The sequence below is a fragment of the Melozone crissalis genome, unplaced genomic scaffold (assembly GCF_028551555.1).
Source record: "Melozone crissalis strain CALT ecotype California unplaced genomic scaffold, PUWL_Pcris_2 ptg000201l_1, whole genome shotgun sequence".
NCBI classification, from domain to species: Eukaryota; Metazoa; Chordata; class Aves; order Passeriformes; family Passerellidae; genus Melozone; species Melozone crissalis.
Window position 1 is genome coordinate 1,436,186 of NW_026535965.1, and position 144,179 is coordinate 1,580,364.

The 144,179-nt window shown below is 48.1% G+C and overlaps 1 pseudogene; it reads right to left on the reverse strand.

Moving 5' to 3' along the window:
• Window positions 1–24,006: 24,006 nt before the first annotated feature.
• LOC128949206 (serine/threonine-protein kinase pim-1-like) lies at window positions 24,007–79,290 on the reverse strand (annotated as a pseudogene).
• Between the last annotated feature and the right edge of the window lie 64,889 nt (window positions 79,291–144,179).

The following is a 144,179-nucleotide window of genomic DNA, read 5'->3' on the forward strand; positions in this document are numbered from 1 at the left end:
TGTGCGTTTTGCCGACAGTTAGGACACTGGAAAAATGAATGCCCGGTTAGAGGAGGTATGGGCATGGGAAACATAGGATTAAGGACAGGTCCGATGGGGAATGCTCCTGTGGGAGGATTCACGGGAGGACCAGCAGAAGTCGCTCAAGCACTAGTTTTGGGAAACTATCAGAATCAAAGCTGACTAGAAAAGGATCTTAGGGTAGTTTTAGAGATAGATGGAAAGGATCAAGAATTTATGGTAGACACTGGAGCAACCTATTCTGTACTTAATAGACGATTGGGACCTTTGAGTGACACAACAGTACAGGTGGTGGGGGCAACAGGGAAGCTAGAGGAACAACCATTTTTACAACCTTTAAATCTTAAGTTTGGGGGGAAGGAATTAGATCACCAATTCTTGTATATGCCAAACTGCCCCACACCCCTTCTTGGCAGAGACCTGTTGTCCCGACTTAGTGTGAAAATAATATTTGAAGGGGGAAGGGTGAAATTGGAAATACCTGAGGAACAAATAGCAGGCATTTTTGTGATCAAGGAAGTGGATGCCTCTCCTATTCCAGAAGAAATTGAGCAGGCTGTAGTACCCTGGGTATGGGAGTCAGGGGTTCCCGGAAAATCTAAAGCTGCACAGCCAGTAAAGGTGGAACTAAAGGAAGGGGCCCAACCGGTGAGGGTAAAGCAATACCCCTTGAAGCTTGAGGCAAGGAGGGGAGTAGCCCCATTAATTAAACAATTTTTGGCTCAAGGAATATTACAGGAATGTGAATCGGAGTATAATACTCCAATTTTTCCAGTAAAGAAACCTAATGGTAAGTACCGTTTGGTACAGGACTTAAGGGCTATTAATGAAATAGTGAAAGACATACATCCAGTTGTTGCTAATCCTTATACCTTGTTAACATCTGTATCGGAGGAGTTTAAATGGTTCTCAGTGATTGATCTTAAAGATGCCTTCTTCTGCATCCCACTGGCAGTAAAGAGTAGGAAATATTTTGCCTTCGAGTGGGAGAGTCCTGATTCTGGGAGAAAGAAGCAGCTTACATGGACCAGAATCCCACAAGGATTTAAATGGTCCCCCACTATTTTTGGAAATCAACTGGCCAAGGAGCTGGAGGAATGGAAGATAACCCAGGTAACAATATCCCCATCCTTGTATGTAGTCCTGCAGTACGTGGACGACATTTTTCTGGCTACTAAGGAAAGGGAAATGTGTGTGGAATTAACAATTAAATTACTCAACATGCTGGGCCAAGCAGGGTATCGGGTTTCTAAGGAAAAAGCTCAACTGGTCAAAAGCGTTATTTATCTCGGTTGTGAGATCACACAAGGGCAGAGACGTTTGGGAGTAAACCGAATAGAGGCAATATGTGCTATTCCTTTGCCTCGTAACCATCAGGAATTGAGATTTTTTCTAGGAATGGTGGGATGGTGTCGACTGTGGATCATGAATTTCGGTCTCCTAGCCAAGCCACTGTATGAGGCCTTGAAGCAGCATCGGCTGGAGTGGACAACACAGCAAAAGAAGGCCTTCCAGGAATTGAAGCAGGCACTAAAGGAGGCCCCAGCCCTAGGACTCCCTGACCTGACCAAGGAATTCCAGTTGTACGTGAATGAGAGGCAAAACTGGCATTGGGGGTCCTCACCCAGAAGGTGGGATCCTGGAAGAGGCAGTTGGATACTTCTCTAAACAACTGGATTCGGTAAGTTCCGGGTGGCCCTCATGTTTACGAGCTGTGGCGGCAACAATAATTCTTATTCAAGAGGCCCGGAAATTGACTTTGGGGGCAAAAATGAAAGTGTTTGTTCCCCATATGGTCATGGCTGTTTTGGAGCAAAAGGGGGGTAACTGGTTATCATCCAGTCGAATGTTGCAATACCAGGCTACCCTGAGAGAACAGGATGATATTGAAATAAAGACTACTAATCATGTTAATCCAGCAGAGTTTTTACGCAGTGACCAGGAGGCTGGGGGACTGGTGCACGATTGCGTAGAGGTAATTGAACAAGTATATGCCAGCAGACCTGACTTAAAGGATGAACCATTGCAAGACCCTGAATGGGAACTATACACTGATGGATCCAGTTTTGTCGAGAATGGGACTCGCTATGCCGGGTATGCAGTGGTAACATTGGATCAGGTAATAGAGGCAAAGGCTTTGTTACCTGGAACTTCGGCCCAGAAGGCAGAGGTGATTGGACTCACCAGAGCCCTGTATTTGAGCAAGGACAAAAGGGTTAATATCTGGACAGATTCTAAATATGCCTTTGGTGTGGTTCATGTACATGGGGCGTTATGGAAGGAAAGGGGGCTATTGAATTCACAGGGAACCAACATCAAGCACCGGGAAGAAGTGCTACAGCTACTGGATGCAGTACATAGTCCCAAAGCAGTTGCAGTTATGCATGTTAGAGGACATCAGACTGCGGAAGGAGACGTTTACAGAGGAAACCGATTTGCTGATGTTACAGCACGGCAAGTGGCACGGGAAATATGGACTCAAATGGCACTGGTACCGGTAAGAACGAATCCGGCTACCCCTTACCTGAATCAGGAGCCCAAATATTCAATAGAAGATGGAAAACTAATAAACTTGCTAGGGGCACAGAGGAATCAACTTGGATGGTATGTTACACCAATGGGACAAATAGTGGTACCTACTCGCATAATGAAATTTATTTTGGAATCAGAACATAACAAATGTCATTGGGGGGCAGAAGTATTGGTAAAATTTTTGAAAAATGAGATAATCTCTAATCAGATGTTAACAATGGCAAAAAGAGTTAATGCAATGTGCCCGGTATGTTTGAAAAATAATCCAGTAGTTAGCAGACAAATACAAATGGGAAAGCTGCAAGTCGGGCCACAACCGGGAGATTACTGGCAAGTTGATTTTTCTGAATTGCCTAGGGCACAGGGATACAGATACTTGTTAGTGTATGTATGTACGTTTTCAGGGTGGCCAGAAGCTTTTCCATGTAGAACTAATCAGGCTAAGGAGGTGGTAAAAACCTTGTTAAAAGAAATAATACCAAGATTTGGAGTACCTTTAGGATTGTCATCAGATAGGGGTCCGCATTTTATAGCCGGGGTAGTACAGGAATTAGCACGACTGTTAGATATAACATGGAATTTGCATACCCCCTGGAGACCTCAGTCTAGTGGGCAGGTGGAAAGGATGAACCAAACCCTGAAAGTACAAATTAAAAAGATTTGCCAGGAAGCTAAACTGCACTGGCCTCAAGCTTTGCCTTTGGCCCTACTCAGGATTCGAATTAAGCCAAGGGAAAAGGTAGGCGTAAGTCCATATGAGATACTATATGGCAAACCATATCATGCAACTGTATTAAAAGGGGAGGTACATGTGAGTGGGGACCAGGCAATTGCAGAGTATGTTATGTCACTTAATAAGATCTTGAATTCTTTAAGAAATACTTTACAGTGGAATAGACCGCTCACGCTGGAGAATTCTGTCCACGACATTCAGCCTGGGGACCAGGTGTACGTCAAGAAGTGGATCACGGATCCGCTACAGGAATCATGGAGTGGACCCCACCAGGTGATGATGACGACCTACACGGCGGTGAAGGTCCAGGGGATGGATGCTTGGATCCATTACACCAGGGTAAAGAAGGCACCGTTCCAATGGGAAACCCAGATAGTGTCTCCAACCCGGATGATCTTCCGCGCAAAGCCGCCTTCTTAATTATATTACTGCTAGTGATCATGAGACTATTACCCGTTCAAGGGTCTACTCTAGTACAGGTTGAAGAAACAAAGGTTACAGTCATGGAAGGGATGGATGTTCAATTAACTTGTGTTATATTTGACAGCCAGAGAGTTGAGGCCGGTGAAGTTATTGCAATATGGCAACGGGGGGCTGAAAGAAGCCGAGGCAAGATCGGAGTCGGCTGGGATCAGGATAAACAACAAGGAAACACGGTACTGAATCTTACTAAGGTAACCACAAACGATACGGGAGAATATACATGTTTGGTCAAGATACGGGATAGTTTTGATTACAAAAGAGTGAGTATGAGGGTTTTGCCATGGACAGGGGATCGTGCTGAAAACATAAAGGTTGATCCAGTATCAATGGCAGCGGACATGTGGGATGGGTCACCCCTTAGAATAAATTGTTCCTTCCTAGTAAGATCAAGATATCAAAGGAACCTATGGGTCAAAAGGTGGAGGCAAAATAGGGAACTGACCTGGGACAGAATAGAGGACAGGACCAGTTGGTGGGAGAAGGAAGGCAAAGGTTGTGGGTGGTTGAATGTCACTAATCGTAGAATAGGAAATGCATGGTGGAGGCATGACAGAATGATGTTATCCTTACAGAGACACGGTAGAAGGGGTAGACGGGAGGCTAATGATACAATAGAACGGAATACTGAGCAGGAAAACTTAGTGGTAGGATTAATTAGAGATTTTGGGATCATGCAGAACGTGACTAAAATAACAGCTTGCCTACCATTACCACAGGCTGCAGGTGAACCAATTCCCTGGGGAATAATACCGGTAACCAAAATGCCTGAAACATTTAAGAATGTTTCATGGTCCTGCCAGTCAGTTCCCAAACCAGTGGATGTATGGAGGGATTTGTGTATGACCATTCGGGCTATGACTAGAGAGGAATGTGAAAAGAAACCCAATCATTATGGTTGGATTCAAAATACCAGGAGGTGTTTAATTGCAACCCCAATAGATGAGCCATGCAATACAGTACGAATAAGAACGAAATCCCACTGAAATGAGATGAGTTGTCAGAATGTCACACAGAATTTTGACACCTGGAATAGTTGGAAGACATTATGGGGACCTAGTGTTTTGGAACACTATAATTACCTTGGGGAAGTACAATGGTGCATCCAATGGTCAGGAGTAAAGAATCAGTCACATTATAGGGCCCTCATCACATCTACATCTTCCCGAGAGTTCAGACCGCAGAAAGAGGATTGGAATTGTACTGAGGTTTTTACATGTGATACACCGGAAGACCGAATTGGATTGGTACCGGTGAAAATGGCATTAAAGTGGGGATGTGAGTGTAGGGGATATGATCATACAGTTAGCAAAGAGTCCATGGAGGGACCTATAGATTGCAGATATACTACTGTGCATAGCCCTGGAAATCTAGTCTGGGTGTTGGGACATGGACAGTGGACCACACATTTACCTCTAGATGGATCAGTAACACAAATCACCCTAGGGGTTCCCACATTGTGTCCATACTGGAAACAGAATAGATTGATCCAAAGGAAAGGACTCAGAAAGAGGGAAGAATCCCTAGAGGAGCAGTGGCATGAACCTGGCTCAGGAGTACACTTTGGATGGATATTAGAATCATTATTCCCTCCGGTAGCGACATATCGAAATAGGGAAATGCTCAACAACTTGTTAGGACAGACAGAAAGGTTGGCAGCAGCTACTAAGAAGGGATTTAAAGATCTAAACTTGCAATTGCAAGCTACATCAAGAATGACCCTACAAAATAGAATGGCATTGGATTTGCTACTGTTAAGAGAACATGGAGTTTGTGGTTACCTGAGTAGGAGAATAGATCATTGCTGTGTACACATTCCAAATGTTACACTTGAAGTTGAGAAAGATATTTCTCAACTGGCAGAAGTGGAAACAAAAACCAAAGAAATTGAAAAGGAAGCACAGCATAACTGGATAGGAGCAGTATTTGATTCTTTGGGGCTTCACCTGTCTGGCTGGATTACATCTGCTATACAGTATGCACTAATGTTTTTAGTATTTTTAGTGACTATATGGATTGTATATAGATGCCTCTTAGGAGTGATCGAAAAGGAAAAGAAGCGATCTCTCCGGTTGCTGAAGGCGATGACCCGCGGGCGGCAGAATGAAGAACACTCCCCACCTCGTTATGAAGATGTTGCTGTCAATACTGTTGATTGAGCATCCTTGCAGTAGGACTGAAGGATGCTCAAAAGGGGGGAAATGTTGGAAAAGAAATGAAATTTAGCAAAATGTGTAATTATAGTTTAGTTATGAGTTGTGTGTGAATTGGTTTGTTAAAAGCAGTTTTGCAGTTTTGCAGCCGTTGATAGTGTGTGTGTTTGGTTTGTGTGTAACTTAGCAGGTAGTCTTAGGAATTTAGTAAATAATTAAACTAGTGCAGGAGAGTAAGAATGCTAACCTGTCTGAAGGCAGCATACAATGCTCTTAGAATAAGATAAGCAGAAGATTTATGATCTTGCCTGTGAACTAAGGAATGTATCACAAGGGAACTGTTTCTTAGAGACTTTGTTGTGAATCGCATGTATAAGAGGGAAGCACCCATATGTGAAATGGGGGGCTTGGGTTTTTGGGACGTGAGTCCCCCAGCACCCCGGGCCCGTAATAAAGCACCCACAAAACTTATCCGAGTTTTGTGTCATTTATCACTCGGGCAACATGAGGAGCCCCTGGGGTGGCAGTGAGCAACCTCGGTTCTGCTCACTGCTGCTGGCATTTTCTATTGAACCATCTCCAAGGACTTCTGTTGTGCTCTGTATTTCTAAGGGTTTCCCCCCTTGGTTTTTTTGTTGTCTCCTGCACCTTTTTTCCTCCAAATTTTCCTACCCTGTCAGCAGCAGCCCCTGTCCAGAACTGGCTCTAAAATATCAGCAAAGCAGCTAGGAACAACAATGGGTGGAATCCTGCGGCTCAGGAATTCGTATGTCAGAGCCCTGCCTGTGCCTCATGCTTTGTCAGGACCTCCTTCTCTGTGCAAAACAAGGGACTAGTGGAGTCTTTTTGCCAAAGAACTCCTGAGAAGCAAATGTTGTGCTAGGTTTCTCAGGAGTGTATCCGTTAAGTTCATTGCTGGCAAACAGAAAGTAAGGCCAGGGTAGCAGAGCAGCTGGGAGCTGGTCACTCCCTGCAAAAGGCTGGTGCAGGATGTGGGAACACCACGTTCCAGGAGGGGTGAGCAGGGTCAATGTGCTCAAGGTGCTGCCAATGAGGTTTGGGTTCACTTAGAGAGTAGTCAGAACTGGAGAGCACTGGAAGATCCAGCTGCAGTCCCCATCCATGTCCCTTTCAGTGCTGGCTTTAGGGTATCTGCAGCCTGGATCCAGAGCGCCCTGGGGGCTCCTGAGGCTGCCTTTGCACTCAGGGTGAGGATGCCCAGGAGCCCCTGAGGCCGGCAGTGGGCACCAGGGCTGGGGCTTGTGGCCTGGCAGGTGTGGCTCTGGGGGCTGTGACATGCCAGGCCATGGGTCACTGTCACTGCCCTCCGCAGCCCTGGCTTGCTCTGTGATGCTCCAGGGACAATGGCAAGAGTGGGGAACTGGCTAGGTTGGGGTTTTGCCTGAGCCAGAACCTCTAGGCCAAATGCCGAGCAGTAGAAACCCCTGGAGGACTGAGTGAAGAAAGCAAACGAGGCTCTTCGGCGGTGTAAAGGGCAGCAATTTCATCAGGAGAAATAAGGGGAAGGTTCACAGCTGAGAATTCCCAATGGAACAGATGTTGCAAAAACCCCCACCATCCCTGTGCACGGGTTTTTAAAATCTTTCAAAACAGGGGGTGGACACCATATAGTAACCAATAAGCGACTCTTGGGGTGTGGTTTTGAGGGCTACAACAAATCAGAACAAGGGGAGGAGAGAGCGTTGGCATAGGGATTGGATCTAAGGGTGAGGGACAGGGAATTTTCTGGAACAAAGGGTAGGGTTTGGGCTGATGGATGGGGCAAAGGGGCCGAGTTGTCTTGACAGACAGGGAAAAATCTGGTGAGGAGGGAGGGGATTCCTCGAGGGACACTTGGGTAGGAGGGCATAACATAGGGGAGGAGCTAACTGTAATAACTCGGGGAGCACTTGAGCATACCACTATATAACAGAACATTTGACTCAATAAACTAACACAGTGCAACACAGAAATTCAGGCTTTCGGCAGCTAAGAGGTGGCACTATTAGAACCCGCAGCAGCTGGTGAAAGCCGTCTCTGTCCTTCAGGTTCTTGCTGTGTGGGAAGGTGCTGCGAGTTGTGGTGGCTGCACTCCCCCTTTGCTGGAGGATGATCTGTACCAGGGGAGAGCAGAAAGCTGCCATGGTGAGCAGAACATGCTCAGAGCATTACAGTTCCGAGAATGGCGCTGCACCTGAAGGGCAAACAGCTTGAAAGCATAGAATTCTGTGCAGAACTGTTGCACAGATTTTCTCTTCTAGAACATGCCCATTTTTGTATACTGTAGATGAATACTCTGGGTTTTATAGAATACATGGGGTTTTTTCTTAAGTTTTTTGGGAGAACTCTCAAGTTTATTTCTGTTTGTATTTTACATCCAGCATGCATACAGGTTTTTTTAATTATTATTATTTTTCTTCAGTAAATACTTAGGGAAAAATACCTAAGCATTTTTTAATCCTTTGGGATATTGTGATTAATATTCTTAGAAAGAAAACCTTGTTGAACAAGTGTGAAAACACAGAGAGAGGGAAAACAGTATAAAAGTCTTTTAGAACAGGGCATGTAATAGGGACTGCAGAACTGAGTAATTCCTCCAAGTGCAGAATTAGCAAGATATATCCCCAAGAGTAAGTGCCAAGATACTTCCTTAAACCAAGGGAAATGTGACCTGCAGCCATACGAAGCACAGCCAAAGCAAATGAAAACCTTTGGAAAAGAGGGAATTTTGCCAGTGACATCAGTCTGTCTGGATAACTGAGGGATGCCCATCAATATTGCACTACATTCCTCAATATTTGAAATGTCTTTTCTCCCAATTTCTGCAAAATTAATAAGCTGCAGTTGTTTACCATTAACTTAAGCTCTTAGGGGAATTACCAAGCACCATGTATGTTTTTCTGTAGCTGAGCAGGACTTGAGTTTCCCAAATCTTCTACAAAGCAGAAGGGAATCACACAGTTACTTGTGCTAATGTTAATGAAGGATTTAATGAAAGCAGGTGAATGAGAGCATTGCATTGTAAAACTTCCACATGCAAGAAAACTGGGGTCCACTTAGAATAAAACATAGAAGGCTAGCATAACATCAGAACAGGATAAAATGAAATTGCTAGACAGGAACTGATGCATCAGAAATTAGGTGTATCATTTCTGATACATCTGCATGCATTTGCAAGCTAAAACAGAAAAGGAAGGGCAGAGATAATAAGGAACGAAGATTTTAAAATTGCACTGTGCAGAAGAGACACACAAACCACCAGTGTGAACACAGCTGGGAGATTCAGCTTGGAGATGGATTAGAGTGGAATCCATTCACTGAAGGTCTCTGGTGCACATGAGTGCAAAGACTGAGGAAAAAAGGAGAAAAGTTTAATTTCTGAAAGCTATTTAGATTCCTGGAAGCATTGTCTAGAGATCTAAAAATCTAAAGCCTCAGAGAATCTGAACCTAAACCATCCCCAAATGGATTGATCAGGTATGATGTGCACATCTCTGCTGTTTTCAGAGTCAATGAAATTGACAATGAGTGTCTGGACATTAAAAATGCCCACCCAGATTTTATCTCCATTACTTTAAGAACACCTTAATAAGGCACTTCAGGAACTGAACACTGACATTCTCACCCTGCTCTATTTACTTTACATTTAAATACAGGTTGGTAGAAGGAGAAATCGGGCTTTAATTTCTCCCCAAATTACCTGTTGCACTTTCAGGTTAGGAGTAGATGTAAAATTCAGCTAATCACTCTCTCTATGCATGAATATTCCACTAGTGAACTGACATACAGAACATCCTTTTTCTCTTTTGTACCTTCCTAAATGGTGCCCAATGAACAGGACTCTTGCATAAATCTCACAGAAAATCACCAAAATTGCTGAAATTAACACTCAATTCCCTGATAAAAGCTTCTGAGAAAAGGCTTGAGAGAATCACTGAACAAACTGAAACTTGGAAGAGAAACACACATTTCAGCACTGATCAAGGGGAAAGAAAAAGAAATGCTGTAAAAATTCCAGGTGGAAGTTAAGGAGAAACACAGGAAGCACAGAAAGAACAAGGCCCTGTCAGATGACCTGTGCAAAGTAACTTTGTTCCCCAGCACTGTTGGAGGACATTCCCTGTCATTGGTGCAAGCAGCTGGAGACATAAATGCTGATTGATTTGGGGGCCACAGTCTTGATAAGTGCAGAGGTGGTTCAATAACCTGACATGAGGGAGTTCCCTCAGAGCAACTGGGATGCCAGAAAGAAGTGAACAGCTCACCACAGCCCGGCCCGCTCGGCTGCTTTTCCTTCTGACCCCCCTGGGGAGGCTCTGACATTTCCTCTTCCCTGATGGAAGCGCAGCCGCTGCCAAGGGAAACGTCCCCACACTCACTCAGTGTTCCCTTTGCTTGCCAGATGTCCCATCTGCTGTCCCTGCCCAGGAGAGCTGCTCTGCTCGGGAGGAGGAGCCCGAGCGAGAGCCTGGGAACATCGGCGGCTGCAATCCCTCCTGATCTAGCGCTGTTTATGGATGTGTAGTTAGATTCGGATAGTTACAAGTATAGGGATATTTACATACACTGACTGATATTTGTATAGGGATAGTATGTGTTTATATTGTTATATTGATGCGTGTATATTCATCTGTTTACATACTTGTACAGCTCTGTAGCTGTGCATTTCTATTGCTGGGGTTGTATGGATTTTTTTATTGGTCCATTGATATTTGTGTATTTATAGACAGGTTTGTTATATTTGTATTATATTGTTGTGTTATATGTCATGAAATATGTAATGCATGTTTACATCTCTGTATTGTTATGCCTATATATGTATTTACTTCTATTTATTATGTATGGAGTTGTATAGTTCTAAAATTCTATTTATTTAGTTCTGGATCTGAGATTCTTTGGAAAGGGATATTGATGTTTCTGTATTTGTATATGGGCTGTATTGTTGTAGTAATATGTAATAAATTTAATTGTTAAACTTCAATTCAGTAACTTCAATATTTGTGTACAGTGAGTTGTTGCAGAGGGTTGCAATAAAGTAATTTTTTTTTCACTGAAGTTGATATTTGTATATATTTACATAGCACAATTATCAGAATAAATTAGATTTTAATCATAAATTGATATTTCTGTGTTTCTATATTGGTAACAAAGGTGTTGTAATTTATAATAAATTTCATTTTTAAACATAAGTTAATGTTTGTGTATTTGTACATTAGTAGTGCGGGTGTAACTATCTGCAATAAATGCAGTGTTTCAACTGAAGTAAGCGTAGATTTGTGCTACCCAAAGCCATGGGCAGATGTAAATGCTGAAGGATTTTGGCCATGCAAATCTCCGGCCATGCCCAGCACATGCCCCACCTGCACTCAGGCTGGGCAGGGGAAGTGCAGATTTGGGCTGGCAGCAGAGCCCCACGTTGGCTCAGAACTCGCTGCAGAGGCTGCTGAGAAAACTCCGGGGCTCCATGAGCACAGAATCCAAGCAGGAGCCACCCGGGGAGGACAAATCCCTCATCCCACGGGCAGCTCTTTAGGAAAGTGCTCCAAGTGTCCCCCTGAAGCTCATCCCGGAGACCAGAAGCCAGCAGGGATCCTGAGCCAGCTCTGCTGCCTTTGGCAGCACTTTGGCAAATGAGCTGCAGCAAGGGGGAGGCAGCAGCGACTGTGACTGCTGCAGGCCATGGACACAAGTGCTGAGATGCCCCAAAATCCAGAGGGAGGCTGGAGAGCCGGGAATCAACTTGGCATTTCAGTGCCAAGCTCTCACCGACACTGAAATGATGGAATCCCTTTGTGTGAAGTGACCTGGAAGAACTGACAGGGAGTTGCTGCTAGGATCAGCAGTAGCAGAAAGCAAAAATGTACAAACACTAGGAGATAATCTAATATCCCCCACAAGCAATGGCTGCAAAAATGATCTCATGTATATATTATATTATGTTATATTATATCATGTTATGTTATTATTATATTAATGAAAATATATAATATATAATATGCATGAAATTTAATGCACATGTATTTTTGGACAATTTTATTTTTTGATATATATTTTCATTTAAGATGTATATTTGAAATAGTCTTTCAGCTTGGGATAGTGAAGATTTACAACAGTGCAAAACCATCTGCACACACAGCAGTCAGCCCCCGGGTGTGTGCATGCACACCCACCCACTGTGCTTGCTCCTCTCAGCACCTCAGGGCTGCTGTTTGCACAGAATTGGGATGAATTTAACTCAACAGAGCCACAAGTGGGGTTTCCAGCTTGTCATGAACACTCATGTGGCAATGAACAACAGAGAGCTCTCAAATCCCATTATCACATGTCGCTTCATTCCTGCTGGGCACTGCGGAACTCTTAAAAGACACAGAAAAGGGGTGGAAAACATTGGCATCATGCTACTGCTGGTGTCCTCCTGGAGGAAAATCTGTTGGGTTTCTTAAGGTGGTAGCTTTCCAAAACCTAGGAATACTGCTCAGTAGTGGTAGCCCAATTCTGAATGGTTTTCTTGACTTGGCAAAGCTGGGGTGTTAACAATGGACTCTGTCCTTGGTCCAAATCACCTGCCCTCACCTGCAGACAAAAGCACCACCAGCAGCAGCAGCTACATCTGTCAGTTTTCTCAAAAAGCTGTGTTAAATTTGGGAGAGGAAAGGAAAACACGACAGACACTGTGGATTAATGACAAGACTCTGAGGAGCAGTTCCAAAGCAAAGGGCAGCAGCTTCTCTCTGGGCCACTCCTTGTGCCCCAAGGCAGCCGGGCTGCCCTGGCTGCCCAGGACCCTGCACCCCGCGGGCTCTGCAGAGCTGCACAGCGGGGAGGCAGCTTCGGGCACCTCAGCCCCTGGGCAGGAGGGGCTGCTTGCTCTGCAGGGCTGCCTGTGGGCAAAAGCAGGGTGCTGGCCTTCTGCTCTTGGCCTCAGCCTGGCCTTGCAGGGCTAATGCTGTTCCCTGTCTCAAATGTGCTAAAGACAGACTTGTTTGTTTGCAGCTCTGCACAGGTGTGATTTGCACCACAAAATACTGAAGGACTAAGGACTGAACAACAGACCCTGACTGAAGCCTCAACAACAGGACCTGAGCCAAAGCTGCCCTCTAGGTGACCTTTCCAACCCAATATTCTATGTATCTGCTCCTTAACCAAGTGTTATTATCAAAAGGATTGTTGCATCCATCCACTGGTGAAACACGTCTTCACCTTTCTGCATGAGGAAAATGGACAAGGCCACACCTGGCCTTGGTTCCTCCTTGAGCCCTGGCACGCCCTGGGGAGAAAACCAAGAGGAGAATGACACCAGCTGTGCCCCCAGCAGAAGCTCTGGCACATTGCTCGCCCAGCACTGTCAGAGCCGGGCTACTCTCACAGCGCACTCGGGAGCCTCGTGGCTGCCAAAGGTGGAGGCACCGCAGGATTTCCCAGTTCCCGGCCGTGGCTCTGCAGGGCTGGGCTGGGACAGCTTCCCCCAGCTGATGTGCAGCTCTGGATGAAGGGGAAACCATTGGGCTATCTGGTGATGGATCTTCCTTAATCACCAGAGGCACCCTTTTGTAATAATGCTGAGGTGCATTGCTTAGCTTATCCTTTCCTGACTCTTTTTTGCATTTGTGCATTACAGTAAATTACACTGTTCCTTCAGCTGGTGTCTGTGTCTGCATCTCTGACCCTCTCCACCATCAAAACAAACACACAGCCCGTTTAGCATGTGTGGTGGTTTGACCAGGAAGAAGCGGGAATTCTGGGATGCTGTGGTCAAACCAATGGGTGCTCGGATTTTGATATTGGCACCTGATGTGGCCAGTGGGATCTGGACACACCTCCGAGAAAACACAGGGGTTAAAAGCAGAGCTTCGGCCCTGGGAGGCTCTCTTGGGACTTCGAGGGACGGAGGTCGGATCTCCCTTCCCCCGTCCAGCCGCTGCTGCTGGGCAGGGGAGGGGCAGCCATGTGGTACGCCTGGGCCTGGACAGAGATGGGGGGTGAGGAGGCCCTGGAGGATGGAAGGGTGGAGGAGCCCCAAGAGACATCGGGCAGCCATTCCCCCCCGGAGAGAGAGAGGGAGAGCTGGCGACGACGAATGTGATAGCAGCCGGCCCAGGAGGGGAAAAGGGGGGGAATGCAGCGAGGGAGGAGGTGCCCGGCCGGAGCAGCAGCAAGTGTGGGAGTGCCGGAGTTCTGGGACAGACAGAGACTGAAATTTTTAACCCTTTTCTTTCATGATTGGAGCATTGCAAAAAAATACTGATCCTCCTCGGAGCTGAATAAGACGGGAGATAAGAGATGAGATGAGACAAGGATCTGGCCCGAAGGACATGGAGAAGGCTTGCTGAGTGGAGAGAGAGATGATTGGAGTGGCCTTTTGGCTGGACTCTTCTTGTGTAGCCATAGACTGAACCAGTTTTATTCCTGTGGCACAGAGACTGCATTTAGGGGGAGGCAGTGCCTCAGAACCAGGAGGGTTCATTGTGGGGACCCCTCGGCCCCAGGGGGTTGGATAAAAATGGGGGGGACAGATGTCCCAAAGCAGAGACTGTGCCTTTTTGGAGTGAGACAAGCCATCCTTAAAAGACAACCCTAAAAGCAGCTCTGGTCCATGCACAGTGGTGAGAGCACTGGGCATGGAAGGAAGATGTCACAAATGGCAAAAGGACTTTCTGGGCAGTGCTGAGTGACATGGAAGCACACGAGGTTTCAGCGTGTTTCCAGGGGAAGCCTGTGGTGTAAGAAGGACTCCTCTCCTCTTCATGGACTGAAGTTTGAATATCCTAAAGGGTGGTGCCAGACTGGGCAGTTGGTGATTTGGGGGAATGTATCGGATTGGGAAATATTGGTGGTGGGGAGGAGGAAAGTGCTTTTTGTAAGGTTTTCAATTTTTTCCCTTATAGTTTTCTTCCTTCTTCTCTTGTAGTTTAGGTAATAAAGTTTTCTTTTTTTCTAAGCTGGAGCTTGCTTTGCTTATTCCTGGTCACATCTCACAGCAGACACCAGGGAGAGGGTATTCTCATGAGGGCACTGGCTCTGTGCCAGGCCCAAACCATGACACTAACCCAAAGGGAAGAGGGAGAGGACTCTTTGTCAGGAAGTGTAGTGACAGGACAAGGGGGAATGGGATCAAACTGCAAGAGGTGGAAGAGATTTGATGATGGGAAGAAGTTCTTTACTCACAGGGTGCTTGTCCCGGACACAGGGACCAGTGCAGAGAGGCTGTGGATGCCCCATCCCCAGGAACATCCAAGGCCAGGTTGGACAGGGGCCACAGCAACCTGGTGTGCTGGGAGGCTGCTCAGCTTGGAACCAGATGAGCTTTAGGGTCCCTTCCAAGCCAAACCATTCAAGGATTTGATCATTCTGCCATCCCCATCTCCCACTACGCAGTGGGCATGGAATTTCAGTGACATCACAGCTCCCAGAGGGTTCCAGGTGGAATGTCCAGGACCTGGAAACGAGCAGAGCAGACACTTCACTGGCTGCCAAGGGTCAATTGCCGCTCGCTGTGTGCTCTGCCCCTCACTGCTGAGGTGTTGCTGCTGACTGGGCTTTTCCTGCCGCCTACTCTGGAGTGCCAATCGCAGCAGGATGTGCACTGCTGTGCCAGTGGAGGTACAGTGCCATGCCAGGCAGGGGGCACCTGGCTTGGGCAGGCTGCAGCCATGTGGGAATGGATGGTGTGGGACAGGAAGCCCAATGGGGGATTGTGCTGCCCCATGCAGAGTGCCAGAGACACCGTGGAGGAAATGGAAGTGGATATGGAGCTGGAGAGGGAGGAGATGATGGAGGTGGACGAGAAAGATCCTGTTGAGGACATGGAAGTAGAGGAGGGGGACAACATAGAAGAGATGGAGGTTGATGAGGAGGATGACATCGAGGTAATGGAAGTGGACGAGAAGGATGAGGAGGAGCCCATGGTCCTTGGATGAAGATGGAGCCCCACAGGTAAGACAGGCAGATGCTTCCCACGCCCTGCCCACACACACACTGGGTCCCCTGATGCCAGGCTGGGGCTGGGCTGGATGGCCCCGCTCAGGGACATGGTGCCTAAAGGGGGTCTGGATTGTGGTGGCAGAAGCACCAGTCCCGGCCTGCCCTGCGCTTGCCTGGGGCCACGCCAGCCCTGCCAGGCCCGGCCCAGCCCCTGGGGCCCAGCTCCCAGCCCTGCTGGGCCCAGTGCTGCCAGCTGAGTCCAGCTCTGCTGCTTCCTTTCTTCCAGGACTCATGCAGACGATGGCACAGTTGGGATGCCTTTGTGAATACGTTTCAAAGTTTGGAAGTTGCTTGTAAATACGTTCAGTATATTAGAAGTTTTCTGTAAATACGTTTGAAGATTGTTAGTCCATCAGATCCCATGTAAATACGTTCTGTACATTGTTGTTGTTGTTATAAGGATTGTTATAATGAAACTTGTTCTGTAAATCCGAGCTTTTGCCGATCTTCAGCAAATAAATACTGTTTCTTTTTAAAACATCTCTACTTTTTGCCATTCTTTTGGGCGCAGGCAGCGTTTGCACACTTGTGGGTTCCTCTTCATCCGAGTTCGCAGGGCTGGAGGTCCCTGGGGGTGCTGGCACAGGCACCCTGGGGCTGGGGGTCCCTGTTCACAGGGGCTCCCACTGACACCACTCCTTCCACTGGGCACTGCTGCTCTTCCTGGCCTGGGGCACAGCGCTGTCCCCAAGAGCTCAGCTCTCACCAGCTCTCACACAGGGGGCTCTCACAGCACTGGCCCCTGCAGTCATTCCACCAAAGCAGGCAGCAAACCTTCAGCCACCCTTCCTGCTGCAGCCACAGGGACTCCTGGGCCCAGAGCCGGCAGCAGGCCACAGCCATGCAAAATCCACCTGCACACTCTCAAGGCCACCACAGACTTGGCAACTGGGGCACCTGCATCTGGGCTGCTGCAGGGGCTGATCTTTAAGCCTTGCAGCCTCCAAAGGCCCTGGGCTCTGCTTCCCAGCCTGCTCTGCACTGCCCTGAGCCCGCCTTGCTCAAGAGACAAAAGCCAAGCCAGGGCATCCTCGCCATGCCCGCATTCCTGCTGCTGGCAGTGGTCACTGGCCCCTGGGCCCCACTCGGGTGACAGCTGCCGGGACAGGCCTCTGCTTTCAGCACAACTGAGCTCCTCACCCAGCAATGAAGTCTCAGGAAGTAGTAGTTTTGTGGAGGTCCAGGGGCCTACCACTGGAACCGCAGTACCTAAGGGCAAAGATAATGAATTAAAGTGAGACACTCCTCTAAATGCAATGATCTTGCCCAAAGGCTTTTGCAGGCCTTTGGGGATTCAACAGGGTTTCTTGGTATGATGAACTTTTTTTTTTCTTTATATGTACTCCCCCAAGTTGTTCTCACCTGTCTTTTCCCCTGTTGGTCCTGGGTTGCTGCATATAAGACCCTTTTATCCCCCATATAAACCTTGTGTTCCCAGCGCCATTTTGTCTCTGGCCCTGGACCCTCTTCAGCACAATCCACAGTGTTTGGAATTCCACACAAAGACCCCTCTCTTGCCTCGTTCATCAGCAGTTTAAGCGAGCCTGCTCCCAGCTCTGGCAGTGCAGGTGTCTCACAGAGGCTGGCTGTGGACATGCCGCAAAAAGTGCTGCCCAAACAGGGACCATCTTTGAAAATTCCTGAGAGCGACTCCAGTGATGATCCGGCTGTTCCACTGTCACTGGATAGAAAAACGCCTCGGGTCAGCCTCCGCCCTGGAGTGGGACCTGAGTTTTATCAGGGCTTGCTGAAGGCAGCGTTGGCACCCTCAAGGGGCAGGAGGGCCAGCTCAGCTGGTGAAGCCCATGGAACATTTTGAAACACCCGCATCCAGAGCGCCAGAGCAGTGAGTTGCGGGACAGTGCAGTGCAGGATCCTTGGGTGATATTTTAGTCCTGTGGGTGGGCGACCCTTTACATAAGGGGCAGCTATGGGTAACCAATTATCCAAAGCTGAGAGGGACATATATGTTCCAGTTAGGGAGGTTCTCCTTTCAGAGGGGAACACTTTTACTAAGGGAAGTTGGAAGCCTTTTGTTCATTGGCTCTTTAAGGAGTTCCCAGACATTTCTGTTGATTCAGTTCTTCATGGAGCATTTTGGGACTCAGTTAGGGGGAAGACTCTTTCTTTTGCAAACTCAGGGAGTGGTAAGAGTCACAAAATTTTACCCAATTTTTCACATGACTTATAGAGTTTTCTCAAGGGTTCAAAGTTCTAATATTCAACCCAGATTTTGTGCTCTGCCCCCAGCATTCCTGAACCCACTGATACCAAGATTAAGATGAGAGACAGAAACTGCTCTAAAGCACAGACGAGCCACCTGCTGTCTGCCATCTCCTCTCCTTCTCTACCCCCTGTCCAGGTCTGTACTGATCACACCGGCCTGGATTCTACCCTAACCCATTCTTCAGTACCTCTTCTCCCTGGATCCCCCTTCAGATAGCTCACAAAATGTCAAAATCCCTCCCACCCCCAGGGATGTCTCATTGGGTCATCCCCCGTGTGAAAAATGCATATATTTTATGATTGGCTTTTCGGAAATATTAAAATGAATATTATACGTGTTGTGTTAGAAAGCAATGCTGTATTAATTTTCTTAAGTACTGTGTTAAATATAGTTTTAGGTTATAAAAATTGTTATGCTATGTAAGATGCATTGTTTAAAAGAAAGGACTTGCAGCAAGATAGCAGCCACAGGACACCTAGATCTTTAAGAGAAAAAGAATTTATTGCCTTCTTATCAGAAGAAACTAACTTCTTCCAGCCTCAGAGGCGCTATTAGGATTAGAGGGAAGAAGTTGACACTGACCAGACAGAATCCTGTGTTTGAATGGAATTTATGCATCATGTATGAAGTGCATTAATATGCAACAGGCTATTGTTTTTGAGGGTTAATGCTTTATTAACGGGTGTCCTTTTTTGGGCTCGTGATGCTCAGAAAAAGGTACCCAGACATCCGTAAGTCTTTGTTTTTATTGCCTCATATTGTCCTAATTCAATTTGTCCAAATCGTTATTACTCTAATTGTGTTACTATTTTTATAACCATTTTACTACTATTAAGCTTTTAAAATTGTAAAAACAAATGATTGGCATTTTTCACAGGGAAAAACACGTTCAGTCTCCTGTTAAAATGTACAAAGTTTAATAATGGATAATAGGAGACCAGGACCATGGAGCAAAGGTTATTACGGTCAGGTGCATCTTGGCACTCAGCCAGGAGCACCCTGTTACCTTTGGGGATCCCCCTGAAATACCTTTCCTTTACATCAGCCTGTTGCATATTCATAGAACCTCACGCATATCCATAAACTACTTTACATATTCCAGGAACAATTTTACATGGCCCCTCTTGGGTCTGCCTTTTCAGAGCATGTGTGTTTCTTGGCTGTGGTTTTGGCTCCTGCTCTTTATCACCGCCAGTTTTTGGGCCTTGGTCCACTCTGCCTTCAGACGGGGAGTGCTGATAGTTGGCAGATCTATACAGGTGTCCACATCCTGTGTGCATTGGATGTGATCCCATCCAAGCAGGCAGTTTAACACAAGCAGCTATTCCACTGAGCTTAATTAACAACAGAAATAAAAACTGTATCTTTACAACAAAGTTACTTTAACACCACGCATATAAAATCCATTTTAATATTTGCGAAAAGCCAATATTATAATATGTATCTATAACATTGCCCATATCTGTCCTTACCCTTTGGTTCCCCTGAGTGCAGCAAGGAGTGGGAACTGCCAGCACGGCACAGAGTTGCTGCCGTCTCTCCATCACCCCGTGTCCCTCTCCCGTAAGAACCTGAATGAGAGATGTGGGACTCCAGGCAGCTCTTCAAAATACAGTTTATTGTATCCAAGATGTTACAGCAGTCCAGGATCGTGGGTGGCAGTGCCTGTGCCTACAGCTGTCAGCTCCAGCTGCACACAAGCCTGGAGACCGTTTAGCTTTGGTTACAGTGCATTATAGACTCTTCTTTGCTGAGCATCTTCACACAGAAGAACCAATCTATACCTTTACTTTTACCTATAGCCTATCATAACTCCTGTAATTACCATATTGATGTTACTATTCTTCAATCACTAAAAGTTAGTATGTGTGTCTCCCTGCCTGTGCTGAGAAGCCCTGATTCCCTGGAGAGCACTGCTTTTGACCTTTGTCCATGGAGAAAGCTTCCAAGGCTTTGGGATGAACTGGAATCTACGAGTGTGTGAAATAGATAGTAGCGTAGTTTATCACAGGATGAAAAACTGAGAGCTTTGGGATTTTAGTATGAGGGTGAACAGAAGACAGGATGGAGGATTTTGGGCATTGTCTGATCTCCTTGTCCTTCATCTACTCCATTTTCTCATTTTCTCCTGTGTTGGGAGCACAGGGTGATTGGTTGGAAAGAGCGGCAATGCAGATGCTGAGTGGCAGACAAAGAATTAGTCACTGGCTGAAAGGTAGAAATAAAATGCATTCTAAGATTTAATTGGACAAAATCGTTTTAAAACACCTTGAACCTTGTGTCCTGTGACTTTTGGTGCCTTCTCTTTTTACGCTAAGTCTGGTGTGCAGCCAGCGTGCTGAACTGTTGACGATAGAAAAATAAACAACAACCTAAAGACAAAAAAACCCAAAAGTCCCGTTCGTTTCTCAGTCCTGGCCCAAAACTTTTTAGGGGTGTCCCCATCAGGGGATCCTCGGGGGGGTTTCACACCTCCTTCCCTCCCCCCCTTCCTGCCCCACTGCTCAACCCCCTCCAAGCCCTGCACCCGGGGCACTCACGCGTCACAAAAGGACCCAAAATTATCCCAAATCCACCCAAAATTACCTCAGAGCCCATCCTGAGGAGCTCTGGGGGAATTTTAGGGGAGTTTTGAGGGAATCTGGGGAGATTTTGGCTGGGTTTGTGTGGGGGCCTGAACATATGTATGTATTGTTATGGAGAGAGTCCCTGTTAAGATCTATGTGTGGGTCCTAGTTACTCCAAATGAGCTACAGCTGCAAAGTCCTTAGTTGGGCAGCAGCTGTGGCTCCTGAGGGTAACTAGAATAAATAGGGGTGGGTCGAGAGCCCAGGAGGAGCCCCTGAGAAGACACACGAAGAACTGCACAGCAGAAAAGAGCAGCTTGGTGCAGTGTGTGGGACCTGAGAAATATGACTACAACAAGAATGCAACAGGTTTGCATCCTACGTCAAATTTGTTGTCCAGGAGGTACCAAAACCACCCAAAATCCACCCAGAATTGACCCAAAATTACCGGAAATTAACCCAAAATTACATCCAAATCTATCCTGAGGAGGTTTGGGGAAGACTTGTAGGGATTTTAGGGGAATTTTAAGGGGAATTTTGGGTGGGTTTGAATCCTATGCCCACTTCGGCATCCACAAGGTGCCAAAATCACCCAAAATTACCTGAAATTAACCCAAAAATTCATCCTGAGGGGGTTGGGGGGAGGTTTGGGGGCGGAGGAGTTGAGGAGATTTGGGGGTTTGGGGGGCAATTTTAGGGGTGTTTTTGGCAGTCATCATCATCCAAAACACAACACCCCATGCCAAAGCCAAGACCAAACCCTAAGGACTGTGCCCCTCGTGAAGGAGAGATCAAAGAACTGCACCCCTTCTGGGGAGGAGATCAAAAGCCAGAGGAGACTGAGCTATTAACTAAGCAAAAATGTATTCATTTCATCAAGTATCATCATTTCTGTTACTTTATCCTTTGTGATTAGGTCTGGAATGCTTTTCTAGTCCTTGTTAATTTAGCTGAACAATATTCATTTTGGTTTCGTAAACGATTAAGTTATATTCCTGATGTTATATATGAAGTCCCATATGTCTAATTTAATAAACCACAAACTTAAAATTTAGCAGCAGTTTTACTGAGATAAAATAATACTATCAAATAGAACCCAGTAGTTACAAGAAGAAATTTGGCAGTGGTTTGGATAAAGCATAAGCAAAACCGATTGATCGGGGTTTGGGGAGGGCTTCCCACCCTGCCTCACATGCAAAAGGCAAAAGAATCCAAACACAGCTTATATACTGTGTGCTAATACATATTCATCAATATTTTCCTGTAAATCTCCTCCTATTTCCAATTCCTGAAATCTACATCACCACACATACAGCACATGCTCCCGCTGTGGCTAAGGGGGCTTCTGGCTCTTTGGTGCTCTCCTTGGATGAAGGCTGACAGTCTTCCTCGCTGTCCTCTGAATAACTTGACAGGTTGTGCCTGTGCCCCAAGTCCTGTGTTATGTAAGTAAGCACTATGCTCCAATTAAGCCTCATTATTTTATAGATAAGAGCACTATTTTAGACTCCCTGTCTGGAATTGTCCCAGCGTTATTCATGTCACGGCCGATCCTGTCCTGGGAGTTGTCTTAACTTTGTCTTGATGCCAATTCTGACTTGGGAGGCTTCCTAAATTTTGTTCATCAAGGCCATTCCAATCTCCTGTATCCTGTTTCCCACAGGTATCATCTACAAAGAAACCCATTTTCTTCATAACATTAATCACATATACCTTTCCAATTATTTTCCAAAAATATTGAAATAATTACAATTTTGTTAGAACTAATCACATCCATCTATCACAGGAGGCCAAAAGCTTGGAAAAGGATGAAAGAAATTCTCCAATGATGACGATGACAAAAAAATCCCAATTTATTTTTGACAGCAAATGAACACCGGCCACCCTCCAGCCCTCTCAGCCTGGCAGGCCGAGCGGGGCTGTTCCCATGGCATGAGGTGGTGGCAGACTGCGGAGAGAAACCAGAGAGCCACGGTCAGTCACAGCAGGCTCCTGTCCCCCTGTTCCACCATGGCTGTGCCCAGGCCAGGCTGCTGGCTGTGCTCAGAGCCCAAACCTCCCGAACCATTCTCTGTTTTTAGAGAAGGGCAGTGGGGCAGGCAACGTTCCACCTCCTCTGCTTAATCAGGGCACAGCAACCTCCTCAGCAGCTGCAGGAGCGGCATGCCCGTGTGCCCGCTGCTGCTTGCCCGGAGCCCTTCTGCCAGCCCAGCTGTGGAGCCGGGTGCCCACCTCTGGAGAGCTGCTGCCAGGAGAGGAGCCAATCATGCACCAGGTCCTCATCCTTCTGGAAGGGGCTGTCTCTGCAGACCCTGGCCCCTGGGGTAGCACTGGCACTGGACGCGCTCCCCGGATGCTGCAGGTGCTTCCCTGTCCGGTCCGGGCACCAGGTGTAATCCTCCTGGGGAAAACAAAGAACAATTGCATTAAAGTCAATTCAAAACAAGACCTGGAAACAAGAAAAAGCACAAAGCCTGTCACTGTTTCACGGGCCTGAGGAGGGTCTGACCACTCCATGGGAGAATTAAATCTGTCCACCTTTCCCACCCATAAAGGCACTCCCCACCTTTCCCACCCATAAAGGCGCTCCTTCCTCAAGGGCCTGCAGAGCAGGCCAGCTGGGGCACTGCTTCGGAACTTGCCCCCTCTGCTGCCCCTATCCACATGGATGGATGCTTTTGTCAGGCTGGGTGCCCCCACCTCAGCCCGTGCCAGGCTGGCTGGCAGAAGCTGTCAGCAAGGCCAAGATCTGGCTTCCCTTCCACAACATCAGTCCCGTGTCCCGCCAAAAAGCAGCTCAGCGGCCGGCGGAACAATTAATATTCCCCAGTGCTGCCGAGCGGGGAACCTCCGGTGCATGGCCAGGCCGAGCCCTGCCGTGCCTGGGAGCACCAGCATCCCCCCGCCCCGGTGCCGGCTGGGGACTCATCTTGATTCCATCGGGGCGCAGAGCGTGTCCTCCAGGCAGGGGCCACAGCCAAAGACAATGGGCTCCAGGATGGTGTTCCCAGCTCCACGTCGTGCTCCAGAAGAACATGCCAGCTGTACCTCAGCTTGTGGGGACGTCACGATGCCATTGAGCTGCAGGGGGATGTTTCCCTTGTCCCAGTCTGTGGCACCTTCACCGCACTGCCACCACTTCTCCAATGGGATGGGCAGCATCGATCCGCTCCCTCCACAGCTCACGGGGACCAGCAGAAGAATCTCCTCGGCTGCGCTCTCTCCTCAGCGCTGTGGCCACAGGGAAATGCTCTGGGGTTTTCTTCCAGCGCCACAAGACGCGTGCCGCTGCTACATGCTGGCTCCTGGATCCTACTGTGCACAGGGATGAATCTCTGCTGTCTCCTGGGCCAGGCAGGGCTCCTGCAGCCAAGAATGCTCAAAAAGGTCCTCCAGTGATGGCCCGTCTGTGGGGTCCATGCATAAACACCACCTGATGAGGTGCTGGCACTCTGCGGAGAGAAACCAGAAACCGCCGCTCAGCAGGAAGGGGCTCCTGTCCATGCTCTCCCACATTCCACAATGCCCAGGCCACCAGGAGTGCTCAGAGCTACAGCCAAAAGCTTCCTATTGATCCTCTCTTGCAGAGGACACCAGCACAGAGGCACAGGTGCCACCTCCTCCAGCTGAGCCCAGGAGATCCACTCCTCACCAGCTGCAAGAGTAGGACGCTTATGCGCCAGCTGCCCCTCCCAATCCCGTTCTTCCCCTCATGCCTTGAAGGTGCATCCCCACCTTGAGACACCCGTGGCGGGAAGAAGAGCTGGTCCCGGACGATGTCCTCATTGGTGTGGAATGGAAGGTGCCTGCAGACCAGCTCATAGAGCAGGATGCCCAGGGACCAGATGGTGGCTGGCTGGCCATGGTAGCAGCCAAAGAGGATCCACTCTAGTGGGCTGTACTCTGATGTTCCTATGGGACATAGGCGCAGCTCATCAGGCCCATGCTACTCCCTCCCTCCCAGCCAGCTCCCGTTCCACAACAGCCAGCCCCTGCCCTGCCAAAAAGCAACTTGGCTACAGCTGGCTGAAGAAGGATTCCCCCTCCTTCCCTCCCTCCTTCCTTCCCTCCCTCTTCCCCCTCTGCCAGCCAAGGGGGGAACTTTGCTGCCCTGCTGGGCCCCCGGCTTTGGGCTCACCTGACATCTGGGTGTAGAACGTGTCCTGGAGGATCGTGCTGCAGCCAAAGTCGATAAGCTTCGCCTCACCTGTGGCCAGGTAGATGAGGACGTTCTCGGCCTTGATGTGGCGGTGCAGGACACCCCGGCTGCTGCTGCACCACACGGCCTCCAGCACCTGGCGGAGCAGCCCCTGCACCATGGCCTCCGTCAGGAACCGCCGCTCGTGCAGGAAGTACCAGAGGTGCTGACAGCGCTGCGGATGCTCCATGAGCAGCGCGAAGCTCTCGGGCACCTCGAACTAGTCCAGGAGCTGCATGACGCCGCGGAAGCCAGGCCGCGACACCTTCCACAGCAGCGCCGGCTCCAGGGGCACAAGGGCGCCCTTGCACTGCGGGGGGACCGCAATGCCGTCAGCGGGGCCGATGCTGCACCGCACCTCGGGCAGCCCCTGCCCGGCCCCGCCACGGCTCGCCATGGCCTGGCCCGGGGCGCTGCGCGGCCTCCACTCACTCCACGCTTGCGCTTGCTGCCCTCGCTGCCGCCCTGCCGGGCCTCGCCCGGCACGCCCCGCCGGCTCCTCCCGCTGGCCCCGCTCACTCACCAGCCGCGCCCACTCCGAGATGCGCTCCTGGGACACTCGCTTGATGGCCACCTGCGAGCCAAGGCAAGCGGCGGACTTAAGATCACACTTGGTTAAGAGCGTATAAGCCAGAGAACACGCAAAATAAAAAAAACTTTTTTCTTCTCGTACCCTGATCACATGTGTATTTCACGTCTGGCCTAATGGCGACAGTTGCCCCATCTCTGGGTCAAGAAACAAGTATTATCTGACAGGTAACTTGTCAACAAACTGAGAAAGAAATTAGTACCTGGGCATGCAGATTTCTGAAGGGAGGAAAGAAAAGTGTTGACAAGAATAAGCCTGAATTTTAAATGCCTGAAACACTCAAAAATGACATGTTTTGGGATATTGTACCAGATGTTACACAGAGTTCAAGCAAACCACAACTCATTAGTATCTGGACTTCATTGCCCACTATGCTTTGAAATGTTGCTTGAAGGCACTTTGTGTCAAAGATCCAGTTCCTGTAGGCCACTGTAGATGTAGATCAAAATCCTACCAAAAAATTCATGTCCAAACCAGCAAGAGTGAGACTTTTGTCCTTGGCAGTAGCTTCCAGGTGCTCCTGGAAATCCCCAGGCCTAGACACAAAGATGTGTATTCAACGGAGGGAGAGAAGCATCATGCTTAGCTCTAACTGTGACCTTTGCTAGCAGATCTTACTAGCAGGTAACAAATTCCATTTGTTCTGCTCTTAGCCAGAGCCAAGATGGGAATCACAGTTTAGATCACAGGAGAAGATCACAGGAGCCTCAGCTTTTCCAGAAGAGGAGAAATACAAAGGATAGTAAATTTGGGTTGGGTTTTCAGGGTGTTTTTACAAATCCATAGACAAGTGATGAAGCTTAAGAGATGACAGCAAAGGAAAATCAACAGATATGCTGAAAGTGAGTGAAGAGGAAGGAGACTTTAAATTCACTGAAAAGCTGCACAGAAAGCTTCTCTACTTTTTGCAGTTGCTTCAAATTTGAAATGACAAATTCTTGTAGCACTTCCAACTTCTTTTTATTAATTCTAGATTAAAGACAATCAAAACTGTGTACTCCTGCTTACAGTATGCGGTAAAGCACAGGAAGCCATTAGAGTAAGAAAAATTGTGTTTAGAAGGCTGAGGCAGCCTTAGGGGTAGGAGGAATGGGGAGGTGTGGAAATCAGGCCTGTGGGCACCATTCAAGGAGCATCCAGGCCCTGAGCAGTCCCTCACAGTGGGTATCCCAGCAGATGGAGTCCATATGGAGCCACAGCTGGGTGGGAAAAGTGCCGGGCTGGTGAGCCGTGGTTAGCAGGGGCTCCTGCATCAAATTGCTCCCTGATAGGTGTGGTATGCTGTGTGTGTGTGTGCCCAACAGCTGGCAACAGCAGGCTGGCCCAGATGTGGGAAAAGGCCAAGGAAGCAGCAGAGTGGGAATGGGGCTCTGAGGAGGCCCTGGTGGTTGCACACACCCGTGGGGGATGAGGCTGGCCCAGATGGGCCCTGGGACTCTGGGTTGAAAAGGGAGGAAAAGAGAATCAGGGAGGAAGGGCCAGAAGCCGCTATGACAATGCCATTCCATCCCATAGGTGACATAGTGAGAGGAGGGTGGGAACCAAATGGTGATTGCTGCTGATCACCCTGACATCTCCAAGACAAGAGGCCCAGCAAGGACTGCACATCTGCCTCCTAGTGTTGTCCTGAATGTGAGCTCATCTCCTGGCGTTCATTACCCGCAAGTCTCTCAGCTTCCCACGGGCATTCCACACTTCAGGCAAGCAAAGCTGCTTACCTCACTATGTTCTTTGGGCCTCTGAAAGGGACTGTCCCCTTAGCTACAGCCTGGCAAGGAAGGGAGTCTTACAACACTCTGGATATTTTAGACTTTTATTGGCACTCGGGCTGAAACAAAGTATCCCCTCGCCACTTCTCCATCTTCATCCTTCTGTCCTGCAGGTGGCCTGTTCAGGCTGACAGATTGGAGCACCTGCAGGCTCCAGTTGGGCTGCAGCCCAGCTTTTCCTCTCACAGCTTAATTCTTATTATGACAATTCTTTCGTTTCTACTTAAAAGATACCTCAGAGCTTCCCTAAATTAACAACACTCTACTCTAAGCTAAACAATCCTCTATTATCTAAGCTATCTATGTTCCAAATGTTGGGATTCATAAAATTTGAGGGTTTTGAGAAAGTGGTAAAAAAGACAGGCCTCAGACAGCAGATTTGTGAACATTGCTAATACAGCAAAAAGTTTTCTAAGCAGTAGAGCAGACATGAGAAATAGAACAATAAGCCCCTGTGATTTACCCTTATAGGTTGCAACAAGTTTATTTAATGTATATCTTTAGAAGGTTAGTATGAATGAGCCTCTGTGCTTTGTCTCTCATAAACGAGCCATTGTGTTAGAAAATAAGTCCTTATTTTGTTAACTACTGTTACGTGTGTTTCATATGATTGGATAGAATTATTGTCAATATGTTTTGCTCTATGTGTGATTGGCTGAAACTTAGGCTGAGAGGGTTTTATGCTACCCTGTAATGTGACGTTTCCTTGGCATTCCATTTGAATCAGCGAGCTGTAAACATATCCTGTCTCCATTGTCCTAACAATGTACTGAGACTGATGTTTGAAATAAACAGCTCATGACACTGATTCAGAGTGTCCCATTCCGTTTGTGGCTGTATATAGTGTGCCAACAGCACCATAGTCCTTAGAAGTTGATCCCTATATTTCCTAATTTTTTAAACGTTCATCTTTTTGAGAAAGAAAAAACAACAGAGTTTTAAATGGAACCTAACACACCCAACCTAACCTAACCTAACCTAACCTAACCTAACCTAACCTAACACACACGTAATCTAACCTAACCTAACCTAACCTAACCTAAGACCTAAACTGAGCAAATATGAAAAATGTCACATTTCCTATCTAGGGCACAGCTCCTCTTAATACTTGGGGGATGGCTGAAGCTCTGCCTCAAGATGACACATCCCCTTTTCCCTCCTCTCAGCTGGCGGGGCATAAGGGTCTCCTCAGGTGCAGGTGTCTCCTCTCCAGTCTTCCTGCACTTGCTTGGCTGAAATGATCAGAGCAGCCAGGATGGAGGCAGGATGGCCTGAGGTCACAAAGGGATGCTGCCCAGAAGAAAAAGAACAAAGAAAGGAACTCTTACTTTCCAGGACCCATCCTCATGGGCTCAAGCAGGATTCCCTGGCTACCAGGAAGACACACCAAGAGCACCGAGGGCAGCATGTCCCCCTGCACCTTCCTGTCCTGGGAGCTGTCTGCGCCACGTGGCCCACACTCCTCCTCATCCCTTCATGCAGGTGTCCTCAGCTGATAGGGCTTTTTGCCCCTTTGCTTTTTCTTACCTGCAGGAGTTCCTGGGCAGAGCAGCGCCTGTCCTCGTCTGCCTGCAGGCAGCAGTGGAGGAAGTTGTGCAGGAGAGCCGAGTGGTGCCTGGGCTTCTGCAGTTTTGGGGGCCCATTCCTTTCTATCAGTTCAAAAACCTACAGCACAAAGATGCAAGAGGACACTGCACCTGCTCCTTTGCTAGCCACATCAGCTCTCTCCATGATAGTGGAGCTCTGGGAAAAGTTAAAGATAGAATCTAAAATGTTAGGCTTTGTGCTTTCCCAGATCAACTGCACCTGCGTAAGCAGTATGATAAAGTACATAATTGTTAGATGTGATGATTGTTTAGTAATTAAATATAATTACTATATAACCAGAAGAAGAATAATGAGAAAATATGTTGGAAATTCAGAGAGGGGCTAAATTTATGTATACAATAGAACAATATAAGTTTAATAATTAACATGAAAGTTATATAAAGATAGAGTATAAAAACATGATCATTTTGGATGTATGGTTGGAATCAAATTTGGGTAATACCCTGATTCCCAGAGCTCTTGAATAAAAAGCACCACATATAATCCCTACGTGAGTATGTGTTTTTGAGCACTAACATTTTGGCGACCCAGATGGAACCGTTGTGAGTGCTGCTGAGCAAGTTCGCGACTTCATCACGCTCCAGCCGGCACCGAGGGATTCTTGGGGAGCCCATTGGCCGCGACCGCTCCTGCCGCTCACAACGTCCCCAGGAGAAAGGTAAGGTGCTTTTTTTACTTTGGTTTGGTTTTGGATGCCTGCCAAATAAGACACAGCAAAAGCTACGCTTGGTTGGGCTAAAGGAATTCCTGGTGGTACAAGCCTAGGCGCCGTTCCATAAGACAATCACAAAAGCATTGCGGGTTCAGCATTTGTGGTGTAATTGAAATGGAGAAATTTAAAGGGATTTTGGGCAGTAACACCCCTATCCCGCAAAATTCTCCTTTGGGGTGCTTATTAGCACATTGGAAACAGGGTAACTTTGGGGAAGAATTACGTAAAACTAAGTTGATTGATTACTGTAATTCATGGTGGCCAGAATATGCCTTGGAGAATGGCGAAAAATGGCTAAAATACGGTACTCTGCAATATAACACTATTTCGCGATTAATGTCGTTTTGTAAACAAGAAGGAAAATGGGATGAAGTCCCATATGTTGATCTGGTTTTCTATTTACAGGGAAAGCCAGAATGGCAGGATGAATGTGGATTATTAGTGGTTAAAACATCTGCAAAGTGTGGGGTTTGTGAGGAACGTTGTTTAGAACACTTGGCATTGAAAGAAAGCTTGAGTAGGGAAAATTATACAGATGTTGAATTACAAGTAGCTCCAATAGGAGCTAAGAAAGCTACAAGAGAACCTAACCCTATCCCACCTGTTTCACCTGTTTCACCTGTCCCTATCCCACTACCTGCTCCTCACCCACCTAGTCCTGAGCCCGTCTCGTCTAGTACACCTTTCCCTCTTTATCCTCCTCTCCCATCATCACCCGGTCCCTCTTCCTCGGAAGATGAGCAAAACCTAACTGTGATAGAAAGGAGAAAGAGGTATGCGAATGAAAAAGATAGCAATGGTAATGAATCAGTGACCCCAGTTGCCCACAGAACCCGGAGTCGGTCAAAGCTCGCCCCAGTTGTGCATAGAAAAGGCATAAGCAAACAAAAACGGACTGTGATTGCCCCCTTACAACAAGGTGTCGGAATGGAAGGGCCAGTATTTGTAAAAGTTCCTTTTTCCGCTGCAGGCTTAGTTATTTGGAAACCGTCAGCCAGAACTTATAGAGAAAATCCTGATAAAATGGCACGCGTAGTAAAAATGGTTATGAAAACTCAAAATGCTGACTGGGATGACATACAAGTAATATTAGATACTCTGATGGATTCTACTGAAAAAGAAATGGTACTTAAGGCAGCCAAAGAGAGGGCAAGAGAAGATATTAGATATGGGCTAGTAACAGGGAATTTAGATGTGAATTTCCCAATTGAGTATCCAAATTGTGACCCTAATTTATTGTGCGATATGAGGAAATTATGTAAATATCAAGAGTGGATCCAAATAGGAGTTCAGAACGCTGTGCCCAAAACTATAAATTGGTCCAAACTATATGAGGTTCGACAGGAAAAGAAGGAATCTCCCACTGCGTTTTTGGAAAGGCTTAAGGAGGTAGCAAGGAAATATACAGACCTCCAAATGGATACAGAGCAAGCAAAGGTTCAGCTCACTCTCATATTCTTGGGCCAATCACAGGATGACATTCGTAGAAAATTGGAAAAATCAGAGGGGGAAGAATTAAGGAATTTGGATAAGTTACTTGAGGTTGCTTGGATGGCATATAGCAAACGGGAAAAAGAAGCTAGTAACAGACAGCAGCAGAATCTATTGGCAGTAATACAAGGAGAAGGTGACCCAAATTTCAGGGGATGTAACAGGAATATCCGCGGTAAGAGACCAGTCACACAAAGGTTAAGCCTGAATCAATGTGTGTATTGTAAGCAGGAGGGGCATTGGAAGTGAAATTGTCCAAGCTTGAATAACCAGTTTGACCAGGGCAATCAGTTCAAGCAGGGAAACGCTGCCAAAGCCATGGTGTTAGGAGAATATAACTAGCTGAACCTGTGGAACAGGTTCAAGAACTCACCACAAATATAGAATAGAATTTAATCCACCAATATTTCCAGTAAAGAAAACAAATATCTGAATATAGGTTAGCGCAGGATTTGAGAGCAATAAATAAAAAGGACATTTATCCAGTGGTAACAAATTCTCACAAATTGCTAACATCCGTAAAGGGGATTTATAAGTGGTTTACTGTAATTGATTTAAAAGATGCCTTTCTCTGCATACCCTTTGAGAAAGAAAGTAGGAAACTGTTTGTTTTTGAGTGGGAAAACCCAGAGAACAGAAGAAAGACCCAGCTCACCTGGACACGACAAGAACTCGCCGACCCTATTTGGAAACTAACTGGCAAAGGAACTGGAGATTTGGACCGAAAATGGGCTAGTACCAAGAGACCAATACTTATTGTTGCAGTATGTTGATGATATACTAATAGCTACAGAAGAAAAAGTAACCTGTATAAAGGTAACCATTGAGATTTAAATTTCACAAGGGCAACAAAAACTAGGTACTAACCATATCCAAGCTATTTGTGCTATTCCAGAGCCCCAGAATTTACATGAGCTGCGAGTCTTCCTCGGGATGGCAGGATGGTGTCGCTTGTGGATCATGGACTGTGGACTGATTGCGAAACCCCTGTATGAAGCTCAGAAGATGCAGCCATTCACCTGGGGCAACCACAGAAAGAAGCCTTCCTAAAATTAAAGGAAGCACTGACAACTGCTCCAGCATTAGGGTTACCTGATCTGTCTAAATATTTTCAGTTGTTTGTACATGAAAGGCTGCGCCTAGCACTGGGAGTCCTGACCCAACATCTGGGAAGCTGGAAAAGGCTGGTGGGCTACTTTTCCAAACAACTCGACAACATAAGTGCCGGGTGGCCCCCATGTCCGCCGGCAGTCGCAGCTACTGTGATCCTGATACAAGAAGCCAGGAAACTTACTATGGGAAGGCACATAGATGTCTATGTACCACACATGGTAACCACTGTCTTAGAAAAAAAGGGGGGCCATTGGCTATCTCCCAGCAGGATGATGAAATTCCATGTAGTCCTGACTGAGCAGGATGTCACATTAAAAACAACTAACCTTTTGAATCCAGCTTTGTTCCTAGGTACCACAACTGAACAAGGCCCATTAGAACACGACTGTGTAGAAGTAATAGAGTACACCCATTCAGCAAGAGAAGACCTGAAAGATATCCCACTAGAGCAGCCTGAGTGGGAGCTGTTTACAGATGGGAGCAGCTTCGTGGAAAACGGAACCAGATACGCTGGATATGCAGTAACAACAGTCAATACAGCAGTGGAGGCAAAGGCATTACCACCAAATACATCTGCCGTGAAGGCAGAACTGGTTGCTTTAACCAGGGCACTAGAATTAAGTGAAGGGAAAAAGGTAAGTATGTGGACTGACTCAAAATATGCTTTTGGAGTGGTGCATGTACACGGAGCACTATGGAAAGAAGGAGGACTGTTATCTTCTCGGGGTATGCACATTAAACATCAGGATGCAGTCCTGCAATTGATAAAGGCAGTGCAAAAACCTGAACAAGTGGCAATCATACACTGCAAAGCACACCAATCAGGAAACTCCAAAATCTGTGAGGGAAATCGAAAGGCAGACTGGGCAGCCCGACAGGTTGCTCGAGAGGTACAAACAACAATGGCATTGATACCTTTGAAGCTTAATGTATCCCAATTCAATTTGCCTCCAAAACCAAAATATTCAGTAGAAGATGAGAGACTGGCACATTTGCTAAATGCACAAAAGAATTCACAGGGATGGTATGTGACTGCACAAGGACAAATAGTGGTACCCCCCTTGATAATGAGAGAAATTCTATAAATTAAACATAATGAATGTCACTGGGGAGCAGAGGCATTGGTAAAATTGCTAAAGCAGAGTTTAATTTCAGTACGGATGTTAACAATGGCAAAATCAGTAATGTCAAAATGTGATATCTGCTTGAAAAACAACCCAGTGGCCAGGCGACAAGCACAGCTAGAAAGAATTCGGGTAGGAATAGAGCCAGGAGACTATTGGCAGGTAGATTTTGTAGAACTACTAAGGACTCGAGGATACAAATACCTGTTAGTGGGGGTTGACACATTCTCTGGGTGGCCAGAAGCCCTTCCCTGTCGCACAAACCAAGCAAAGGAAACAGTTAAGTGGTTACTACAGGACATTATTCCCAGATTCGGGGTACTCCTAGGGGTATAATCACATAGGGGACCCCATTTCATAGCTACAGTAGTAAGAGAGGTAAGTAGATTGCTAGGGATAAATTGGGACCGACACACACCATGGAGACCCCAGTCAAGTGGACAGGTAGAGAGGATGAATCAGACACTAAAAAGGCAAACCAGTAAAATATGCCAAGAAGCCAAATTGCAGTGGCCCCAGGCTTTGCCAGTAGCACTGTTGAGGATTCGGATAAAGCCTAGGAGTGGGATGTCAGTCAGTCCTTATGAGATATTGTATGGGAAACCATATGAATCTCCTGAACCCTAATGTACACATCACAGGAAAGAAGGAAGTGTATAATTATGTTCTGTCTCTTGGGAAAACTTTAGCTCGGCTCTGGAGTATCCTCGTGTGGAATAGACCACTGACTCTCGAGAACCCAGTCCATAACATACATCCAGGAGACGAGGTGTACATCAAGAACTGGAACGAGGAACCGCTGAAAGAAAAGTGGAGTGGACTCCATCAGGTACTACTGACCACCTTTACAGCAGTCAAAGTAGCCGGTGTGGACCCCTGGATTCACTATACCTGAGTGAAGAAAGTCCATCCTGGATCACAGACTGTATAAACTCTGGAATGAACAAAGGCTGCAGATAAGATGTGTTTAATTGCTTTCAGAATGCTATCAGTAATTGTGCTAATGTTATGGTTATTAATATCTTTGGGATGTGGAGTGCAAAATGATCGACTAACCATTCTTCATTCTAGAATGAAGAGAGAGGTACAAACAGAAACACAGGTGATAAAGGTTTCTAATGCAGTTCGGGCTTAGAATGTAATGATTGGATTAGTCAAAGATTTTGCCAAAATGCAAAACACCAGTCGAATAACTGCCTGTCTGCCAATGCCAAAGACAGCAGGAGACCCAGTAAATTGGAGAATCATAACATCAAAACTACCTGAAATACAAAAGAACAAAACAATTACATGTAAACAGGTACCCGAATCGAGGCAAGTTACAGAAACCACTCTTGTATGGAAATGTGAGGCCAAGGATAGGAAAGATCAGATAGAACCTTGGGACAGTGTGTGGTGTGTGAGTATTCTTCAAAGATTCCAATATGTGGCAAAAACCCCTTGGTGTATTAAGTGGGAAGGCCCTGAGAATGAAACAGATCCAGCAATAACGAACACTGACACTAGTAGCAGAACGAGGGCAGACAAAGTAAGTTGGTGGACATGTAATAAAACTTTAAACTGCACTTCAGATGATGTAGAGATAAAGCAGATGCCACCCCTGACAATAGCCCTACAAATTGGTTGTGCTTGCAGAGGGATCAAACATAAACAAGGCAGAGTGAATTATAGAGTAATTATAGGGTGTACCAGGGTTACAGTCTGAGGTCCAGGACAATTTGTATGGGCAGCAAGTGATGGTACCTGGACAACATATCTGCCTGTAGACGGGAAAGTAAAGGAGAATACTTTAGGCCTCCCAACCTTATGTCCAATTTGGAAAAAGTCCCCATTTAATGGAAAACATGAACTTCTGCAGATAAGAGCAAGACGAGAAGTTCTAGACGATGAAAATCCAGATGACATTTGGCAAGAACCCTCTAGTGGAGTGAAATTTGGATGGGCCCTAGAGTCATTGCTTGGTCCTATAGCAAACTATAAGAGCAGAGAGATGCTGTACAAACTTACAGGTCAGGTAGGTAGACTGGCAAGAGTCACCTGGGAAGGATTTAAAGAATTAAATATACAATTACAAGCCACCACAAAAATTACTTTACAAAATCGATTGGCCCTAGATATGTTACTCCTGAAAGAGCATGGAGTATGTGGATTCTTAAAGGGACAAGTTGATCATTGCTGCGTTCATATCCCAAATGTAACTGCAGATGTTGAATGTGACATCAATCAGTTGAAACAAATAGAGCATGAAGCACAAGAAGAGCAAAAGGATTTGGCTACAAGTTGGTTAGGAAAAATCTTTAATAGATTAGGGTGGAATGTGAGTTCATGGATTAAAATCTATCATTGAGAGCGTGATAATCTTACTAATTGTATTCTTAGCAATTTGGTTCGTTTACAGCATCTTAAAGGGAGAGATACAGAAGAAAACGTCCTGGAACCAGAGGATAATAAAGGCACTAACACGAGATCCACGCCCACCATCTTCTGGTTCTCCAGTTCGTAACAGCATCCACGACAATGTTTACATCAACCCTGGATTTGAAGAACCAAGTACGAACTGAGGAATAAAGGACTGTATCAAGTGAACATTTACACCTATAGTGAAGTGAAAGTGCTTTCAAAGGGGGGAGAATGATAGTGGAGCCCTGGAAAAAGTTAAAGATAGAATCTAAAATGTTAGGCTTTGTGCTTTCCCAGATCAACTGCACCTGCGTAAGCAGCATGATATATTATATAATTGTTAGATGTGATGATTGTTTAGTAATTAAATGTAATTCTTATATAACCAAAAGAAGAATATTGAGAAACTATGCTGAAAATTCAGAGAGGGGCTAAATATATGTATACAATAGAACAATATAAGTTTAATAATTAACATGGATTTATATAAAGATAAAGTATAAAACATGATCCTTTCGGATGTATGGTCGGAATCAGATTTGGGTTGAATATACCCCGATTCCCAGAGCTCTTGAATAAAAAGCACCGCATATAATCCCTATGTGATTATGTGTTTTGAATGCTAACATTGCCAGCAGTTGCTCCAGGTGCTCCTGCCATCAGCCCCTGCAGGAAGGAGCACAGCCCCTAATGCATGTGGGCTTTGGCTCCCTGTGGCACAGAAGCCCCCGGGGGCACAGGTCTCTGGGGCAGCAGACGGGCACCAGCGCTGCCAGGGCTCGGGGGGTGGCAGCTCTGCTTGGCCAGGGACTCTGCTCCAACTGCTGATGGCAGCGCTGCCCGGGCCCCAGGGCTCAGAGCAGCATTGGTGCCCGGGCCTACACGTTCCTTGTGCGTGTCACACCTGTGGGTTTAGGATGGCCACGGGCCGGGACGTGTCCCAAGGAGGCCCTGCCAGCTTCCCTGGAAGGCCCTGTGCCCTTCCCAACGTGGCTGCGTCGGCAGCCAAGGGGGCTCCTTCTGCTGCCCTGATCCCGCAGAGCAGGGCAGTGTTCGCTGATGCTCTGAGCCCTTCCTAAAGATCCTGTCAGGCTGCCTTAGACACCTGGGGCCAGGCATTCTTTCCAGCCTGGGCCACTTTGGCTGGGCTGGGGGCAGCCCCAGGGCAGGCGGCAGTGTGTGCAAGGGCCCTTGGTGACACACTGCAGCACGGTCACTGTGACATGGAATGGAACCCGGTGTCCAAGGTCCCTTTGTGACACGTGAGAAATAGAAGCGTGCCCGGGTGCTGGGAGAACGCAATGGGACAGGACAGGACAGAGCGGTGCCGTGAGGAGCCCCCGCACAGCGCACTCGTTCGTCTCCCACCTGGAAGTTTTCTGAGGCGTTGTTCTTTTAGCTGAGCTCGAGGCCAGACCACAGGACTTGCTGACCCGTGGTCTCCCTGAGGCTTCTCTTTCGCAGCTGCCCTTGAGGGCAGTGTGTGGGACTTGGTGCCCTTGGAGCATTTCCAAGGTATCTCTTCTGCAAGAAGCTAGTGTCACTGACATGAAGCACAGAACCCCAGGAGTGCCCAATCTGGCCTGGGGGGAAGAGGAGGAAGAAGGCCCTGGAGCTGCTTCACCACTGGTGACTAAACAGTTGGAGCCATTCCAGCCACCACAGGAGGGTGAGTGGCAGAGCTAGGCCACAGGACTAGTGCCTGCAGCCAACCTGACCCCATGCCATGCCATGTCGTGCCATGCCATGCCATGCCATGCCATCCCCTGGGGACATGCCCAAGGACAGGACGGAAGAGGGGCCGGGCAGACACCCCGCAGTGGTCGTGCCCCATCCCCTGGGCCATCCCGGGGCTCTCCCTGCCTGGGGATCGCAGGGCTGGGCTGTGTTCTCCGACCTCTCCCGCAGCCCCTCATCTCTGGCTGCGCTTGCTCTTTGCCAGATGCAGCCCTGGAGCGCACACAGGAGCAGGAGTCCAGCCGTGGCCGCTTCCGCAGAACAGCGCAGGTACCTGCAGCCACCCCCACCTGGGCTGGGCCTGCTGTCCCTGCTCAGCCCAGCACCGTGTGTGCAGCACTCCATGCAACATCCCCGGCTTCTTGCCCTTCTCCTACAGTTCGTTTGCAACTTCCTCAAGAGAATTGAGGAACAAGAGACCATCGCCACGGGCGTAGGCCTCAGACCGTACTCGCCCATCTTCCAAAGCAAGACCAGTGCTGCCTTGCTCTCTATGCTTGTAGAGGAACATTTATACACTCCAAAACAAGTAAGCAGCCTGTGGCCAGGCTTTGATCCTCCCAGCAATTGCTTGGCCTCCCCAGCCACGCGTGCTGGTTGCTGTGAGCCTTTCAGGCCACATGGCAATGGGGTGGGAAGGGAAGCACTTCTCTGGGGAAGCTGGGAACATTGCTCCCTCTGGCAGCTTTCCAAGTCTCCCCGTGCCTTCTCCAGGTGCCTGCCATGGTGAGCTACATCCACCAGTGGCTCATGGCAAATGATTCTGCTGAGCACAGGCTGGACAAGACCCTGCTGCATCTCACCGAAGCACAGCCAAATGACGCGGTCATGACGCTCCTGCGTGTGGCCCCATCCTGTGACAGGTATGGGGCCCACCTGCCCACAGAGCTCAGGCCTCCCCAGCCCATCACCCTGTACAGCCTGCCCAGGTGTCTGAGCAACAGAGACTTCCAGGGCCCTCTGGCTGCTCCCTTTCCCAGCGCTGCTACGACAGCCCCTGAGCCTGCTGCCATGCTCCCTTGCCGCCTCTCAGGGCTCTGTCCCCACAGGCCTGGGCTGTCGGGCTGCTGCTGGCAGGGGGGCAGTGGGCCCAGGCAGAAATGGCAGCCAGCTCAGCTGCCCATGGTGCTGTGTCTGACACCCCCCTGAGACACAGCTCTAACCCTGCAGAGCTGCCATGGCCATGTGGAAGACCATCATGGGCTCAGCCAGGACTGTGGAGCTGGCGCAGCTGATCCTCCTGGATGTGCTGGGCAGCTGGCCAGAGTACAGCACCTGCACCTCCGATGGGGACGAAACGGCTGTCTTTGCCCTGGCTGTGAGTTTCTGCAACTGGCCTTTGCTGGCCCCAAGGCTGCCTCTCCAGCAGCTCTCCATCCTCCTTCCCCCACTGCATCTCCCTGCCTCAGGCGCTGGCCTGAAACCTGGCCCAGGGGCAGCTTCAGGCCCACCAGGCCCCGTGCTCCCCCTGCCAAGGTCTCTCCGGGCCTCTCCCTGCTACGCTCGGGCCCTGCCACACGCACACCTCGGCACTGAGCGCTGTCTCGGTGGGCTTTGTCCTTTGCAGGCAACCGTGGTGATGTGGAAGATCCTCCAGGTGCCCTGTCTGCCACGGATATTGAAGGTGTATTTCCCCCGCCTATTGGCGCATCTGCTATTCCAAGTGTTCTTCAGCACTCTGGATATGCCAGAGGCGGTGGACACCTTCTGGAAGGCATGCCAGGAAGAGCACGGCCTTGCCACCAGCCCCAACAGGTGCTCCATGCCACTCCTCCTGTCCCTGCCACGTGGCCTGCCAAGGAGCCAGTGCTGCCAGTGTGACCTGGGCTTTGCTCTGCACACAGGTTTGCAGTGCGCACCCTGAAGTCCCTGCTCTGCCTTCTCCGCTGCGAGGATGTGGTGGTGGCAATGGAGCGCAGGTGTGCCTGGGACACGCTGCTCTCTCTTGACACTCACCACTTTGCCATGGCTCTGCTTGCCAGGTGAGACCCCCTTCTCCCCACTGCCTCTGACATTGCTGCTCTGTGCCCAGATGGCCCACAAAGTGTTTGTGGTGGCCATGGGCCAGAGGGCCTTGTCACTAAAGGAACGGCCAAGCAGACTGGAAAAGGCTGGCAGAGGAGGGTGCCCATGAGCAACCAACTGCCAAATGGCCCACGCCCCTTTGCTGGAAGGGTGCTGGGGAAAGATGAGAACTGGATGAGTCACGCCTGGGAGAGGTTTGCCTCACTAGCTCAGGCTCTTGTTTCCTTTTTCCCCTCTTCAGAGAAATTTGCCGCTTAGCCATCCACTTTTGTTCCGCGGTTGCATTCTACCTGCTCGCCATGCTCAGAGAAGAGATGCCATACTGGGATTTCCCTGCCCTGGCATTCCTTGTGGAGGTGAGCCTCAAGGCCAGCGCTGCCTGGCTGAGCTGCCTCCCAGCCCTCTGCCCACTCACAGCCACAGCTGCCAGGACAGTGTAAGCCCGTGCCCTGTGCTGCTGCCTGGGCCCGGCCCTGTGCAGCTCCGGGCTCCTGCCGGACGGCTCCCCTGTCACTGCCCTGTGCCTTTCAGGTCCTCGAGTGCCTGGACTTGAGCCAATGCAGTGACAGCGTTCTGGAGATCCTGGCACAGAACCTGCAGAGCGAGCACATGGCCAGGTGTTACTTAGCACTCCGAGGCCTCGTAGTGCTGGGCAAGAATCCCTTGATGGTGAGAAGGGGGCAGTGGCTGAAGCCATGCAGGCAGCGGGGGGCTGGGCAACATTGTCGCTTGGCCTTGCATGGGCTTCGGCCGCTCGGTCAGCTGCTCCCAGCTCTCCTGCCTCCCGCTTCAGCTGCCCCAGTGCTTTGGGACAGGCCTGTGGCCTCTGGGCCCTGCGGCAGCAGGGCGGCCTTTCACAAAGTGGTGTTCCGCACAGGCCGAAAAACTGCGGAGCCTGACTGGAAGTCTTGTGGAGCTCCTGGAGGAAAATGACAGTGACATCATCAGGATGAGCATTCTTTTACTGAGATATTTGCTCCTGGATAATGGTGGCCCCATAGCCACCCCCATCGCCCTGCAGCTGGTGGAGGCGCTCCTGCCACTCTTTGACAGCGTAAGGCTCTGTGCCCACAGCCACGGCCACTGGCTGCTGTCCGGACCCTTGGTGCCCTGTGCAGATGCAGGCCTGTGCCCTGGGGGGCCTGAAGCAGCTGATGCCTACGTCTTTTGCCCTTTCCTTTCATCCAGGATGATATCCAGCTGCAGCTGAGCTCCATGGCTGTCTTTCAAGAGATGCTGGACTTATTAACAGAAGAGGGAAGAAAGGCCCTCAAGTCTCACGTGCACCAGAGCCTGCTCCCTCTCTACTTCCACTGCCATGATGAGAATCAGATTGTTGCTGAGGTGAGCACTTGTGGCCACCTGCTGTCCCCCTGGCAGGGGCTTGGGCTGCCTCCTGCCCTGGCACCTTGCGGGCTGCAGCCTCCTCCAGCCTGTGCCACTGGGATGCTCCTGTGCCCTGGACTGTGGGGCCATCTCTGCGTCTCTGCTGCTCTCCAGGCCTCCTGGGAAACGCTGCATTCCTCAGCCAGATTCCTGAAGAGGAGGGACATCGAACAAATGCTAAACCTGGATCAGAGCTTTGGCGAGTGCCTGGTAAGAGCAGCCGAGAACCCCCAGCCTCAGCATGGCCAAGGTCCCTGGGGGCGGTGCTCAGTGTGCGGGGCTGGCAGCTGTGCCCGCTGCTGCAGCCCGAGGCCACGCGGGCTCTGCTCCAGGCTCCCGTGGGCCCGAGCCGCGTGGCCTTGGAGCCCCGGCCCGGCAGGGCTGCAGGCCGGCACCGCGGCTCCCCGGGCAGCAGCCGGCCCTCCGCCCCCTCCCCTCGGGAGCCCTTGGCCAGCGGCTGCTGGCCGCGCCTCAGGCCTGTGCGGGCAGGGGAGGCCGGCGCTGGGGGCAGGCAGCACCCTGCCCAGGAGCTGAGCCCACGCCAACCCTTCCCTCCTGCCGCTCTCTCCAGTTGGCAGAGGACAGGAGCCGAGCGGCCGAGCACCTGCGCCGGGCTCTGCGCTACCTGCAGAGCCCACAGGAGCCCCTGCGAGAGGCGGCCGTCAGGTTCCTGGGTGAGTCCCGAGCCCGGGCTCCTCCCCGGCCTGGCGCAGGTCGGCCCTGGCCCCGCCTGCTGCCCCCGCAGCGCCAGCCCGACTCGGCGCCGTGGAGCCCCGCCTGGCCTGGGCATTGCTGCTGCCGCCCTCTGGCAGCCGTGCCCTGGGGCGGCAGCGTGCGGCAAGGGCCCGGGCTGAGCCCTGCCCGGCCAGCAGCCCGTGTGGCCACAGTGCCGGCAGCGCCGCTGGCAGGGAGCTGTGCCGCTGGGACCGTGACAGGCTCTGTGTTCACAGGCATGGCCGGGCGGCACCTGAGGGGGCAGCAGCAAGAGCTCCAGCTGATCTGCACTGGTGAGTGAGTGAGGGCAGCGGGCTGACCGCTCCAGGGGGCTGGAGGGGGCAGCTGCAAGCCCTGCTCCGGCTGCGGAGGGATCTGCACCCGTGGGCAGAGCACACAGAGATTTCAGGGCCACGTGTGCCATTCATGTCCAGCACCTTCGGGCTGATCCCCTTGCTCCCTGCTCCCTCCTGGCCATGGCAAGAGCCGACCGGGATGGCCCTGGCAGGGGGATCTCCTCGGCTCCCTGCACATGCGGGATCTGACCTTGCCTCTGTTCCTCTCTCTTGCAGCCCTTGAAGAAATGGCCTATGACAGCAGTCCTGCAATCAGAGATGCTGCAGTTGAATCTTGTTTAGTTCTCCGGGCCGTACAGAGAGCTTCCTACTCCCCATGGCGTAAGCTGCGAGATCAATTCCGCAGTGCATGGAGGAAACGGCCTCGTCTGTGCGGCACTGCTTTGCTGTTCTGCTGGAGCTCCGCAGAGAGATGACCTGCAAGACTGTCTGCTGGAGCCATTTGAGCCAGCAGGGATTTTCTTTTTGTTCTTCGAGATTTTTCTGTTTGTATTTTCCTTTTTGTTGAGTATAGAATATCTTAGAGTAGAATAGAATAGAATATCTTACAATACACAGAGTCCCAGGATCTTTCTTTTCCTGCACAGGGTCAGTAGGGCATAGGAGAAGAGGGGGAAAAGGGTGCTTGTGCTCAGCCAGCTGCCCAGGTGTGCGGTGTTGCAGGGAAAATAGCCAGAAGCCCCTTGGCCTTTGGTGGTTCTGCTGAAGCCTTTGTGCCCGCCACAGAGCGACTGGGCAGGGGCCGGAGCTGCGGGGATCTCTGCCAGAGCGGTGCCTGGAGATGGCATCAAGCCCTGTGCCGGGCAGGAAGGGCCATCCGTGTCCTCCTGGCCGCGTGCTGCTGGCTGCATTGCTGAGGGCTCCCAGGCGCCTCTGGATGGGGCTGCTCTGGCGCTGCTGTGGGACTGCGGCGCTGCTGCCGGGAAGCTTGGCCAGGCTGGGGGAGACCCTGAGGGGCTGAGGCACTGCTAAGCCCTGAGCAATTGGCTGTCAGAGGCCATAAGCAGCCCCCTGGCAGCCGCCTTGATCCTGACAGCCGGCTGCTCTGGTGCTTCTAGGTCAGTGGCTAGTGGGAGGGACCCCCTGGAATCAGGCGTGGAACCCTGGTCCTGGCCTTTCAGGGCTGTGAGGCCAGCTGTTGTGGGGCTGGGCGTGTGCCCTCCCTGTGCTCCAGACTGGAGGCCCCTGCCCCTGAGCCTTAGGCATTGAGCTCCACTGCCTGATATCCAAGTCTTGTTCCTGTTGCTGTGGGGGAGGCCGAGCTCTGTGGCTTTAGGCCCCATTGAGCCAGAGAACAGCAGCTTTGAGCCCAAAGGGGCCGCAGAAAGGCCCTCTTGGACCACGGACATTCCTGTCCTTCCCAGGCCAGGGACACATGAGAGTGCAGTGGGCACCTTCAGGGTGCCATGCTGGCTTTGCACTGGGCCACCTCCCTGTGCTGCGCACGGCTGGCTCTTTGCTTTGCTGCTCTCGGCCTTGTGTCGTCGTACTCCTTTGGCTGCCTGCAGCCCTATCAGGAGGCTGAAAGGCCCCATCTCCAACATCTCAAGGGGGAAATGGAGCTCTCCCAGCCCTCAGCCCACGCTGTAAGCAGAGCAGAGCCTTTTCCCCAGCCCTGATGGCTTTCTGCCTGCTTCTGGCCCCTGGCCACCATGACCCTCTGCACTCGCTCTGAGTCACCTACAGCATGGCTGGTGCCTCTTGATTTGCTGACCCTGGCATGTGAAGCTCACTGAGGGAAAGGTGGCTGTCCCAATGCTGAGGGCACACGCGGCTCACTGAGCAGACTTGAGGCTTCCCCAGCAGCTTGCAGGTGCCTTAGGTGTCGTGTTACAGTGCTTGTGCTCCTGCCTCTTCCTGTCCCTCTTCTCACCCTCACCCAACCTGCACCCTCTGACCTACCTTCAAAAAACCCTGTTGCATCAGACACTGTGTCAAGAGCCCTCCTTCGGCTGCCGGTCGAGCGCACATTACAACCTCCGGGCCTGAGAGCAGGGTGGGCTGGGGGAGCTGGTCTCTCAGACCATGAGGGAACGGCTCTCGACAGCACCTGCCCATGGACCTTCCCCGCACCAAATAAAATCATCTCCAAGCTTAGCTAGTAAGCTAGTAAGGTATAAACCATTAATTGCCTGGAAATCTGGCACTAGTCTCTAAGTTCCATTAGGTTTCTTTATTGCTGATGTAGCAGTATTAAATTTTGGCTGCCATTCTTCCAATAGTCCTGATGTCAGGGATTTCATTGATTGTTGGCTCTATTCCTTTCCTAGCTTCTAATCTTCAAGGGTATTGCTTTCTGACTACTGCCTTAACTCTTGTCTGTAGCTCAATTTTCATAGGGTCTGCTCGTTTTGATTTTCCTGGGCTATCAGTATCCCATACTCTTGGGTATACCTGATTCAATACTTCCTCTAACTAGTTCTTCTTGTTTGTTGGTCTGGTGTCAGTTGTCAGTCCTACTGCTAAAACCACTCATTTGTGTTCAGGTACCTTCCATTGAAGTTTTCTTTTTCTAAACGGAAATGTTGCTTCCAAATTTTCAAGCAAATCCCTGCATAGGACAGACTTGGGTGAGTTTGGTAAATAAAGAAACTGATGTATTCCCATTTTCTACTTGATTTTACATTGAAGTGGTTTCAGGAAGAATGCATTTTCTGGCTGGCCAGTGGCTCCTAGTGCTTGAAGATAGTTTTCACTTTTGGGTATCAGTGCTTGATTCAAGAGTGAAAATGTGTCTCCACAATTAGTTAAAAATTCAACTTCTTTATTATTCGTTAGCTGTATTTAAACCGGTAACCTGCTAGGGTAAGAATTGCCAGTCTCGGTCATTTCTTATCATCTAGAGTGGCTGCAAGAGTTTTGTGTACTTTGTCTGCTAACTCTGGGCACTGGCCTTATTTCCAGTGTCCTGATTTCTTACAAGATGCACATTGATTTGGCCCCAGCTTGGTCTGTGGCTGCTTTGAACCTCCTCTGCCTCTGCTCTTTTCGTCCCTGCCTCTGCTTCATCCACGCCCACGTCTGGCCTCTGCCTGGTGCCAATCCAGAGCTGCCACCATGGCTGCAGGGAGCTCTTTTTTATTTTCTCTCTCTTGATAAACACTCACTTTCTATGCTTTTCTCATTCATGCCTTTAAGTCTCTCTTGACAGGCTCTTTCAGCTTCTGAAATTTCTGCCTGACATCTGGGCTAGATTGCCCTGACATCAGGGAAACCCACTGCTGCTTCTTTCCCATATCCGACCAGGGATGCAGGGCTGCACATTTACATGCAGCTGCTAAGAGCCTGTCCACAAAGTCAGTGGGTGACTTGTGCTGTCTCTGTGTAACGTTATCTCTTACTGACCAAGTTATTGCTTTTGGAAGGGCATTTTTTAATTCCAATGTGACTACGTCCTGGTATCTAGTTAACATTGCACAGCTGCCTGCATTGTTCGCGTCCCACAAAGGGCTTGCAGTAGGACACAGCTGGTCCATTGTACCTTGCAAGGCTCCACTAGCAATTTGTCCCTGCACACGTGCTCTGGCCACCTTGATCACCAACTCTTTTGCTGGTTTTGTTATCTCTGTCAATATGAAATCACTATCACCTCAGTCTGGCTCTTGACTCTTGACTATGAACTCCAATCTTTTTGCTGCTTTGCTAGCGTTTTCTCTATCCTTTTCAACTTTTTGCCACCAACTCTTGAGGTCACTAGTAGAAAAGCAGATGTTCACCCACATGGCTTCTCCTGGGGGACTCAAGACTTGCCTTAAGGGGGTGACTAAAGGCCAAGCTTTCTTGGTTTTATTCCTTGTGTTGGTTGTCACTGGGGGTCCCTGAAATTGTCCCCTCACCTGGATTATTCATCTCATCCTCACGGCCATTTGGCTTTCATTCAGGTGCCGGAGTGGTTGCCTGAGGTGGAGTGTACCCGTGCTGGCCTGGGCTAACTCAGCTCTAAGTCTTGGACACCTAGAACACAATCTTCCTGGTGAATTTGAGCCCATTTCAAACATCTCTGCCTTATGCTGAGTGCTAAATGACATCTCTTTCTTTTCTGCCTCTTATCTGTTTCCAAAGTTAGGACTAAAGGTTTTGTGGGACCAAATCAAAGCCACATTCTTTCTGACACTTGGGTTTATTCTTCAGGGTAAAAACCATGTCTGCATATATCACTGGATCTCATTTTTCTCCTTGTCTTAAAAATAACATCAACTGTAACAATGGATCATAACGTTCCATTAGGGGGTCACTTTTCAGCACTTTCTAATTGATACTAAGCCTACCATTGGGTAAGAGTATTTCATCAGATTACCTTACATGAAAAATTACCCTCTGGGCCTCCTCCCAAATCTTTCTCATCTGCTAAATTACATTCTAGTGGACTCTTATTAATACCATCTTTACTTCTTGTGTTATTCATTCTTCATGCTAGCTAAATTTCCAAACTTAGCCGGATGTATTAGTACTTGTTGTTTCCTTCTCTTTATCCCCTGTAGACTACACTTAACATACACAGGCTGTCTCTGAGTCACCCAGCACGAATATTCTTTTTGATAGTCCTAACAAGCAGTGAAAACAAAAGGATTCCACATTCCACACAATCTACAAGGATTTGGGGTATGATCGGACATAAAACGAGTTTCTTAAAACACTGCCTAAAGTCATACTCAGGAGTATATACTCATGTAAACCTAGAGGTCACTACCCTTGACTTTGGATGTAGTGTCTAAAAGCTTGAGTGACTGCTCCAAGTTGTTCAAACACTTCTCAAACTCAGACGGGATTGATGCTGTGCCCATTTCCCTGGGGTGTTCCGGTTCGTGTTTATTTATCAGTTATGGTAGAATGGTTTCTTTTCATGTACCCCGTATTTTCCCCAAGTTGGTTTACCCCTAGGTTTTTCCCTCCCTCAAAGCTGTCCCTCATGCCATTCCCCGCTCTTTGTTCCAGCTCCTTCCCTGCCTCTCAAGATAATCCAGCTCTTTATTCCTCAACCTTCCCTGTCACTTTTGCCTTGGACCAATCCCTGACTGCACCACCCCTTTGGAATTCCCTATTGCTGGAAGCCCCTCTGGCCCATGTGACCTACCCTCTCCTCTCATCTGTCCTAATTACTGATGGAATTCCCTCGCTCCTCCCCTGCAGATTCCTTCTTGCTCAATCCTTTGTATCCGCCCCCCTGAGTTGTACCCCGATAAAATCTCATGCACAGAAGTGCTGGCGGCTCTATGCTGCTGAATCCTTCCCTTGGGATAAACCTTTGCCTGTGGAACCTCACCATGGAGGAGCCTCCTCCTTCTCTTTGGCTGCTCCGTGCTGCAGTTAGTAGATCCTGAACCACTGAGCAGTGGCTCAGCAGGTTCAGCCGCAGGCAGAACCCACGCCTTGGCCGTTGCCCACTCCTGGCGCAGCGCCGCAGTTTTCCCAAGAGCCAGCCCGGGCTCCGCTGGGCTGTGTCCATGGGGAACCCGTCCCAGTGCCTGACCGTGCTGCAGCGTGCCACCCAGGGCCCTTGCACACACTGCCTTCTGCCCTGGGGCCGCCCCCAGCCCAGCCAAAGTGGCCCAGGCTGGAAGGAATGCCTGGCCCCCCCAGGTGTCTAAGACAGCCTGCACAGGATCTTTGGGAAGGGCTCAGACCATCAGCAAACACTGCCCGGCTCTGCAGGCACAGTCCTATCCCCATATCTTTCCCTGAGAGCATTTGAATTTCTAAATGAGAATCATTTGAAGGGAGGAGATTTACATCTTCCATTTCAGAGAAGGCTTCTGCCTTCCTTAGCAGGCACCTCTCTCTTCAAACCAAGACAATTGTTTATCATTTTGCTGATGCGCAGTTGCTGGGGAGCCCTGTTTTACACCCGGGACCCGGAGAACCATTCCCAGCAACTGGGAAAATCCTAGGTGGTCCATCCACTCACAGATGAGGTCTCCAAATGTGCCCGAAATTGGGTCCAGCTCTTAGAGGCCTAAAAGAGCAAGTCCAAGTGACTTGATGATATTTTTAGCCCAGAAGGCCCTGCAGCTGATGGCACACTTCACAATCAGCAGGGGACACAGCTAGGCCAAAGCCCAGACCTCTGCTGGGAGCCTTTCTCCTCAAATACCCTTCAAACAAACCTCCATGCAAGTCACTTGGAAAGTTTCTTCAAATGATCCATTTCTGGCACATGACTACACAGGGTTAAGTGAAAGATTCTAAAGCAGCTGCTGTGGAGTCAAAGAGGCAGCACTAAGAGTCCTTGTCACCTCTTTGTAGCTAAATGCCACTTTGGCGGATTTGAGGGAGTTTGGAACGAGCTAGAGAGCAGAGCTCCGAGTTTTTTAGATGATGCCATTGCTTTTTCTTCACTTCTACACAGACAGGAAGGGTGAGGTTTGCTCACATCTCCACCGCACGGCTCACAGGGCCGCAAGACTTGTAGTTACAAGAGCTTTGAAGGATTTCTTGGCCAAGAAGACACGGCCAACAAGGATATTTGTGTTTTGGACCCAATCTCCAGTATCTCGTCTTATGGACTCGTGCTCTCGGGGTCTCTAGCTGGTCAGAGTGACCCCAAGATAAGTTTGAAAGTCTCTTTTCCCAGCCCGGCGGTCAAAGAAGGAGTCAGAGCTCTTCATTTCCCGGTCCCCAGGTTGTTTATTGTATCTTATCTATAAAATTCTTTCTCCTCTCTTCCAAGGTCCGCTCAGCCAGACAGTCTAAGGCACTCTGCCTCCCGTGGAGCGGTGTTATCTTTTTATACTAAAAACAACTACGTGTACAATATTTGCCATTACTTTCCCATACCTATCATCTACATTAGACAGTGAGCTTCTACTCTAAACCAGCCTAAAAGTGCCAACATCACAGCAGAAGATGGAGGCCAAGAAGAAGAAGGAGAAAGGCTCGACATGCCCAGATTCCTCATCTTCCCCCCTGAAGCCCCATTCTAAAACGCCCCAAAATCTATTTCTCCACTCTGTGATAAATTCACTGTCATTCTGCTTAAACCTTTGTGGCTTGTCATTCTTCCTACAAGGTTGGTAATTGTTTTTTCCAAGGGCTAAATCAAAGGCACAGGGGTCTTGGGCTCTGTTCCAAGGCCTCTGAGCCCTCTGACAGGGTCTCGAGTCCTGCAGGGCAGCCAGAGGAATTTCCTGGGTTCCCACATCCTGCTACAGTGTAAGCCTCCTTAGCCAATCATGCTATGACACACAAACCTACAGCACTGCATCCTAAACTTCTTGTTTACCACTGTAACTGATTTGATTTTTTCTAGATCTTGAACTCTAAAACTCTAAACTTTCCTCCACTTCAACTTTCCTCCCCATGTCTCTGCTATAAACAAGAAATCCGCATTCTCGCTTCTAGCACCTAAGTTTGGGAGCCCTTTCCAAGGTCTCCCATCAAATCCTGTGTTTAATTCTAAGCTTTGCTGCCAAGACCAAAGGTCTGAGATTTCCCTGCATTTGGATTTCCAACAACACTGATGCTGTTAGTTCCAGAGTGCCCAGGGTCCCTCTTGCAAGTCAACTCTGGCAGGAACAAGGCGGCTGGCAGGGGGCTGCTTGTGGCCTCTGACAGCCCATTGCTCAGGGCTTGCCAGCGCCCCAGCCCCTCAGGGGCTGCCCCAGCCCGGCCAAGCTGCCCGGCAGCAGCGCCGCAGCCCCACAGCAGCTCCAGAGCAGCCCCATTCAGAGGCACCTGGGAGCCCTCAGCAAGGCAGCCAGCAGCATACGGGCAGGAGCACACGGATGCGCTTTCTGCCTGGCACAGGGCTTGTGGCCATCTCCAGGCACCGCTCTGGCAGGGATCCCCGCAGCCCCGGCCCCTGCCCAGCCGCTCTGTCACCAGCACAAAGGCTTCAGCAGAAGCACCAAAGGCCAAGGGGCTTCTGGCCATTTCCCCTTGCCCACTGCACGCCTGGGCAGCTGGCTGAGCGCAATCATCCTTTTTCCTTCTCCTCCCCTATGCCCTCCCTACTCCACCCTGCCCCACCCTGCTCACCCCTGCGCCATCCTGCCCCACCCTACTCTGCTCCACCCTACCACACCTTGCACCAGCCTACCACACCGTGCCCCTCCCCTCCCCACCCTGCTGCAGCCCGGCCCTACCTCACCATGCTCCACCCTATACTGCGCCATCCAACCCGGCCCCGCCCTGCCCCACCTTGCCCCACCCAACCCCGCCCTGCCCCACCCTGCCCCACCCTGCCCCAGCTATCATTTCCTGGGGGTCTTTGCACAAATCACCAGCGGGACGGGACTGCTGGGGAACGCGTCTTGAGCTGTTTATCTTCCAGCATCAGTCTCATTACATGGTTATGACAATGGGAAAATGCCAGCAGCTCACATCTGTCGCAGACATCTTTTGTGAAAAATCCTTTCTTAGGATTTTTCTCCTTTCTGAGAAGCTGCAGTTTCAGCAACAAGATGTAAACAATTATTGTCTGCTGATGTAGAATGCAACAGGTTCGCCTGTGATTAGCCCCTCTTAGATAATTATAATTAATGGCCAATCAAGATGGAGCTATCTCGGACAGAGTCTGAGAGAGCTGCCTGTGTTATCATTCTTTTCTATTCTATTCTTAGCTGAGCTAGCTTCTGAGGAAACCTTTTCCTTTCTTTTCTTTTAGTATAGGTTTAATGTAAAAAAAATATATATAATAAAATAAAAAATCAAGCCTTCTGAACATAAAGTCAATATTCTTGTCTCTCCTTTCACCTGAAAACCCCTGTGACCACAGTCACACACATCCCCAGAAGCAGACAAAGAACTTCATGTTAGAATTTACTTTAAAAGTTTTTGACCAATCACACAAAGCAGAAGCATATTGACAAGAGTTCTATCCAAGCGCTGTAAGCGCATGTACCTTCAGTCAAACAATGCTTGCTTATTTTGAATATAATACCTGCTTGTAAGCATTAACATACAATCCACAGGGCTTCATTATTGAGCTTAAAACTTCCTAATATCTTGGTAGATAAACTTTTCTGTAGCTTAGGGAGGAATTCTAGCCAAGCATTAATACTCAGACAATTGTCCTATTTTTCCTTAGTTTTCTACTTCTTATAAAAACTTTCTGCTGACAAATCTTATAGCTACTGCCTAACTCTAATCGCACTTCTGCTGTCTCTGAGGCCTGCCTTTTGTAGCAATCCTAAAACGCTCTGATTTTCAGGATGCCCACAGGCCCCGGCCCTGCCTGCTGCCCCGGCAGCGCCAGCCAGGCCCGGCACCGAGGAGCCCTGCCTGGCCTCGCCATTGCTGCTGCCACCCTCTGGCAGCCGTGCCCTGGGGCGGCAGCGTGCGGCAAGGGCCCGGGCTGAGTCCTGCTGGGCCAGCAGCCCATGTGGCCACAGCGCTGGCAGCGCCGCTGGCAGGGAGCTGTGCTGCTGGGGCCAAGATGAACTCTTTGTTCTCAGAGATGGCTGGGTTTCCCATGATGAAGGAGCAGCAGGAAGAGCTCCAGGATCTCAGTCAGGGTGAGTGAGGGCAGTGGCCTGGCCAGGCGAGCTGCAATCCCTGTCCTAGGTACAGTGGGAAAAACTCCACTCCAGAGAAGGAGATGTCAGGCCTGATTCTGGGTTGGAGGGATGAAAAGGACAAAATGCCCATCCTTTTGATGCAGGGGATGCCCTGAATGTGGGAGGCCTGCCTGCCCTTTCCACTGGAGCACCATGCTGAGATACCCTGAGAGCAGCCCAGTGCTCCTTGCTCCTCTCTGCTGACCCGTGAGCGTTTCTCTGCTCTCGGGATGGCCCTGGCTGTGTCAGGGCTGCTCCGTGGACACGAGACAGCCGGTCCTGTCGCGCTGGGTCGCAGCAGTGCCTGGCAGCAGCCCTGCACCCACGCCAGGATGCTGGCCAAGAGAGGCACTGGAAGCTGAGGCAGCTGATTTGAAGCTTTTGCAGATCCACACAGGGGATGGCCACACACAAGGGATGGCCAACAGCACTCCTGAAGGGTCTCCCTAATTCAAAGAAATCGACAGACAAATGCATTGTCCGCCAAAAGCCCTTTTATTGAGGTGGCAGGAGGGCAGGGGTCTGCACGCCGCTAAAATGCTTCTCTGCCACATGTACATTTCAGTGGGATGATGTCAGAAATGGATCTCCAAAATACCATCCATCTTGTCTCTGCTGAGGTGATTCAATAGGCAGGGTGTTAGAAATACATTCTGTCAGATTCCTGTACTTGAAGCTGATGTCCAGGCACTGGCCAGGAGCGGCCTCCATGCCCTAAAGCAGCACTTCTTCCTCATGGCTTCCCTGCACAGGGCTCATTTTACACTTGCCCTTAGTTCTTCTGGTAGAATGTGTCTAAAGCTTTTTGTCAAGTCCCTCTCCTGTCAAGTTAGGCCAGCCAGGTTTTTCTAATGCTAACTGGTGCTAAGTGCTTGTGTAGGTCTGTGCTAAGTACTTGTTTACTTATGTGAATTGCTTGTGCTTATGTCAAACAAAGGCCTTGTTTCATTCAGCTGTTCTCTTTATCCTGATGCAAACTCTTTTGCAAGATCCTCTGGACAGTCCACAGTACATATGTACTGCTCTGCTGCTGTTTTAATTTTCTACCACATCCATAGGTTTATGATGGTTAAGAGGAGAGGGGTAATTTTTTAAAATTAGAACTGGTTTGCTGAGGAAGCTAAAAATCTGAGGAGCTGTTGGTGGTTCCAGATTTGTCCATCACAAGAAGACATCTGACTCATGATGTTCTCTTTCTTTCTCTCTTTTGGTGATGATTTTGGTAACAACTTTGATACCGGATTTGAGTGTCCATCAGGCTCTGTGAGATGCATTTTTGACTTCTGCCACTAGCCATTCTATATTAGGCTGGTACGGCATTTGCTTTAGAATGTTAGCGTCCCGTGCAGTTTGGAATTTGGGCACTTGGTGGTACCCATCATGTGCATTCTGCAGAATCTCAAGAGAAATTCTAGTGTGGTGCAGCTGAAGTCGCATCCACTTTTGGTTGTTGTGAAATTACAAATAGAGAAGTTAGTAACATTAGTAGTTTCATTCAAAGACTCTATTGTAATAGTTGTGCAAGCAGATCTCACACAGGCACAGCCCCTTCCCACATAACACACCTGTGATTGTGCACGGGTAACTGGGCTCATTTCAACAATACAAGTGCTGCCCTCAGCATGCAGACACCGATCCTCTCTTTTGAGGATCCCTTTGGAATTCCTCTATTGCTGGAACTCCCACTGGCCCATGTGACCTACCCTCTCCTCTCATCTGTCCTAATTAGTGCCAAGCAACTGATGGAATCCCCTCGCTCCTCCCCTGCAGATTCCTTCTTGTTCAATCGTTTGTATCCACCCCCTGAGTTGTACCCCGATAAAATCCCGTGCACAGAAGTGCTGGCGGCTCTTTCGTGCTGAATCTTTCCCTTGGAATAAACCTTGGCCTTTGGAACCTCACAATCGAGAGGAGCCTCCTCCTTCTCTTTTGCCTGCTCCATGCCGCAGTTAGTAGATCCTGAACCACTGGGCAGTGGCTCACCAGGGTCAGCCGCAGGCAGGACCCACGCCTTGGCCGTTCCCCACTCCTGGCGCAGCGCCGCAGTTTTCCCAAGAGCCAGCCCGGGCTCCGTCAATGGGGAACCCGTCCCAGTGCCCGACCATGCTCTGGGTGAAAAACCTTTTCCTGCTATGGAAATGAAACTTGCCCTGTCCCAGCTCCCTGCCCTTTTCTCCAGTCCTGCCACTGGTCCCAACAGTGACGAGAGCTGCAGCAGCCCCTCTGATTCCCCATCAGGAGGACGTTGAAAACCACAATGACGCCCTTTACCCTCCTCCAGGCTGAACAAAGTGGCCTCAGCTGCATCTAGGCCTTCCCCTCCACACCACACTCCATCCTTGCAGTCCTCCTTTGCATTCTGGCTAATGGCTTCATAACTTTTTCTATTGTGCTGCCCAAAACTGCGCCCGTCTGCTTCCAGCGCTTCTCTTGGCTGCTGCTTCAGGGTGTGGGCACCATCATCAGAGACACAGAACAGCTTCTCCTCCCAGAGTTGTCCTTATCCTCCGCACTTCCACGTCTCTGCCTTGATGTTCACTGGGGAACTTGCCACTTTGTGGCCGCTCCTTGCTGTGCTCAGCAGGGACACAGTTTTGTTTGGACATGAGCTGCCAGAGCAAGACATGCAGCAACTGAAGCTGAGAGTAGCAGAGGCTGGGCAGAATGAGGAAAGGATGTGGTGAGACACTGGCACATTGAGTGAGCTGCACTCCCATAATCTCTAGGCTAGCAGGTCCTGGTCTCACATTCTCCTCTTGGTTTATTTAAATGTTATTTATTTTTTTTTCATCATCAAAATAAAATATATAGAGTTAAAAATATGTCATCAAAACTTAAAGACAGAATCAAAAGACATTAATTCAAAACTACATCTAAAGATCAGAACATATGTACAGCTGTAACTATCGAGCTTAACACATCAATCCTGTTCTTCAAACACTCTTCATACAGGCAGCAGCTTCTTCCTGAGCTTGGAGGAAAGAGAGCTCTTCTGGATGGGAGGCGAGGACTTTGTGGGTGAGGGAACATTGGAAGAGTCTGGAGAAAACTTCTCAGTAAGACTGTAACCAGCCAGATCTGCAAAGTGGAGACACAAAGTTAAACAGAGGCCACAATGCAAACCTAAAGCATCTGAAGCTCCATATTTCCTGAGACAGATTTCCTGGAAATGTCTAAACAGCTGCACAGGGAAACATGCTCCTGCTGGCAGACACTTGAGGCAGGCCAGGGCAAAACCTTGAACCACTTGCCCAGAGCTGGCACAGGCACAGCCTGGCCCCTGGGCTGCCCTGGGACAGCAGGGAGCCCAGAGCCCTGTGCTCTCCAGGAATGGCTCAGCTGCACATGCACCCTCCTGCTCCTCTGCCTGCCCCACAGCTCAGCAGCCCTACAGCTCCAGGGGCACTGGCAGCAGCACAGCTCATTGCAGGGGCACATGCAGGCACAGCTGTTCCCTGGCAATGTGCACAGCCTCTCTGGGCTGCCACAAGACCCTTCCTCCCAGCAGGGATTGGCCCAGCTCCCCCCTCACCTCTGTGTGAGGCTGAGCCACGATTGCCTTCACCTTGTCCTCCATCTGGACCTGCTTCAGGCCCCCCATGCCATGACTAGGAAGGGCAATGGAGAGAGCAGGGGCAGATGCACACCCTTCCTTAGGATTTTGTCATTTTTGGCACAGCTCAAAAGGCAAATCCAGAGGTGTCCAACTCAGCACTTCCTCAGCTTTCTGGAGAACATCTCACCTTCACCAGCCCAGCATTCTGGAGAGGTTTTCCCGCACATGTGGAGGCTTGCTGGCAGCACATTTCTTCAGCTGGGTGCCCATCAGCTTGCACAGGGCAGAGGCGAGCTTGGTGGCCACGGTGCGGACGTTGGCGCTCTGCACAGGCAGCGCCTTGTTCCCCAGGCAGGACCAGAGCACGGGCAGGGCGTCGTGCTGGACGACTTCAGGGCTCCTGGCATGAACCCCCTGCACAAGCACTGCCGGGACAGAGACACAGCTCCTTACCCACCAGCCTCACTGCAAACAAGGATCTGCCTCTGCTTCTGCTTCTTGCCAGCCTCTCTGGCCAAGAGCAGCAAAATAGCACCAGAGCCCCTTGATCCAGAAACGGGCAAAGCAGCTCAGCATCCTGGAAAGAGAACCAGCCACCCCTCAGCACTAATTGCTCCAACCAGAGCCTTGTCCCCGTGGCAGACTTCCTACCTTTACTAAATTATTTCACAATCTCTTTCTGCATGAACAATGAATGAAATGTCCAATTGCCTTTGATTTCCATTAACAAATTGTCTAAACCCACACTGAAGATTTGGAAATGCACCATAGAGAGGAAATTGAGAGATTTCTAATAAAAGGGATGATTCCATTTTTGTAACTTTGATGCCAAGTGACAAATGTCTGTTCTGGCTCTTCCCTGTGCTCAGTGGCACACAGCAAAGGGCAGGGTTAGAACACACCTCAAAACTCCAGCCCACCAGAGATGGCTGCTGCCTGACAGCTGGATGAGAAACATCAGTGACCAGCTGGTGTCTTTGGCAGAATGCTTTTGGGGCTTCCAACAAAGAGCTGTTTCAAACCTTAGGTAATTACTCAGACCCCATTGCTGTGGCATTTGGGCATCTCCACATTTTAATGCCACTTCCCTTCCCAACGTTAATGGCATTTTTTCTTGTAATGTCCACTCAAATAGGGGCATAGAGAAAGAAAAAGGCTACACAGGGGACTGAAATGTAACCAAAACACCAGTGTTTTCTCATATTGTCTCTGAAACCTCTGCCCGTTCTCTGAACTGAACTATATCAATCACAGACAAAAAGTTACTACCAACAGGCTTCTTGCATGGCAGATTTGTCTGAGAGATCAAAACCTGAAATGCTCTGGAGACCATTCTTATTTTCTGATCAGACAAAATGTTATTTAGCAGCATTTAATATTCTGTGGCGGAAGAGACTACATTTTCTCTATGCTGTTAATCCACCAGCAGTCATCAGCATTGAAAGAGCTCCTGCAAGTACCCAAAACCAATTCTGCTAAGCAGGAAAGGATTATGGTACCCATTTTAAAATGGGAATTCATTTGAGTTTAAATGCAATTAAAGACATCGGTGACTACTGAACGTAAGGAGCACCTGTCTGTTCCTACTGAATTGCAGAGCGAGCATCTGCTCTTTCTAAAGTAGTCCTAATTTATGGTTAAATCGTTTTCATGAAAAAGAGGTCAAAAGAACTGCTAAACTAAATGCCCTATTGCTGGATATATACTTTATTCAAATGCTCTTTAAAGGACCTTTGACATTCCCAATCACTGAACATGCCCTTTTGAGATTCCTAATGAAGACACAAAGTGTATTAAACCTTGCATTCAAAGATGTTGGCATAATTAGCAGTGGATTTAGCCCCAGTTAAAGCAAGGCTATCAATCATCTTCTCTGCTATATATTGAGACTATCCTTTTTCCATTCCTTGGCTATTGCTGACATAGCAAGCTCCTCTGAGGAATCAATTATCAGCTGCATTTGTAGCATTTTGGATAGCACTGACACAGGCAGACACTGTTTGCACACCCTGAAAGGCTCAGTCCAAGGCCATTGTGACAGCACAGGCAGGGAGCCTCAGCACTCTGCTTCTGTCCCTGTGCCCCAGAGGCTGCCTTGCACTAAACCCGTGCCTCTGATACCTCTGTTGAATTTTGGCCTAAGCTGTGACCCCCAGGCTCTGCACGGTTCAGCCTCAAAACTTTCCAAGAGAAAAACAAGAATTCTGTGAGGACAAAACAAACTGATGCCCTGAAACAGCATTTGCCACCATTTCCCCTCAAAGATCACAGCTGTCCCTGTGCTCCCCAGAGAGGAGCCAGCTGGGGCATTTTTAGCCCTCCCTTTGCCGGAGGTGGTTCTGAGATGCCCCAGTGAGAGCTCAGCCCCAGGCCGAGCGCTGCCCCCATCTCAGGTGCTGCCCAGCTCTGCAGCAGCCAGGGAAAACCTGCCAAACCCACCTGCCTTGGCTATGGGGCAGCAGGGACAAGCTCAGCACCTCCTGGTTTGGAGGAGCTGCTCTGCTGTCTGCTCACAGGCATTCCCTGTAAATGCTCCCTGGGAAGAGCTCTTGGCTCAGAAGGGGAGGCCATACCTGTGATACGCTCGGTGACATCCAGCAGGGCTTGGCCACTCAGGTGATTCCATTGGTAGCTGAGCTCTTTCAGCAGTGACACTTTATCTACAAGGGAAACACACGTTTCTGCTCACTTTTCTCAGGTCATAGGAGAAAGGGCAGGGCCAACCTCATTTTATAAAATAAAGTACATTTCTGCAGATGTATGAATCCTTTCCTTCTTTCCTTCCAGCCTACTTGGCAGGGTTTTAAATTCCAAAAGAAAAGCTCTCCCTTCACATTTGTAAATCCAAACTTGTCTGCTGTACCAGGAGCTGTGTTAAAACATTTCACACCAGGGACCTCAAGAGTTTAGTCACATGGAAGCAGTGAAAAGGTTTGGCAACCCAGAGCAAAAAGGAAGAGCCCCATACTTGGGTCACAAAAAGGCACTGAGTCAGGCAGTTCCTGAGCTCACAGAGCAGCTGGGGAGGAGAAAGTGGAAACTCCCCTTGAAGACCTGCCTCTTCAACACTCCTTTTTTCAGGCATATTCCCCCAGTACGGAATTTTCAGAGCTGACATAAATGTGTGTGGCAAAGGAATTTACAGCAGCCCTTGCCTATGTAGGTAATTGCTGTGGCCATCTTGCCCCATGCAAAACAACATGTGGAACAAGGCATCACTGACAGCTGGGTTTATACCTGTTTGTTCTAAACAAATGAACTTGGTGAATCATCAGTTCCCCTTTGAACAGAGAAGACAAAGAAGAAAAGTGGAAAATAGGCAGCTAATGCCTCTAATGTAGAGCCTTCCAGGTGGCTGCTCTGCAGAAGCTCTGATGGGTCAGTGTCCCTTCATGCCAACCGCAAAGCTGTTCATTTGGGAAATCAGACAGGGCCCAAGCAAACTCCAAACTCCCTTTGCCTCTGAACTGTAGCAAAGCTGTAGCCCAGGACTTGCTCTTCAGACAAGCAGCACAGAGCCAAGGGCTCCTGGGACTGTTGGGAAATGCTGATCCCATTCCAGCCTGTTGGGGATGGTGCATAAGGACTGCACCTGCACAGCCTCTGGTGGGTGTCAGCTGCAGTGTTCCACAGACAAGAGCAGCTGTCAAGGCACTCAGCGCTCTCTTGTGCAGGAGAGACAGAGACGAAGCTGAGGAGAGTCCCTGCCAGGGCTCAGCCTTACCCAAATGAGCAATGGATTCTTCCAGTGCTTTCACAGCTGCTCCACGAACCCTGGGATCCTTTGAGTTCATGTTCTTTGTTATTCCTTCCACCAAACCAATGATCACCGGGTTCAAGGCATCTTTCAGGGCTCCTGTGATTTCAGCCAGCACATCCAGCGCCCTCTGCTTCACTTTCTTGTGGCTGTCAGATATTCTCAGGACAAAATAATCAAAAATCTGTGAAGAGAACAAGCCACATGAAAGCTGGATTCAAATGTTCTTGTTTGAAGAGTGGATGTAGCAGTCAGAAATGTCACAGATGAAAGTGATCCTTTCTGTCAGGTCAGCACTCGCTTGCACTATTTCACTGTTTTCCTGTGGGCCACTCACTGGAATGGTAGCACAGCCTCATGCTGGTTGAAAGCTTTTCTTCTGTTTTTAAGAGGTTTGGCTGGGGACAGGATAGTTCCTATGGTATTTCTCTCCATCTATAAATCATTAAATCAATTCCATTTATTAATGCTAAAGACTACCTTTGCTTTGAATGCAAGCAGATGTTTACAATGCCCAGTTTTCTATACAGTTGCCTCAAGTACTGAGGGCAATTATGATTTTGCCAAAACTATGGCTGGCGGAGATCTAAGTTTTCTTTTGTTTGTCTCAGAACCAGTGTCTGGAGAATTGCAGGGCTCTGATCAACTCTTCCAGGATCCAGACCATTTCTGTAAGTAACAGGCGGACTTCTGAAATGTAAGGTGCTGTACAGCTCTCATTAGAGCAGGTTCAGTCCCTTGACAGCCTCATTATCAGGCACCTTTTCCTGGAAAAAGGGAAAAAGCAGCTACTGGGAGGAGAAGGCAGAGATGAGTCCTTAGCTGTTTTCCTCCTTTTCCAAAGAGAAAAAAAGACCTCCAAGAAGGGTGAGCACTGTCTTTACCAAGAGGAAAAGGAACAAGGATGGAAATGAGTAGCCAGAGCTGTGCCTGTGTAAGATAAGATGGAGTATATAGAAGTATTCTTTAAAAAAACATCTGGGTTTAAACCAACCCAGCCTGATACTTCTCTTCCCTATGCAAACCTATTTTTGGTCTAGAGAACAATTGCCGTGCTTTCAGGGGCTGGATTCCCTTCACTTAACCCAACTGGAAGTAGGAGAGAGCAGCAGTTACACCAGCAGAAAATTCTGCCATCATCTGATGAACAGCATCAATATGCACCTGCCAGACAAATACAGCTGGACTGAAATAACTTGTCCTGAAGCCTGAAACTGAATTACATTTGTCTGGGTAAGACGGACCAGCGGGTCCCAAACAGACAGGATGGAGTGCCAAGACACACTGAATTAACTTTGCTGCTACAGGCTCAGGAAAGGAGCTAAAGGAAAGGAGCAGTGAAGATACCCTACATACTTGGGCAATGTTAGTGGAGATGAGCTGGGGGCTGGTTTTGCACAGGTCTCGGAGGAGTTCCACTCCTTCCATCCTTGTCTGAAACCCCTTGGCTTCCAGGAGATGGTAAAGCTTCTGGAGCAGCTCTGTTTCTTCCACAGCTGGAGGTGACGTGACCTGGGCTTTTGCACGGGGTAGGAGGTGTCCATCAGAGGGAGATTTCGCCCTGGAAAATAAAACCAAATGAGGACCTGGTGGTGATAATTATCGTAGCATGGCATCCCCATAGTGGAAATAATTAGCATTGACTCCATGATTCCAGAAGGCTGATCAATCGCTTTACTATACTATACTATACTATACCATACTATACTATACTATACTATACTATACTATACTATACTATGCTATGCTATGCTATGCTATGCTATACTTAACTGTACTATACAGAAACTCATCGCCCTTACAGACACTCTGATACAGACAGACCAGATTGGCCAATTGAATCCAAAACACCATCACCAGTGGCCAATTAGGAAATCACCCTTTGGTAAACAAATCTCCATAACACATTCCACGTGTTCACAACAACAGGTGCAGCAAGTGAAGATAAGAATTGTTTCTCATTCTTTTCTCTGATCTTCTCACAGCCTTCCCCAGGACAATGCCTGGCAAAGTTGTGCCTGCTGCTCTCCATGGAGAGAGCTGCAGCCACACACAATACCTTCAGTTAATTGTGAGCAAAACATCTTGAGCAGCTTTCCCAATTTTGTGATTTCAAGCTGGAAAATCATGAGGCTCTGAAGAACAATGTGGACCTCATGACAATCATTATGGGAGACAATCTGCCAGTGACATTCTCACCACTGCTCACTCAGGAAAACCAAGGATGAGATGCATCTGATCTATCTTCAGATGGCTGCCAGGGCACACAGGTAACATTACTTTGTGCAGAAAGAGAGACACTACTTCCAAGTTTAAATGCCTCCTCATAAGGGACGTGTGTGTCTTAGAATAAGGAAACTCATCACTCTGGAGAAGTGTCTCTACAACCAGGCATGACAATCTGGAAAAGTGGCTCAGATGCATCTGAAGAGATGAACAGGGCCATATTTGAAGGATTCAGAAAATCAGTAAGGGAGATAAAAACAGAAGCCAGACATCCCAGAACTACACTTACCTTTCATTTGCTTCCCTAGAGACCAGATGCACAGCTTAACAACCCCACTGGGAACAATTCTCCTGGATCAACCTGTCTCTTCCATGAGCACAGGAAGATGCTAGCTGTGCTACTGAGGCATGTGGTCACTCTCCTGCCACTGCTGAGCAGGACGGAGCTAAATAAATCCCCTCTGCTATCAGAGGAGAACAGGTAAAAGCAGCTCTGCAACTGCCATGAATAGACAGCAAGGAGCAAATTCCTGTCTTAAATGCTGATTGCAGCACAGGGGGAAATAAACCAAACATGCTGTCCATCAAGCAAATTACATGAAGGACAGGAATATCAAGACAAAAAGTCCACATTCAGACACCTGTTGACTGAAGTTTTTCAGGAATTGCCTTGCTCCTTACTACTCAAACTTGGTGCTGTTTGAAGATAAGAAAACCATGATTCAGCCAGGCCAAACCACATGGATGAGAACTGCATCTTTGTAGAATGGCATCTTGCTTCCAGACTGAGATTTCTCATGAAAACACCCATCTGAAAAAGACTCCACTCAGATGAAAAAAAATCCTGTTTGAATTTACTTGTCCCAAATCAGGCAGCAGAAACTTGGCCCTCTCCCAGCCTCCACAACACTGCCCTTGCCACTGCACTGGATCGTCTGAGCTGCAACCAATGGGTGTCTGTTTGTCTCTCCATTTTTGTGGAAATCCCTCCAGAGAAGTTGTGTTCAGCACAATGCACAAGTAGACATTTTTTATCCTAGAGCATTTGTAGGGAAAGGAAATAATCTGTGGCATTGGTCATCTCTGCCAGAAAGTTTTTCCTGAGGAAGAGGCATGTAAAGCTTGTCATGTGCTTTGTCACATCTGACAAAAGTGCTCAGTATCGTTTGCTAGCAGACAATCTGGCCTGGGGCTCTTCTGAGCCATCGTTCCTCTCCTTCACCGTCTCCTTGACAGATGGGCCTTCAGCCTTCTGGTTTTCCATCCCCTACAAAGACACAGAGAAACCCCATCAATCTTTGGAATATAAAACAGGAAATTCCCTGTTGAAAACACAAGTTAGAACCAAGATCACTGCTACCAAGGCTTAGGGAAACATTTCCTAACTTAGAGATGAAACAGACCAGAGATTCAGTGATGCCAACTCTTTGTTTTCAATAGCCCAATACAGGTTATGGGTGCTACCAGACTGACAGCAGTCTAAAATCCCAAATTCCCTAGTCTTGAGCAGAAATGGGAAAAATGCAAACTGGCAGGCAACGAGTGTTCGTGAAGGAAGCAGCAGAACAAACTGGACTCTTTGGAGGTTGGCCCAGTGTGTTGGAAGTTGATTTGGTTCAACACTCACTCTCCCTGTGCCTGCATAAAGGCAGGCTTCTGTGGAAAAATGGCTACATGACAGAGGTCACGTAGACATTCGCATGTTAGCCGATCAGGAGCTGGGAAAGTACCAAACACAGTTAGTTTGAGTTTTTGCACCTGCAAGATAGCGTGTCCTTGGGCCTAGCTGGGTATGATAACAAGTAGACAGAGAGACATGGGAAATAGGGAATGTAGGCCCAAACGAATGAGGAAGAGTTGATGGTATAGTTTAACCAATAGATCGCTTGGCTTACAGAATATTCATAAGCTTATTACTTGCTGTATAAGTGTCTGATGCTCTCTTCAATAAATGGAACTTGCTTATCACTCATATTGAGTGTCCGAGTCTCCCCTCACCAACAAATGGCTCATCCCCGACAAAGACCTCATTCTGCAATAGGTAAGCAACAGAAAAAATTAAGAGCATATAGGAGTGAGTGTAGTCACAAGGACCTGGAGAAGAAAGAGCCCCAAAAGGCCAGACATGATGTAATATCACCCATAATAAGGGTAAAATATATGTTGCTATTCATCATGTATCCAAAGAATTATGGAATGGTTTGGGTTGGAAGGGACCTTTAAAGGTCATCTGGAATGACAGAGTACTGACAGCAAGAGAAAAGTATCTTAAGTGCCAGGGAAAACTGTGTTGAAAGCAACCTAAGATTAGAGCCAAAACAGCAACACCTTATCTTTGAACTAAAGATTTATCAATCACTAATGCTGTCTGCCACTAAACCAGGGGCACACTAAACCAGAATCCTCCACTCCAGCTTTGCCATGCTGTGCTATCAGAGCTCTCCATGCTCCCCAGCTCCTGCAGAAACTGGACTTTGTGATGTGACCCCAGCATGGCAGCAGCCCAGGTGAAGCATCACCACTCCTACAGAATAAAGCAGTTTTTACCTGACTATCAAGCAACATCAAACTTCTCTGGGAAGCACTGGGTGCAGGAAAATCAGGGACAGAAAAGGGATGTGTCTGTGGAGCAGAGGGCTGGTAAAAATTCTCATTAGGTTGTTAACAGCTGGTTTCATTAGTCTGCCTACAGACAATCATAATTACTTAGTGGCTACTGCAGGGTGAAAAGCCATTGCAGTTTATTAATGTTCTCAGAGCTGCAAACCTGGCAGTGAAATTATTTTTAAAGTGGCTTGTAAAGTTTGTCTCTTCTCAAAGAACGTGTCAGGCTGATAGACCAGGCTGTGAAATTTATGCCCCAATAAAAGAGAGTTTGAATGCAGTTTAATGGCACCTTGAAATGTTCTGCTCTGAGAAACTGTCCCCAAAGTCCAGGTGGACCTTTCTCCATTGGAACTCTTAGAAATTTGTAGAAACTATAACTTAGGCATTAATTTTACAGGAGCATTTATAGCCCAAGGGTCAAGAGCAAAGCCATAAAATGCTGCTCAAGCCCTGAGCTTTCTCGAACCAGAGGTAAACTTGTATCCAAAGGTCTGTCTGTAGACCAAATTTGCTCTAGTAGAATTCTGTTTTAGAGCTTAGCCTGCAACAAAGGTAGACTTTTATCTCAGCTTAGTTAAGCTGAGTTTAGCTTAGTTAAGCTTAGTTAAACCACCATAAATTATAATTTCCCCACTATAATACATGTTTTGTCCACTCCTAATTACTCTTTCTTCTTGCCCTAAGCACAATCCTTACTCATACAATACATTTTATGACTCTCATTAAATTTATTATTCTACAGACAAATGTTAAAGTTTACCTGAATGAGAGCTTTATCCAGTTCCTGCCAGAGCTAATGGAGAAGATATTTCAGTTTATTCAAAGCAGCTGTTATCTCAAAAAGAGGATGATGCTTAAATTATAATAAAAGTTCTGCCAGAAACAGTATTCCTTTGTTTCCCCCAACCATTCACTAAAAGCCCTCAGTCACTTAGGAACTTTTAAAATAATTTCTAGTATTCACTACATGGCCAATTACTAAAGGAGCTCTGACCCTGCAGTGCAGTTAATGACCATCTCTGACATATTTCTTACATGTATTTTTTTCCCCACCATTTTCTTCAACAGCAGCTAACCAGGTGCCTTGCCCTTTTTATCTCCTGTTTAATCCATTTACTCTCATCCTCCATGGCACAGCACACGATGTTTCCACAGAACCAGCCTGCACCAGACACTATTTCACAACTCACCCATAAAATCCCAATCTTTCACACTTCCACCTCTTCATCTTCCCATCCAGGGAGGGCAGTCAAGGTCAGCCAGATGCAAACGAGGTGTTTGAAACTGAGGTGTGATGAGGCACTGATTGCTTGATGAGCACAGGAGGAGGAAAGGTCTTGGCTGTGCCTTAGTTCTTAAATCATCCTCAGTTGTGCAGGAAAATTAAGGACAGAGCAGTGATGCTCCTCTGACCAGCTTCCCCTTGACATTGTTCCTGTCACGAAGTCAAAGACAGGCAGGTCACACGTATTCTCTTTCTCTGACTCCTGCTGGGATGACAACATTGAAAAATAAAAAAAAAAATATAATGATCAGGGCTTTTCATAGTGTGAACTCAGGATTTCCCACACTCTTGCAAAGGGGGAATGTTCATCAGGCAAAGGATATGAGAAGGAGCCTCAAATTGTCCAAAATCCCAGTAAAAATATTTTTTCCTATGGAAAGCTTCACCAAAGCTGGTCACACTTCAGGCCCTTTGTGCACCCATTTCCTGCTGTGCATCTCCCAGTGGGGTGTTCCCACTGCTCCAAGGACCCCACACAAACCTTACAGCCTCCCACAAACACACCCCCAGGAGCTGCACCCTTCCCTCCAAACCTGGGTACCTGCATCAGCCACCTCTGTGCTGAGCTGAGCCTGGTTCTCCCCAAAAAGAAGGTGCTCAGTTTATCCTTGAAAAGATTGACAACAGCATTCTTGTCTTCTTCAAAAGAGCCATTATTTCACAGCTGTAATCTTCACACTGAGACTTTATTCCCTTAAAGTGTCCAAGTACACAGGCAGCATCAAGGAAGGCACTGAAGTGAGTCAAGTTTAACCCCAAAGAGCTCTCAGCTCCCTGTGAAAGCTCAGACAAGCAGCAGAGAAAGAATGAATGCTCCTGTAATGGCATCTAACAGCCACAGGGCAAGGGAGAAGTTGGGTTTAGAGAATGAAGAAAAAGCACTAAGTAATAAAAGGTGAGAAAAATCCATCACTCGAACAGGTAAATGAAGGTAAACCACTTGAAGAGACAGATTTAAGATGGAGAGAAAAACCCCACAATTAATAGTGTTCATGACACCCAGAGGCAAAACAAGCCCAGGGGATCAGGAAAGAGGTAAGCCTGTGCTCCGAGGAACAGCAGAAATGAAGTGAGAGCTCTGGAGGGACCAAAAGAAAGAGGCACTCTGAAGAAAGGAAAAAATGCTTCCACACAAGGTGCTTTGGTTTTTTTTAAATCAAGAGTCTCTTTTATGATTTTTTAGAAATACAGAAAAATAAAGGTCAGGAGAAGCATAGTTGATTGGGAACATTCCTGCATAGCAGACAAGAGATATCCTTGTGCAAATTATTCCATGCAGCACTCACATATTTAATTACTTCTTTTCCTCTTCCTGGGGAAGCAGAGTTGCTTTATTGACTCCAAGCAATATTTTCTCCCTGCTCCCTGGCTAAGAACAAGCTCCCACCTTGGCAAGGGCTCACTGGTTTACTTAATGCTCATCACAGCCATGCTAAGGAGAGTGGAGCAGGTTAATTTATCACTTGTTACAATGATTAACTTGTCCAGCTGCCGGGTCCAAGAGCCCCAGAGTGCCTCAGGTTATACAGGGTCACAGAAGGAAAAGCTCCATTGCATTAAGCTGCTGCCACACTGGCCCTCTCTGCCTGTCAAACACACTCAGCTGCTCTTGCACTGCCCTCTGAAAATCCCCCATAAAATACAAGTGAAAATCCCTCATCACCTGTGAGAAAGCACAGCTGGGTTCTGCTCAGAGCATTTCAAACTATGGGGTATTTGTGAGCTTCCCTTGCAAGGGCAGCATCTCAGGAAAACCAAAAGTTTCTTTCCATGGACTCACCATACTCAGGACACTTCCCCTAGACCAGGTTGCTCCAAGCCCCATCCAACATGGCCTTGAACACTTCCAAGGGTGACACAAGCACAGCTTCTCTGGAACCTGTTCTGCTCCACCCAGATCTAAAATCATACCCAATTTAGCAGCCTCAGACACAGATTTCTATTAAATATCTACATTTTTCTAGGAAAGAAATATGGCAAACCTTGTTTGCATCCAACTTTGCAAAATCAACACAAGCTCTTCAGAAAGAGCTGCCGCCCACTTTTCTTATTTTTCCCCATTTGGTGGAACATTTTCATTCTCCTGTTGTTTGGAGCAATATTTTAATATATCTGGCTGAGCTGCTTAAAATAGTACAGCAAAACACTTGTGTGAGGGATGGAAAACTGAGCTCTTGCACATCTAGTGTCTCTGTTGTTGGAAGTCTTCAATCCCACTTCTCTGGTGGGATGAAATAGGTGCTACTAATCCAATTTCTAAAGTATCATGCATCAAGCTGACACTGTTTTAAGACTTTAAAAACCCCAGTCAATTTAAACAAACCTCTGCTCCTTTCCATTTTCTCTGTTCCACAGTTTATGACAGAAGACAGGAGAGAAAGATTGTTTTGCGAACAATGTTTTCAGCACTCTAAAAATAATATAAAAACTGCTGTGCCACACTCTCAGCTGTTACAGCCCCAAAAAGCACAGGCTGTCTTTGCTCACAGACTCACAATTGTGGTGGGATTTCTACCACACCAGAGGACAATCAATTTTTTGTTTTCTCCTAGAAATAACTACAGCACTTCTGGGTAGCAAGGCAAACATGAGCCTCTTTCAATGGCCCTTGAAACTGGCTATCTGAAATGAGGGACACAAAGCCAAAGGCCAGCTGAACCTGTGATCTCTGAATGTCTTCACAATCTTCCCAGGAAGATGAATGGCAATCACTGTTCTGCCAGGGAAACTGCATCTGCTGGGAATGGGGTGTAGAAAATGTGCTTTCTGCTCCTCTCAGAGCCAAAATTCCTACACATTTCTTGTAAGTCCCTCTTAGAAAAGGACCATGTTCAGCTGAGTGACAGTGAAGCAGAATGGCAATCCAGGAATAAATGTTCCTGTGCACAACATCCTCCATTCACATGGATGCTTCCTCACTGGCACACAGGAACAAGGAAGGAACAAAAATGCATCATTGTACATAAAGTCAGATGTGTTGAGGGATGAACAGATCTCACAGGCATATGGAAACCTCCCCTGAAAACCCAGTCCAGGGAGAGCCTGAGCTGTTTTGTGGTTCTAGGCATGAAGATGCTCAGGATCTTCCACAGATGCTAAGGATTGTGCCTGGATCTTGCTCTGGAAATGCCAGTGGCTCAGCTGAGAGCTGTGGGGATGATTTACACTGCACTGAGAGGAGCCACAGTCCTGCAAGGGTCTTTTATCAGGAGCAAACAGCAGCCTGAAGGGTGCGGAATGCTGGGTCTGAACCACTGCTCATCCTTCACCTTAATGTGGAGCTGCCCCCAAAGTTGCCATGTATCACTTTTTATTTTTCTCCTGTTGGGTATATTTTGGAGCAGCTGTTTTATGTGGCTTTTTATGGTGATCCTGTGGGAAGCAGCCATTTGCCTGATGTGATATCCTCACAACTAACACTAACTCCTCATTCCCTTTGGTTTTATTTGGAGTTTTTTATTTGTTTGATTGGTTTGCATGGGTTTGTTTATTTGGGTTTTTGTCTGTTTTGGTTTGAGCTTTTTATTTGCTTTTTTATAAATGACTGGTTAAGTTGGCATAGCCAAACTCAAGAAAATGTAAACCAGGCTTGACTTTCCAGAAATTACTTTTGGCTGGGTTTAGCTGCATCCCTAGACTCAGGATCACCAGTATATTTGCAGGTTTTGCTCTGCATCATCAGCCTGCCCAGACTCTGCTTGGTGTTTCACAAATGGAGAAGACAGTGGACATTATGCCAAGCTTCCTTTCAAACAGAAAAACCATCAGCATGACAGAAAAGAAGAAAAAAATAAAATTCACCAGTTAGACCAAGTGTCCCACCATCTTTCCCTCCACTGTTATTAATTTTGTACATTTAGAGGCAAATCTGGGTCTAAAACTTCCATCTCTCAGTTCCTGATGCTATTTGCTACCCTTCAGCCTTGACGTCCCCTGATCTGACTGACTGCTGTCCAAGTGGGACTGGGGATGCTCAGCCTGAAAAGAGGAGACACTGGGAGGCCCCACTGTGGCTGTGCAGGACTGGGAGGGTCCCACAGGAAAGAAGGGGACAGAGAGTTCAACAGGGCCTGTGGTGACGGGACAAGGGGGATGGCTTTCAACTGCCGATTGATTGAAGCTGGATCTAAGGAAGCTGCTGTTTTACACTGAGGACAGCGAGGCACTGGCCCAGGCTGGGCACAGAGGCTGTGCATGCCCCATCCTTGGGAACAGGGCTCCCCCAAGGTCTGGGGGAAGATTGCTCAGCTTGGAACAAGATGATCTTCAGGGTCCGTTTCAAGCCCAACCATTCAGGGATCCCCAGTGACCACTTCTGTTGACCCTGGAATCTTGGGATCTGTGTGATGTCACATCCCATGTTCCAACTGGAAGTGCCACCACCCAGCACAGAGAACAACTCAACCACTGGCCCTTGTGTCAGCCAACTGTTCGGTCCGCTCCTGCTCACCCTCGTCACCGTTCTTGCCGCCCTTCTTGTCACCTGCCTGCTGCTACTCCCATCAGTGCTGAGAGCTCCCTAGTGCCTGGATTTTGTCATCCATCACTTCAGGATGCTCACGTTTATCCTTTGTCTCATTTGTCAACTGAGGGAGGTACGGTGCCATTCCATGGAGGTGGACACCTCCAGCTGCCCGAGTGGGCTGCAGCTCTGTGGGGATGGTGTGGGACAGGGACCCCACTCTGAGGTTTTGCCACCTCTGCAGGCTGTCATGGACAGAGAGGAAGAGATGGAGGTGGACATCCAGACTCCTACAGTGGAGGACGTGGAAATGGAGGAAGAAGAGACTGAAGAGGAAGAGATGGAGGTGGATATGGATATGGAAGAAGAGATGGAGGTGGATGTGGAAGAGGAAATGGAAGTGGATGTTTATGAGGAAGAGGAGGAGATGGAAGTGGAAATGGAAGAATACACTGAGGACATGGACATTGATATAAAAGATGAGGAAGAGGATATGATTTTGGGATGAAGACCAATGCCAGCAGCAGGACAGGCACGTGATCCCCACAGGCAGAGTGGGTCCCCTGCTGCCCGACTGGAGCTAGGCTGGTCCCTGTGCAGAGACAGGGCACCTCGCGAACTGGAGTCTGGTGGCCACACACTGCCTGTCCTGTGCTCACTTTGGGCCACTCAAGCTCCATCCCACAGCCAGCCAGGCTCAGCTCTGGTAGCAGAGTCCTGCTTTGCCCACATGTGCCTACCTGGGGACACATGGAAGAGCCCTCTGTGCCTGACTGCAGTGACCACGGAACCTGCTTTTCTTCCAGCACTGATGAACATTCCGGACAGAGATGCCACCCTTTTGTACATATGTTCTACAGTATTTTGTCTTTAGGCATAGGATTTAGGACTTAAGACTTTTAGAATTTTTTTATCTTCTACAAATGAATTTCATATATTTTAGCTAGATAGGTTCTTATGTATATACGTTCTACGGATTGTTGTTGTTACAAGTGTTCTTACATTGTTCAAGTGTTCTGTATTGTTGTTGATGTTCTTCTGTAATAAACAATTTATTTTTCACACCCCGTTCTCTTACCATTTGCATTGGGCACAGGCAGCATTTGCAAAGTTGTGGTTTCCACTTGCTCCAGGTTCTCAGGGCTGGAGGTCCCTGGGGGAGCTGGCACAGCCACCCCAGGAGTGGGGGCACCTGTGCACAGAGGGGTCCCACTGACAGAGGTCACCCCCTCCCTGCAGTTTCTCTGGACACACCTGGTAGCTGCAGGGGCAAATCCCAGCGTGCCCTGTCCCATGGGATCCCATGCTGGAGCAGGGCTGAGCCTGCCTGCTCCTGCAGAGCCTCAGCCATGGCTCTGCCCTTGGGAGCCCCAGGGCTAAGGAGGATGCGCTGGGCTGTGGGGAACCCCTGTTCCTGAGCACCCTGATGGGCTGGACCAGCCTGGAGGGAGCCCCAGCCCTACATGGACCAAGATTTCCCTTGGAAACCCCGTCTGTGCCCAGACTCTGGTACAAGCACAACAGGAATTGATCCTCCTAGTTAAAGGTGTTAATTGGCACAAATTTATCCCTTGGACTTTCTAGTACAGTAAATGTCAGCACTTGTAATCCCTTTTCTGCACTCCCTGGTCAGGCACCAAAACATCTGAACCTGACAGAACATCTTTAATTAGCACCAACCTGCAGAGAGCTATGGGGGAGAACCTACCCCCAACAGCCAGAGAAACATTTGACATTGATAGTCTGGGGCAGAGCTGAAACTAAAGCATTTTAATGCCAAGAGAGAGGATTTTTTTATTGAACAATAATGAAAGCTTTTGGTCTCCTCACCTGCCACAGATGTGTATTGCCAAGGTTTGCTTCTGGGTTATGGCTGATTTTTATTAATCTGTTCAGAACTCTGCTGCTGTTCCTGGCTAAGGTGCAGAGATGATATTTCAGAGCCAGATGAGCTCAGCACAGCTTGTGCAACACACAATTTCCACACCAGACATTCACGCCATGCAAACTGATACTTTTTCATCTCTGTGCAAAGATGAGTGTTAGGACATCACTGACGTACCACACACTTCTCAGAGCTGTCCCTTTCATCCAGCTCTCCCCAGTCACTTCACAGACTTCACTCCAAGCAGTTTATCTCTGATAGAGTTCAGTGGCACATGGGATTTAATCCTGGTTTTTCTTCATCTTCTCCTGAGCTGTCTCCAGACACAGTGTGTGGGCACTGTCTGACAGCAGCAGCATTAACGTGTCACCTCCCTGACACTGAGGTTCATGTCACAACTTTTCACCAAAAACAGCAAATAAATGATTCCCACTGTGTCCCACACAGCTCCATGGGGAGTTTGTGTGGCTGCAGTTCCAGCACCAGCCCTGGTGCACAGGAATTTCAGGAGGAGATACAGAAGGAATCAGCCATTCACAGAGAAAAACATCACTTTGCATGGCCCAGATCCCCACAGCACTGCAGACTCTGGTGACCCAGACTCTGCATTTACACTTTGGCCTCTGTGCCTTCCTTTTCTTCTCACTAAACTCCTCCCAGTTTTCCTCATGCTCAGGTTCCCAAGATAATTAAAAGCAGCATTAGGAGCAGAGATAGATGACGGGAACTGTCCCAAGGCTTGATAAAATTTATCTTTTCAGAGAATTCCAGCCAAGGAGAGAGGAAAAGCCCGCGTGAAAGAGGTGTGAAATCAAAGCAGTAATCAAATTTAAGTATAATGAGAGAAGCTGAAGAGGTTTTCAATGTTCAGAACAAGATTAGCAGCTCCAGGCACAGGAGGGATGGGACAATTTCCCTGCTGTAACAACTCTGTGATGCAAATTGCATCTCAAACCATTCTCCCCAACTCTGGGACCTCTTCAGCCACAAACGTGGTGCTGAATTTTTTAAAGCAAAGTGGAAGCTGGTCAGGGAGGTGGTTTGCAAATAAATAAAAACCACAGAGGACAGCTGGGAAGCACCAGCTGGAGCAGAGAGAAGCAGAGCCTGGCCCTGAGGTGCAGCACAGCCTGAAACTCTAACAAATTAAAGAACTTACCACTTGGGTTTTTTTCCCCCAGGAGCTACAGAAGCTGCTTTACAGAATCCCTGCCTCCTTCACACCGCATCAGCCTGCAGGAGAGCCCAAGGATGAAGATTACAGCCCCTTCAGCTGCTGCTTCCATCTCCTGACTCAAATCTCACCAAAATCTGTCACCACTGGGCCTTCCCAAAGCCTCAGATTCACTCGGTCTGTGCAGGATTTCAGTTCTGAGGAGCACGAAGGGAGATAAAGGCACTTGCAGACACCAGAGAAGCAATTGCTGCCTGAGGTGCATTTCACTGCCCAGGTTAGTGCCTCTAAAACCATCAAAATCAGCCCCTTTGACAGCACCAAGCCAACAGCAGGACATCAGGGCCTGCACATGGTTGGAAATGCCATTTTTTAATATTCTTCTCTCCATCTCTCATTTCATGGTGCCATTGCAGGAGTTAATCCCATCACTTGGCAATCAGCTTCAGATGGATTTTTAGTGCTGAGCAAATAAGAGGCAATTTTACTTTGTCTCCAATGAATGAAATTTCACCTAAATCAGACAAACTCTGTGTTCTGAGGCTGGCCAGGCACTAACCACTGCTAGGTCCCCAACCTGGATGTCAAACTGCTTTAATACTGAAAAGTTAAATTTATTTGGCTTTGTGTACAAGATTAGTCTCTCTCAAAAGAATTGGAATCCATATAATTGCATTTCCAAGCACTAAACTCATACCAGCCACAAAGAGCACAAGAGACAAGAAAAGAAATAGAGATTTCTAAGGAGATGGAAATTGAATGCTGAGTTTTTTCCCATTATAGAAAGTTTCATAAATTATCACCTGCCAGCTCCTTGCCTTCACTTGTGTGGCCACCACTGAATACACTCACAGATAATGTGAAAATGTTTGTCCTACTGAAAAGTGGGACTAGAAGTAGAAAAAGGCTCAGATATCTGAATTAAGACAACATATGAAAAGAGCTGCCTTATAATAGCAAGATATGATGGACAGCAGGAATGGCTGAAGCCAGCAGAGATAAGTCCATGAACTATTCATGCTACAAAGATTTCTGACAAAACCCCCAATAACCCAAATACAACGTTTTGTCTGGCAGAGCTGATAGGAACCCTGTGCATTTAATTCAGTCATTGGCAGCAAACAGAGATCAGCTTGAAGCTCCTTTGGTCCACTACTACTTATTTTTGCACCCAAAAAATGTAATTACATCTACTCTTTGGGAAGAAATTACTGCTTTGAGTGGTTCAATGCAAAGAGATTCTTCCCATACCCACTCATAATCAGTCACCCAGAGAAATATTTTCTAAAAAGATCTCTTCAAAATTTTGGAGTGACTTTCAACATAAATAACTGGGTTATTTTGCTCAAAATGATAAGGGAATTGAATTGGGCTCCCTCATCTTAAAAAGAAGTGTTTCTTCCTGGTTCTTCACAAAGAGGAACAAAACACTGTTGCAGCAGACTGAAGGGAGGAAGAGGTTTTTTTCTCCCTGAGCTGCACAATAGGAGACAATTTTGTTGCCAAGAGGCAACAAAACCCAGCCGATTTCCAGTTCTTTTAGTGTAAGGGAAAAGCTCTGAGGATCTCAGCTGTGGGAGACACAGAGTGGCAGGAGCAGGGGATCTGCTGGGGGGTTTTGGGGTGGGGGACAGATTAAAAAATACTCAAGCAAAACCTGTGAGAGTTCAAGACTCCATCCCTCAGAGGAGAAACTCGATTTGACCCAAATGCCATTCAAATCCAACCAACACTGAGGCATTTCCCCAAGCTCTGCTGAGCCATCAGGTACAACCCAAATCACTCTGTGGGACCAGGGCAGCAGATCCCAGGCATGGGACAGGGATGCTCCCCTGGGAAGTCACCTCCATTGCCCATGGGACTCTCAAAATCTGCTTCTAAAGACCCCAACATCCAAAAAACTCCACATTAAAAGTCTTTAATTTGGGGTTTCCCTTCTCCATCTGTCTGCTGTCACTAGGCAGCTGCTCCACTTACACACCCTTCTGATGAGTATAAATTTTCTCCTGATTCCCAGCCTAAAGAGGAAGTTATTTCCATTTATTCTTCTGCAAGTACTGGGAGCTTGTACCTGCTTTGCTCTTTCACTCCTGGTGTGCACATAAAATGCCAAAGCCAAGAGCATTTCCTTGTTTAAATCATGTCATTTGTCCTTATTATTTCTTTCCCATAAAATTGCATGGATTCGGTGCTGGCTCAACACTCAGAATATTGACAGCACAAAGTCCAGTTCTTACACTGACCTCTCCAAGTTTTGGACCAAGCTTGCAAAGAAGGAAATACAGCAAAGAAATTCCAAACAGGGGCCCTAATAAAGGTAATAAAATGCCACCTGTGTTTGCTGTGGGGAAGAATAGTGCTGCTTATTAAATCATTACAAACAATTAAAGCAGCCGAGGGGAGGAAGACAGCGCTATCCTTTCCAGCTCCCCAGCCCTCTGCCACTGGCAGGAATTTCATAAAGCACAAATCTCCCAGCAGAAATCCCTCAGCAATTGATTTGCTGCTCATGGAACACAGCAGGCACACACCCTGGTTTTCCTGACCAGAAAAGGAGAATTTGCCTCGATGTTTTTCCCTCGATGTTTTGTGATGTCAAATCCCCCTCCCTGCCCTGAAGTGACATGTTTCTGTAGGGTGACAGCCCTCTGGAGAGGCACAGAGAGCTTTGTGTCAGTGTAAGGGATCCCCACAAGGGCAGATCCCTAATTCAGGCTCCATCTCTGCTTACATGCAGTTCCTAGCAGAAAATTCATTGCATTTCTCCAGAACAGGTAATTTCAAGCACAGAGCTGTTCTGCCTTCCACAAAAGCAGCGTTCCAGGGATTGCTTTGGAGACCAGCATCAGGAAACATAGCAACACCTAACAGCCAGGACCATCCAAACCCACTTATCAGCTCACCCCCACATCTCCTGGACTCACTTGAATGCCCAGGAGAGTCTGAAGAGCCAACTGTTTTCTAAGAAATGGTTGTGCAATCAAAAGGTAAATGACAGGAACAACCAGCCCCACACAGGTGCCCCAGGCAGGAGAAAGAGCAGGAGGGATCCATCCCTTACTGACAGAGGTGCAGCTCAAGTGATGCTCTCTCACTGTTTGGGTTGTCTTTGTTACTTTTACATTAAAAACACATCCTCTCAGGAGACAGTCTCATTTAAATCTTCTACCTCTTTAGCTTTGTACACTCAGCCCATTACATTGAAAGATTTTATCTTAATTTCTTCTCCAGGAAAGAAGTAATTGATCTTTTATTTGTGGCACTTTAAATTGGCATGTTGACTACAAAAATCCACTGCTCGTCACATCAAAAGTTGATCCAATAGTGCCAATTACTCCAGGAACGGGGATCTTTAGAGGGATGGGTGGAAAGGAACAGGATCAAAATGGATGGGTCTTCTCAGAGGAAGAAGCAGAATCTGGGAAGGCAGCACAGCTTTAAATTAGGATATCTGCTGTGCATGGCAAGACAAAACACAGCCCATTCCTCATCCTGGCTCTGGATGTGGTTCAACCCACTCGTCCCCAGCTCTGGAGGTGTGGTGGAGTCTGATCCTCACTCCCCTGGCAAATGACAGAGCTGAGTTGATCTCAGCCTGGAATCCCTGAGGGTTGACAGCAAGGACTCCTACCAGATGTAACTTGTGTTTGCAACAAGCACAGCATCCACTGGCAGGGAATGATTTGCTCTTCATCCTTCCCACTCTCCAGGTATTTCTCTAGGAAAATCCACTCTCTAATGGGGACAAAGCAGTAGATATGGAAGGCTCGGTGTGCCCCAAAAAGCCACCAGCCTGTTCACCCCACAGCTTTGCCACTCACAGCCGCCAGCTCTGCACAGAGCAGGCAGCAAACTGGTGACTACTGGCACTGCCTGTGGTCTGAACTGGGAATGGTGGATCACCATCAAGCTGCAAGTGTTTTCTAGTGGGAAGTATTTTACCCAGTTCCATACAGATTCTGGTTCTGGGTCAGCCCCACAGCAGCTTTGGGGAGTGTTTAGGTCAACAGGATCTCCCCAGGCTGCAGCTGGAGCTTGGGGCCTCCTTCCAAACTACAGCACAGTAAAAAAGATATACGAAGGTCACAATGAAAAATCCTCTGCTTAGCCTTCTTTAGTGTCTCTCAACTCCTAATTCTGATTGTAAAATGCTATTTAGGAAGATCAGACTGATCAAAATCAGGACACCTTTGTGGATTTTTGTAAAAATGTGTTTTGAAGCTTTAAGATGACGGATTTTCACTGAAGTCGTTATTCCTCTTACAAGTTTTTCAGCATCCTGTTGTTTTGACTTTCCACTCTTATCTCTTGCCAACTTTTACCTGCCCAGAGCCAATTGTTTTGCTGACAGCTGCCATGCCCATGTGCCATTTTCTGAGCATCACCTGCATGAAGCCTCAGGGGCTCACTAAGGAAAACTCACTCCTTCATATTCTTTGCAGAACCAGGGAAGATCCTGCTTGGAAGATCTCTTGCCCAATAGAAAAAAGAGTTTTTTATTCAAACCTACTCTATGTGCCATCACTGATGTATTTTTGACTCAAAGAAATTTGTTTATTTTCTGTTCTTAAATCAGGAGTGAGCAGCTCCATGAGCAGCACCACAGCAGAGGAAACACAAAGAGGCTGTTACTCAAACGCCATCTCTGAAGAGGTTGTGCTCTGCTTTTCAGATGAGATTAAGAGCTCAATTACAGTAGAGAAAAAGGCTTTCATTAAATCACACATAGAACATAATAAGGACAAATTACAAAGCTCTTCAGAAGCAAATCTGTGTCAGACTGCTGGGTAAGGAGGCCCTTTAGAGGAGGCCTTCAGAGGTTTCTCCTGCCCTTCTGAAGAAATGAGTCCTGCACACCTCATCTCACCATGTTTTTGAGGAAAGCTCACAACCAGATTCCTATGGGGCATCCAGTGTGCAAATCCCATGGACAGAAATATCCACTGGCCTCTGGATTTGCAGATGTGAACCTGGAGGTGAGGGACTGGATGCTTTTCCCTCCCCAGAAACCTAAGGCACTGCATGGCAGAGCTCAAAGTGGCCAGCAAAGGGCTACCCAGAATCCTGCACCTGAGAAAGGGGAAGCCCAGGTTCAGTCACAGAGTCGTCACCACTTGATTTTGTTCCCTTGTTATTTTGCTCTCCTGGAATGTATTATGGTTAATTAAAGGCAATTAGCTAATTGGATGGTAAGCAGATGCTGGTTAAAAAAAACCAAACCACTGTTCCCCTTTGAAATGTCAGATAGGAGATTAATTGAAATTCCCTTTGAAAAGATATCCCCAAACCTCCTAATCTGTTGATGGAAACAGTCAAGGAAAAGTCAAGTAGAAAAGAAAGAACAATGTTTTTCAGGAGGTTTCACAACTGAGGCAACTGCAACCGCCATCAAGCATTAGGATTGAGGATTGTAATTGCCACACCAGGAAACCTTTCAAAGTCTCAAAATCTTCCACTGAACAGCAGTGCCAGAATGCCCCAAAGCTGAACAACAATCCCATGAAGGCATAATATTTCCACCAAGACCAGGATGAGATGAGTAGGAGAGGATGACTGGGGCTCTTCAAAAGCCAGACCTCAGAGCTGAGACAGGATTTAATCCTGATATCCCTCTGGTTATCCAGAAAACAATCAAGACATGTGAGGGAGCTCAGAAAGCCAGAGTGCTCAAAAAAGCAGCATGTACACAGAAGGAAGAAGAGAAATGATACAGCTGGATGCTTCCTAATGCTCTTCTTTGGACCGACCTGGTGCACTGAGTCACAGAAAACTTGCTCTAAACATGAGTGACAGAACTGAAAATGCTCACTGGTAAGTGTGGAGAAATGGCTACAGGACAGAGGTCACGTAGACATTCGCTTGTTAGCTGACCAGGGGCTGGGAAAGTACCAAACACAGCTAGTTTGAGTTTTTGCACCTGCAAGATAGCGTGTCCTTGGGCCTAGCTGGGTACGATAACAAGTAGACAGAGAGACGTGGGAAATAGGGAATGTAGGCCCAAACGAATGAGGAAGAGTTGATGGTATAGTTTAACCAATAGATCGCTTGACTTACAGAATATTCATAAGCTTATTATTTGCTGTATAAGTGTCTGATGCTCTCTTCAATAAACGGAACTTGCTTATCACTCATATTGAGTGTCCGAGTCTCCCCTCACCAACAAATGGCCCATCCCCGACAAAGGCCTCATTCTGCAACAAATGGTGCCTGAACAGTGACCCTACGGACTCTACAGACCCTACAGACCCTACGGACTTTACAGAAGATTTGGGCCTGCGAGCCACGGTCGGTACAGTATTTGGGTGTCAGTCCCGACGCAGCCCGGGAGGCACAAAAAGCGGGCCCTGCCTTAGGCGACCATACAGAGGAGTCCTGGAAAAAGGCAAAAGGGTGGGCTTCAGTGCCCTGGTAACCTCACAGGAGAGTCCAGCTGACTGAATGCCTGGCGACCTCACAGGAAAGTCCAGCTGATTGAATGCCGTCAACGTTTTGCAAAGGGTTGCAGCAGCGCTGACTATCAGGTTAGAAGGTAATGGAAAGGCAAGAGGCTAATCACCTTTTTAGATGCTTTTTAGAGAAACGAGGATTACAGGGTATAGATTTGCTTTTTAGAAAAGCGAGGACTATAGACTGTTGACTTGGGAAGAGAATTCCAGAGATTGCTGCATATACACTTGCAAAAACGTGCGTTATGGTGCTGGCACTGCAAGTATATGCACAGTGGGTCAGCGACCCTGCTGTGATGGCGGCAGCAGCCACGGCTCGGGGCACCTGTGGAGCTGTGCCACTCCGAACTCGCCATGGGCGCTGTGCCATGGGGAGCAGCCACGGCGGGCAGCTCACCTGAGATGCTGCGCTGCAGCGGCGGTAGCGGCGGCAGCCGCAGGGGGAGCGGAGGCGCCACTGGGGGAGCGACCCGCGCCGCCATGGGTGCAGTGCTGGGTGCGGCGAATGCAGTGAGTCAGCCTGCCGGCGAGTCTCGCAAAACAAGGAGCCCAGCGCAGGGGGTTCACCCGCTCCGACACAAGCGGCGCAAGACCAGAGCGCTTTTCCAGTGCGAGCGCTTCTCCCTCCGCCCCGCAGCCAGCAGGGGCCTTAGTTTCGACTTGGCAACCTAAACAAACTGTACCTTAACAGACTCCAAGTATAGCTGCGCAGCTCAGCCGGCGCCGCCATGGACAGTGTCTCCGGGGTGCAAAACTTGGTGCGGCCGGCTGGCGCTCAGCGAGCAGCAATACGAACAGCCACAGAGCCCGAGCGAGGCAGGTGGTGCCGTGCCCACGGTGCGGTGCGGTACGCACCGGCAAGGCTGGGTGTGCGGAACTCAGCGGCAGGCGGACAGCCCGTGGTGGGGGCCGCCGTGCCCTGCTGGCAGCCTGAAGCGACGGCGGCGACGGCGCAAAGAGGGCGCAGCGCGGTGGGGGGGGCCCACAGCCGTGGGGCTGCGACTCGCGCCGCCGAAATGCTGCGTTGCGTCCAGCAGCAGCTCCGTTAACCCACTGCACCACAGCGACACGAGCAGCAGCGGCCCAATCCCAGGGCCTTCCAAGCGTGACTACTTTCCCACCTCCGCCCCGCGGCCGGCAGAAGTTTCAGTTTTAGACCTAACAGCCGTAATAAATGTGACTCTTGTCAAAAAAAGAAAAGATCCCTACTGCAATTAAGAAACCAGTGATAATAAATAAGCGACACCAAGGAGCATTACTATCAAGACGTTCCTCACCTAAGTTTTGTTCTTCCTGTCAGAGACTGTGAAATAGAATGAGTAGTGAATGCGTGGGCCAAATTTCGGCCGATTTGGCTTAGCATCCATTATTGCTGCCTTAAAATCACCTGTATTAACATAGACTTTAACATCAGAAGCCCAGATAACTCAGTCGGTGGAATATCAAACTCTGAAATTGTATTTTGAAAAATTTAAAAATGTTAAAGACATGTTAAAGCGATTGTATAAGCAAGATGTAATAAGTGTACTTTTTGTATTCTTTGAGCTTTGCTTGGATGTAGTAGATGTAAAAGCAAGCACTGAATTCAAAAGAATTTTTCCACAGCTATACCTTGGACAAACTCCTTATGTTTAGGCGCATTCAAGTGTAAAAATGCTGTAGCAAACACATGAAAGAAGTTGTTTTAGCTTAGTATTTTAGAGTCAGGCCTGTATGTAAGTTATAGTAAATTCTACATTCTATTCTATTTCTATAGTAGGTTCTATCTGTTGCTAATAGTTTAAGTTAAATTATCTATTTAGTGCCAATAAATGTTAAATACTGTTAAGGTTGTTTTGTTAAGTTTATGTCCTGTTAGGTTTAAGTGCTGTTCAGTTTAGTTTCTGTTAAATTTAGGTGTTATTAGGTTTAAGTGAAGTTAGATTCTGTTACATTTAAATTATATTAAGTTTAAGTTATGTAGAATTTAAAGTCAGTTGATTTCTGTTAAAATTAAGTTCTGTTAAATTTAAGTGATTTTACATGTAAGTTCTGTTGATTTGAAAATCTGTTAAGTTTAAGTTCTGTTAAGGCTAAGTTTTGTTAAGGTTAAGGTCTGTTAAACTTAAGTCATGGTAAGTTAAAGTTCGTTGAGATTAATTTCTGTTAAGTTTAAGTAAAGATAAGTTTAAGTGATGTTAAGTTCTGTTAAGTTTAAATATTTTAAGTTTAAGTATTTTAAGTCTAAGTGCTATTAAGTTTAAGTGATGTTATACAGATTTATGCTTTTATGCTAGGCATTTATTTTATGACTTTTGTGCAAGGTGTTGTCGTGAACATCAGAGAAACTCTAGTTAGAAGAGACAATCAGAAGCATTTGTGAGTAGAGCCACTCCTGTTTGAAGTATATCTGCTGTTTGAGAATGGAAAGCAAACTTACCAGACAATCGACGCAGATGAAACCTGCGCACATGTTGCTCCTGTAGCTTATTTTTGTAGGTTGTATTGGCACACCTGAGTTTTGTTTGAGCCTTGTAGCAGCATAGAATCCTTTCTGTATCTGTCTTATGGCATATCCTATAAATAGTGATAGCCTTTTCGGTTTGTCTCCCTGGCTTAGATCCCTTGTTAGAGAGAAACCTTGCTAGTGGAGAACACTGCTTGTAATGTAATAGTTGTTAGAATTGCCTATTCTTGTATTGCAAAGAGTATGACGCAGTTAACCCATCAAACCTTGCCTGTGCAACAAGAAAACAGGGGAATTTTGGAGAAATGGCTACATGACAGAGGTCACGTAGACATTTGCTTGTTAGCCAACCAGGAGCTGAGAAAGTACCGAACACAGCTAGTTTGAGTTTTGCACCTGCAAGATAGCGTGTCCTTGGGCCTAGCTGGGTATGATAACAAGTAGACAGAGAGACATGGGAAATAGGGAATGTAGGCCCAAATGAATGAGGAAGAGTTGATGGTATAGTTTAACCAATAGATTGCTTGGCTTACAGAATATTCATAAGCTTATTATTTGCTGTATAAGTGTCTGATGCTCTCTTCAATAAACGGAACTTGCTTATCACTCATATTGAGTGTCCGAATTTTCCCTTACCGACAAATGGCTCATCCCCGGCAAAGGCCTCATTCTGCTACAGAGACCTATTCTACAAAGTTCCCTTAGCCAAGGTGCAAAGCTCTGTCCTTGGAACAAATCATCTAACCATGACCCACCATCTTCCTTAATTGGAGCTGTCGAATCTTTCAGCTTTTGTATGCTTTTGTGGATGGATTCAGAGTGATCAGAAAGGTTCATGCAACACAATCCTTCAAATTCCTCACAACCATGTCCATGTGCCTGTAAAAGAAAATCAATTGCTGCTCTGTTCTGTAAAGTTGCATGTCTGACAGCACTAACATCAGCCATCATGTCACTAATTGCAATGGAAGTAGCACTGTCTTCTTTCTTCAGACAACACCCCAATCGGTATAGTGGTTTCATGCCTCGCCCGAGGCAAGTTGATGGAGAAATCAAGTTGATGTACCTCATTTTGCAGGGCCCTAGGGTCTGAAATTGCTATTACAGTTTTCTTTTTAATGATGGGCACATCTTTTTTCTCTGTGTTTTCTCTTGATGGCTTACTTAACACTAGGTGCTATCACAGTGAGTTGTCTGATGCTACATGGGCCACATTTAATTTCTGAGGGAATGTCCTGCCAGGCTTTATCTCCACAAATGAGCCAATATTCTGTTGCTCATTGTCATGGGGACTCATCTAGGTCATCTACCTGTCAGCAGTTTCACCCTTAGGGGACACTGGGGTAGTACAATTGCACCCCAAACTTGAGTATCTGTCCTCAGGATGATGGGGAGTAACATTTAACTGTGGATCTCCCTGGTACTGAAACTCAGCAAAAAATTCCATCACCAATGAACCAGGAATTCCAATTCTTGAGGTTCAGAAAGTGCTTTAAGAGGATCAGGGGCCCAATGATGCCAGCTGGTTATGGGATTGGTCTTGTTGGCAGCCTCACACCAATATTTGTCACGATTGGGTATTGGCTACTCCTTGCCTGGCACAGGCACACCGACCAAACAGGTTGCAAAGGATTTGTCTGGGCTCAAATTGGTCAAACACATGGTGTCTGAGCCTGCTGACTTGGCTAAAGCAAGGCAAACATTCATTTTTGGTTGATCTACAGGCATGTATGCATGCAAAAGCAAGCAAGCAAAACCAACAAGCGCCAGTATATCATTTGATCAAACTCGGTGTTCCTGTTCAGCTGTTTTTTGGCAAAAGCTTCCCCATCTATTTCAGTTCTCAAGCAAATCTTTTAGCACTTGTTCAGGGACTGGCCAACTATAGGGCACTAAACTGTCCCTCTAACCTTCAATTTTTACAAATTTGGATATCTTAGAATTCTTTTGAAAACAATGGACACCACGCTTTTGCTGAAAGAGCTCTATGATACAAACCATTTTCACAGTCCAAAAATCAACATCAAACTCAAGATTTGTAGCTTTCACAGGTTGAACAGGGAACGTCTGGCATGAACCATAGCTTCTCCGTGCAGCTCACGTCTGCGTGCTCATTTCCCTGCTGGTGGAATTGTCGCTGTGCTCTTTCACATCCTTCGTGGGGACCCACTTAGGTCCAGCACCTGTGCAAATACAAGCATACCCTTTGCCCCAAGCGATTAGTGCAAATGGTCCTTCAATTTGTCCTAACTGAAGGTTTCTGATCAAAACTGAAGGATTTTCTTTCAATTTTTCCTGTGTGCTGTTTGAAAAGTGCCTAAAAATTGGAGGACTAGGTCCTGCAAATGAGCTATTCAAAACATAAAGACGTCTAAAGCTTTGCTCAACCTCATCTGGGGTATTGCTTCGGCCATTCCCCCTTTTGTTGATCTAGAATGGGTTTTAGAGTGGTGCATCCTTTCAACAATTGCCTGACCTGTGTGGGAATAGGGAATTCCAAAAGTGTGGCGAACATCCCGGTCCATCAAAAATGTGGCCAATTTTTGATCTGTGTATATGGGACCATTTGTCAGTTTTCATCTCGTGGGGGATCAGTTTGGCGAGCTGTGGACCCAGTGACACTGACAAGGACAAAAGCAAAAGACAAGAGGCGCTCTCTCTTCCCGGGACCAAAATCCCACAGCTTTAATGGAGAACAGCTCCAGGAGAGAAAAGGAGTGTCCAAGGGAGGAAAGAGGATGTCCAGGGGAGGAAAGAGAGCGTCCACCTCGTGGCAGAAGACTTTAAACCCTTGGGGAAGGGGGTGGTAGAAAGGAACTGCCATAGTTCAACATAATAAATCACCACACTGTAGTTTTCTGCATAAATTGCTGCACTTGTTGCAAACAAAATCCTAAAATCTCCCCAAACACAACCGTGCAGTCCCAAATGACCACAGTGTGGGAGAAAAACCACTCAACCCCCCTGTATACCCAAGCACCAGGTGTCACAGGGAGCACCAACCCCTGCAATTAGAAAGTCCACACACACAGGCTCACGGGAAAAGGAGTATCTCTTTATGAGGGAACAGAGTGCTCACTTTTCTCAACACAACACACACCATCCACCACATCAGCATCCACCCACATCATCTTCCTCAAACATTCACACACTGAAAACACAACCACAATTACAACACACAGCAAAAATTGCAGCAATAAAACAGGATTTGCTCAATTCACCCCCAGAATTGCTAGCAGGTCCTTATTGACACAGCAAATCCTTTCTGCCAGCAGCCAGACCCAAACTCAAACAGTACAGGTGTACGTTGTGCACAGGACATCTCTGTGTGTCTTGTGAACAGCCCTTTCCCTGTGTACGCCTTACGGGTTACTTTATACAGAGTTAAACGTTCCCTTTCTCCTCAGTCCCAGCAGTCTTGTCTGTCCCCCACGAGGAACAGCCAAGAGCGGAGGTGCCTCCAGGAAAGGAATGTCCTGGCAGCACCCAGAGACATCCAGAGCTCGGTTGTTCTCACTGGAGCAGAGAAGCGTTCCTGCTGCGGTCACCAAATGAGGTGTGGAATAGAACTCGCCACAGTTAAAGGTAGAAGGTGGTATGTTTATTACAGCCAGGCACAGGAGGAGTTGTCTTCTAAAGACATGTGTGAAGAATCACTGGCTCTCTCTCTCATCTCTACTCATCTAAAATATCTTACACATTCATATAATTCCCAAAAAACCTAACGCATATTCATTAGATAACACTGCCTACCCTCCTTTGAATTAAAATGTATTATAATTGAGTCCAAAGTTCCTTCACATTTCTGCAGTCTTTCACTTCAAATGGGTTGGTGGGTTTCAAAGTGGGGAATGGTCTCCTTCTGATGAAGGCCAAGACGTCTTCCTCAATTTGACCTCTTTCCTTATGACATGTTGGCAGACTTTCGCACCCCTTTGCTAAAGCTGAAATTTCGGGGCCCAGGTGCAGGCTACAGTCCTCTTCTTTGTCACAAAGAAATCCGCATCCCATCCTGCTTCTTTAAACATAGTAAAGACAGGCAAGTGATATATTACCCTAGCCTTAACTACCTTACCTGCAAAAAATTAACTATCCCTTATTATTTCTACTCTTCTTCCTATACTCTTTCCCCATAACTAAATCTTGCTAAAATTTTAACTCTTCCAGTTCTTTTAAATCCTAGATTCATTGGCCTCATCTCACACGCCAGCCATGTGTGAGCCGATGCTATACCTGGGAAATTCCACTCCTGAGCAGGAGATACAAGGCCTGGTTCTGAGCTAGAAGGGTGAGAAGGATGAGATGCACAGCATTTTGATCCAGGGGATGTCCTGAAAGTGCACTGCCTACCTGCCCCTGCTGCCAAGCACCACGCTCCACCTCCTTCTCCTGCTCAGCAGATTTTTAGGAATCCAGTGGTTGCTGTGTATTATTTGCTATTGCAACAAATAGAATGAATTTTCTTTTCAAGCCCCGTTTTGTCCTGGGTTATTTTGTGCATGGGTCTCCTCCTGAACCTGTGACAAAGGCCAGCAGGGACCTATAGGACACTCCTATACTCATGTCAGTAAATATGTCAGATAATTAAAGCACTCAGAAGTGCTTTAAGTATCAATAAGGCAAAAGGTATCAATGAGTTAATAAAACAATTTGGGGGAATATTTAGCCTGTGAGTTTCAGCAAAGTATTGAATATGTCTTAGATCCATGGATACAAAGTAGTAAGTGAGACTGCTGGGTGTGCATGTGTTAGGGATGTGATTCCCCACACACCCAGTGCTGGGATCAAGGATTGCCTCTCTTCTAACCCTGAGCTGGCAGCAGGGATCAGGCTCTTCTTGGTAACATTCATTTTGAAGACTTCTGTTGAGCAGGTAAGAATGGTCAAAATGAAATCTTGTCCAGCTGTTTCCCTTTGGTTTACCTGTTTGAGGGTTAAAATTCTGTGCTGCAGGTGTGCTGGGTGTGTGCAGAGCAGTGCAGCCCCAGAAACCCCTTGGCTTGCCCACAAGTTGTCATGCCTTGTTGCCAGGTGTGCCCAGCTATGGCAGGAGAAGGAGCCCGCAGCGCAGTGGGCACCGTGCCCTGCCCAGCTCCCCGCTCCTGCCTTGGCTTCCCCTGGCACACAGAAGCCTCTGGAAATCAGCACCGCCAGTGGCGTTCCCAGCTTGGAGCAGCTGCTGCTGGTGGGCAGATGCTGCCAGTTCGACTGCTGCCAAAGGGGAAGAAAGGCAGAGATGTACAGGCACCAGAGCCCTGGGCATGTCCAATAAAGGTGCAAATATGTGGGGAGATTTGTTAGGAAGCATTTCAGCTGTGATGCCAACAGTGGCTTCTCTCCTGGTTCTGTGTATTCTAGACAAGTAATGCAATGGTTGGCTCTGACAATTAAGAAGTAGATGTTATGTGGATGTTCAAATGTGCAGTGATGGTATTGTAATATATCCTCCCATAGTCCTCTTTCCCGTCCCCCTTGTAACAGCCTTGGTAGTCAGAGCATTTGTGGAGGGCTGGCTTGTGACCAGCAGGCAGCACACCAACACCTGACCTCCAGTCAGGATGCAAGAAAGTAATCTCCGCCAATGGACAGCAGAGAAAGACTTGACTGACAAAACTTTTGGAGGGGCTAAGGGTATAAAAGGCAGAGCATCCTTTTTGTAGATGAGCATATGGCTGCTAGTCACAGAGACTCCCAATGCTGCAATTTTTCCTTATTCAGTCCTTTGTTAAGGTTTAGTAAACCTTTAAAATGTTAAAAGTGAGAGTCATTTCTCACATCTGTAATGCTGTGGGCCATTTTCTTGGTCTGGTTTCCTTTGCTTGTGTCCCATCTGAGTGCTCAGCTGGGGTACAGGCTGTAGGTGCTTGGGGCACCCTTGGTATTCCTCTTGGATCCCTGAACAACAGGGTTTGGCCCATGAAGGGAGTTTGTGCTGCTTTGTGACAGAGAAGAACTTCCCAGGCTCATTTGTGTTTGCTATAGGGAAGGTTGGTTATTGCTTTGCATAAATTCACAGACTAACATGCTTTGTGATGCTTTGCTTTGTCATACTTTACTTTGTGATATCAGGGCATGGTTGCCGTATTTTCATGGTGACATCAGAAGGTTGCCTTGGTTCACGGAAGGTCTCAGTGCCAGAGCAGCCCTAGGGCTTGCTGAGATCAGGCGCATCTTCCTGAGTGTGGCCTTTGTCAGCGTGTAGCTGCACTCTGACAGGAGTCTTGGTTTCTGTAGTGTTGGAGTAGACTTGAACAACAGTGCTACAATGATTGAGCAACTCACTGCTGCAGTTTGCACTGTGTATGGCACTGTTTATTCTGCCTATTTCATTACCAGCCTGGCAAGTAAGTAGAGGTTTCAACTCTGTTTAGATTAGGGTGTAACCTAACCTGGCTTTTGTATGTCTTCCTGTTCTTTCTTGGTGGCTGAGTTTCTGATTTTGAAAGAGAAAGAGCATTAGGATGCCACTGGTTTGGTAAAGCTCCTGTCAAGGCATTCAGCTAAAAAGGGGGTGTCTGTAGCCACAGGGGCAGCATTTGCAGGGGAACCTGCAGGGCTTCTGTTCCCTCCACGGGAGAGTCTGTGGCAGCAGAGTCTGTCATTTCCTCAGTTTGCTGCGACAAGCAGGACAACTTACAAAATGCAGACTGGGAGGCCTTCTCAGAAGGCCTTCTAAAGACTTTGTAGTTCTCTCCAGAACTCAGGGAAAGCTTCTTTTATTCCAAATTTTGTAATGAAAGGGTTTGACTGTCCGTTTTGACCCTTGGCTGAGTGCTAAAAGAGTGATTCCCTTTGCAGTGAAGTGCAAACACCAAAGCAGTGAGTGTCTGCTCCTGAGCCTGGAGCTGCTGCTGTGCTGTTTCACAATAGAACTGCCACAGCTCAGGGGGGTTTGGGGCAAGCTTTTCTGGGTGACTGTTTTCAGCAACTTAATGGGAATTAGTGCATGCAACTTCTTTTTTTTTTTTAAAAAGTACCTGAAAGACAAGAGAACAAAAGCTGCTTTATCTGTTGGACAGAACAGAATAGAAGCATTGAGTGTTAAAGAACAATTTGCATTTTCTTGATCATATTTGTATTCATTTACTGGCTAAACAGGCTGAAGTGTAGGCACAACCAAGATTATTGTACTGATCTCTTGCTGGCTGTGTGAAAGAACTATGTCACGTGGAGGGATGTTGATCAAGAAAAATACTCTCTGTTTGGGTTGACTTCTTCTCTTCTGTGAGATTCAGCAGCCCAGGCAGTTTTCTCACAGCACTTGTTCATTTTCCGTTGCCCACTACAAGTCACCTGAAGCGTGTATTCAGAGGTGCTGATCCTGAGGTGAGTGAGAAAGGAACATTTCATGTTCCTGGTGCTTAAGAATTGTAGAGCAAGCTGTGAGCTTGGCCTGTGGCAGTAGAGTGTAGAGGGCCCGCTAGGAAGGCTGAAAGAAAATCCATTTCCACGTCTGCAGCAGCAATAACAAAGGCATCTCTGGCTATTTCCTAATTTTCCATTTCAGAACTTTCAAGGAATGAAAAGCTCATGTTGCAGAGAGAATGTTGCTTCTCGATAGTAGCCAGGGCGTAATGTCTAATTCAGAACTATTGGCAATTCTGTTGAATTAACCCATTTAAATTTAGCCACAGTGACTTAGAATCCCATTGTTATCAAAGTTTCTGATTTGTCCTTAGTAGAGCTGGTTGTAGAAATAGAGCTGAATAGAATAAAGTGCTGAATAGAAATAAGTTTATAAATTATAGGTAACTTTCTGTCCCTCACACTGCTGTCTGTCCAGAGATCACAGAACCAACAGCAGTCTCTCCTCTGGCCCCCTCTGCTCATGGAGAGGAGGCCGAAGAGGAGGCAAATGAGGTGGATGAGCACCAGCCTCCATCAGTGCTCACACCACAGCCTGAACATTCTGAGCCAGTAAGTGCCAGCTGTGTGTGCTGCTGCCTTTAGTGCAGGGCAGAGCTGCAAGTTTCTGACCAGCCAGCACTTTACTGTTGCTAGCAGGGCTGAGGATGCTGAGTGCTGGAGTCCTGCCAGGACCCAGTGATTGCCCCCAGCCTGTGACAGCTGGACAATGGGCTTTGGTCTGTCATGTTTAGGCACCAGCTTCCTGGCATTTTGATAGGGGCCAGCCTGAAGCACGAAGGCTCCCTGTTCCCAGAGCAGGGAGCATGTCAAAGACACTGTGCTCAGCCTTGTTGGATACATAGGGGACACTGTGGCGCAGAGAGACCTGTCCCCCTGCACAAACTGGCCAAGTAGCTGCAGGCACAAAAAATGTTGATCTGACCACACAAGTTCTTTGCAGCACTTTGTCCCCACAAACTTCTTGGGTGTGCTTACTTGGGAGTATTTCAGAGACACACTGGGGATGTAGAGTTGCTGCTTGAAGTCAGGGATTTTGGTGCCTTTGTTGCCAGGTTGCTCTTTTGCCTCTTCAGGCAGAGCAGCCAGTAGCAGAGCAGATAGGTGCTCTGAGTCTGCCTGTTTCTTGGTCCTTGATAAGCTGCAAGGAGATGACTGTGTTGTCCATGAAGCTGTGAGGGGCCATTCTTGTCTAGTGTGGCAAAAGAAACAAAGTGACTAGTTCTGAATACTTCTTCTGAGGCAAAAACCAGATGCTGACTTTGTCTGTTGATACTTTCTATTGTGTAGTCTGCTTTGAAAACTGTATTGGAGCCCAGAATGGGAGCAAAGCTGCAAGTCCTTGACTGCTTTCTTGTAATGCTAAACCCAGGATGTACACCTTGCAATGGTGCCTGCTGGATCTGAAGTGAAATGGGCACCTTTGTGGCCGGGGAGCTGCGTGGCCCAAAAGGACGCAGGGCTGGCGGCCTTGAGCAGCTGAAGATGAGGCAGCGTGGGGCCAGGGGGCCAAGAAGGCCAAGGGCACGGTGGCTGTGCCAGCAGCAGTGGGGCAGCAGGAGCAGGGCAGTGAGCGTGGCCCTGTGCTGGGCAGCGCTGCGGCCACAGCTGGAGTGCTGTGTGCAGCTGTGGGCCCTGGGAAGCAGAAAGTCATGGAGGGGCTGCAGCGAGTGCACAGAAGGACAGGGGAGCTGGGCAAGGGGGTGCAGCACAAGGTCAGGGAGGAGGTGCTGAGAGAGCTTTAGCCTGGACAATGGGGGCTCCTGAGGGACCTTCAGGCAGACTTCCATAGATCCCTGCCTTAGATCCATAGATCCAATGCTCAGCACAAGGGCTGTTTCCCTGCCAAACATCCCTTCACTGCATCCAAGTGCTTTAGACACTGGAGTAGGTAACACTTTCATATTTTGTTTGTTTGTTTGCTAGAAGGGGAAGCCTTGTGTAATTTCCTCTTTCTGCAGGGAGCAAGGGAGCTTTTTCTCAGTTTTCCTGCCCTTTTCCAGCACTGGCAGAAACACATCACTTTCAGGGTAACGGCTCCCATGTCTTTTGGCAGCCCAGGGAATCAGTGTGTATTGTGTTTGGGAATTGAGAGGAAATCAATGCCCTTGCATTCCAGCTGGTGCTCAGAGATCACAGGAGCTGGGAGGGGCTGGGCTGCATTTCTGATTCCAGCCACTTCAGCACCACCAGTGTGATCGAGTCCAAGAGAGGAACTTGCCCGAGCACAGAGGCACAAAGAGTACAGTTCCCAGTGCAATGCTCTGGGTCTGGTTGCATTCCATAAGGACCCACATGCTCCAGATTCCCCAAGAGTGTGCTTCTTTGAAGCAACAGGAGAGCAATCTCAGGATTGTAGTTGAGTGGGGCACTGGCTACCAAGTTCTGATGTGTGTAGCAGCGGAGAAGACAGTAAAGAGAGATTTCAGTCATGAGATCTGTCTGTCTATCTATCTATCTATCTATCTATCTATCTACCTATCTATGTAACATTTACATAATTAAACCTTCCTAGCTTGGGTCCAAGGCAGCTGGAGGTGCAAAGGTCACCTAAAGCATCCCTTTCAGGAGAGGATTAGAGACATGCTCCCTCGACCAATTCTGAGCAGTTGGAGATGTTTTCCCCTCCAGATATGGTGGTTTTTTCCCCTCAGAGTTGTTTTCCTCCTCCGGCCTCTTCTGCCCTCAAGTCCCCAGTTAATTCTTTAAATTTCTGCCTGTCCTAGAGAGGTGCAACAATTCCATGTTTAGGTGGTGTTTGGTGACTGTGGTCACACATGCATTATGTGACACATGATTTCCTTCACTGGCATCCCCAGGGCTGTGCAAGTGCATTTGTTCACGGGGCCTTAGGAGAGTCTTCTCTTTCCCTCAGCAGCAGCAGCAGCAGCAGCAGCAGCAGCAGCAGCAGCAGGGAGCGGTGGCAGGGTCAGGACGAGGAGGAGGTGCCTGCCCTGGCCCTTTGCTCCCGGGCCCCAGGCCAGGAGGGCTCTGGCTGCAGCAGGGCGCTCTTCGGGCAGCCCCTGGCAGCCTCTGCACGGAGCACGGCACGCTGCCCCCTCCTGCTTGTGCCACTTTTCTTCAGCAATACCCTAGCTCCTCCTCACAAGGAAAAAACTCCAGCAATCTAAAAAGAGATCATTCAAGTACAGTTCTACCTGCCTTTGCATTGTAGTTCAGGGCATGCATTTTTTTGTCTATAATTTCATTATTTTTATGAAAACATGCATTCACATCTTCACATTTTTGTGGTTTTAATTATTCATATACCTAAACACTGTGTTTTAAACTCTTGATTTGTTGCAGTTGGTAATTTTGAGGTAGTATATTTTAAAATGTCACAAAACAACACCTTTTGGGTAGTTTTTCTCACTCTTAAAAAAACCCCATACGCCATTTTAGTCTCTGTCTCTCCAAGTTGGTTCATATCGGCCTATTTTAAATCAGGGCTACAATATTTTTATAGGATTTAGAGAGGTCCAATGAAATGCACACCAGTGATTCCTCTTGTGGAACATCAGGGCCCTACCATAAAGGCCCTATTTACTTTTTTTTTTCTCTCATTAGCTCAACTGCAAACACATGTTTAGTTGCAAACTTACACAAGATGAGCAAAATCAAAATGATGTGATGGGCCTTTGGGAGCTCCTTGCTGATCTTTCTGCTTCTTCAGCTGAGCAAGGCTCTGATGCAGGCAAAGAGATTGCACTTAGTGCTACACAACCATTTGGCTGGAACTCTGCTGATTTCTAGGAACAGCTGGAGGCCTCTCTCTCCCCAGGATGTTTTGGCTGAGCCAAGCTTTGCTGGGTTTTGGCTGCAAATACCTTTTGCCCTTGCTTTCTTATATCCACAAGTACCATGGCTGGGCAAAAACTGCCACGTGGGCCATCTTCCAAAGGCACTTTGGCCTGGAGTTTGTGAATGAACGAGAGCCTCATCCACTTCCAAACCACATGAAAAAAATCATGAAAGAGAACTTCCCATCCTTAACAAACAACTGACAATTCACAAGTGGATCTAGAGCTTCTTTACGCAATGAAAAGGAAGGCAATCTTCCAATGGAGTTGTGCTTTCGCGAGTTTTTCTTCTGACTCCCACTCCCAGCTGGCACTGGAAAAAGTCACGTCTCTGCAAGCGTCAGTGTCTTCTGTCTGCCTTGAGTTGTTTTGCTGCAACAATCAGAACAGGCATCAGGCTGCAGAGAGGCTCAGCTGATGCTAGCAACAGGAGCTGCCCCAAGGAGAAAAAAGACATGAACTTTTACCTCCCAAACCCATCTCCCCAGAGGCTCAAGCAGGATTCCTCTGGTTCCCAGAAATACAAAGAAATAGGGCTGAGAAGACCCTTTGCAGCTATGTGTTCATGCCCAAGACTTGACTGATGCCATTTGAGTTTTGCCTTTTTTCTTTTCTGTCTTTTCTGTATTCCCTGCACATCAATTTAGAGCTCTGTAGGCTACTCGATTAGTGACTACTTTTCCCAGTCCTTTTCCATGGCCTGTGCCTAAGCAGAAAGACAAACTTCCAGAGCTCCAAGCGCCAGGGGGTAGAAGGCCCCAGTGTTATCTTGGTTCTTCCTGGGACAGACCCCTCCAGGGAGCTGGTGGACTCACCATCCCTGCAAGCCTTTGAAAGAAGACTGGATGTGGCACTTGGTGCTGTTTAGTTGAGGTATTAGGCCACAGATTGGACTCGATCATCTTGAAAGTGTCTGTCTTCCAAGCCAGGGATTCTGTGATTCTGTGACTGAGGCAGCTTTTCCTGCAGCCCTGGAAAGGGCTGCGGGGGCCCTTGGCCAAGGACGGGGATCAGGGCTCATGGAAAAGAAGCAAAGGGCTCAAGGCAAAGGCTGACAGGGCAGAGCTGCCCCAGCGCGGCGCAGAGCGAGCCTCGTGTCCTCCTCCTCAACCTGGCCCTCTGCGCTGCCCTTTGCGGCACCGGCGGTTCCTCTCGCTGCGGGGCTCCAGGGCGTGCCCGGGGCCGGGCCCCTCGTCTTCGGGAAGCGCCGGAGCCTCGGAGGCGAGCAGCTGCTGCCGTGGCCGGCAGGGGAGATCTGCGGCTGCGGCCCCAGGCACGGCGAGCTGCTGCGATGGCCGGCTCCTGCCGCGGCTCCTGCCTCTGCTGCGGGCTCTGCTCCTGCCCTGTGCGCACAGACACGGCCGAGGGTTGCCCGGCAGCTCCATCCCGCTCCGCAGCGGGCCCGGCCGGGCTGCTGCTCTCTGCGGCCTCTGCCCGCCGCTGCCGGCCCCGCCGCGCTCCCGCCTGCCTCTGCCGCAGCCGGGTTCACACGGGGAGGCAGCACATTACGGCTGGCTCGGAAAAGCCCTGCCCGCAAACCGCCCGCCACAGCCTCGGCCTCAGGGCACAGGCTGCCGGCGTCCTCGCAGCTGCGAGCCGGCCCGGGCCGCCTGCCGGCCTCGGCCACAGCTCCCGCCTGTGTCTCCACGGCCGCGGCTGCTCGGCACAGCGGGCTGAGCACAGCCAGCGCCAGCAGCAGCTCCACACGGGCCCAGGCCCTGGGCACTCAGAGCCCACCCAACCCCGAATTCCAGCCCTGAGGGGCTTTGCGTCCCAATGCATCCCCTGGGGACAGCAGAGTCGGCCGCTGAGCTCAGCCCATGGTGACGCCACCAAGTGACCAATGGAAAATTCACCAAATCCTCATCAGAGACAAGACAAAACTCCCATAGTGCCTGACAGCCTGAAGCAACTGCCAATTCCAGATCATTCCATCCATGTATGAAAAGAGGCTTTTGCATTAAAGCAGAAAAGACTTATCGAAAAGGAGGGCAGGAACAAACAACAAAGTTATTTGGACTCATGCTTCTTGTGTCTGTTAGAAAGGCCAAGAAAATGCACTCCTTGCTCTTCTGACACAGCTCTCTCTGTTCATGATGTGGGACAGTGAGTGCTGATGATGTGCAGGAGCTGATGCAAGGGACAGGGACGAGGATGCAGCAGGCACAGTGCCAAGCTGACAGAGGGATGATCTCTGGCAGTGGCACTGAAGGAGAAGAGTTTGCAGGCAGGACAGAAAATGGCTCTTTGTTTCACCTCTTCTTTCAGTGCTGCTAAGAATGTAGCCTGGAGCAAGCTGGGAACACCAGAGCCTGGAGCCCTTTCCAGGCAGGGCTGCATCAGACACAAACCAGCAGGGGACTGAGGAGCCCCTGGGGTGGCAGTGAGCAACCTCGGGCTCTGCTCACTGCTGCTGGCATTTTCTATTGAACCATCTCCAAGGACTTCTGTTGTGCTCTGTATTTCTAAGGGTTTTCCCCCTTGGTTTTTTTTTTGTTGTCTCCTGCACCTTTTTTTCTCCACGTTTTCCTATCCTGTCAGCAGCAGCCCTTGTCCAGAACTGGCTCTAAAATATCAGCAAAGTAGCTAGAACGACAATGGGTGGAATCCTGCGGCTCAGGAATTCGTATGCCAGAGCTCTGCCTGTGCCTCATGCTTTGTCAGGACCTCCTTCTCTGTGCAAAAACTAGGGATTAGTGGAGTCTTTTTGCCAAAGAGCTCCTGAGAAGCAAATGTTGTGCTAGGTTTCTCAGGAGTGTATCCGTTAAGTTCATTGCTGGCAAACAGAAAGTAAGGCCAGGGTAGCAGAGCAGCTGGGAGCTGGTCACTCCATGCAAAGGGCTGGTGCAGGATGTGGGAACACCACGTTCCAGGATGGGCGAGCAGGGTCAATGTGCTCAAGGTGCTGCCAATGAGGTTTGGGTTCACTTAGAGAGTAGTCAGGACTGGCGAGCACTGGAAGATCCAGCTGCAGTCCCCATCCACGTCCCTTTCAGTGCTGGCTTTAGGGTGTCTGCAGCCTGGATCCAGAGCGCCCTGGGGGGCTCCTGAGGCTGCCTTTGCACTCAGGGTGAGGATGCCCAGGAGCCCCTGAGGCCGGCAGTGGGCACCAGGGCTGGGGCTTGTGGCCTGGCAGGTGTGGCTCTGGGGGCTGTGACATGCCAGGCCGTGGGTCACTGTCACTGCCCTCCGCAGCCCTGGCTAGCTCTGTGATGCTCCAGAGACAATGGCAAGAGTGGGGAACTGGCTAGGTTGGGGTTTTGCCTGAGCCAGAACCTCTAGGCCAAATGCCGAGCAGTAGAGACCCTTGGAGGACCGAATGAAGGAAGCAGAGGAGGCTCTTCTGCGGCATAAAGTGCAGCAAATTCATCAGGAGAGGCGGGGGGAAGGTCGTGCAGGCAAGAATTCCCAAAGGGAACAGATGTTGCAAAAACCCCCAACATCCCTGTGACCGGATTTTTAAAATCTTTCAAAACAGGGAGTGGACACCATACAGTAATCAATAAGTGACTCTTGGGGTGTGGTTTTGAGGGCTACAACAAATCAGAACAAGGGGAGGAGAGAGCGTTGGCATAGGGATTGGATCTTAGGGTGAGGGACAGGGAACTTTCTGGAGCAAAGGGTAGGGTTTGGGCTGATGGATGGGGCAAAGGGGCCGGGTTGTCTTGACAGACAGGGAAAAATCTGGTGAGGAGGGAGGGGATTCCTCGAGGGACACTTGGGTAGGAGGGCATAACATAGGGGAGGAGCTAACTGTAATAACTCGGGGAGCACTTGAACATACCACTATATAACAGAACATTTGACTCAATAAACTAACACAGTGCAACACAGAAATTCAGGCTTTCGGCAGCTAAGAGGTGGCACTATTAGAACCCGCAGCAGCTGGTGAAAGCCATCTCTGTCCTTCAGGTTCTTGCTGTGTGGGAAGGTGCTGCGAGTTGTGGTGGCTGCACTCCCCCTTTGCTGGGAGGATGATCTGTACCAGGGCAGAGCAGAAAGCTGCCATGGTGAGCAGAACATGCTCAGAGCATTACAGTTCAGAGAGTGGCACTGCCCCTGAAGGGCAAAAAGCTTGAAAGCATAGAATTCTGTGCAGAACCGTTGCACAAATTTTCTCTTCTAGAACATGCCCATTTTTGTATGCTGTAGATGAATACTCTGGATTTTATAGAATACATGGGTTTTTTTTCTTAAGGTTTTTGGGAGAACTCTCAAGTTTATTTCTGTTTGTATTTTATATCTAGCATGTATACAGTTTTTTTATTATTATTTTTCTTCAGTAAATACTTAGGGAAAAAATACCTAAGCATTTTTTAATCCTTTGGGATATTGTGATTAATATTCTTAGAAAGAAAACCTTGTTGAACAAGTGTGAAAACACAGAGAGAGGGAAAATAGCATAAAAGTCTTTTAGAGCAGGGTGTGTAATAAAGACTGCAGACCTTAGTAATTCCTCCAAGTGCAGAATTAGCAAGATATATTACTGTGATAAATAGGTATGATTTGTGCTGATAAAGATTGAAACAGTAATCAATAATGATACTGTAATTAATATTTGAGAATAATAAAATAGTTAAAAGTTGTGATGCCAAGGAGGAGAGGGAGAGGAGGGGCTCCACGCCCCCCAAAATGAGCCTTGCTTGGTCTTATCCTAGGCAAGCTGTTACAGCTCCAGAGCTCAGTCTCCTAGGGGACTGGGTGCCAGAAGCCAGCTTGCTCTCAGACCAAGGCCGCGGGACAGCCCTAGCAAGCAGGGAATATTCAGCTCTTAGTGATTAGGCAGCTCTTGTGATTTCAGCATTGCTTGCTAGGTAGCTTTTCCCTTGGCCTAAGGCTCCAGCAGACGGTAGAGAGAGAAGAAGATGCCGGCTGTTCCACAAGTATGGCTTTAATGGAGGGGTTCGTGAAGGGTCTCAGCTCTTCTTCTTCCGAGTTAGTAGGGGTACAGTATGCTACTTTTATACCCTTGGCCCAGATCCAATCCTGACCAATGGCAAAGGTGTTAGAGTGACCATAAGTGACCAATAGTAGGGTTAACAACATATTGCCTTACATGGCTATAGGGATAAGGTACAAGGCGGATGTCCCTGGAGACAGGAAACTTCTTTGCCGCTGTGTCAGCTTTCTATTCTCCAAGGGGCCCTGGCTAAAGCTGAGGGGTTTACTACACCCCCCCTTCCCAGCAGATGTACTCAAGGACCACAGGAAACAAGCTGAAGATACAGTTTCTTAAAATGACCAAGAACCTGGTTGGGTACCATAAAATGCTAATTATAAGGGATTTATTGCCTTGATATGTAGATGCAGTGATACGTTAGTCTTGGCTTACATTGTACTGGCTTGATGCGCATGTGTAACCCAAAGGTGAATTAAAAGACAAAGAGGAAGAGGAGAGGTCTTCATCCAAAACGACCCCCAAAGACTTGTGTGAACACCAAACCGAGTGGTGGCGCATGCGTGATAAGGGTGGTAATGAGGGCGGAGATAGAGATATGATGAACCGAAAATGAGAAGAGATGGTATTGACACAGGACATATAAGGGGTGATTTTCATTTGGCAAGCTTGTACGTGAGGTGGCAAGAGTCCCAGAACTCTGCCCTCCGTACCCCGCGGTTATCGTTTGTTTATGCGCTATTATTGGAACCAAATTATCTCTTATTTTTATCAAATTATATTGTATCAAATTTTAATTTTTTTTATTTTAACTATTCAATTAAAATTGTTACTACTTTTAATATTGTTTAGCTTTTTTATGATGGGATAATTGAGCAAACGTAACAATTTTGGTGCCGATACCCGGGACTCTTTTAAATCCGGGGAGGTGGATAGCTTCTGGGAAGGAGCTCCCCACCAGACTTTTAAGTGGTCCCAAGGCTAGACCACTCTCCCTTGGGAAAAGAGAGTCTTTTTTACAATAATGCATAAGCAAATTAGTTTTTAAGAGCACGCAAGAGAGGCTCCCATCAGAGTGCCGGCTTGTAGGAGAGAGAGTACCCATAGAAAACTGCCTTGTGCACAAAGACCCTTGTGAGAAAAGGAGGCTGTGAGTATCATGAGGTTTTGGGTTGGGGGGCGGCTGTATGCATGTGTGAGTGTGTGTGGAGTGTCTGAGATGGGGGCTGGGCAGTCCCGGACCCCCGAAGCGAGTGGGACCTCCCAGTACCGCGTTTTCACGCTGTCCGAGAGGAGGCCAGCCGGGAAAGGAGGGAAATGAAAGAAAAGTGAATGAGTGGGGACCCCGGGAGGGTTTGACCCAGGGGGAAGGAGGGGATCCCTGGTCCAGGCACCTGTGGGAAGGTCCTTGGGCAGGAGGGATTGACTCAGTGGGGAGACTGAGAGAGTGAATGAAGAGGTTCAATTTCTTTGGATGGGTTGGTAGCAGGCAATTTAGTATGTGATTAGATGGTGAGAGGACGGGGCTAATAGATTGAGAAAGAGGAAGAGATAGGAGTGGAACAAGTAGATTGCAGAGGGAGAGATAGGAGTGGAACAGGTAGATTAAAAAGGCAGTGTGGCAGAGTAGTAAGTGAGGAAGTTGAGCCACGAGGTGAGTGGGAAACTAAGACTCTCCTGGTACCAGGGATTTCTTAGTTTGTTGCCGCCAGAAATGGGTCAGGGAAAAAGTAAGTTCCTTGACCCAGGGGCTGCGAATTGTAGGAAAAATTCGCAGTGGTTTGAGGTATCTGGGAACCGTGAGGGGGGTTCTCGGGGGGGGAGCATTCCTCAGGACAGCCCACTGGGGATGATGATACGGTTTTGGGATGAATGAGAATCCCAAAGGAGAAAAAGTAAACAGAAAATAGTTAAGTATTACATGTTTAAATGGACAAAAGAAATGATCCAGAAAGATAATTTATATTGGCCCAAGTTCAGATCATTTGAGGATTGGATTTGCCAGGCTCTAAATATGTATGTGAGTTCAAAAGACCCTGTTAACCAGGAAGAGAGTAAGTATGCTGCCTTTTAGAGTCCTGAGGGGCGGCATCAGGAAGAAGCTGGAAAAATTAAAAGACTGGCAGGACAGGGGACTTCAGGAGTTACTGAGAGAAGCACAAAGGGTGTGTGTGAACAGAGATGAGAAAAAGCAGAAAGCAGATGCCAGAATTTTGGTGGTGGCAGTTAGAGAAATGCAGGCAGCTTTGAATACAGAAAAAAAGAAAAAAAAGAAAAAAAATCTGCCGGGAAAAACAAACTGCAGATGTCAGGATCTATTTTTAAGAACACGGGACCTGTGTGTTTTTTCCCGCCACAAGAAAGGGCACTTAGGAAATTCTTGCCCTGCCTTGAAGGGTGCAGGACCCACCTGTTTTTACTATTATAAAAAGGAGCACCTACAAAAAAAGTTGCGGGAAGAAACAGCACGATGAGGAAAGTTTTCAGGGAGGTCAGAGGCTCTGTTTAATGAAGGCGACAGAAACGCCACCAGAAGAGCCCTTGATAAGTTATATTTTTAGTAAATATAGGAGTTTCTCAGTCGACAGTGACAAAATTACCCCAGGGATGTGAGATAAGTCGTGAGCGAGTTTCAGTAATCGGAATTACGAGAGAAGCTTTCCCTGTTCCTGTAATAAAAGGAGTGCAAATTAAAACAGATGACAAATTTGGAGTAAATGATTTATTGTTGTTATCAGAGGCCAAGAATAATTTGTTAGGCAGAGATCTAATAATAGCCTTAAATTTACAGATAAAACCCTGTGAAGGAAAACTTAAAATTTATTCTTTAACTGAAGAAGATAATCTAGAAATTAATGACACGGGTTGGCATTCAGGTGAAGTGGGAAAAAGTTGAGGGTAAAGGAGTCTGGTCCCCTTAGTCCCTCCTGGTCAGCACAAGCCTGTGAATTGTATGCATTACTCTGTGCATTATTAATACTAAAAGGGCAAGAAGGGACTATTTATACAGACTCCAAATATGCTTTTAGCGTAGTACATACTTTTAGAAAAATTTGGAAAGAAAGGGGACTTATAAGCACTCAAGGGAAAGGGTTAGTACACGGGGAATTGATAATTCAGATACTTGAAGCTTTAAAAGGCTCAAAGAAAATAGCAGTAGTTCATGTAAAGGAACACCAGAGAGGGAGGGATATTAGGATCAGAGAAATAATTTGGCTGATGAAGAAGCAAAAAGAGTGACCTTAAGAAAAAGAGATACTGAAATAATGATCTTACAAAAAATAGAAATTCAGCAGGAGACACTTTCCCTTCCGCTAGCAGAACTGGCAACTATAAAGAAATTAGGAGCAACATTTAAGGAGGGAAAGTGAGTTTTTCTTGATGGCAGGATTATGATGCCAAAACCAGTGGCACATTAGATCTTAGATAACTTGCATAGACAGACACACTGGGGAACAAGAGCCTTTTGTGATCACTTTTTAAAATTTTATGGGTGTATAAGGATATTTGAAATTGGAAAGCAAATTACCCAGGGGTGTCTCACCTGTCAAAAAGTAAAAAAGAAAGTGTTAAAAACCCCTCCCTCTGGAGGATGCAAAAGAGCCTACAAGCTATTTGAAAAGATCTAGGTTGATTTTATAGAATTGCCTAAAGTGGGTCGGTGGAAATATTTGTTAGTTATAATAGATGAATTAACTCAGTGGGTTAAAGCATTTCCAGCAGCTCGGGCTACAGTTCAAACTGTTGCTAAAATATTGTTGGAACATGAAATTCCAAGAATGTGATAATATGGTGGGATTTAAGTTGATTTATATTAACCCTGATTTATTAAGAATGAACTAGGCATCCTGGATGGCTGCTAACCGCAATTCCCTTGAGCTCGGAGGCAGAAGAACGCCGGTGGAAAAAGAATAAAAGACTTTCTGAATCAGTGGGAATGGCCTAAAAAGATTGAAGATCTCCTCCAGGGTCATGCACCAGCAATATCATTAGAATTGATTACAGAACTGCAATTCCAGAAACTGCGATTGATAACAGCTGTTGTTGAAAGAGAGCAGAGACAAGTAAAACATTGGGAGTGCAGTAAACATGGTTTAAAGTGTCGTCCCTGAATATGTATTGTTTGCACACTTTGCTTTAACTCATGGTGGAAAGTAAGAGAGAAGAAAAGAAGAGACAATTTATTTGCTTGCTTTGCTATGATTATGTATTTAGCCAGCTAACTATAGAACGTATTGTTAATAATTTTTTTTGGGATACCTTTGAGACTGGGAGATGAGACCCTTCCAGCAGCAATTAGATTAATAGAAAACTTAGATCAATTGGTTCTTGCTATATTTGCTATAGCACAAAAAAGAGAACGAGCAACTCATAATATTATAGACCAGTGTCTCAAAATTGATAGTTGTGGCGGAGAAGAAGTCTATACACCACATCATAGGCGCATTCCAGGGGCACATTGGCACCGCGAGTGTGCCTATTGGAGATGGTGACTTAATGCACTCCCCGCCCCTGAAGCACAAAATAATTAGAAAAATCTTCTTGTAGTTGGCACATCCCTGAAATTTTGGAAAATACAGGTTTATGGTATTCCGGCCTAATCTTTTCCCTGTTCTTTTTGTTTTAATTATTGCTTCTTAACCAGCTAGAACTGGGAAACGGCATTTAAAAAGAGACAAGCAAACTCTGTGGGGCTATGGGTACCAAAAATACTAAAAGCACCGGTGACTAGATGCCGGGATATTACCTTTGCTACTGAGAAGACTGGCATCTCGGCCCTTGGCTGCAACCCAAGGGGCCTTGAGAAAGGTAAAATGGTAGATTTCCTAAGGATTATTTTCACTGTGATCATTCTGGTACCCTGGGCAGTTGGCCAAAGCCAGAAAGCCACACTGGACAGAGTTTCAGCAATGAAAAAGCAAACAAGGCAAAAACCAAGTCCCAGCAATTGCAACATTTGTGACTATTGTAATCAACCTGTGTGGATTAAGGACAAGGTGGAATCTGTGTTTGTAACACACCCATATGCTAGTTCTGCCTGCTACAATCGCAGCAGTGTTATAGATGTTTGTATTAAGGAAGGAAAGATGTATTGGGTAGAAAAAAAATTGGGATATAATGGACGAGCTCCTTATCCCCCTAGTAATCAGATTGGCCCTCAATATGAAAGGTTTTTTTGTTTTGAAAGAAATCATAATAAAGATGATCCAAGTATAAGAATAGGAGGCCGGGCACTAAAAGAAAAATTGAAAAAGAAAATAAAAGAAAAAAAAAGAAACAAAGGGGAATAGAAGAAAGAACAAGAGAAAAGAGTCAACAGAATTAGCTGAATTGTATGAACAGCTAAAACAGTACTTCAAAGATTGGAATTTGCCAGCCTTGAATAAGAATCGGTTTGTAGGATTGATGCAAAGGATTGCTACAGAATTGGAATTATCCAAATGTGAGATTTGTAGAGGTCTAAAAAATGGCTAAAAGATGGCCGTAGAAAAGTGAGAGCTTAGCTCCAGAGCAATTTTTAAAGTAGAACCACACCCAAATTTCTGGAACATTGAAGAGACCTGAAGGATGGATTTTAAGCCATCAAGTAATTGGAACCATTTGTATAACTTGAGAAGGAAGGAAATTTAATAAAATAGTAGGGCATACTCCTTGTAAATCCACGTTGGTGGTTAATATGGATAATCATTCAAAAATTTGGCGACCTGAAAACCCCATTGGATATTGGGGACCAATAAAAGAAATAAATTGTGAATAAGATTAACAGATTAATGTATGCTGGTACAGAAGTCCTGGAGCTAACCCCTACCAGTCCATCAACGGCCTGAGGTCTTATTGGGAACAACCTGAGAAAACTGATAAGAAATGGAAAGCCCCAGATGGGATATATTAAATTTGTGGGCAACGAGCATACAGTGAGTTATCTCAAAAATGGGGAGGAACTTGTACTTTGGGAGTAATACAACCCTCCTTCTTTGTTTTACTGAGGTCTAGGAGCAATGTGCTAGGAACTCCACTGTATGAAACCCTGCAGTGGAATAAAGGAGATTTGAATTTAAATTTTCCAACAGCAGGAGGGAATCAAAACTGGGGAGAGGACAAATAGCCTGCAGAACGAATTATAGCATATTATGACCCAGCAACATGAGCTCAGGATGGGTCATGGAGATATAGGACCCCAGTTTATCTGTTGAATCGATTAATAAGGCTCCAAGCAGTAGTAGAGGTGGTGTCAAATCGCACCTCCGATGCTTTAAAAATGTTGGCCAGGCAATATACATGAATGTGGGTGTTTGTGTACCAAAACAGGATCACCCCAGACTATCTGTTAGCAAAAGAAGGAGGAGTTTGTAGGAGATTTAATGAATCTGAGTGCTATGTAGAAATTAATAATTATGGAGAAGCTATCACAGAACTTGCAAAAAAGATTAAAAGAGTAGCTCATGTGCCGGTACAAAAGTGGAATTCAATCTTGAAAACAGATTGGTGGGGTAACCTCTTTAGAAGTGTTTGGAGGAAAATGTTAGAGTTCATGTTGTTATGCTCAATTCTAGGACTTATGTTTCTGCCTTGTATGATTTTGTATTTTATTAGGCTAATTCACTCAGTGATTCAAAAGATGCAAATTTCAACAATGTCTCTAGATTCAGAATCAGCAGAAAAAGGAAAACCAAGATCTATAATGGTATTAAAAGCTAAATCAACCCCTGTTAAAGACAAAAAGGACTTAAAAAGATTGAAATAGACCAGGACATGCTAACTAAACTTGAAAGTGTGAAAGACTAGAAGCAGTAATAGAAATGCTAGAAAAGTTTGAAGCTGAAAAGGGACAAAAAGAAAACCAAAATTCTGAAAAATATAGAAGACATCAGGGCACAGCTTTGTAAATGTAGCACCAATCATAATGATCAAAAAGAGAAATGAGAGATTTGTGATAAATAGGTATGATTCGTGCTGATAAAGATTGAAGCAGTAATCAATAATGATACAGTAATTAATATTTGAGAATAATAAAATAGTTAAATGCTAAAGAAGAGAGGGAGAGGAGGGGCTCCACCCCCCCCCCCCCCCCCCTTCCCAGCAGATGTTCTCAAGGACCACAGGAAAGAAGCTGAAGATACAGTTGCTGAAAATGACCAAGAACCTGGTTGGGTACCAGAAAATGCTAATTATAAGGGATTTATTGCCTTGATATGTAGATGCAGTGATACGTTAGTCTTGGCTTACATTGTACTGGCTTGATGCGCATATGTAACCCAAAGGTGAATTAAAAGACAAAGAAGAAGAGGAGAGGTCTTCATCCAAAAGGACCCCCAAAGACTTGAGTGAACACCAAACCAAGTGGTGGCGCATGCGTGATAAGGGTGGTAATGAGGGCGGAGATAGAGATATGATGAACCGAAAATGAGAAGAGATGGTATTGACACATGACATATAAGGGGTGATTTTCACTTGGCAAGCTTGTACGTGAGGTGGCAAGAGTCCCAGAACCCTGCCCTCCGTACTCCGCGGTTATCGTTTGCTTATGTGCTATTATTGGAACCAAATTATCTCTTATTTTAATCAAATTATATTATATCCAATTTTATATTTTTTTTATTTTAACTATTCAATTAAAATTGCTACTACTTTTAATACTATTGGGTTTTTTTATGATGAGATAATTGGACAAACATAACACTTTCCATTTTCATTTCACCTGTGGAAAGCTGTTTCACTTCCCCAGGAATCTTCTCCACACTCCTGTCTGCCCTTTTCAAGAACCTTTCCTGGAGAACGAGGTGCAGCTTCTGTCACAAGATGTGCCCCCAACTGCAGCTTCTCTTGTCTTTCCACACCGTGAGCAGCATGACTTCTGCAGCAAAGCCAGACAAATGTTTGGATTCCTTGGCAACTTGTCCTTTCTTTTCCTTGTGGGCTGGGCAGTTGTGCCATTGCTGAGTTTTTCATTGTGCCTGTTCTAACCCAAGAAAACAGGAGGTTTTGTTGGGGACTTGCTGGGGAATGCAAGCCTGATCGAATGCCGAAAGAATCTCCAGGACACTCTGGGAGCTCCCCGGGCTGGGCTCAGGTTCCCGCTGGGACTCTGCAGAGGGCAGGGCTCCAACTGGGATCAGCAGCAGTGCAAAATACCTCTGGGCATCTCCATTTTCTGCTGCTCCGAGGAAGCAATGAAGGCAGCCAACTTCAGTATTTTCGTTCTCCTGGTGGATTTTTTCATTTGATTTGCCACTCCAGAGGCAATTTCTGTGATGGTCTCTGTAGGTTGATTCTATTTCAACAGCACCAGCAGCAGGGCTGTGTTTGAGTGCTGCAAAAGTGGTCTGTGATGCTTTCATTCCCCTCGACTTGGTGCTCAAGGACTTGTGAGCATTTCAGTCTCTGCTAATCATGATGCCTGTGACAAAAACACTGAGTTCACCATCACAAAAAGCACAGTGGGCAGCAGTGATTGAAAGAGGCAAGTGCAGTTGTACTGATAAAATTCAGGTGGCAAGCAGAAGAGGGCCAAGAGCAACCGTGATCTCCAATTGCCAAGGCAAAGGCACCAGCAGCCTCCTGCTGTCAGCTCAGGGTGAGTGAAAAGAGCCTTGAAAACAGCGCTGGAGCCAGATCCTTTCTTCCTCTGAGGGCTGGCTCAGGGCAGCACAGGCGGGCCCTGAGCAGTCAGGGCTGTGTGTGGGTGATTGCTGCTCTGCTCCAGAATTGAGCTGTTAAAAGCCCTTGGGAGCCGAGGCAGGAGCAGGCGGGAAGGGGCCGGCGCTGCTGCTGCTCCTGGCCGGGAGCCCCGGCTGGGCCGGGCCGGCGCCCCCTGCGCTGCGGCTGCTGCTGCTGCCAGAGCCAGGCGGGACTCGGGGACAGGGAACGGACACGGGGGGACAGCAAAGGCCTGGCGGCTGCAGGGATGGTGGCGCTGGGGCCAGCGCCAGCACAGAGCTTCAGCCCGCAGTTAACCCCGAGGGAAATGCTGGGGAAACGCTCCATTTCAGCTTTCTTTGCTTGTTGCTGTAATGAAGGGACTGAAATGAAAGGGGAACAAGCAGGGCCCGACCCCTCCTCTGGGAGGAGCCCCAGGACTGGGCCTGTAAGGGGCCGCGAGGGGCTGTGAGGGGCCGTGAGGGTGTTATGAATCAGAAGCTTGACTAGTCCAATATTCAAGCAGCAATCAATTTATTATTTAATATGGTAAAGTATGAGCAATACAGCGCCAGGTACAGTGGGGGAAGTTTTCCCTCCAACTGCATACCGCTAATTGATGGTTACAGGTATTTACAGGGGTACCCATCAGTTTTTTTCAGCAGTTTCTATTTCCAATCTTTTACTCATCAGCAATTTTTATTCCAAATTATTACATCACAATTCTATAAACTATTGTGATTTTAATTTCTCAGGATCTATCTCAAAGGAGTATCCCCAGATGGTGACGGTCCAGTTTCCAAAAGAAGAAAGACTAATTCCATCTGGTGGAGTCCAGCTCCCCAGATATGGGTCCACCTTTTAATTGCAGAGACTCCAAATCTCATAACAGTGATGTCCAGCTTCCCTTTGGTCGAAACCATAAAGCCTTGAGGTGATGTTCGTCTTCCTTTTTCAAGCTGTTTTTCTCTGCTTCAATAAGGCGTGAGATAAGCATATTTCCTTTATATATATTCCAAAGCTACAGTTTCAATAATACAAGTAATATTCTAAAATTATACTTCAAAAGGTTATTATTGCAGAACTCTTTATGGATTAAATGCAAGCAAAAAGCAACATCTATAACACTTTAATTCAAATGGTCCTAAATCAACTAGGGTTAATTTGCAAACAAAAGATAGGTTCAAAAGTCTTTTTCCATGCTTTATTTTCCTCAGTTATTACTAGAATTCACAACTATCCCATTGTCGGTATCCACACATTTCTCATTCACAAGTACACACGTTGCCTGTTTGTACCTGACACGAAACACAGCTTTGCATCTCACAAGGGGTTGTGAGGGGCCGTGAGGGGCTGTGAGGGGCCATGTGGGGCTGTGAGGGACCATGAGCAGCTGTGAGGGGCCCTTGCCCCTCTATGGAGAACTGTCATTCCTGTCCAGGAACCCATGGCTGAAATGGAATTCCACCCCAAAACTCCCCATATACCCAAGGGTTGCTTTCAGACAAAAGCTGCAAGGACAGACAGGTCTGGCTTGCCTTGGCCTCTGGGGACTGCTTCTCATGTGCCTTCAAAACCCTGGAGTTCTGTGATTTCCTTCCTATAGGAAAGAACTGTCCCCATTGTCCAGGTGCTCCTGGCCTCAAGCACTTGACCACTATACAGGGATGCAGTTTGACAAGAAAGTCTCACAGATATGTATGCTTGGCTGAAAGATTTTTGAATGTAATGTCTGAAGACGAATATAAATGAAAGCAAGTTTTGATATAAAAGAAAAGAATTGATGAGCCAGTCTTTTTGGATAGCTAAGAAGGCAAAGTGTATGTTAGTTAGAAGGGGTTTTTATGGCTTAGAGCAAAGGATAAGCCCACCTCAAACAAGAAGATTTTACCAAGCAGAAAGATAGCACAGGCAAACAAGTCAGCAAATTTTGCAAGTAGAAAAAAGGTCTCAGAATTTTCCACTGCAAGAAAACTGGAAAACAACTTTTAGCTTAAACTTTATTGTACTAACTTTTAGTGATTGGAGAATAGTAACATGAATATGGTAATGATAGTAGTTATGATTGGCTATAGGTAAAAATTAATGTATAGATTGGTTCTATTGTGTGAAGATGCTCAGCAAAGAAAAGTATATAATGCATTTGTAACCTAAACTAAGGGTCTCCAGGCCTGCAGCTGGAGCTGACAGCTGTAGCACAGCTCTGTCACCCATGACTCTGGACTGCTGTATCACCTTGGATACAATAAACTGCACTTTGAAGAGCCGCCTGGAGCCCCACATCCCTCATTTCAGCTCTCACAAACTGGTGTTGCCCGGAAGTGCCAGTGCCCAGATCCAGAAATTTCCTGGTGCTGGTGCAGCCCAAGTGCAGCAATTTGCAGGCAAAAACCCCCAAAATCTGGCAATTTTCCACTGCTGGCTCTGTTGCTGCCCAGACCTGGAGTTTCCCAGCACTGCCATTGCCCAGATGCAGAAATTTCCCAGTGCTGGCAAAGCCCAAGTGCAGCAATTTGCTGGCACAGAAATCCAAAACCTGGCAAATACCTGGGGCCGGCACCACCCAGATTTGGTGTTTTCCAGCACTGCCAGTGTCCAAACATGGCATGGCAATTTTCTGGTGCTGGCACAGCCCAATTCCAGCAAATTGCTGGCAAAGAAAGCCTAAATCAAGCAAATACCTGGATTTAAAAGGTATTTAAAGCAACCCAATCTCATGTTTGCTGACACTGCCAGTGCCCAGATCCGGAATTTTTCAGATGCCTGCACAGCATAATTCCAGCAATTTGCTGGCAGAGAAGGTTCGCATTTGGCAATTTCCCGCTGCCAGCACATTCCCCACCCAGATCTGGTGTGCACTGGCACTGCCAGTGCCCACATCTGGCAATTTCCCGATGCCAGCAAAACCCAAAGGCAGCAATTTTCTGGCAAAGAAAGCCCAAACTTGGCAGCGCCCAGATCTGCTGTGTTTGGGTTGGTTTAAAAGAAGGAGACCTCGGCTTAAGGCTGTGGGAAAACCCTCTTTAGGGTGAGCAGGAGCTCCCGCCCATAATCCTCTTGTTCAGGTATGCAGATTGTTACTAGAAAGTTCTGAGTTCTCTTTGCTACCATTGGTTACTTTTTGCCCCAAAATTGTAATATTCTTAATCATTCCTTCCTCTTGGATCCTTCCCTCAGATCCCACCTTAACCCCTCCCCATAAATAAATGTATAAATATCCCTGCTAGATCCTGGACCCAGGCTTTTTTCTGCTTCTCTCTCTGTACTGTGCACGCCATGCTGTTTGTTGTGTTTGCCTTCAGTAAAGTTCTGTTTCCACACAACCAGATGAAAGCAGTCTCTGTCTGTAAAGTGGCCAGAGCTGGTTCTCAGAGAAACCACTGGTCAACGGTCCGGACGAGGACCAGAAGGTTTCACTGGTGTTTGCTGGCACTGCCAGTGCCCCGATCTGGAAATTTCCCTGTTCCAGCACCACCCATGTCCAGCAATTTGCTGGCACAGAAAGCTAAAACCTGTGGCAGCTTCCTGCTACTGGGTCTGGCACCACCCACATCTTGCGTTTGCTGCACCAGTGCCCAGATTTGGAAATTTCCTGGTGCCAGCAGAGCCCAAATCTGGCAGATTTCTGTCACTGGCAATGACACCACCCAGATCTGGTGTTTGCTGGCAGCGCCAGCACCCAGATCTGAAAACTTCCTGGTGCTGGCACAGCCCAAGTCCAGGGATTTGCTGGCACAGAAAGTCAAACTTTGGATATTTCCAGGTTCTGGCATCAACATCATCCAGATCTGGTGTTTGCTGGGACCGCCAGTGCCCAGACTTGGAAATTTCCTGATGCCTTCACAGCCCAGGTCTAGCAATTTGGTTTTAGCTAGCTGCGGCAGAGAAGTTCCTCGGACTGTGACTTTCCTTTTTCTTGGAATTGTTTAAACCCGCTCTGGAGGGAAGTCTTTTCCTCAGCTAGTAGGGGGAGGGGCCACTGGAACTTGCTTTCTAGACTGACCCCTTTTGGAGGTTTCCTCCCAAAATTTGCCTGAAACCAGCACAAACAGTCACAATGCAAACTTCACCAGTGGCACAACTCCCCAGCCCAGCAGGAAAAGAACGGACATGTAAAGTTCTCCTAACATTTGTCCTGCTTTGCTGCAAAAGTCCTGCTGCACACACTGTGCACTGTGGAAAGCTAAGAGAAGCTGCAGCTGGTGGCAAATCTTGTGACAGAGGCTCAACCTTGTTCTCCATGAGAGATTCTTGAGAAGAGCAGACAGCAGATGATTCCTGGAAAACTGAAACAGCTTTCCAGAAGGGAAATGAGAATGAAAGAAAAAATCCAAGATGTTTTCCTCTATTTATTTCTATGCTCCTCTTTTCCATGTTGCACTGCTTCTCCATCCCATTCATTCCAAATGCACCTCACCTCTAAAATCTGTGACTTGGCAAGTTTTAGACACTCTAAAATCCCATGAGCTACACACAGTTTTCCTTTCCACACAGGAAAGCAACACTGGAGGTGTAAGTGCAGTGCTTGGGTCAGGTAGGAATCCTACCCCAAGGGAAGGTGGCCCGGCAGTGTCTGACCCTCAGCAAGGACAATGCACAGCAGCGAGGAAGGGGATTGCTGTGCCAGTGTGCAGGAGTCAGGGCTCTGCATCTGGGCTCAAGGCTGCAAAGTTCCCGTGTTTGGGCAGACGGAGGGGCTGTCCCCGGGGCGCGCGGGGCTCGAACGTGGGGCTCGTGGGGCGAGCGGGGAACGGACACGGGGACGAACGGCCCCGGTGCTTCAGTTGCAGCAGCGGCAGCGGCGGCGGCAGCAGCAGCGGCGGCAGCAGTAGCGGCAGCAGCAGCAAAACAGATAGTTTTGAATAGTCTTTCTCTCTCTCTCTCTTTCTCTTTCTCTCCCTTTTCCGCTGTCGGGCACCCTTCTCTCGGGGTCCCTTACCCGGCGTCCCTCTTCTCTCCCCGCCTCCCTCTCCCCTGCCGGGCCGGGCCATGCCCCCGGCCCGCCCCCGGCCCCGGGCGGGGCTGCCCCGTGCCCGGCCCCGGCCGTCCCGCCGCGGTCTCGCCTCCGCCCGGCTCTGGCCGTACTGGCGGTGGCGCTGCTGGGCGGGCATCAGTGCCTGGGGCGGGGGCGGCATCGCCGCCCTTTGCCTCCGCCTGGCCCGAGCCCGGCCCCAGACCCGACGCAGGGTCCAGTCCCGAGCCCGGCCCCGGCCCCGGCCCCGGCCCCGGCCCCGGCCCCCGCTCCTCCCGCGGCCCGCGGAGGACACAGGCGGCGCGGCCGCTCCCGCCGCCTCCGCTGCGGCTTCCCCGGCCCGAGCTCCGCCGCTCGGCAGCGCGGCCGCCAGCCCCGAGCCTCCCGTGCCGCGTTCCGAAGATGGAACGCCTGGGCATGGCCGGCCCGGGGCGGGTGAGGGGCGCTCGGGGGCCGTTGCTGGCCCCGGGCCGAGCGCTGACAGCCGCGTCCCGCCCGCAGGGACGGCGCAGGAGGCCCTGCAGGAGCGGTACAGGCTGGGATCGCTGCTGGGGCGCGGCGGCTTCGGCAGAGTCTTTGCGGCCACGAGGCTCTCGGACGGCGCCCCGGTGAGCGGCGGGGCCGGCGGCGGGCGCAGGAGGAGGGGATGGAGGAGGAGGAGGGCGGAGGGCGGAGGATGGGGCTGGCAGTGCGGGCGGCGAGCTCACCCCGCTGCTGCCCTTGGCTTGCAGGTGGCCATCAAAAGGGTGCCACGGAACCGCGTCCGGCACTGGGGCGAGCTGGTGAGTGAGCGGGGCCAGCAGCCGGGGCTGCCGGCCGGGGATGAGCCGGCGCCCGGCACGGTGGGAGCCACCAGGACGCCCCGAGAGAGAGCGGGCGTGGGGCCAGCGCAGGGCGCAGAGCATCCCGGGCTGGCTGAGGGCTTCCCCAGGCCTGGCACGGCATCGGCCCCACTGACGGCATCGTGCTCCTCCCGCAGCCCGACGGCACCAGCGCCCCGCTGGAGATCGTGCTGCTGGCCAGGGTGTCCACTGGCTTCCCCGGTGTGGTCCAGCTGCTGGAGTGGCTCGAGCTCCCCAACTGCATCGTGATGGTGCTGGAGCGGCCAGAGCAGTGTCAGGACCTGCATCATTTCATTCGGGCACGGCGGTTCCTGCCTGAGGAGGTGGCACGGGAGCTGTTCCGCCAGGTGCTGGAGGCCGTGCGGCACTGCACCAGCTGCGGGGTCCTGCACCGCGACATCAAACCAGAGAACATCCTGGTTGACCTGGACACCGGGCAGGCCAAACTGATTGACTTTGGCTGTGGCACCTACCTGCAGGACACAGTCTACACTCACTTTGCAGGTGAGCCTGCAGAGGCCTGTGCTCCCGCTGCTGACATCTCATGGCCCAACATCTCCCAGCCCAAGCTGGCTGTGGCAGCGGGGATTCTCCCTTTTGCTGCCAGTCAGGGCACTAAATCTTCAGCTGAGTTGCTTTAGAGCAGGGCTGGGTGGGCAGCCATCTTCCAGCCCTGCTGGCAGCCTTTGCCAGCCACTCTGCCCAGGACTAGGGCTGGGCTGAGGCAGCCAACCCAACCAAAAGCCCCATGGGTTGGGGTAGCAGAGAGGGAGGGCGGAACCTTTGCCCCAGCCACTTTGGTATGCAGATGACAGGAAGGGCTTGGGCTGCTTCACTCGCCCTGTTTCCCTTGGCTTCATAATATTTTTGGGGAAATGCAGGCAGGGAGGATAAGGGCATGTTTTTTCCCCAGCATGGAGTGGGTTTTTCCTTTGCATGTCATGGTCAGGCCTAGCCAGGGCTGCCCTCTTCCAACACCAGAGGCTTCTTTTCCAACCCTAACTTTGTGCACAAGTCCCAGATGCTGGCGAGAGGGCAGTGGTCACCCTGTGTGCCCCTGATGCAGCCCCTGCACACCCAGGGATGCTGGGGCCAGGCTCTGGGAGCAGCAGCATCCCCCTGCTGAACTCCATCTGTATTCCATAGGAACACTGTCCTACAGCCCCCCGGAATGGAACGACTTTGGCTGGTACCATGGCGAGGCAGCAACAGTCTGGTCCCTGGGCATCCTGCTGCACCAGATGGTCTGCGGGGAGCACCCTTTCAGAAGGGGCCAGAACCTCAGCTGGGGCCAGCTCCCGCTGCCACAAGGGCTCTCTCAAGGTGGATCCTCTTCTCTGGGCATGGGGGGAATCCCAGTGCTGGGAGCCAGCAGCGGGCTAGTGGGCATCCCGCTCTGGCAGCTGCTGAGGAGGTGGCACATGTCCTGCTCTCCTCCAAAACAGGGAATTGATGGGAAAGTTTAGGCCCAGCTCTGAGCACATCCAGCATGGCCTGGGCGTGGGAATAGGGGGGCAAAGCAGACAGGAGCCTTCTCTGGCTGACCGGCAGTTTCTGCTTTCTCTTCCCAGAGTGCAAAGACCTGATCAGGTGGTGTTTATCCGTGAACTCCTTGGACAGACCCGCACTGGAAGACCTGTTCTGTGATCCTTGGATGTGGGATATTCCTCTGCCATAGAAGAAGGGAGAGAGCCACAGGCACACTTTGATCCAGGGCCCTGGTAAGTTCCTGCTCCACATATGCCTTGGCAATGAGAAGCAAAGGAACCCAGAGCTTTTTGTGCTGCCTGTGTCACTGCAGCGGGGTCATGGGATGGGAACACACAGCCTTTGTGCTGGGGCTGAGCTGCTCTGCCCAGCACTGGTGGCCGCCATCCCAGCTGGTTTTGCTTGTCCTGGTTCCCTGACAGCTGGGGCCCTGGGCAGAGCCCTGAGAGGCTGGTCTGCCCCCAGGGAAGGAGAAGGAGCCCCTGGAGAAGCTGTACCGGGTGGGGATGCTGCTGCTGCTGCTGCTGCTGCTGCTGCTGCTGGAGACAGCGAGGGTGACATCAAGGATGACAAGCTCTTCCTCAGCTTGGCCACTGGAGGCTGAAGGTGGTGCACTTTGATTCTGGCACCTTCTTCAAAGCCAAACTCCACAGGGAATTTGCAGATGAGTCCCACCCGGGAAATTCTGCCAGATCTGGGCATAACCCAGCGTGGCAGGGAACCAAAGGCTCCCCCTTTGCTGGGGCAGATGCAACTCATTCTTCAGTGGCTGCCCAGCTGCTTTTGGCAGGGTGGGGCATGGGCTGGGGTGGGTACGAAATGGGATTGGGCTCCTGGCCCTGCCAACAGCCCCCAGCACGCACCGTGCCCCGGGCTGGGGCTGGGGCTGGGGCAGCCAGCCCGACACAAAGCCCCATGGTGGGAGCAGAGGTGGGACTCCAGAACCTGTGCAGAGCTGCTTTGCTGTGCAGGCAAGGAAGGGTTTGGGCTGCTCCACTGCCCTTGTTTGCTTTGGGGTCACCGTGATTTTGGGGGGCAGTGCAGGGGGGAAGAGAGAAAGTGTGGGTTTCCCACAGCCATGGCTGGGTTTTTCCCTGGCATGCAGGGGTTGGGCCTTCCTCAAGACCCTGACAGAGATAAGACTTTTTACCAATTTTCTTGTTTTCCCATTTTGTCTCTAAACTCTTTTCAATAATGTGTTGTTTGTTATTCCAGAGGAAGCGTTCCAGGTGGTCCAGTGTGGATGGGGAAGTGCTTGGGAGCAGCTGTGGTGTGGATGGGCCGTGCCCCTGGAGAAGGCTGAGGCCGTGGTTTGGGAGCAGCTTTTCTTGCAGCTGTGGCTGGCGTGAGGTGGGTCCCTGTGTGCTTGGCAGGGTGGGATCAGAGCTTTTGGGAGATGGCAGCGAGCACAGGAGCATCCTGCTCCGGGCAGCTGCTGAGGGCTGGATGTGCTGTGGCTGGCTGCAGGCCAGGCACATGTGCTGCCCTCCTGCTCTGTGCCTTTGGCAGCAGGGATGGGCAGCTCTGGGCACAGCTCTGGGCACAGCCAGCATGGCCTGGTCATCGCAGGCCTTGGCACAAGGGCACAGGAGCCCTCAGCTGACGGGCACTTTCTGCTTTCTCTCCTTGCAGCCGGGCTCTGCGGGTGCTGAGGCTGCTCTGGGCTCTGCCAGGGCTCTGCTGGGCTCAGCCCTGGGCCCAGCTGGGCTGGCTCTGCCCTCACATTGCTCTGACAGCTCTGCATCAGACCAGCCCGTTGCGAGCACAGCGCCTGAGCTTTCTGCTTTGGCAGGTGAGTGAGACTCTGCTGCAGGCCCAGAGATTGCAGCTGGGGACACACATCCAATTGGCAAGGACCCAAACTCTCCACAGTCCCACTGAACGCCTGGATCTGCACAGGGTGCTTTGTCTGTCCCATTCTTCCTTCTTGATTGGCTGGAATTGTGCAATTGCACTTTCTTCCTCCTCTAGCAGTGCCACGAGTGGGCCAAAGCTGGCGAGTGGGCCGTGTTCCTGAGGTACTGCAGTCTGGAGCTGATGGATGGAGAATTGCCCTTCTGCACTGCCAAACCAGAGCAAAAAGCTGTCAGTGGGACTTCGTGTCTCTAAGAAACTCCTGGCAGTTACAACAGGATTGTGCAGCTCATTTGCAGGGTGAGAAGGAAGGTGATCTTCTAAAGGATTTGGGGTTTGACAGAGTTTCCATTCCCAGTCCTGCTTGGAGCTGGAAGGGCACAAAGCAATTTCCTCTTGCTTCAACCACAATTTCAAATACCAGTGTTGGGAACAAGGCCCAAAATCTTTTAAGAGGCTGCTGAGGTCAGTAAGATGGATCCATGCCATCAGCACATTTACAATGTAAAGAACTGAGTTCTCTTTTGAAAAAGATCATTTACCTCTTAATGCAAAGAATGTGTCTTTGCATTTATGTTTTGTTTTTTTCACTAACATTGTGTTATGTTTTTTCACTAACACTTGGATTTTATTCTTATCTTTTATAATTTACCTAGTTTTTTCCTTTTTCCTTTTTTTCCTTCTAAATAGAAAACATGTCCTACAGAAGAAATGTCCTTTGCTCCTGGTTCCCGTGTGGAGCAGCTCCCTTCCTGCTGGCTGAGCTGCTCAGGCAGAGCCCGGCAGCTCCTGGCTCTGCAGGGCTGAGGCTTTTCCCTGTTTCTGGGCACAGACTGATGGAGCAGTACTGCTGAACACGGGCACACAGAGGGACCAGCAGCAGCTGCCTTTGGCCACCTGAGGCTCCAAGGCCCAAACTCTGAGCAGCCAGGGCTGGAAGAGACTGGCAGGATCTGATCCCTGACTCTGGGCCAGGGCTGCACAAATGACCCCACGGCAGCAGCAGCAGCAGCAACAGCAGCAGCAGCAGCACCAGCAGCAGCAGCAGATGGAGCTGACTTTGAGCACAGCCCCTGCCCCTCTTCCCTCCCGTGTGCAGCGGTGTCACAGCAGCCTGAGGCACCTGGGAGCCCCCAGTGCCAGCAGGGACTGGAGATGGCAGCCCTGGGCTCCTGGAGGCTGTGCAGGGAACGGAGCTGGGCACTCCCTGTCCATGGGGAGCTTCCAGATGGAAAAGGCGGCTGTGCCCAGGCAGCTCCAAGGGCACAGAAAGGAGGCTCTGGAGCACTGGATCTGTGCCAGTGCCACAGTCCTGGGCAGCAGCCAGCGAGCCCTGGGGGAACAGAGGGCACAGCAAGAGGGACAGAACCAGGTAAGGGCTGAGACTGGAGAGAGCCAGGCCTGGGAGCAGGAACAGCTGCTCCATTGCACTCTTGGAGAAAGCTCTTGGCTGGTTCAAAGCGCTGAAAGACGTGAAGGGCAGAGAGGAGGCCACAGCAAACAATGCTCCTGTTTGCACAGCCTCCCCTCTCCGTGTCCCAGAAGGAATTGCATGGACTGTGCTCTTCTCTCCGATTCGTCTCGTTCAGCATGAGCAACTCAGCACCAGGAGCTGAAGGAGCTGAAGCCTCAGGCCACAGGAGCTGGGCAAGAGGAGACTTTCTGAGCAAAGTAATGCTGCTAAAATAGCCCCAGCTGAATGCAGTGGATATTAGCATGGAACCACAGAATCCTTTCTGTTGGAAAAGCCCTCTGAGCTCACCCAGTGCAGCCGCTCACCCAGCAGTGCCAAGCCCAGCACTAAACCACGTCCCTGAAGTGCCAAGGTCTGGACACCAGCCCTGAGTGCGGCCTGAACAGCAGGCCCTGAGCCAAGGATGGCCTCTGGATGAACCTTCCAAGCAAAGGTTATCTTTGTATCTGCTCCCTGATGAAATATGCATGGTCATTAGCACCGAGATAGATGTAGCCACTCATTAGGGAAACACGGATTGACCTTTGTGTATTTAGAAGCCAGACAAGGCCATGAAATCTGACATCTGGCCTTGTTTGGGGCTGTATGGTCAAAGTCAGCTCCCTTGGTTCCTCCTTGAGCCCTGGCCAGGCTTTGGGAGGAACCCAAGAGGAGGATGAAAGCAGATGTTGCCACACTAGCAGTGCTGTCAGTTTGTTCAGTCAGCACTGTCAGAGCTGGGCCCTCTCCCAGCAGGGTTGGAGCCTCACCTGGGGCTGGAGGCACCTGCAGGAATTCCCAGTGCCCAGGAGTGGCTCTGCAGCCCTTGGCTGTGACAGCTTCCCCAGCTGCTGTGTGGGTCTGGGGGATGGTAAAGGCTGAGGGTAAATGCTTCTGGATCTTTCTTAATCACTGCTGCAATCTTTGGTGGGGATGGTTGGGTGCATTGCTGAGCTGCTCCTGTTGTGATTCTTTGCTGCTCTGAACTGCAGGAAATGACACTGATTCCTTCAGCTGGAGTCTGTGGCTTTGGTGCTGACCCTGCCCACTGGCAAAACAAAACTGGCACAGTCTGTCCAGATCCCAACAAAATGTCTCTTGTTCAGGGTAAATGTGAGGAATCAGTCCCATCAGAAATTCCCAGCTGGGAAGCCCTTCCCTGGAGTTCCCTAGCTCTGGAGTGGGCTGAGGTTGGAGCCCCGTGGGTGCAGTGGGGCAGTTGGGTAAAAGAAGCTGCACCCCTGGATGTCTTCAAATGCATGCAAAAATTGCACATGGAAAAGGAAAAGACCCTGTGGGTTTGGGCAGACAAAGATGAATTTGTTGAGAGTACATAGGAAACAGCACCTTCAGAAGGAACAATGATTGTTGGAATGCTCCCACATGGAGCAAGAGAAGAAGGTTTTAATCTTGAACTGATATGCATTTGTGCAAGTGAAATATCTATGTACATAATAATTATATATGTATTTATAGTATAATAAGACCTCAATCTATCTATTTATATAAATTTATTTATGTCTGTATCTATCTATATTTCTATATCACTATCTATCTATGAAATTATATAATAACGTGAAATAGTGCTGACAATACTAATTTGGTAGCTTTGGCTGCTCAGGGATGTAACACTAAATACCCTACAGAACAGGACTGGCCAGGACCCTCATGTCAGTGGTCAACTTTTTGAGATTGTATACAATGAAAAAGGGAGAAAGGGAGAAAATTGGCTATTTTTGCAGGGGTTGCTGATACTGTGGTGCAGGGTGCTTTGTCTGTTCCTGTGAAAAATACAGTGATTTTGCCTGCAGGGTTTTTCATGTACCAGATTATGCACAAGCTGCAGGATTGGGTGCACGGGTGAAGGGGTTGTTAAAAGAGCAGTTGGAAAAATAAGGAGATGGGAATCTTTGTCCATGGAGAACCCATCTCCCAGATGTGCTCCATGCCCTTCACAATGGCCCACTGGGGAAATGGAACCCCCTGGCTGTGCACGGCTGCCCCCAATTTGCAAATCCAACCATGGGCAGTGAGACTTGGGCTGCCTGGGAAATTGTTCTGGCTGTGATGGCCCCTGGCAGGGCCAGCCCAGAGGCTGCAGGGCTGGGCCTTCATGCACTGGAATTAATTAGGAGAAATTCAAAGCCAATGACAGCTATCAATTCTGAAACAGGAATTCAGATTCCTCCAGGACACTTTGCTTTGGTTACTGCTCCCTTGGAGCTTGGCCTTGCAAAGTGTTCCTGTCATGGCAGGAGGAAATGATGCAGAATATCAAGGAGAAATTACAGTAATTCTGTAAACAATAGTGACCAGGATTGGATTAGTCAACCCTGTGACAGGGTAGTACAATTATTGATACTGCATTTTTAGGAATGATTGTGAAAAAAGGAGATCCACCTCCAATCACCACTGTTTGTGCAAATAAAGGGTTTGGGTGCAGCAGTCCTAATAATGGAGCCAGAGTGTGGGTCCCGAGGCCAAAAGGCCCTCCCAAGGCAGCTGAAGGAGCAACTCCTGGGAAAGACAACTCTGAGTCCTGAAACCTGGGCAGGAACAATGGGAATGTGTCCCTGCATCCAAGGATTCTGTGTGAGAACAAGGAGATCTGACAGGATATGGTTTTACACATCCTGCCAGACCAGATCTCCCTGTTTGCCCCAAGGGGCCCCTTTGGAACATGCTCTGATCCACGGGGCTCCCTGTGAAGGCTGCTGTGACACTGAGGGACTTGCACAGCAATTCCATCCAGGAGCCTGGGTGCCCCTCAGGCACTGGGACCCGGCCCCTTCCAGCCAGAGGGGAAAGGGCTCCCCCCAAGCCTTGTTAGCCACAGACAGCATGGTAAAGCTGAACAGCAAAGGGCCTGGGGGCATTATTCTGGAATTAAAAAGGTGCCAGCTCCATGCACAACAGAATTCTTGTTCCTAATTGGAATGAGATTGAGAAAAAAGAATGAAGAACGGTGTCACTAAAGTACTGCTGATGTCTGTAAGGTGTACCTTGATAGTCAGCCAGAATCTTTGTCTGCCACAAACACCTCTGGTGTTTCACCAAGGGATTGGTCATCAAAATGTAATGATGGGTTATGATGGATTGCTGAGCTTCTTTTGTAATTCATTGCTAATGATGATGTGCTTTGCTGAGCTTATCCTTTTGTAAATCTTTGCAGCTGTGCATGATATAAATGACACAATTCCTTCAGTTGGTGTCTGTGTCTTTGGTAGTGACCCTGCCCACTGGTGAAACAGGGTCCCCTCTTGCCTAAGTGTTCCCTGGGAAGGCAAAAGCCCTCCCTCCAAAATTCCCCCCTTCCTCCCTGTTCCCCCCTTTCTCCCCTGAGCATGATGTGCTCTGGTCTGGGGTACCCCAGGGTCAGCTGGGGTCCCCTGTCCTGGCTGTGTCCCTGCCCAGCTCCTCCGCAGCCCCAGCCCCTCCCCAGCGTGGCTGGATGAGGGGCAGGACAGGCCTTGGCTGTGCTGCAGCTCAGCAAGAACAAAACCATCTCTGCGTGCTCAGCCCTGTGCTCAGCACCCGGCCCAGCAGTGTCTCAGTGCCAGGGGCTGTGCCCTCAGTCCCTGCCAGGGGTTTCCATGGCAACTGCCAGGCCAGGTGACCCAGGTGTCCCCCCAGTGCCGGTTGCCATGGAAACAGTGCCCAGCCCTGCCCCTTTCTGTCTGGCTGACCTGGCCTTTGGCCCTGGCAGTGCCGTTGGCTGCTGGTTCCTGGTGCCTGAGCGGCCAGCGTGGCACAGGACAGGTGGCCATGGCACAGCCCCCAGCAAGGGATCCCCTCTGGCTCTGGGCACTGACACCAGCCCTGAGCAAGGGCCCAGGGCAGCTTTCCATGGCCACCAACCATCACAAGGGCTCCGGGCATTGGTTGCCATGGCACCAAACCAAGGAACGGGTCCCCATGGCCATTGCCATGGCACCTGGTGGCACCAACGAGTGTCACTGCAATTGTACCTGGAACAGCCCTGGCACTGCTTTGTCCCAGGGTTGCCATGGCCGCTGAGGACAGCAACAGCTCTGCAGGCAAGTGGCCATGGAACCTGGCTGCAGAAATGGCTCCTTGGGCTGGTTTCCAAGGAAACCTGAACTGATGGGGGTTGCCATGGCACCCAAACCCAGCAGTGGGGTCATTGCAGTGTCCATGGCAACAGTCCCTTGCAATGGCTCCACTGCATGTTGGGATGGTGATCCACCCTCACAGCTGGCCCAGGGCAGGTCTGGAGTGCTCCTGGTGGCAGCTTGGGCTTGGCACACACTTGAGGAGGATGTCTGTTTGCAATGGGGAAACTCAGGAGTTTTAGATTGCTTCAAAAATCAAAGAAGGAAAATCCCTCTTTGGCTGTGTGCAGCCAGTTCTTCAAGCAAAGCAGGTTCCAGGTGAGTGAGGAGAGACACAATGGGCTTGGGGAATGTGGAGCAAGGTTGTCTACACTGGCTCAGAGCTCAAGGCACAGCTTCTCTGAGCAGGCCAGGGCTCCTTAGGAGAGTCCCTGGATCAATATCAGTCACTGAATGCTGCAATCACCTCTTGTGTAATAGGAACAGCAATAAAAGACACCCTTTAAAATAGGACTACATATTTCCTGGAAGCTCTTTGAACTATTTCTCCATAACTGTCAAAGGAAACCGTCCTAATGAACTGCACTGGAGCAGAGGGAAATCAAGGCAGAGCCAGGGTTTGTCAGGACTTGCTTGATCCTCATGAGCCTCACTGTGCATTTGGAGCTGAGCCCTTGAACATCAGGGCCTGGCAGGAGATTGCACAAACCTTGCCAGGAGTCAAAGGCAGAGGAAACACCCCAAGTTTCTGCAGGCATTCATGGCTCCCACTGAGGTCCCTCTCCAACACAGGCTCCTCATGCACTCCTTGCAGGAGAGAATTGGTGGCCAGGATGGCACAAAAACCTCTCAGACACTCAGTGTGGAAAGGAAAATCCAAAGCACCTTCAGCACCTTGAGTGTCTCAAAGCATTAATGAGCCCCACTGAGTGTCAGTACAAAGCTCTCCAGGGACTAATTAACGCAGATAATTGGGCCATGATTAGACAAATATCTCCCAGAGTCTATCCAAAGGGAAACACCAAGTACCTTGAAAGAACTGAAGTACTTTGAAGCATTAATGAGCCCCACTGAGTGGTGTTACTGACAAAGCCTCTCTAAGAACTAACTACAACACATAATTGGAGGCCATGACTGCACAAAGCTCTCAGAGACTCCAAAGCAAAAGCAAAACTCCAAGTCCTTTGAAAAACCTGCAGTCCCTGCAGGGAGCATTCAGGAGCCCCCAGGGCCATTGCTGAGCAAGGCTCCCCAGGGACTCCTTCCAGCAGATCCTTGAGGCCACTGGGATGTGGGCTAGGGGGGGATGCTGAGGACAGGACAAGGGGGTGACAGTGCCCAGCCTGGCTGGGGCTGTGCCAGGAGGCCCCAGTGCCTCAGGACAAGGTGTCTCCTCCCAGCCCTTGGTGACACAGACCCTGCTGCTGTGCCCCAGGGCACCAAGACTTGGCTTCTCTTTGTCCGCAGCTGCCATCAGTGCCTGCAGTTCTCTGCTCTGCCTGGGGCCTGGGGACACTTTCCCTGTCGTGTCCCTTACAGGGATCTCTTCAGAGTACAAGAAACTTCAGTGTTTCAATAGAACTGAGTTCTTGAGGGTTCTTGAAGGTTCTGTGACATCCCAGAGCTGGCTGTGACATCACAGAGTAGGGTCTGAGGCCATAGAACACAGTCTACCATCATAGAGGGTGGCTCTGTGGCATCAGAGAGTTGGTTGTGACATCACCTGGTGGCTGTGGAACATCATAGAGCAGGCTGTGACATCACAGAACAGATTGTGACATCAGAGGGTGACTTTGTGACATCAGTCTTCTGTGATGTCACAGCACTGCTGTATGACATCACAAGGTGACATCGAGTTGGCTCTGTGACATCAAAGGGGCAGTGTCACATCACAGAGAAGGCTGTGTGACATAACAGGGGCTCTGTGACATCACAGGGGCAGTGTGACATCACGGGGGCTGTGTGACATCACGGGAGCTGTGTGAGGTCACTGGGAAGGTCACTCTGCCCCGGCCCCCCTCACAGTTTCCCCCAGAGCAGTCCAACCCTGCTTGTGCACAGCGGGGTCCCCTGTCCCCCCATGTCCCCCTGCCCCCGGCCCCGCAGCGTCCCCCAGAGGATGTTCCACGAGATCAACCCCAGAGCCTGACACAAGGACGGGGGGCCGGGGCCCTGGGGGTGGCACAGGGGGACAGGGACCCCCCGGCAGCGTCCCCGTGTCCCCCAGGGCCAGAGCCTGGGCCAGGGCTCCTTCACCCTGTTACGAACGAGGGCTTGAGAGCGCTGAAAAAATCCCAAGCAAGGGAGCAGCAAAAACCAGATTTAATATTAACCAACAGCAGCACAAAGTTCCTTGGCAAGAGTCACTCTGCTCCTGACTGGACACTTCAGGCACACCAGGGAAACAAAGCAACAACAAAACCAAACAGAATCCAGGCAATCAAACCAGAAATTAACTGAGAACTGTCCCAGTGTGTGTGAGACACAAGGACAGCAAGGGCAAGGATAAAAGGAACACGGCCTGAAAGCTTAACAGAGCTAAAACTTAACCGGACATTACTTATACATTAACCTTAACTGATACTTTCAACCTCACAATTTAGCAAAAGAGCAGAGCGTAACAGCATGTAACCTAACTTAAACCTATGACTTCGCAATTTAACAGAGGTATAACATTTAACAATATTGAACTTAACATAAAACTTATATTAAAGGTAACCACTTAGCAAAAGAAAAACTCTCAGCAGCATTTAATTTAACTTAGGCCTCGTGATTTAACCTTCCCTACAGGCCTGACTGACTCAGCTATCCAAGGCACAACAACCCCTCAGAGAGCAGCATTACTGCCACATTTCCCCAGCACAGGCACTCGTGTGTGCACACAGACACCAAGAGTCAGTGCAAGGCACCTGTGAGCAATTCCCCTGAGGGCAGGAAATGCTCCCTGTGGATCCTTTGGCATCTTCCCAGTGGGCAAAGGGTTGAGCCTGGAGGAGTTGGGGGAACAGCCCAGGCTCTGTCGTTGTTCAGGATCCCCGAGTGCAGCAAACGGGAGAGTTCCCGGCTGGGAAAGGCCCCACTCAGAGGGAGTCGCTGGCCCAGGAGAGCTCCAAGGGCTCCTTTTGGAGCGCTGTGTGCAGGGCCCCAAGAGAGGGGCTTCAGTCCCAGCAATGGTTCATCCTGGCCGCACTTGGCATCAGCAGCTTTCTTTGGCAGTGTGAGAACAGGGATGTTGTGCCACTGAGGGAACAAAAACAGGTCCCAGGGCTGCTCCTACAGAAACCAGGAGCTGGTTGGGAGGCAGCAGTGCCTGGAGCAGACAGTGTTTGTGATGAGCTGCAGAGGACCGTGGAGACCATTGTGACACTTTGGGGTGTCATGGAACCAAGGGGCCATTGTGACACTGTGAGACCCCATGGAGCCAAAGGTCCATTGTGACATTGCAAGGCCTCATGGAACCATGGACAGACTATTAAGATACATCACAGCCTCATGGAACCAAGGGGCCATTGTGACACTGAGGGGCACCATTGAATCATGGAGACCATTGTGATACTATGAGGCCCCATGGAACAAGCAAAGCATTGTGACACTGTGAGGCCTCATGGAACCAGTGAAACCATTGTGACCCTGGGGGTCCTGAGAGAACCAATAGGACCATTGTGATACTGTGGGGCCTTGTGAAACCAAGAGGCCTTTGTGACACTGCAGGGCTGCATGGAACCAAAGGTCCATTGTGACACAGAGGGGCTTCCTGTCATCAATGGTCCATTGTGACACTGTGGAGCCAAAGGAGATCATTGTGACACTGCAAACCTCCAGAGTCCAAAGGTCCATTGTGACATTGCAGGCCTCATGTAACAGAGGAGCTGCATGACATTGTGGGGCCTGGGGCACAACAGAGACCATTGTGACACTGCAAGGCCTCATGGAACCAAGGTGTCATTGTGACACTATAGGGCACCTTAAAACTAAGGGAACGTGGAACAGGTCTGGCTGGTTTGGCCTCCTGGGCCCCCTTACTGGTCCAGCTGACCATGGCATGTTGAGGGTCTCTTCACATCTGTGGCTGAAACACTGGGCTCTGTGATTTCCCTGCTATGGAAAAGATCTGTCCTTCTCCTCCAGGCACCCATGGCCAGAATTGGGATTTCTCCTCCAACATTGCCTTTTGTGAGAGACTGGAGGAGACTGTTGGCTCAAAACATTTCATGTGTGGGGGATGAAAAGGCAGGTCCAGCCTTGCCCTGCCCTGTAGCCCCAATTCCCCCAGAGCCTCTATCCCAGCCCAGCAGTGTCTGCCAGTCCCTGGCACAGCACAGGCAATGCTCCACAGCCACCTCTGCAGCCCCAGCCCAGCTCCTGAGGGACCCAATGAGCCCAAGTCCCACCTGGGGGAAGGGCCCAGGGAGACCAAGGGGTATTGAAGGCTGACCACATGGCAAGCACACATCCTGACCCTACCTCCTCTTGGAATTTCCATCTGAATACTGCTGGAATCCAGGAGTTGGTAGCTGTGTGTGCTTCTCTGTATCTTTTTTGTCTTTCTTGCTTTCTATGTCTTTTTCTTCAGTTTCTGTGCTCCTGCAAATTTTGATTAACTTAAAATTGAACAGACTTAGAGTTTGTGAGGTTGAATGGGCCAAGTCAACACTTTTAGAAGTGTTTTTTGTTGACTGAATGTCTTTCATTGTTTGACATGAGAAGAATTTTAAAAAGTAATACAAAACTTTTTGTGTAACAGACAATCTGTTAAACCACTAAGACACTGAACACGCCTCTGTGAAACACAAATGTTAAAGATGAAAAAGCCCTGGAACCTCCTCTTTCTTTTCCAGTCAACAAAGAAGCAGCGAGCCCCAGGCTCCATTTCAACCAAACCAAACCAAACGAAACCAAACGAAACCAAACCAAACCAAACCAAACCAAGCAACCCTGCCGTGGGGCTAAGCCCCTTCCCTCCTCCCCAGGCTGCCCCTCCCCATTAGCCCCACCCTAACCAAACCAAACCCCAACAACTCCCAAACAGGAAAACAAAAGAGGCCACAAAACCCCAACCAGAACAAAGCCAGGCACAGCTATTAAAATCTTACCACCAAGTCCCCTCCCCCCAAAACAACTAAAACACAAACCCCTACAACCTACAACCTGTAAAAAATAACCCTACAACTAAAATTAAACACAAAAAACCCCCAAAACTATCAATAAAACCAATTCTAACACAACCCAACCACAATTTCCACCAGAAGTTACTGGCAGGTCAGGTGTTAACCCTTTCTATACTTCAATCCTCTCTCAAGTAAAAGGAAAACAAAATACAAGCATTTCAAAAAGCAACATAAAATCATGAAATTCAATAAAGGAGAAATGAACTCCCCCCCCAAAAAAACGAAGAAAAAATACCTTAATCTTAAAACTAAAATCCTCTTATAAACTATAAAGAAAAAACTCTTTTTCATTATAACACAGAAAACTATTAAGATATAAAAAATTGAAATTAATATAATACAAAAACCTCCATACTGAAATAAACAAATGTTAAAATAACTGTAATTTTATCGAAAGTTCATACAGAAATAAAATGTAATCCAGTACTGCCAAGAGAAGATCTCTATTCCCAGAGATTAAAAAAAATTAAAATTATATTAAAAAGATTTTTACCTTTAAAGAATTAATCTTTAAAACAATACCCCATAAGTCAACATGGCCCATCAACAAGCTGTAAAAAAGCTTCTGGCAATAAAAACAACTTCACAATGTTTTGTTTGCCCAATTATCCCATCGTAAAAAAACCAAAAATATTAACAGTAGTAGCAATTTTAATTGAATAGTTAAAATAAAAAAAAATGTAAAATTGGATACAATATAATTTGATTAAAATAAGATGTAATTTGGTTCCAATAATAGCACGTAAGCAAAAGATAACCGCGGAGTACGGAGGGTAGGGTTTTGGGACCCTTGCCACATCATGTACAAGCTTGCCAAGTGAAAATCACCCCTTATATGCCATGTGTCAATGCCATCTCCTCCCATTTTCGGTTCGTCATATCTCTATCTCCGCCCTCATTACCACCTTTACCATGCATGTGCCACCACTTGGTTTGGTGGTCGCACAAATCTTTGGGGGTCGTCACTGATGAAGGCCCTGTAGTCTTCTTCGTTGTCCTTTAATTCACCTTTGGGTTACACATGTGCACCAAGCCAGTACAATGTAAGCCAAGATTAACATATCACTGCATCTATAAATCAAGGCGATAAATCCCTTATAATTAGCATTTTCTTGGGACCCAACCAGATTTTGCTTCCTTTGTCCTCATTTTTAGCAATTGTATCTTCAGCTTCTTTCCTCCTGTCCTTGTGAACATCTGCCGGGAAGGGGGGGTGGTGGGCCCCTCCTCTCCCCCTCTTCTTTGGCATTACTACTTTTAACTCTTTTATTATTCCCAGATATTAATTACTGTATCAATATTGATTACTGTTTCAATTTTTATCAGCACGAATCATACCTATTTATCACAACAATAACAAAGTCCCCCAGACCCCAGTTATCCATGACAAAATTAAAAACCACAAAACCGCTATTTTTTCCTCTTGTTAAAGAATCTCCATAACCTTAAAGAGAAAAACTTCTCTCCCAAAGTAAACTAAAACAAGACTATTTTAAAAATAGTAAATAACTAGAAATTTTAGATTTCATTTCTTTACATTGCCAGTAAAAATAACGTTGTAAAAAACAGGTGTTCTAAAGAGTTTATTTTAATTCTTACTACCTTTTTCCTTTTAGTTACTTTTAATAAAATTTTCTTTCTACCCTTTAAATATTTTAAGCCTACTGTACCTTTCTCACACTCCTATCTCACAACAAAATAAATACATAAATAATTAATTGACAATAAAACCCACCACACTCATCAATACGTTAATTAAGAAATCTCAAGATTAGAAAACTCTTGAATTAACAAACCAAAACCACTACAGTGTGATAATAAACCTTTTGCCAAAGTTTCTCTGATTTTCTAAAGTTCCCAGTAAAGGCTGTTTTGTTGTTTTGAGCTCCTGAGAATCTCTTGCTGGTATTTCTCCAGTGAGTCAAACTCAGAGTACACAAAAAATTGTAACTCCTTTTAAATGTCTCCTTGGGAGAGTTGTTTGGGGGATGGGAGTCAGGGCTTGTGTGCCCTGCTTGGCCCAGCCCAGGCAGGGCTTTCCCAGCCACATTCCACACTCCATTGCCCAGCTGGAGCCCCTGCTGCCTCTGAGTTGTGCTGCCCCAGCCCCAGGGACGCTCTCCTTGTCTGCCCATTCCCCCACGGTCTCTGGGCAGGGATGGCCTCAGTGGGGGCTGCTGACATCCTCTGCACCTTGGAGGCTGCTGCTGAATTGTCCTGCTCCAGAAGCTTGTGCAGCCTTCAGCTCTTCAGTGCAGGAATTCAGTGTCCCAGGGCTCATTAACACTCAGAACATCTTACAAGTCAAGCCTATGGGAATAATTTTATTTCAGTTTCCAAATAACTTGTAGTTACGTAGATCTCAGTAGTTTATTTAAAGTGAACACATGATATTTAAAAAGACAGTAAGAAAAGATTTCTTAGGTCCTGTTTAGTTTTTTTTTCCTGTTAATTTATTGATATATGCAGTCTCCAACTGACATTGCATCCAAGTACCTCCTCATGCAGTTGGAATAGATATGAAAATCAAGTCCCTTAATGGCTGACAATCAATCAGACTCTGTCCCTACCCCACCCCACCATTTCCCCCATCCAAGGCCTGGCACTCAGAGCAGCCTTGTGCAAATCTGAGCTCCCTCCAGCCCAGGCTGCACCTGCAGCTTTCAGCTCCTTGGCTTCAACTCCCACCTGCTTTCCTTGGAGAAGGAGCTGCCCGAGACACAGAGGGATGTTCATTTATTGCCAGCCAGCAAAGCCAAGGGAAGGCACAGCTCCATCAAATGCAAAAGTCATTCTTCTCGCTGGCCTTCCCCTGCCCCTGATCCCCACAGCCTGTCCTGTTTCCTTCATCCCTGCATTGCCAGGGACTTTCTGGGACAAGGGAGCTCTGCTCTGGATGTGGAGGGAGGTCCAAGTGCCACCACTGGAGTGGGAACCACAACTCATCAGTTTTGTGTCCTTTGGGGGTCAGGAACTGGTGGGACTCAGAGGCACAGAAACTTTCTCTTCATGGCCAACAGACCACAGTGGAACAGGACACAATTTAATGACAATCGCACTCTTCCCTGAGCTATGTGCTATGTCCCAGCAGCATCTGGTGAGTCCACATCCACAAGTGATTTCCATACTAAAATTAATTTCAGACAAACATGGTTCTATGATAGATATAAACACAATTAAGTTCTTGCATTAGGATGCTCGCCCTGGAGTGGGGGAAAAACCGTTCCAACAATTCCTGATTTGCAAAGCTGTCAGTGGTAGATGGAGAAGGGAGGTCAGGCTGCTTTTGGTCTTGAGGAAATACTGAAAGCAGCCTGACTCATTTCATCACCTCATGCCCTGGTTTATCTCTCCTCTTTCCCCTTCCATCCATTGGCTTTTGTCTCCCCCCAGCCCCCAGAGAAGAGTCTGGCTCTGTGTTCTCCATCCCCTCCTCACTGGCACTGCCAGGCTGGGATGAGGAGCCCCTCAGCCTTCCCTGCTCCGGGCTGGACCAGCCCAGCTCCCTCAGCCTCTGCTCACAGCCCAAGGGCTCCAGCCCCACCTTGGAGGCCCTTCCCAGACCCTGCTCCAGCTGCCAGACATCTTTCCTGCCCTGGGGACCCCAAACCAGGCCACAGTGACCTGGATAATCCACGTGCTTGATGTCCTGGTCACACAGCCCTGGCCCCTTGTCCCCATGTCAGGCTCTGGGATGGATCCTGTGGAACATCCTTTGGTGGAGGCTGTGGCTCCAGGTGGGCCGGGGGATCTCGGGGGACAGGGACCCTGCTGGGCATGAACAGCATTGGACTTGTTGGGAGAAACTGTGAGGGGGAGCTGGGGCGGAGTGACCAACCCAGTGACCTGACACAGCCTGCTGGGATGTCACACAGCCCCTCTGGGATGTCACAGACTGCTCTCTGATGTCATAGTCTGCTCTATGATGTCAGAAGTCTGCCCTGCAATGTCACAGCCAGCTCTGTGATTTCACAGAGGCACTCTATAATGTCACAGCCCACTCTGTGACCTCATGTTACCAGATGATCAATTGTCTCCCCCAGGTGAGCTCACACCTGGAGCTTGTTCTCCACAACCCCAGGCCTATGGAAACCACACAATGCCCATTGTGTGAGAAGGGGAACTGGAAGCTCACCAGCCTCAGTGTCCTGCCAGCTCAGCCTGGCCCACTAGAACATTGGCATCCACGAGCACCAGGGACCACCAGAGAGACCCCCCAGGACAGAAGAATGCATGAGTAAAGTGGACGGGAACTATGTTAATGATTTTGGGGAAATGATTATCATATGTATTTTTAGTCCAGGACAATCAATGAATGTGTATGCAAAATACAGAATATAAACAGAAACTTTCCTGTGCTCAGCATGCAGGGCTTTGGGAGGAGCTATCCCCTGTGCATCCAGCTGAATTAAGAATGCTGCTTCTTAATGCTACATTGGGGTTAAGGAGTTTTCTGTTTTACAGAAATTTTGGTAACACTCCCACTGCCAAGGAAAGCTCTGTCTGCTGCTGTTCACAAACAGAGAAGGGCTGGTGGCAGATATGGGGCTTGGAGGCTGCCTGGGGCACAGTGACCATGAAATAATCAAGTTTTCAATGTACTGGGAAAGAAGGAGGGGCAGCAACAAAACTTCTGCACTGGAATTAGGAAGGGCAGACTTTGGCCTATTTAGGATGCAGATTTGGGGAGTATCAACTCAGGTCCTGATTGTTTTAAGGGAAACAGCCTTAAAAAAAAAGGGGTCCCGGAAGGATGGACACATTTCAAGAAAGTAATCCTAAGGGGGAAATAGCAGCCTGTCCCAGTATGGCAAAAGATGAGCTAGTGAGGAAAATGACTGGCCTGGCTGCCCATGGAGCTTTTGTGGGAACTCAGGGGAAAAAAGATGGTGCATAAATTTTGGACAGAAGGCCAAGCAACTTAGGAAGTGTTTAAGGATGTTGTTTGGTTATGCAGAAAGAAAAGTAGAGAGGTGAAAGATCACTTAGAGATTAACCTGGCCACTTCTGCAAAAAATAATAGAAAATGTTTCTATAAAACAAGATAATAGCAAATCATGGGATAAGGAGAACCTCTCCTCTTTATTGGATGCAGTGGGAATATAGTAACTAGAGATAAAGAAAAGGCGGAGATACTTAACACCTTGTTTGTCTCCATTTTCAATATTAGGAGAGGTTTTCCTCAGCACAAGTGTTCTCCTGAGCTGGTAGATGGGCACAGGGAGCAGAACAGCCCCTGTAATCCAGAAGGAAGCAGCTGGTGACCTGCTGAGCCACTCAGGTGCTCACAAGTGTATGGGAGCAGATGGGATCCATCCCAGGGGGATGAGGGAGCTGTGGATGAGCTCCCCAAGCTGCTCTCCATCATTTACCATCAGTCCTGGCTCACCATGGAGGTCCCAGAGGACTGGAGATGCCAATGTGAGCCCATCCCCAAGAAGGGCTGGAAGGAGGATCTGGGGAACTCCAGGCCTGTCAGCCTGACCTGGGTGCCCGGCAAGGTCATGGAACAGATCACCTTGAGTGCCATCCCAGGGCACCCACAGGATGGCCGAGGGGTCAGAGCCAGCCAGCGTGGATTTAGGGGTGGCTGGTCCTGCCTGACCAACCTGATCTCCTTTTATGACCTGGTGACTCACCTGTGGATGCAGGACAGTCTGTGGATATTGTGTTCCTGGACTTCAAAGACTTTAAAACCATGAGCCACAGAATTCCCTGGAGAAGCTGCAGCCCACGGCTTGGGCAGGTTCCCCCCTCGCTGGGAGATTTAAGAGCTGGCTGGAGGCTGGGCCCAGAGAGTGGTGGGGATGGTGCTGCACCCAGCTGGTGTCCAGGTACTGGTGCTGTCCCCCAGGGATCTGTGCTGGGCCCAGTCCCGTTTAATATCTTCACTGATGATCTGGGTGAGGGGATCGAGTCCAGCATTCACAAATTGCAGATGGCACCAAGCTGGGTGTGAGTGTGGATCTGCTGGAGGGCAGGACAAGAAGACACAGCCTTAAGCTGCACCAGGGGAGGTTCAGGCTGGAAAATAGGAAGAAGTTCTTCACAGAAAGGGTGAGTGGGAACTGGAATGGGCTGGCCAGGGAGAGGTGGCAGAGTCACTGTCCCTCTCCAGTGGCACTTAGTGGCATGGTGTGGGTGACAAGGCCGTATTAGGGCATTGGTTGGACTTGATGATCCCAAAGATCTTTTCCAGCCTATTTGATTCTGTAATTCTGTGATGATTGGGGGACACTGGGGCCATTGTGACACTGCAGGGCCTTGTGGAACTAAGAGGACCATGGTGACACTGTGCAGCCCCATAGAACCAAGGGTCCATTGTGGTGCTCTGGGGCCAAATGGAATCAGGGAGTGCACTGTGAAACTCTGGGTCCTTGTGGAACCACAGAGGCCATTGTGACACTGCAGGGCCTTGTGTAACCAAGGGGTTTCACCATTTTGGCACTGCAAAACCAAGGAGACCATTGGGAGACTCCAGGGCCCAGTGGAACCAAGGGGACATTGTGACACTGCGGGGCCTCATGGAACCAAGGGGACATTGTGACACTGCCGGATCCTGTGTAACCAAGGGGCCACTGTGACACGATGGGGCCTCAAGGAATCTGGAAGAACGTTGTGACACTGTGTGGCCTTGTGGAAACAAGGAGTCCAGTGTGAAACTGAGGGCACTTGTGGAACCACAGGCACCATGGTGACAGTGTAGGACCTCATGTAACCATAGGGGCATTGTGACACTCTGGGGCCTCCTGGAAACAAGGGCCCACTGTGGAACTGCAGCACCAATGAGAACACTATGACACTGTGAAGTCCCACAGAACCAAGGGGTCAACTGTCACATTTTGGGGCCCTATGGAACCAAGGAGACCAGTGTGACAGTGCAGGGCCTGGTGTAACCAAGAGGCCATTGTGACACTGAGGGGCCCCATGGAACCAAGGACATCTTTGCAGATGACACCAAGCTGGATGTGAGTCTTGATCTGCTGGAGGTCAGGAGGGCTCTGCACAGGGCCCTGGACAGGCTGGATCCAGGGCCCAAATCCAAGAAGGCAAGGTTGAACAAGTCCCAGTGCCGGGTCCTGCCCTTTGGCCACAACAACCCCTGCAGCACTACAGGCTGGGGACAGAGTGGCTGGAGAGCAGCCAGGCAGAAAGGGACCTGGGGGCGCTGATGGACAGCAGGCTGGACATGAGGCAGCAGTGTGCCCAGGTGGGCAAGAAGGCCAATGGCTCCTGGCCTGGATCAGGAATGGTGCAGCCAGCAGGAGCAGGGCTGCTGTACTCAGCACTGATCTGTCCCCAGCTCTGCACACAGACATTGCTGCTGCAGCTCCAGAGAAGGCAACAAAAGGGCATCTCTGCAGAAAACTCTACTGGGAGATCCTTTAGTTCTATTAAAGCCACCAACAGTGCAGCTCCTCATTGACACAGTAAGTGGCTCCAGGGAAGGTGGAGGAAAAAAAAAAGAGAAATGGCAAAACAATGGTTTTATTTTATGGACAATATTGAAAAACTAAAACACAGGGGAAAAAAAGAACAAAGCCAAAAGAACTGTCAAAGAATATTTATATTACAAATTATTTATATTAGGAATTAATTATATTACTTGGCCTGTCCCTGCTGCAGCCCCGGCACTGCCACCCCCAGGGCTGTGCCCGGCCCCGAGAGCACTCAGGCCCTACAGCAACACCAGGGCCACCAGGGCAGTGGGGCAGGGCCACGGCAGCAGCACTGGCAACACCAAGTGCTGCTGCTGCTGGGCACAGCTGCTGCGCCAGCCCTGATCTGCCCCCAGCTCTGCACACAGACATTGCTGCTGCAGCTCCAGAGAAGGCAACCCAAGGGCATCTCTGCAGAAAACTCTGCTGGGAGATCCTTTAGTTCCTTTAAAGCCACCAGGAGCACAGGCCCTCATTGACACAGTCTGTGGGCTCAGGGAAGGTGGAGAGAAAGAAAATGGGAAATGGCCCAAACACTGATATTTAATTTTGGACAATATGAAAAACCTAAAAACAAGGGGGAAAAAACCACAACCAAATCAACAAGAAATATCAAAAATTACTTTTATTACAAGTGATTTGCAAACACTGGCCAGCAGTTTAATGTTTCTGAAAGCATCCAGTCATCAGTGTCCACACTGCAGCCTTGAGCTCCTGGTTCCTCAGGCTGTAGATGAGGGGGTTCAGGGCTGGAGGCACCACCGAGTACAGAACTGACCGGGCCAGATCCAGGGATGGGGAGGACATGGAGGGGGGCTTCAGGTGAGCAAAGATTAGAGTGCTGAGGAATAGGGAGAGAACAGCCAGGTGAGGGAGGCAGGTGGAAAAGGCTTTGTGCCGTCCCTGCTCAGAGGGGATCCTCAGCACAGCCCTGAAGATCTGCACATAGGAGAAAACAATGAACAAAAACATCCAAGTCCGAAAGACACAATTACAGCAATGAGCCCCAGTTCTCTAAAGTTGGAGTGTGAGCAGGAGATCTTGAGGATCTGTGGATCAGATCAGAAGAACTGGCCCAGGGCATTGCCATGGCACAGGGGCAGGGAAAATGTATTGGCTGTGTGCATGAGAGCATTGAGAAAGGCACTGGCCCAGGCAGCTGCTGCCATGTGGGCACAAGCTCTGCTGCCCAGGAGGGTCCCGTAGTGCAGGGGTTTGCAGATGGACACATAGCGGTCGTAGCACATGACAATCAGGAGGAAAAGCTCTGCTGAGATGAAGAAGATAAAGAAAAAGAGCTGAGCAGCACATCCTGTGTAGGAGATGTCCCTGGTGTCCCAGAGGGAATTGTGCATGGCTTTGGGGACAGTGGTGCAGATGCAGCCCAGGTCAGCGAGAGCCAGGTTGAGCAGGAAGAAGAACATGGGCGTGTGCAGGTGGTGGCCGCAGGCGACGGCGCTGATGATGAGGCCGTTGCCCAGGAGGGCAGCCAGGGAGATGCCCAGCAAGAGGCAGAAGTGCAGGAGCTGCAGCTGCCGTGTGTCTGCCAATGCCAGCAGGAGGAAGTGTCTGATGGAGCTGCTGTTGGACATTTGCTGTGGCTGGGCACGGGGACCTGTTCATGCAGAAAAGGACAGTGAAGAGTTGGAGGAGATTCCTGTAACCAAAATCAAAGCCATTTCCTATACACCCACCCCTGGAACACACAGATATGGTCTTCAGTATTTTCAAGATCTGAGGTTTTCTTTAGAAGCTCCCCAATGTTTTTCCTGGTGTTCTTGGATATCAGGAAACCCTCTGCATTTCTACTTGACTCAGGAAGAACAGAGCAATTTCTGGGAGGCAAAGTGATGAGTGGAAACTGAGGGGAGATGGTCTGTCATTCTGACCTGTTCAGAGTTTCCTTGGGCTTTAACCTTTCTCTGGTGGAGGGTGATCACCTTCCCATGCTTCCCCTAAAATGTCACCAGGCACTGCTGAGAGCAGATGGATCCACCACAGCCCAGATCCACATTTGTAGCCAAGGACTTGCCTTGCTCATTTCACCAACCCAATAGCAGCATTTTCAGTGTCACAACACCTCTGCCTTGAAGAGACCGGCACAATCGTCTTTGCGCAAAGAAGCCGCTTCCTCGCCTCCGGGAGCCGGAGAGAGCGGCAGCTTCGGAAAGATGAAGAAGGAAGCTGTTCAACACTGGGATTTTGTGTACAGCTTGCCAACTGATAGAAAACAGCACCTTACCACTTTCCTGCCTTTTCTAATCACATGAACATTCAATTGGAAGCTGTTTTGGACAACTTTCTTTCTCTTCTTGCAAAACACTATGCAGACCTCTGTGCAACTTCTAGAACACGATGGGAGATGTTTTCTGTGCTGGCACAATTTCTCCTTGCCAGACATAGTGGAAAAGCTTTTTGCTAAGATGTAGATGAGAAGAGACGCTAAAGACGAAGGTACGATGCTCTGCAGAGCTAAGCACCGCTCCCATGCGTCTTTCGGCAGAAGCCGCGCTCCGCAGAGCACTGTGAGCGGCACAATCATCTTTGCACGAAGAAGCCGCTTCTTCGCCTCTGGGAGCCGGAGAGAGTGGCAGCTTCGGAAAGGTGAAGAAGGAAGCTGTTCAACACTGGGATTGTGTGCGCAGCTTGCCAACAGATAGAAAACAGCACCTTACTACTCTCCTGCCTTTTCCAATCACATGAGCATTCAATTGGAAGCTGTTTTGGACAACTTTCTTTCTCTTCTTGCAAAACACTATGCAGACCTCTGTGCAACTTCTAGAACACGATGGAAGATGTTTTCTGTGCTGGCACAGTTTCTCCTTGCCAGACATAGTGGAAAAGCTTTTTGCCAAGATGTAGACAAGAAGAGAGGCTAAAGACTGGATGAGAGCAAATGACACCCATCTTCAAAGAAGGCAATTAGGAGGACTCAGAAGAGTCCAAACCAGCCAGCCTCTTTTTTATCCCCAGGAAGTTGATGGAGCAGCTATTCCTGGAAAGCCTTTCCAGGCACATGAAGGACGACAAACTAATGTAGTCAGCATGGATTTTCCAGGGGAATTTCATGCTGAACATCTTTTTAAACTCCTCTGATGAATCAACTTGACTGGTAGATGAAGGGAATATTGTCTGCCTGGGCTTCAGGGAGGTTTTTGACATTTCTCTACATGGCAGCACACATACATACCGGAAGCAATAGTGCAAATGGGAGGGAACCAGTGTCTTTTCAATGATGCTGAGTGAAAAGACAAGAGGCAGTGGGCACACACTGAAATACAGGAGATTGCCTTTGAACATCGCCAAATGATTTTTTACTGTGAGGGTGACTGAACCACGGCACAGACTGCCCAGAAAGACTGTGGAGCCTGGATCTTTGAGGACATTAAAAGTACACCCAGATAGAATCCTGGGAAAGAGGCTCTAGGTATCCTGGTTTAAGCAGGGGGGTTGGGTCTGGTTAGCCCCACCAACCCCTTCCACTCTCATTCATTCTGTGCTAGTGAATTCTCTTCGAGATGCACTTCAAGCACTGGCATGACAAAGTTCTGTGCAGACAGAGATCCAAACGGACATGGGATCTAAGTTCCTTAAGCAGTGTTCAGAAGAATGTAAAAGTCTGGGACAAGTGTCTCTTCCCTAACTGAATCCCTTTCATGGGAAAATTCCCAGCTATAGAAAGATCTTCTGATACGCATGCATTAGACTGACACTGGCTGAGCAAATTTCTCCCTATGTGTATCTAAGACCAGTTAGGATCTTCACCCAAAGTGTTGTCAACATAGTCACAGAATGTCTATTGTTAAGAAGTGACAACTTCCATCAGAATGGCAAATATTGGTCCACAAAATGGATTAATGTATGGGAATTATCTACTTGGGTTAAAAACAAAAATAAAGAGTTGGTCTTTATTTCTCAATTTCATTGCAATATTGTTAAGGGAAGAAAAAGACCTAAGTCCTTGACTTTCTTAACTCGAGGAAAGATTTTAAAAATTCCTTGTAAAAATGTATTATCACGATCAGACTATTGAAACCATTTGAGTTGGGAAAAAAGTTCCAAATTTGTCTAGATAGTGACAAAGAAGCCAAGAAAATAGGAAAGAAACAAAAAGAGAGCAGAAGAGTCAGCTTCAGTGGACAAGCTCGTTCTAAAAGTAGTCTGCTGGGAAAAGGAACCCCCAGTTGAATTTCCAATGTATTCCTGCGCTTGATTCAGTAACTGGTCAATGTAAAAACCAATCCTTTTGTACAACTTCTCCCAGCAACAAAAACTCCAACAGGTTGACACCACCATCATGCCTGTTCCAGACATATTTAAAAGAGAAATGATGATTTTCTTGAAAATCTACTTGTATAAAAGTTGCAAGACGGTGGAGGGATCCCCACATTCTCCTTCCTCCATCTGGCTTGAAAGTATATTTGATAAAATATGCAACAAAGCACATGATTTATAAGGTAGAGTCAAATGGATGATTTGGGAATTGATCTCTTGTTGATAGTAAACTTCATATCCACTCTGTGTGACCTTTCTAAAACCAAATGTGGAGCTGAGGCATGAATCTGCCACAACAAGAGTTAAGCAAACATACACACTCCCCTTCACATGCTCCCCCTTCCACACACACCTAGGCACACACAGAGATCAGCATAGCAGATCATGAACACCTTGGAAAAGACTGAAATGCTAAATGCCTCTCTTTATGGGCAAAAGAGCTGGTGCAATAATTCAAATGCCTGGTACAAAAATTCTGTTTAAAATTTAGCTCCTATTTAAAACACAGCTTTTCATTTAATTCTATTCCAGAATATTTTAATTTCATTTGTTTCTTTAAAATTACTTAGTTCTCACGTGTTGTATGTCTAGGAATATTTTCTTTGAAAAATAGAAAAAAATAGATGATATCTTTTCAGCACAAAACATTGGTTGATACTATTTTAAACCATCATGATATGGAAGAATTGTTTTGTCCCTCTCTAAGGTGGAAGAAGTATTTGGATCACAGATACTATGTGTCAAGTATTTCTACAATGAAATACTTGACATGTTTAAGATGCTTTCAATCAATTTTGATCCTCAATTGCTTATTTGTTGTAAACAGTAATTTTTCAGTGAAGGGAAAGTGTGTGTGGTATATCTACATGATGTTCAAACCCAATTCCTACAAATGGCCAGGCTGAACTCCAGTAAATAATGTCCCAAATGATATTTTGCCGCCTTCTTTGGCACTTCATGAAATCTTACCAGGATGAGGTGCTGAAACACAGAGATATTCTCTTAGAGAGTGTCTCATGTTGTAACCCATCCCATGGATTTTATGCTGTAATTCTTATCTCTTTTAAAATTTGCTCTCTTCTGTACAGTTTTCATGAAGCTTTCTGTTACAGTAGTGAACATCACAGATAAATGTCATTTTGTACAACTTTGAATTTACCCCAAGAGCTGAGAGAAAACTTGCTCCTATCCTTCAATCCCAGTTTCTTCTATAGTCCAACTTTGCCTCTCTACCATCAAGATTCTCCTTTGTTGCTGCTCCAAGCCCCGTCCAAGCTGACCTTGAGTACTTTCAGGGATGGGACAGCCACAACTTCTCTGGGCAACCTGTTCCAGTGGTCCAGCACTCCCACAGTAAAAAAGGCCTTCCTTTCATCTCATATGTGTAGGAAATCATAAATCTAGGCATAGAAACTTGGAGTGCAAATTTGAAATTCTTTTGATTTGAAGCACATTTTAGATGAATACTGACTTACAGATGACTAAAAGATGTTGATGGGCATTTGAGCTGACAAGTTTTGAAAAAGTGCACGGAATTTTAAATTGAAACCAGTAAAATGAAAAACTTCTTGCCATTTTCTTTTTCCTCTCCTATTCAAAATTGCATCTGTCAGATATCAGTGCTTCATGCAAACCGCTCAGATGCTCTCAGAGAAAAAGCTTTTCTTTCAAACTAAGTTGCGGTTGACGTAGAGCACTGGTAGTAGTGGAAGTTTTTCTGGGCATCGGGGCAACACCTTCTCCTTGGATTTGTGTGCAGAATGCATTTTATCCAAACTGGAAAATTGATCCCGGCTCTGTTCTATTCGTCATTCTTACTGCATCAGGCCTGAAGATTCTGTGAAAAGTAGCCTGTGGACCTTGAAGGTAGCTGATGTGAAACAGATGAGAGGTGATGGAGAAGTTGAGGGAGAGAATAAAGAGCATATGGCCCAGTACGGACACCAGAAAGTATTTCTTCATGGGATCCATAGCCTGAACAATTGTTTAGCACCCTTTCAAGGTGGTGTTTGACAAACAGGGCTGAAGCAGATCTTCAAAATATCCAGGAGATCAAAATCCATTGAAGCAAATTCTCCCGGCCAGTCACCTTGCTGCTGCTGCTGCTGCTGCTAATTCACCCTCCATACCAGCTGATCAGGCCTACCAATGCTGCTGCAAAAATATTGTGAAAAAGGTAGGCACATTTTCACAGATGCAGGGAAAATCCCCTTGGATGATGATTCCAAGGCATAACTTGATGGAGCAAGTGATGCAACCTTGTCTACTGGCAAGATCTAAGTTGGTGAGTTCACCATCTGTCAGCATCACTTTAGAAAATAAATGTTTGATCCACAAAAAAAATATTTCATATGTCCTGTCTACTTGCTTCATTTCAACCAATGAATAGGCTACATTCCATCAGCAAAGGCTTTGTGATCCTATCTTTCTTTCAACTGTGATCATTCTTGATTTTTTTCTAAATCAGACACTGTCTAAGATTCAGATGCCCATGGTAGGGGTGTAATTAAATTCACATGTTAAAAAATATCCTTCTTGTTATCTTTTCTTTCAATTACCCACACGTAACATCAGTCTGGAGCTGAAGAAAACCCCTTCATTTGCTGTTTGCCAAGTATCATCTATGTGATACAAATTCTACTTGAGAAATCACACCCATTCATTGCCATGTAAACAACCTTTTCTTCATCATTAGGTATTTTGGTGAAGTGAATGATTAGAACATAAGCAAGGGCATTTGTTCAAGATGCTCCAGAAAGAGCTGTGCTCTGTTCTCTTCTTTGCTGCCTATGTTAGCACTGAGCTGCCAAAAATGAAAGACTACTAGGAAAAGTGTTACTTTTAGTCTAAATTCGTAAATGATGTTTGAAATAGCCTGGTAAATGAAAAGGTGCTCTTTTAAATGATGGCATCTTAAGGGAAAAAGTCAGCTTGGAAGAGGTTTTGAGACAGTTGCTTCTGGAAAAAAAAAATAAAAAATTGGAAGCATCTAAGGTCTTTAACCATCCCATCTTGAAGATTGATTCAAAACACAGTTCCTTCATCTAGGAAGAACAGAGGACCATAGATGGCAACCCATTTGAAAATGGAGTTCTATTTCTTTCTGGTTGGGATTACCGGACATCATTTCTTGTGAAGTCGAGGGACTGCAGTTAGCTCTGCACTAATTTCCTTCCCTGAAATTCATCTGCATTTGCTCCTTTGTCTGCAGTCCCCATTTCTTAGTATGCATATGCTGGAATTCATCAAGTTCGAGGGTTTGGAGGAAATGGTTCAAAAGAGTAGGCCTCAGGCAGAAGTTTTGCTAGCATCGCAAATACAGCAAAAAAGTTTCCTAAGCAGTAGAGCATAGGTGACAAATAACAATAGATCTCTGTAGAACTGGCTTATGGATTGCAACAAGGTTATTTAATGTTTCTCTTTAGAAGGTTAGTATGAACGGATTTCTGTTCTTTGTCTCTTATGAACCAGTCTTTGTTTTACCTACCATCATGTGTGTTTCATATGATTGGATTGAATTCTTGTCAATATGTGTTGCTCTAGGCGTGATTGGCTGAAATCTAGGCCGAGATGGTTTTATGCTATGCTGTAATGTCACCCCCCCTTGGCATTCCCTGTGGATCAGTGAGCTGTTAACATCCTGTCTCCATGGTCTAACAATATGCTGAGACTGATGTGCTGAATAAACAGCTCATGTCACTGGTCCGGATGTCCCGTCTCCCTTTGTGATTGTATATAGTTTTGCCGGCGGCGTGCATAGATGGTATACTCCATCGATGCATGATTAACAGATGCACAGATTAATGTGCCTTTTGCTGCTATCTTCTTTTGCTGCTCCATTTTGCTTGCTTTGTTCTTGCTTTCTGTCAAAGAAATGCTAGCAAAAGCCCTCCTCAAGTCTTGCTGTGAAGACAGAGTGCCAGAAAGGTAGAGAAACTTCAGACATTTCCAAGACCCATGTAGCACGTGTCTTGGTCAATTTCTATGCAGATCCTTTCTTCCAGCAGGACTTTTTTGCACCGTTAGCGAACACTGAACTGAATCCAGTACAAAAGCAGTGGCTAGAGGAACCGTTCTCTTTTCATTTGAATGGTGATAAAAATGCGTATCAAATCAAAGCATTTTAGAGCAGCAGGAAGATTTTCTATGGAGCTAGCAAATCTTAACAAGATGCCTATTCACCAGTTGGGTTCCTTTCGGAATTTACAAGAATTCCCGACAGAAAACACATCTTAGTAAACTACCAGTCTAAATCACAATATCTAGAAAGGTGACATGAAAAAGAGCAAGAGGAAGAAATCAAAAAAGAAAACCAGAAATAAGGCACAACCTCTCTTCCTTTTCTGCTTACTACAGTACCTTAGAAGTACCTTCAAGTTTCCTAACAGTCACATCAGTAGAAAACTGTGCCAGGAACAATTGTGGAAAACTGTGGAAAACCCTTCTATCGCAAGAGAAACATAGAGTTTGCTTTCACAACCATTAAATCTGCATGCAATGCGTACGGTAAGGGTATGTTTTGTATATTCAAGAACAACTGAAAACTATTTCTGAATTGAAGGGACTGCTTTTTGTTTGTTATGAATGACTTGGCTAAATATGGCGCATGTTAAAATACTGCAGACATGTGGTTCATTTTAGAGATGCCAACTGCAAAGGAGGGAAGCATTTTGTGTGCTTAAGTATTGGAGAGTGCTTTTGTTACTTCTTTAGAAGGTTAGAATATGCCTAAAAGATGCTAGCTGGGGACTTGCAATTAATGAATTATTTGCTGTAAGTAGGTCAAATGACATTAGCTTTCAAAAAGGAAAAGTAGTCTTATTCCACGTGCCAATTCAAAAGTAGATTAATAAGCCTTAAGCAGAAGATGGATATGAAGAGGGATATGACATCAAAGGTTAAGCAACAGTGCTGACAGCAAAAGGCTTACCTGCTTCAGATACAGGAGACAAAATGCTATTTTGACACAAACCTTGCTCTTCAGACGACAGTAAAATTCTGAGTGACAGCAAAATTTACTCAGTCATGACAGTAAAATTTGCTCACATCAAAATGTGCTAATCAATTCTTAGTGTAAGCTAAGCACCTTAAGCAAAGGGTAGTTCAAGCATAACTGGTATTTGATGGCAAAAAAGGCAACTTGGCCTGCGTTTCTCACTTCTACTCCATTAAAAAGCTTACTCTGTCTCAGATTCCTTTGGAGGGATACCAACGCAAGCCGCGAAACTGCATGAAAATGATGATTTAAAGAAAGATAGATTAGAAAAATGGAATAATGGTTCATGTTCTTTTCCTTCCAACTGCTTTGTTTGCCCTTTGAAATTTTTGAAGTCCTTTCTGGTGTCACCATGGTTGCTCTGCAGCAAGTGTTCGGCTGTAAGCTGTCCATATTGCCAGCTTCTGGACTGCCTTCAGAAAACTTCCCACTGGCTTTGTATAGAAATCACAAGCAGTAGAGATGACAAAGACTGCAGAAACCTTCTCATCTCCTTCTAGAGCAAGACCATGTCTTTGACCCACTCTTAACTAGACAACTTTCATCAGTCATGAGGGAGTCTCATCTTCAAGAGCTAAGCAGTGACAGCTGTAAATGACAAAAAGCAGACTGAAATTCTCTTGGGACTCCAGCAGAGAGCAATGAAGGAGGTTGAATTCACCTTCTTGGGAAGTTCTAAAATGCACGTTAACTTGAGCACGGGAGCTAAGCCATCGTAACCTTTGTTGAGTATGTCTGCGTAGACAGAGTTTCCATCACTGCAGAAGGAATGTTATTTAACCCACATTATCATCTCTAGCTGCTAAGCTGCACTTATTGCAAAGTATCTGCAACGTATTTTACAGGGTGGGCTTTTATGTGTAATCCCTGAGTAATATTGCAAAGAGAAGTACTTGGGATGGGGGAGGGGGGGGAACCCCAACTCTTAGGTTTTTCAAATAATGGTTCCATTTGAAAGTCAAAAAAGATGTCAAACCTTTCTTTCCTAGACGTATTAGCAGCACAAACTGTACCAGAATTTATGACCCGTAACTGTACCGTGGACACTCTTTCTCTGGACTATTCCTTAAGAAACAAAGCCCTCACTAGAAATAAAACAAAATTAGCCAAAGCATTGGCCTGGATTAGTTCCAAGGCTCTGTACTAAAGGCCAAACACGTGTAATAATAGTAACAAGTGGACTAAAAGTGAAATCAATAGAGCATTACTCAGTTCAAAGACATCTTATGTCCTAATGTTCTCACAGAAGACTATAAAAACCTGTCTATTTTTGTGGGTTTGTTTTATCCATTTAGCTGTACCTTCTACTTCTCTCCACTGTCTGAGAACATTGATGATAAGGTTGGATGACTTGATGTAAACTTCTAGAAGTAAAGAAAGAGAAGCCAGTAAAGAAAGGCAAATTTGTTAATTGCAGGTGGAAAGAGGGAGGCCAACAAAAGAAAACAAAAGAACAGTAATAATGAAATGCTCCCCTGTCTTCTGTGAAAAGTAAAGGCACAGACAAGAAAGAACAAGTGCAAAATTCTCACTAGAGAAACGCACTTTACCTGACTAAAGTATTTTGTGGTACATTTCTTGCTGTTTTCTCATGCCAAACCTATTAACCATTGAAGGTGTCCCTTTCCTCTTTCTGGAATACAGCTAGGAAGATGGCTGTGTCATT